The sequence below is a fragment of the Cervus elaphus genome, chromosome 15, assembly GCF_910594005.1.
Source record: "Cervus elaphus chromosome 15, mCerEla1.1, whole genome shotgun sequence".
Taxonomy (NCBI): Eukaryota; Metazoa; Chordata; class Mammalia; order Artiodactyla; family Cervidae; genus Cervus; species Cervus elaphus.
The window spans coordinates 81,062,549-81,206,727 of record NC_057829.1 but is presented as its reverse complement, the minus strand read 5'-3'; the positions used below and the strand labels follow the sequence as shown (position 1 = coordinate 81,206,727).

The window sequence follows — 144,179 nt, the reverse complement described above, 5'->3', positions numbered from 1 at the left end:
CATTAGTTCATACTTAATTTACTAGCATGTAGCAAGATAATTAACACTCCTGATTAGAAATGGGCCAAAGAAGGAACCTCTGTTTGCATGGCCAAGGCCAATATTGATTAAAAGTTGAGCTGTTTTCTAATTTTCCTTACCATTTAATTCACTGAAGGTGGTGGTTGGTGATATGTAGTTTTTGTTTAAAAAACTAAAATGGAGGTGAGACAAATGGGTCTTGCTACAGAGCACTTTATTACCAACTCTACCAACTCATGTTTTGGGTACTTTTGCTTTTTTTTTCTCTCAGATGTAAAGACATGAAACCAGAGAATCAAAAGACAATTAAATGTGTTTAATAGAGGCTTTAAATAGCTAGCAAGACTTTCAGCTCATTAGGAGGGGAGCTGAGAGGCAGGCTAGGGTGGGGAGACTGGAGAAAACCTCCCAGAATGTAATACCAACCATCCTGCTTGTAAGCATCGTCTTTTGAGCAGTCTGGTCCACCTATTACAGTTTACAAAGCCTTTTGAGTCCCTTATCATTTGGTCCCCACACAGCTCTGGGATGGGGATGGTGGAGAGGGACCCACCGTGGGAGCCTCAGCATCTCTGATGAGTAAACAGGCCCAGAGAAGTGAGAAGAGTTGAGCAACTGGAGCCAGCTCAGGAACTGCGCCCTCTGCAGGCTGGACCCTGCATCTTCCTTTGTGCAACCCCATGGACTGTAGCCTTGGACTACATGTAGTAGCCATGACCCCATGGACTGTAGCTAAGATTGCCAGGAGAAATGTCAATAACTTCAGATACACAGATGACACCACCTTTATGGCAGAAAGTGAAGAGGAACTGAAGAGCCTCTTGATGAAAGTGAAAGAGGAGAGTGAAAAAACTGGCTTGAAACTCAACATTCAAGAAACTAAGATTGTGGCATCCCATCCTATCACTTCATGGCAAATAGATGGGGAAACAATGAAAACAGTGACAGACTTTATTTTCTTGGGCTCCAAAATCACTGCAGATGGTGACTGCAGCCATGAAATTAACAGATGCTTGCTCCTTGGAAGAAAAGTTATGACCACCTAGACAGCATATTAAAAAGCAGAGACACTACTTTGCCAACAAAGGTCCGTCTAGTCAAACCTATGGTTTTTCCAGGAGTCACGTATAGATGTGAGAGTTGGACTATAAAGAAAGCTGAGCACTGAAGAATTGATGCTTTTGAACTGTGGTGTTGGAGAAGACTCTTGAGAGTCCCTTGGACTGCAAGGAGATCCAACCAGTCCATCCTAAAAGAAATCTGTCCTGAATATTCATTGGAAGGACTGATGTTGAAGCTGAATCTCCAATACTTTGGCCACCTGATGCAAAGAACTGACTCATTGGAAAAGACCCTGATTCTGGGAAAGACTGAAGGCAGGAGGAGAAAGGGATGACAGAGGATGAGATGGTTGGATGGCATTACTGACTCGATGGACATGAGTTTGAGCAAGCTCCAGGTGTTGGTGATGGACAAGGAAGCCTGGAGTGCTGCAGTGCATGGGGTCACAAAGAGTCAGACATGATTGAGTGACTGAACTGAACTGATAGACTGTAGCCCGCTAGGCTCCTTTGTCCATCGGGATTCTCCAGGCAAGAATACTAGAGTAGGTTGCCATGCCCTCCTCCAGGGGACCTTCCCAACCCAGCGATCGAACACAGGTCTCCCACCATTGCACGTGGATTCTTTACCGTCTCAGCCACCAGGGGAAGCCCATTCTTTGTGAAGACTGATGCAAGTATTGGCTGATTCCGGACTTCTGGGTCTCTCAGCTTCACCTGTGAGGTAAGCCAGGTGTCAGGCCACGAGCTTTAAGGCACCCTCATTCTTAGGCCTCTGCACTCTGTGCCCTCATGGCCTCATTCACTCCACTCCAACCCTGGGCCCTGGATCAGAGCTCACTAATCTCTGTCTCGAGCTTACTTCCTGCCAGGCCCTCTGTTACTCCTGTTTTATGCACTATCTAGTCCTCATGACCTGATAAAACGTGTGTTTTGGGTATCTCCATTTTTAGTGATGAGGATAACGGGGCTTAGAGAGGGAGTAGCTTGCCTGAAGGGCTTCCCTGGTGGCTCAGCGGTAAAGAATCCGCCTGCCAATGCAGGAGATGCAGGTTCAATCCATGGATCAGGAAGATCCCCCTGGAGAAGGTAATGGCAACCTACTCCAGTGTTCTTGCCTGGAGAATCCCATGGACAGAGGAGCCTGGCGGGCTACAGTCCATGGGGTCGCAGAGTCAGAGATGGCTTAGTGACTAAACAACAAAAATAACAACAAACTTGTCCAAAGTCACGTGTCTGGAAGGGTGAAACTTGGTTGGAGTCCTGGCTGGCTGGTTCCAGGGCCTTCGCTCTTGAGGCGGAATCCTAAATTTCCCGGGAGGAGAAATACTTGGCCCTGGACTCTGTCTACCTAGGAGCTGCTGGCTCGGCTTGCCCCGGCTGGGGGTTCCTCGGAGAGGGGCTGGCAAAGGGAGAGAAAGCTGTGTGCTGGCGTGGCTTGGGAACATGGCCTGGAGATGATGGGCAGCCCCAGGAAAGAAGCGAGGACTCTTGCTGGTCCCCTCAGGGGGGCAGACCCTGCTGATGAAAACAGGCCTGCTCTTGCCTCTTGCATTCTCCCAGTCTTCTTTCTTTTTAAAATATTTTTATATATTTATGTATTTGGCTGTGCTGGATCTTAGTTGCAACATGTGGGATCTAGTTCCCTGACCAGGGGTTGAACCCCGCCCCCCTGCATTGGGAGTACGGAATCTTAGTCACTGGGAGGGAAAGCCTAGCTTCCCAGGCTTAAAACACAAAATTCCCTCAGGGCGTTGGGCTTCTCTTCCAGGTCTCCGGAGACAAGCTTTCCCAGGGGTTGGAGGATGGAGTGGGCATGCTCAGAGGGGCTGTGGTTTGGGGTTCAGGCCGTGGCTGTCCAGTGGGCGAGCAGCTTTTGGGGAGTCCTTTCATGGCATCCCCTCACCCCCCAGCCTAAGGAATAGAGCAAGTGCTTGGGGGAAGGAAAGCTTGGGGCAGGAGGTAAGCAGTGCAGGGGAAGCAAGATCCGCCCCTGGGGGCCGTGAACGGCACTCTGAGGGGACTTGCCCAGACCTCTGCCAACAGTGGGGTGAAAACTAGAACAGCACCTGACCTGTAAGACTGTGATCTGTTCATTTATCCCCAGCTCCTTCAAGGAAAGACTGATGGCTGCCTGCCGGGGGTTTGTAACCATGGCTTTCACTTTGATGAAGCTCAAGGGATTTCAGGTGGTTCCCTCGGGTTAAGTGTTACTAAATTGAGATCATCTGTGAAGTGGAGTCCTGTGTGCTGACTTCTCTATGCTCAGAGCACTGCTGTGGAGTCAGGATGGTTATGTGACAGATAGGGAAACTGAGGCTCAGAGGGTGAAGTGACTTGTCCAAGGTCCCACCCTGAGGAAGACAGGATTCCAATCCAGGTTTGACTTGGGCAGCAACTGGGACTCTTCCCTGGAAGCAGATGGTGACACCCCTTCAAATCTGACTGAAATCTCTTTGGTACCTACAGACATCTGATGCATGACACAGGTCGACACCTTACCCTGATGGTTCCAGCCACCCACTGAACACTGGCCTGCATTTCCCTGGGATCATTTTCACCCAAAACGTGGGTCTTGGCTGGTCCTGAACGGATTGTCTTTTGTTGGGTAGAATGGAGAGGGTGAGCCTTGGCAATCTGTATACTTTGTACCTACAGGCCCAGTCACATGGAGACCCACCACCCACCTCTCCAATCAGAGTCGAGTTGTAGATAGTGAGTTTCTTCTTCTTTTTTTTTTTTTTTTAACTTTTTCTACTGGAATAGAGCTGATTAGGGGCTTCCCTGGTGGCTTAGCAGTAAAGAATCTGCCTGCAGTGCAGGAGCTGTAGGAGATGCGGGTTCGACCCCTGGGTCAAGAAGATCCCCTGGGGGAGGACACGGTCACCCACTCCAGTCTTCTTGCCTGGAGAATCCCATGGACAAAGGAGCCTGGCAGACTAGTCCATAGGGTTGCAAAGAGTTGGACATGACTGAAACGACTTAGCACGCCCACTTACACATAGCTGTTAACAATGTTGTGATAGTTTCAGGTGGACAACAAAGGGATTCTGCCATATACGTACATGTATCCACTCTCCCCCCAGCTCCCCTCCCATCCAGTCTGCCTCTTAACACTGAGCACAGTTCTCTGTGCTATTCAGTAGGTCCTTGTTGGTTATCCATTTTAAATATAGCATATGTACACGTCCATCCCAAACTCCCTGACTCTCTCTTCCCCATATTTTCCCTGCTGGCATCCATAAGTTCATTCTCTAAGTCTGTGAGGCCCTTTCTGTTCTATAAATTAGATCATTTGTTAAATAGAGAGGTTCTTGATGTGGCTCTGAAGGCAGACTGCCTGGTTTCATTGATGGCTTTGCCATTGGCTGGTGTATCAGCTTGGGCTGCCATTACAAAATACCACAGTTGGAGTGGCTTAAACAAGAGAAATTTATTCTCTTGCAATTCTGGAAGCTGGATGCCCACAATCAAGTGTTAGCAGGATCGATTCCTTCTGAGGCCCTTCTCCTTGGCTTGCAGGTGGTCATCTTCTCTGTGTCCCATGTGGTGTTTTCTCTGTGAGAGTCTCTCCCGTCCCTCTTCTTGTAAGGACACTGATCCTACTGGATTAAGGCTCTCTAGATGACCTCGTTTACCCTTGTTGACCCCTATAAAGGCCCAATCTCCAAATTCAGTCACCAGAGGGATAGGGCATAAGAATTTTGGAGAGACACAGCTCCATAGGTGAATGTAGGCATGTACCTCGCCAGTCTGTTTCCTTATCTGTTACATCAGGTTAATAAAAGTGACTATTTCATAGAGTCTTTGGAGGTAATTCAGTGAGGTGCTACATGAGGGCAATGATGGCATACAGCCAGGGCTCAGCCTGCTGAATACCACCATCTCTAACCCCTTCATCATCCCCATCACCATTGCATGATCTCCATCAATCTAGAGATCTGCTGGTTTCAGACCTCTGCATCCTGCTTGTCATTTGTGCTTCAAGTTTGCAGTCAGTGAGGACCAGAGCGGCAAGAACCTTGACCTTTGACACCAAATGCTGATTTTACAAATGAGGAAACTGAGGATGGGCTAGGAGCTCATCTAGAATCAGAATGCTGACAACCTGTCCCCTGGTTTGGTGATTTTGAATCATTTCCGTGACAAGGAGGGGCTAGGGGAAGGGTCCCCTCCCTGTTGGGGCCACCCCTGGAGTATTTGGACAATTCAATTAGTTTTAGCCCCTTAATATATTATGGAGTGTTTCTCTCATGTCTTAATGTAGTGCCTGTCACACAGTGAATGAATAAAAGCCATTACTTGCCAAATCCCTACACATGGGTCCTCAGCCCAGCCCCTCTCCATCAATCCAGCATCCCAGCTCCTGGTGTGATGACATCAAACCCTTCCAAGGGCAGCCGAACATTTTCTTGCTTTGTCCCATCCAGGCATCTGTGTCTCCCTGGGAATTTGGATGGAAGTATTAATAAGCCACCAGGCTTCAGTCAGAAGGGCATGGTGACTCACTTGTTTTGACAGTATAATATCTCTAGTTAAAAATAACACAGAAGCTAAAAAAACAAAAATCCCAACAAGCCCTGGCAGCTGGGTTGGTTTCCAGTTGAATGTCCACTCCCACCATCTTCCTTCCAATAGAGTCCCAGCTGTGCTCAGGATGGGGTGCTGTGTACACTGTGGGGGTCAGCCTGGAGCCTGGTTCTCTCCCCTTTGCCAGTGATGGCTTTCGGGCTGGACATGTGAACCAGTCCTGGCCAATGGGACTCAATGGAAGTCTGCTAAGGACTTGGTTTGAATGAGAAGCCCCCATTCCCCACAACTTCGAGTCTCAGGATGCAGTTGTCTGGGAGGTGGTATCTGCAGCATCTGTCTTGCAGCCAGGTGGGCAAGGCCAACAGCATAAACTCTCAGAGGATGTGACCTGGAGATGTTCCAGAGCTGTGAACTTACCCTGGAACCTCCGACCTCCAGGCTTCTCATTCCATATTGTTTAAGCCTCGTTGACTCAGGTGCAGCCAAAGCCATCCCACCTGAAGCTGTGTTGGTGGTGACTCACGTGGCCAGGTGCAGGTGAGGGAAAGCATCTGTTCACACTCAGGGATGGAGGGAAGACACCGGGTAACCGCTTAAAAATGTAAAAGCAATTCTTGGTTTGCAAGCCATACAAAACCAGGCAGAGTGCCAGACTTGCCAACCGCTCGACTACAGTTTCCTGGGCAAGGAATCCTGCAGGAAAGGCCACCCTCAGCTTTCCTCCAAGGCTTAGCCACGGAGGTCTGGGGCCAGCCGAAGGCCCACAGCCCCTGTGCACGGCCACCTTAGCTAGGGACAGAGCGCGTGAGTGTCCCAAGCCCTGGCCTGCTGCCCGTGCCACGAGCAGGACTCTCTCCCCACTCTTGGTCCCTCAGGGCCCTGAGCTGCTGCGTGGCCATCCCGACATCTCCTGGTCCTCACCTCAGGTCCTCCTGCCTTAGCCCAGGTGCCGCCGAGGCCCCAGCTGTGCCCGGGCTCACTGCGGTCCCGACGACCCCCTGTGTCACGCTCAGTGCCAGGCTGAGTTCACCTGTCTGATTCCATCTTCCTTAGGTGACTTCTCTCCTAAAAAACTCCTTAGTTCATCAGACACAAACATTTCTGGTGGCCTCAGGGCCCAAGCCTCAGTTCAGTTCAGTCACTCAGTCATGTCCGACTCCTTGTGACCCCATGGACTGCAGCACGCCAGGCCTAGCCGAAGTCAAGTCTGAATCCGCTTAGCCTTGTGCTGGGACGCTGGTCTCCTAGATCATACTGCCAATCCCACTCCATCTTACAGGGAAAAACTAGCAGAAAGAAGCTTGAATCAGACACCTGGTCTCAGGACCTGGAAACCAGCCATTCAACTCACTCACTAACACCTTCCCATCTGTGAAAAGCAGGGATCACCGCGCCCAGCTCAGTTCAGTTTAGTCGCTCAGTCGTGTCCGACTCTTTGCAACCCCATGGACTGCAGCACACCAGGCTTCCCTGTCTATCACCAACTCCTTATGCTTGCTCAAACTCATGTCCATTGAGTCGGTGATGCCATCCAACCATCTCATCCTCCGTTGTCCCCTTCTCCTGCCTTTAGTCTTTCCCAGCATCAGGGTCTTTTCAAATGAGGTAAGTTCTTTGTATCCATTGGCCAAAGTATTGGAACTTCAGCTTCAGCAATAGTCCTTCCAATGAATATTGGAATATATCAGAGTTGATTTCCTTTAGGATGCACTGGCTTGATCTCCTTTCAGTCCAAGGGACGCTCAAAAGTCTTCTCCAACACCACAGTTCAAAAGCATCAATTCTTTGGCGCTCAGCTTTCTTTATGGCCCAACTTTCACATCCATACATGACTACTGGAAAAACCATAGCCTTGACTAGAGGGACCTTTGTCAGCAAAGTAATGTCTCTGCTTTTTAATATGCTGTCTAGGTTGGTCATAGCTTTTCTTCCAAGGAGCAAGCCCCTTTTAATTTCATGGCTGCAGTCACCACCTGCAGAGATTTTGGAGTGCCCAGCTCAGGTGCCCATAAATCAGACTTGGTACCTGGAGGGGTCCAGCACAGGGCATCTGTGACCTGGAACATGTGTGGTCTTCAGTAGCTGCTCCCCGGATCTGCACAGAAAATTGAGGTTCAGAAATAGGACAAGCTGTGGACATGCGGGTGGAGAAACAGCCATGGGAAGGCAGAGTGCAGCTGGTCTGAAGCCAACGAGGAGGGAACACAGGCAAGGCTGAGATGAGAACAACCCCACTTCACTTCTCAGAGCTGGGCCTGCTGGTGCCTGGCACAAAGTGATGGGGAGGGGGTGGGAGTCAGGAAGGAGGAGGGGTGGGAGGTGACCTGACCACAGTCACCAGGTGAGTCACCACTGAGAACAAACCCCCCCACCCCAAGCATGGAGGGGTAGGTCTGGGAGAGGGTACCATGCTCCAAGACTTGGCTCCAGCAAGCCTATGGCTCCAGCCTTCCCACCAAAGTCTTCCCAGGGCCATTGATGCTTCTGGCAGCCTCCCTTGCTGGGGGCAGGTATGTTCCTGCCAATGGAGCAGCATCTTGCTGATAAAACCTAATGAGCTGCATTTAACAACAACACAGCCCTGCCATGTGGCTTCCTCCCGGGGCTGCCCATCTGCCGACCCTGGGGACCACGCTCGGTGCTGCTGAAACCCCCTCCCCCATCATGGAATCAGGAGAGAGCCCAGGTCCCTGGGGCCAGGCCTAGCACGCAGGCCAGCAAATCTCTGTGCTTAGTTCGTGCCAGCTCCTGGCCACCCTCCAGGCTCTCAACAACACCGCCAGATGGTGGCTAACGGAGGGTGAAAAGCTCCTGGGAAGGTCTGGGCACAGAGCGGTGGTGGGGGGAGGCCAGCCAAAGGCACCCTGACCATGGCCTTGGGGAGGGCTCCAGGTGTGGCCTGCCTCAGCTTGGACCAACCTGCCTTTATTCCCAACCCTTGCCATCATCTTCCCTCTCCTCTCCTCGTCACTGGACCCAGAGACCTACCAGTTGGGCATTTACTCCTTGCAAGAGGACAAACAAGGCAAGGTGTGGATAGACATGTGTGGTCCACAGGCCCGGGCCAGGATTTCCTAGAGGGGATTGCTCCGTGGCCTCTTACCTGCAGATGTCTTAGCCGCCCAGCCTTCCTTTTTCCTGGAGTGAAGGAGTGCGGTGTCACGCATCTGGGAACTCTGCAGCTCCTCCTGCACCCCTGAGTCACAGGCTGGGCTGTTCAGGGGAAACAGTTTGACTTAAACCATCAGGGCTGTGATGGACATTCATTTCATCCTCTGGTGGCTTCAAGCATCGTGATATAGAACCCAGTTCACAAACATGCCCACTACCCCCCAGGCCAGTGTCTTCTCCCTCCAAATCCACCCCCAGCCCCTTTGGGCTGCAGGACTAGGTAGGTAAAGACAGATGAGAGAACAGGGCTGGATGAGGGCAGATCCAGCCCACAGGAAGGAAAAAGTATCATCATAAAAAAATCCAAGCCAACACCAGGATGCCTGTCTTCCTGGGGGGAGTGAGGGACATCCTTCCCTTCTGCTTGAGGAAGTGGATGTTCATATCTTCAACATCACACGGGACAGGGTATCGCCTGGACCGTGCACTGTTCTGAGGACGTGCTCTGGTGGACAGGCAAAGGGGTTCTGAACTATTAGGAGCTGGAGAAAGCTGGGCTCTTCTATGCAATACAATGGATGGGGGCGGTGTTTGCAGTTGCAGGGGAGCCAGCCACAAGAGAACCTGAGCAGCCTGGAAGGTGCTGGCACCCGGGTGGGTGAAATAACTGAGGTTCTATTTGAGAGCAAGCACATCTGAGGTTTAATTTTAAACTCGTTTTGTGGATCCATCTGCCTTCATGTTTCCAAATCACCAGTGTGAACTGCTGCCCTCTCAAGGCTGGGGTGGGTCTACATCCTACGGCTGGGTGGCCATGTGGGCACAAAAGACCAGCAGCAGAATGTGAAGCAGAAAACAGGAACTCAGGGAAGGCAGGGATTAGAGCCAGGGTGACTGTGAGGATGTAACACTTTGGGTGGAGCCAGGGCTGGGATAGGAGAGTGGGTTTGAGGGAATGTTGTCTGGATTTTTTTTTTTTCCCCTCTTTTGGTGGCACCACACAGTAGGGCATGTGGAATCTTAGTTTCTGGACCAGGGATTGAACCTGTGCCCCGTGCATTGGGAGCTCGGAGTCTTAACCACTGGACCACTGTGGGAAGGACTGTTGTCTGGGTTTTAAGGGGTAGAGAAAGCCAGGTGATACCAGGGTTGTATCCACTCTAGAAAAGTGACGTGAGCCCCTTGAGCCCACAGTGGGTGGACAACAGATTAGCTCTGCTGGATGCTGGCCTGTTTTTCTGGTTGGTTTCCAGCCAATCCCACTGTCAGCACAGTCCCGGCTTTTAATTTGCAGCCCAGGTCTCCGCCTGGTGAAGTAGCACTTTGGATGGGCACCAGCCATCTCTTCTGGGCATGAGGGAGGAGCTGGGACATTTGAGTGTTTCTTTTATTCTGCTTGTTTTATCTCAGCAGATGGGAATTGAATGGTAGGAATTAAAAACCCAAAGAATCTTATAGCTTCAGATGCAAAAGAAATGTGCTTCTGTATTAAGCCATGAAATTTGGGGATGTTTGTTACACAGCCATAACTGACTGATACAGGGGTAGGAGGAGGTTATTACCATCTATTAAGCACCATCGTGCCAGGTATTTCATAGGCAATAACTTGTTAAATTCTTGCAACAGAAAAGCAGAAGCATCACAGCCTCCCCACAGGGGTTGGGAAAGACCTCTGGGAGAAGGTGCTATTTGAGGAGAGATGATCAAAAGGGCAGCAGTACTGGAGCAGACTGGGAGGGGGGCTGTCACTGGCAGGAGTTTAAATGGTAGTGGCGAGCAGGTCACACAGGGCCTTAAAGCCACAGTTATGGCTTTTCCCTCCCAGTGAGAGGGGAAGCCCTTGGTGAGTTTTGAGCAGAAGAGGACACAACTTGACTTCAGTTGGAGGGCTGGCCCTCGCTGGTCCGTGGAGAGCAGGCGATGAGAGAGGGGCAAACAGGGAGACCAGCCAAGAGGCATGGTTGCAGTAGGGAGCGTAGGATGGGCTGGACATGTGGTGTGAGAGAGAGAACTGGAACCAAGATTTGGTCTGACTCACTGGAATACTGGGCTTGGCCATTATGAGATGGGGGGAACCATAGAGAAGGGGGTTTGAGGTGGGGCCCCTTGCCTTCCCAGGACTCTATCCCTCCCTGTTGGTGCTCTTTGGGGCTGTCCTCAGCCAATCTCCCACAGCAGATGCTCTGGAAACCTCCCTGGGGCCCTGGAAGCTCCTGGAAGGTGGGACTGTGTCTATGTTTATCTTTGTAGTAACTGCTCATGGAATGGGTGCACAGATGAAGGCATTCTGGAAAGTCCCTGGTAGAAGTGATGCTTGGCTCAGTTGGGGATGAGGCGATAGCATTTTCTGGGCTTCCTGACTTCTGCTACGTGGGAGTGGGATGCAGAACAGGTTTTCTCAGAGAGGCTGGTCTGACTGGATTTTGTGCTGCCTTTTCTCTCCTCTTCACTCTATTGTCCCTTGATCCAAATCTCCCAAAGAGAGAAAACGGGGAGACACGGGCTGGCCCTAGGAAGGATTTGCTCTGTGAGTAGCCTGCCCTGCACAATGAGGAGACAGAGGTCTGACTCATCCCTGGAGAGCAGATTCCCATCTGAGCAGGCTCGAAGTCTCCACGGTGCCCGTTGCCATGGCAAACAGCCATTTACAGACAAGCAGATCATTCCAGAACCCCTGCCCCATTGGTTACCCCGTGACCCAGCACAGTAAATAGGTTATGCTTTAAAGATGCCGCATCTCTAACCCAGGTCTGAGCTCAGTGTGTGACCTCCCCTTTGATGGGCTCTGCCCGTGCTCCTGCTTTGTACCTGGGAAAAGTTTTCTCTTCACCTGCTGTCCTGGGGGATGGTAGTGTGATGTTCAGATGCTCACAGCCCCTTGGCCTTAGGAAAGAGCCTTACGCTATGCTGATGAGCCTGAAGCCCGGAATTTGAGCTGTCACAGAAGGCCAGTCCTGAGCTAGTTTTCCTCATCACTCAGGAGCAACTTACTGTTCATTGACTAAGGCCGGTTATTGTTTTGTTGGGTCAACCAGAATGTCTCCCTCTTTTGGGCTCCTGGGTGAATGTGCTTGAGTGCTTAGTCACTTCAATCATGTCTGACTCTTTGTGATCCTATGGACTGTAGCCTGCCAGGCTCCTCTGTCCATGGGATTCTCCAGGCAAGAATACTGGAGTGGGTTGCCATTCCCTCCTCCAGGGGATCTTCCAGACCTAGGGATTGAACTGGTGTCTCCTGTGTCTCCTGCATTGGAGGTGGATTCTTTGCCACTGAGCCACCAGGGAAACCCTTCCTGGGTGGATAGTATGAGGTTTGATATGTCAAGGGGTTAGCACAGGGCCCCGACCCAGGGAGGGGCAAAATGCATGCTTGTCCCTCTTTATTATCCTTATTCCCTCCCCTGCAACCCTCCCACCCCACCATTCCTTACTCTCTCTTCTGCTCTTTCCCCCAAAAGTACTCCAGAAACTTGAAAGAGAGCCTAGAGGGCTTCCTAGAGGCGGTGTTCCTATAACCAAAGCAAATTGTATGTATTTTCCAATAAAATGATGGCTCCTATTTCTAGAGTATCTACTATATGCCATGCACAGGCTATGTGCTTCTCACTCGGTTTTTATTGCAACCCTTTAAGATTTTATTATCTCTATTTTTTAGATGAGAAAATTCAGATGAGACTCAGAGAAATTAAGTGCTTACTCAAGATCACACAGGTTGTTTGAACCTGGGAAGTCTCATTCCAGAGTGTGGGCATTTAACCCACATGCAGTACTTTTTTGATGTCCTATTTGCGTTTGTATTAGCTTTGGGCCTCTTCTCAGTTGCCCTTCACACTCCTCCTCCTGGTTCCTCTGAGCAGCAGCGTCTGCTTTTCTGAGGATCCAGGTCTCCTCTTGCCTCTGTTCTCTTTCGGCTCCTCTCTGCCCTCAGCAAGGCAATGGTTACTTGTCCAGCCACTGGACCACACCTTCCAGTCCACTCAATGAATATGGAAAGAGGAGGGAAAGAAAGGAGACAAACTCAAGTGTGAGACCCATCGGGGCCACAGCCATGTGGCTGACAGGCTCAGGGGAAGAGAGAAGGCCCCAGGACCAGGAAGGATGGGGTGGATGTGGTCCTGGCAAGGCCAGCTGTCCAGGGGCCAGTAGCAAGCTCTGGGAATCAAGCTGCAGCCTCTAATGAATGGCTGGAACAACTCAAGTGGAGTGATAGGTCCCCAACTCAGCAGATTAAGGGAAGTGAGAGTGGGACACATGGTCTATAGGGCAACAGAGTGCTGGATAGGGAAACTGAATCAGGACTCTTGTCCTCCATGCTGGGTCAACTCATGGGGCCCCATTCAGGCTTCTGATTCCCAGGGTAACCTGGCTATACAAGCCTTAGAACCCATGGGCAATAGAACTTTCCCCCAGCCCCGGGCGCTGACATTACTGCCAAGACACTTGCTGCCCATCAGGACGGTCTCAGACCTGGGTAGTGCTGAGTCTGCAGGTGAGAATGGGCATTCTCTTTTTGGAGAGCAGGGAGGAAAAATCGGGTGAGAAGAGATGAAGTTGGCACCTCTCAGCAACCTTCTCGCCCATCACAGGACCCTGGTTGCGCAGAGCTGCCCCCCCCAGCCCCCCATCCAGAGCCTCCAGGTCTCCAAAACCTACTATTCAAGGACACTTAAGGATGGTGTCACCTAGGGCTTTGGAGGGAAAAACCTGATAACTTGATTCGAGGACTTCAAAATGTCAATGATGACTTTTTTTTTTTTAAAGGGTCTAAGAACCTCCTTGGTGTGATGTGTGTGGCAGGGGTGGTGTTGACTAAGCTGGGGGTTGCTGTACACACTCCGATCCTTTCCTGGGGGCGCTTGTCTCCTAGTTTTGGCCTGCGGTGAATTCACACGCTGTTACGTGTCCCTCCCAGACTGAGGCTGGCCGCAGGACAATGCCGCGGGAAGAGACGAGGGAGGCCACACCTCAGGGCTCTTTGCTGTCTGGCTCCCATGGGTGATGTTCATTATTCTTAAACCCATGGTCCTGGGAGTCGGCCACGCTGGCCTCTGCCCGCAGCTGTGAACACCTATCTCCGCTCCACCAGCTTCATTCCGCCTGATAACCGCTGCCGCCTGCACAGGAAGACGGATGGCTGCTGTCATCCAGGCTGGTGTGCGACGTAGAGGCACAGACTGGGGGTGACAAGGGCAAAGGGGGCCGATGCAGAAGGGCTGGGGTTAGTATGGGGCTCTAGGGAGGACGGATGTCCCAGACCCACCCAGTCCTCTGGTGGAATGTCGTTGCCTCCTTGTCTTTTCCTCTTCGCTTCGTGTCTAGAAGCCTCTCCCCTTGGAACCCCCAGGCTGGTGGGCTGTCCTACAACTCCCCTGCTCCTCCACTCTTTGCCCCCCATGGGTGTGAGGGGAGGCTCCCCAGTCTCTGATGACCTGTGTGCTGGCTCTGTTGTCTGTCTTTAGCCTGATGTCATCATGATGATTTCCACCCTGGTTGTTGCCAGGGGAGGAAGAGGAGGAGGGGAAGGAGGAGGCGGGGTCATTGACTCCCAGGGAACACTCCCTCCCACTGAGCCGTGGAACTAGAGTGACCATCCACTCCAACTAGCCTGGGGCCAAGGCTTTTCCTGGGAGCAGAAACTTTGAGCTTTTTAACTGAGAAAGTCCCTGGCAAGCTGGGTCAAGTTGGTCACCCGACATGGAAAGCCAGGACTGGATGGGGCTGCAGACAGTGCCTTGCTGTCCTGGAAGATCAGAGTCTGCCTCCTCTGCACCCCCTGAGACTCCCCCGGAACACGGCCATCTGGCTGTGTGAACCCAGGTGTGGCTCCTCGGGCATGAGGTCTTCATTTGCCTCTGTACTCGGAGTCCCTCTGGTGAATGTTCCAAGAACTGGTGTGCCTGGAACCTTGGCAATGCGCTGAGAACGAGATGGTCCCATGTCACTGGCACCACCCCATCCGGTGGATGGGGGCCCAGAGCCTGTTCCTGAGAGCTGAAGGTCCAAACCAGAGAAGCAGAGGCATTGGAGTCCAAGGGTGGGGGGCCCTCCCTAGCAGTCCAGTGGGTGGGACTTTGCCTTCCTATGCAGGGGGTGTCAGTTTGATCCCTGGTCAGGGAGCTAAGATCCCTGTGCCTCGTGGCCAAAAAATCAAAACATAAAACTGAAGCAATATTGTAAGAGATTCAATAAAGACTTTAAAAATGGTCCACATCAAAAAAAAAAAAAAAAGTCCGAGGATAGGGTAGGAAGTGAAGAGATTGAAGACTAGAATTCTAAAAAAAAAAAAAAAAAAAGACTAGAATTCTAAGCACATGAGACAAAGCCAAGCCAGGAGCTGAGATGATCCAGAAGGAAAACTGCTGAGTTGGCTGTGTGGACCACGAGAGGGTGGGACAAGGATAGGCAGGCAGACAGTCCTGAGCATCCATCAAAGTCACCCCTTCACTTGATGAGACTTGCGAAGGCACATGGTCCAACAGCCAATGGAGGATGTTGGCTATGTGCCTACCCCCGTGCCTGACAATGCATAGGATGCAGAAGTGAATTCCATGGATGCAAACTTCACGAAGCAGAGACTGCTAATCTTTTGCATCCCTAATTTTCTGAGCACCAAACAATATTAACTAACCCTTATTTAGTGCTTAATTTGCACCAGGCCTTGTTCTAAGACATTTTAAAAACGGCTTTAGTGAAAATTATATTTCACATACCATACAGTTCACCAATTTCAGGTATACATTCCAGTGTCTTCTAGTGTATCCACAGAGTTGTGCAGCCGTTACCACCATCAGTTTTAGAACGTTTTCATTACCCCAAAAGGAAACCCAGTACCTGCCCATCATTCTCCCTTCCGCCTGCCCAGGTGACTACTAATCTACTTTCGGTCTCTTTAGATTTCCCTGTTCTGGACATTTCATAAAAATGGAATGATACAATATGTGGTCCTCTGTGACTGGCTTCTTTCACTTAGCATAATGTTCTCAAGACTCATCCTTATTATATTTGTCTGTACTTCATTTCTTTTTATCACTGAATAATCATCTATAGTATGGATGTGCCACCTTTCATTTATCCATTCATCAGATGGACATTTGGGTTGTTTCTGCTTTGGGACTGTTACAATCATCTGTGTACAACATGTTCTCATTCTTTGTTCTCAGAAATTTATACATATGTCATTTAAGCCTTAAAACCCTGTGAGGTAACATTATTATCCTAAGGCTCAGAGAAGTTAGTTAACTTGCCCAAGACCACACAGCTTGCAGGCAGTAGTAGAGCTGAAACAGGAACCATGCAGCATTGCTCAGAGCATGTGCCCAGAACCACTCTGCTCTTATATCTGGAAGAATGCCTGGCACATTCAGTAAGTATTTATGGGACGAGTGGCTGAATTAGACAGGGGCCCTGCTCTCCGGAGACTCATAATATGGCTACCTTCTTACAGACAGCTTCTCTCTAATTAATCTCTGCAATACTCTCGGGGTTGGGGGCTGGAATCAGCTATTAAAAAGCTGAATGTGGTTAATGCCAATTGCATTCAGCCAGGGCTGAGGCTGCAGGTTCCTAAGGAAGAGAAGAGCAGGCATCAGGGCCTGAAATTTCTGAGGTTACAGAAAGCTTCCTCTTTAGAGTGGCAAACAGGAAATCTGCTTTTTTTGATTGTTTTTTTTTTCAAGTAAGGGATGTTGAAGTTCATTTGTGTGCCTGGTAACCTCACTGCCTAAACCTTGGACTGCCTGTTCCATGTCACCTGTTACTGGATGACCAGGAGAGCTGATGCTGGGGTGGGAGGCTGAGCCGAATACTCTAGTGCAGCAATGGCAGAGGTCCAAAGTCAGAGAGTCAGAAATGCTCATCTCAGCTCCAGGTGAGCCGGGAGACAAAGACCCCAGCCGACCACGTTCCCCAGAGCCCCATCCTGCTGCCCGGCTGCATCCTCTGCAAACCAGCCTGGAGGGCCTTGCTCAGCAAGCTCCTGCCTGCACTTCGTGCCAGCACCCACTCCACAGGCACTCTGATGTTTCTGGGAGGTGACTCTGACTTTTACAAACCAGGCAGTTATCAACATGAATCTTAATTTTTTTTAACTGAAATATAATTGATGTACAATGTTGTATTAGTTTCAGATTTACAGCAGATTGAGTTTTATATATATATATACACACATATATAATACATTCTTTTTCAGATTCTTTTCCATTATAGTTTATTACAAGATATTGAATATAGATTCTTGTGCTACACAGTAGAATCTAGTTGCTTATTTTATCTATAGCAGTGTTGCTGTTGTTCAGTTGCAACTGAACAACAGCAGTTGCAAAAGAAAATGCTATAAATATTTGACAGAAATTTTAAGGTATTTTTAACTTCTCAGAATCAGGGCCACTACTAGCCAATGTGGTACCCTGTGCAAATCATAAAAAGGGACACCTTTTTTTTTTCTGGATAAATACAACCCTGCACTAAGGCACATCGTTGGATTTTAGTCCTTGTTCACCCCCTTGATCAGGTGCCCTTGTACAGTGTACAACCTGCCCAACCTTACAGTGCCATTTGGGATGAAACAACTACTTAAAACGTGTAAGTCCTTTGCTCCTCTTCTCTACAATCACTTTCATACATATTTTTATATTTATAAAAGCAGAAGACTATACACACTATTTCCCATTCATTTACTCTTTAAGTTAGACAAGTCTCATATTCTAGATATCCTTAGGGAAGCTGAGAAAGCTGGGCCATGAAACTCTGAAAATTGCCTGAAGGGTGGTGCTCTACTTCTAAGATCAGGGTTCATGTTCCCTTCCTCCAGCAATTCTCCTACTCCTTTAGTGCAGGGACCACTCTCCATCTTGTTTCCTAGTTATTTCTTCTTCCTTCTACTAGATTGTCAACTCTCTGAAGACAAGGGCCATTTGCAGACAGCAGAGAGACCTGAGGGAGTTTACTGGTCATCTTTTGATAGAAAATGAACAGAATTCCTGGAATCATTGATACCATGCAAAAGACTTGATCCCTTTTCTTCAGGGACTTGCATCTCTTAACTCTTGTAGCCTTTTGGGTATGAGCAACCCTTCAGAGAACAATTTTCTTCCATTTCTTCTTCCATCCAGCAGCTGATGGGGAAAACTGTTGACACCAACAGAGCTTGTGAATGGCGGAAGATGGTTAAATACCAGATCTCACTTAGGATCGAGTCATGCCTTCTCTAAAGGATTGCATTCAGGGGCTGGTAGATTGCAGCAGTTTCTCTGATGGGGGCTCTGTGTGTTTTCTTTAGTAGGTTCCTTCTCAGCTGTGCTGAGAAGCCGGGGTTAAGCTTTGGTTTGAACCAAATGAGAGACAAGGTCAGGTGTGGGGAAAAGAAATAGAACCCACCGTGGTAGTCAATGTGACAGGCATCTAGGTGTCAGCACAAACAGTGGGACGTGATGGGCACGTCTTCTTAATTAGGGAATAATTTTGGGATCTACTTAGGAAAGCTGTGAGACCCGGCTCAGTGTCCATACAAGCAAGCCTCATCAGCCCAGATGCCTCCCCACAGATGAGAGAGCTGAGTATTTCCCTAATGTTGGAAACCTGGTAATTGCCTTTTGCTGGAAAAGCAATGACTGTTTCTGCACAATCTCCCAATTTCCTAAAAACTTTGATTGTTTTTAGGATGTTCTGGGATGAGTAAAAACCCAAGGCGGCTCCTTCTAAGCTATGTTTTATACCACGGGCCCCTGAGGTCATGTGTTTCCTCTTCTCCCACAACAGAACACTGCTCATTTTGGCTTAATCCTTTTGCTTTCGACATTGTTCATCTCATCCCCTCTTCCTCCCATCTGAGAGTCAGGAAAAAAGGATACCTCTTCAGGAAATGGAGCGCTGGCTCTCAGGGTGAGGAAACAAATTCATGATGCACAGATCAATTTCACATGGCTTTCAGATGAGGATTGCTTTGAAAAGTGAATCTCTCTTTAAACTCCACCAGGATTGTGTTCCGTATTGCCTTTCTCAGCAGCCTTCTAGATCTTGTTGGGCCAGGAACATCCCCTCTCAGGCCTCATCTTCCTCTTTTCTAAAACAAGCAGGAACTCAGCATCCTATACAGCTGGGCTGGTCAAAGTGCGGTTCTGGGACCAGCAGGATCTGCAACACTTGTGAGAAATGCACAGAAATCGCAGGCACTGCCCCAGAGCTGCTGCACCGGAGCCTGTATTTTAACAGGATCCCCACGTGATTCACTGTACATTGAAGGTTGAGAAGAACTCTCTGAAGCCCCTTTCAGCTATAAAGCTTTATGATTCTGTAGAAAGGTATCTAGTAACAACGGCCAAAAACATATTGAGCCTTTACTCTGTGCCAGGCCTCTCCCATGAGCTCAGCTCATTCCTGGCACAGGCTGGTAGCAGGAGCAATCAGCATTCGTATTTTACAGGAGAGGAAGCTGAGACGTGGCTCAGAAAAACTTGGCTCCTCTACTGAGGTGTCCTGGCTAACTGGGGACAGTGAAGTGAAAATGTTGGTTGCTAAGTTGTGTCCGAATCTTTTGTGACCCCATGGACTTTAACCCACCAGGCTCCTTGGTCCATGGGATTCTCCAGGCAAGAATATCGGAGTGGGTTGCCATTTCCTTCTTCAGGGGATGTTCCTGACCGAGGGATCGAATCCGAGTCTCCTGCATCTGCAGACGGTTTCTTTACCATCTGAGCCCCAACTTGGTGGAGAGGTGAATCCAAAATCAGGTAGTCTGACTTCACCCCTTGTGCAGCATTGTCTCAAGGGTCCAGGCAAACCTTCAGAGAGGAATTGATGTTTGAATTTTGCATTGCCAGATGCCAAGGAGTTTACCAGGCAGTGAGTGGGAGAGAGATATTTCTGGGAACAACAAGAGTGAGGGCAGTGAGTGGCCCCGGGGCAGAAGAAAGTTTGCAAGTCCAGAGAGTGGCCTGAAGTTTTAACAAAATGAATGATAATTTGGCATGAGCTGGTTTCTGCTGAGCACAGCATGGGAAGAGGGGAAGATAGACAAGTTACCCAAATTAGCAGCAAGTTTAGATAAAATCTAATGACATTTTAATATGTTTTCAAAAAGTGTCATCTACTGCATTGGGATGTATCATACTGAGCAGATGTATCATGTGCTTATTGCGCTGGAGCAAGAACATTCTTGTGGACTGAATCAGCTTTTTATAATGTATCTGCTGCTACTTAAAGAGGGTCAACTTCACCCTGGTCAAGGAAGGGTAATAGGCCCTGGGAGTCTCTCTTTGGAAGGAGGGACCATCATCAAGGAACCTTGTGCTTGTTGAAATTCTTCCTAAACTTACCTGTCAGCCCAAAGCAGCACAGACTCATGTAGTGAGGTCAGGAGTCCTTTCATAGCATATTGTAGCCATGGTGACACCACTTAAAGTCAAATTTTGGAGGCATCATGTCATTGAAGCAAATGACATCTATATGACCAAGTTCTGACTAGTCAAAGCTATGGTTTTTCCAGTGGTCATGTACAAATGTGAGAGTTGTACCATAAAGAAGGCTGAGCACCCAAGAATTGACGCTTTTGTACTGTGGTGTTGGAGAAGACTCTTGAGAGTCCCTTGGAATGCAAGGAAATCAAACCAGTCATTCCTAAAGGAAATCAACCCTGAATATTCACAGGAAGGACTGTTGCTGAAGCTGAAACTCCAATACTTTGGCCACCTGATGTGAAGAGCTGACTCATTGGAAAAGATTGTGATGCTGGGAAAGATTGAGGGCAAGAGGAGAAGGCGATAACAGAGGATGAGATGATTGGATGGCATCACTAACTCACTGGACATGAGTTTGAGCAAACTCAGGGAGATAGTGGAGGACAGGGATGCTTGGTGTGCTGCAGTCCATAGGGTGGCAAAGAGCTGGACACAGCTGAATGACTCAGCAACAACAAATTGGAGCAAACATTTTAAGCCCATCTTTAAAGATTTTGAGAGGCCTTGCCCCATTTTTTAGTAAGTGATTTTATGAATCATTTGATGAAAACATAAGAAAAAAAAGAAAATCAACTCTTCCCACTCTTTAAATGGGATTTTCCTTTTCTGAGGAGACATCCGAATCAGGAAGGATTGAGCTATAAGGAGTAGAAGCTGTAAGAAAACAAGGCCTAAATAGCAAGGGCACGTATCAAATAGCCCCGAGTTAGGGCAGTGCCAAAGGCTTGCTGTGGGACGGCTACTCAATGAGTCTGGGACGCGGCCCCTTCCCATCTGTTCTCTTCAAAATGTTGGTTTATCCTGTTGTCAGCTTCTCTCATGGTCCCGAGATGGCAGCAGCAGTTCTAAGATTCAAGTGGCATTAAAAAAGGAAGCCTCATCTCATGAATTCCTTATAAAGAGGAGAGAAGCCATTTCAGAAAGTCCCTAGAAGCCTTCTGACACTTCACTGGCCATAACAGGTATAGATTTGCAGTCACCAGAAAACTACAATTGACTTGGATGTATGGAAATTTGTTCCTTGAGGTTGAACAGGACACCTTCTCTGGGCACTTGTCTGAGCACAGGGTGACCTGAAAATAAAATCAAGGTTCTAACAGAAGGAAAGAATGGACATGAATTTGGGTAGACAACCATTAGAATTTGCTATGAATAATCACATACTCATGGTAATGAAAAATTTCTTGAAATTCTGAAATCAAGGGGTGGAAAGTCAACTATTGGTATGAACTGTTGAGTAACAATCACAAAATTTTAGAGGAACTGAAAAATAACTATTTAACTCATTGGTCAGCTGGTGGTTGTCTAATCTAGACTCTTTGGCTGGAGTGGTTTAGCTCCACCTGACACTCATCCTCTTCTGTGACCAGCCGGGTCCTTCTTATGCAGGTGGCAGAGGTATAAAAGCCCCAGACTCGGAGGCCAAGACTGATTCAAGTTTCTGCTTGCATCATATCTGCTAACTTATCATTGGCCAAAGCAGGTCACATGACCAAATTCACCATCACAGGGCTCCACCCATTTAGTTGGTGGGGGGTGGTGGTGAGAGGAGGCTGTAGAGTAAAATTAATCAGGGACCTGATCTAGGGAAGAGGGACAAATTGATGCAATCTCCCAAATGGGGAAATAAAAACGTTGTCAGAAAGAAAATGGAAGGCAGCGCTGACACTTGTTTTTAAACTGCATTTAAAGATATAAAGCCTTTCTTTAGAATGTAAAAGAATTTGGGGGTGTTCAGGTGAACATAAACATTAAGAATTTGTGTGTGTGTATAGATTGCAAAGGGTCTTAAAAAGCAGATTTTTCTAGCTCTGAATAACACCACTCTCTGTGGTTGTATTAACACCACATATCAGGGTATGAGATCTGTTTCCATTGCCCCCTCTCCCTCTCTACAAAGCAATACCTGTGGTCTCTACTGTGGAAATAAATGAAGAAGTGACTTAAATGAGAATAAACAAGCAATTCTTTTAGAGCGGAAACTCAAAGCCAAGCAGGGGGCACGAACGCGTTTCAGAGACTTCAGGTGTGCCCTAACTGGAGCTCGTTGCCTGAGGAAGGTGGAGGCTGGTAACTGGAAATGGGCATTTTATGTGATTGGTCCTAAGTTGGAAGCGGGGACAAAAATGTGGGAAGCTGGGAGCTGTGGACTGAGGCTGTGATTTGGATTTCTGGGCAGGTTGCTGCAACGGTTGTGGTAATAGCTCTACGGTCACTTATGATCTGAACTTTGTCCATTTGTAGGTTTGAACCCATCCGAGAAAGCCCCAACTCCTCAGCATGGTGTATAGAGCCCTTCACTCTCCAGACAACACTTCTGGCCCCCACTTCTGATGCCAGTAGTCCCCCACCCTTCCTCAGACCCACACAGCTCCCACATGAGCAACTTGGCCTCAGCAAGAGCTCCACTCCATGCTCCCAGAGCCCAGCATGTCTTCCTGAAGTCATGCCTTCCATGGCTTTACACTTGTCCATGGAGTCAGCTCAAGAGCCTTCCACCCCTATGCCTTTTCTCGAGCTTTCCCCCAACTCTTTCAGCTCTTCCTCATATAGAATTGCTGCTTCTTCTATGTACTCTGAATAATTTGAATGAGGCTTTATTAGGATGGAGATGAATCTCATTGTGCAAAGGCCGTCTGTTACCTGTCTCCTCCCCTATGTTGTGAACACCTCGAAGGAAAGCATTGCGTGTGTTGCTCAGCCGTGTCCAGCTCTTTGCTGTCCCATGGACTGCAGCCCACCAGGCTCCTCTGTCCATGGAATTTTCCAGGCGAGAATACTGGAATGACTTGCTATTTCCTATTCTAGGACATCTTCCCGACCCAGGGATTAAACCCGAGTCCCTTGCATCTCCTGCATTGGCAGGCAGATTCTTTTCCACTGCACCGCCTGGGAAGCCCCAAGGAAAGTACTGGCTTTATTTACGCCTACTATGGGGTTTTGCAGAGACCAGGTTTTTTGGAAGAAAGGAAGGAAGAAGAGAGAGGGAAGGTCATAAGTAGGGTTGACAGATAAAATGCAGGATACTCAATTGAGTTTAAATTTCAGATAGACCATTTTTTAAAAAAATAAGTGTTTCCAAACATTTCATCTTCAGTAGATTTTTAAATATGCATGAGAAATACATATACTAAAATACTAAAAAAAAACCAACCAAAACAAAACTCATTGTCTATCCAAAATAGAAATTCAGCTGGGCACCTTGATTTTTGCTAAATATAGCAACCCTGATCATGGGGCAAACTCCTAGCAAAACTTGAAAGTGGTTAGATTCTGAGGCTAAGAGGCAATGTCCCTAGTTTACTCTTCCTTTCCTGGTTTGGCCAGAGCTCTGCCCTGGGGCTGGCCAGGCTTTGGTGCTATTGTGCCCGCTGTAAAACCCCAGTGGCTGGCTCCTTCCTTGGAAATCAGAAACCAGGCTGGTAGTTCCTGAGGGAATGCTTGGAGGAGTCCTAGAGGAGAAGAGATGCACGGGAAAGGTGGTGGAAAGACAGGAGGAAGGAGTCTTAGGAGTTCTTAAAGGACAAGCAATTGCCTTTCTAAGTCTCAGGCATTTCCTTCACATCAGAAGACATGTGTTAATCATGAACCACAGCGAGGAAGGACTTCTTTGCTGGGGGAAGTGTTCTGGAGAGAAACCTTGTGTTTGTGTTCAGAGAAGCTCTGCGGGGAGAGACAGAAGGAGGGAGAGACAGAAGCCGGTCCACACTGTGCCCCGACTCCCCTCTAGTTCCCACTGCATCCATTACAATAGTGGGGAGGATGCGTGCGTTAGGTTGAGTGGTAACCCTCAGAACCTGCAAATGTGACCTTATTTGGAAATGAGGTCTTTGCAGATGTGATTAAGGGCTTTGAGAGGAGCAGATCCCCCTGAACCATCTATCTGGGTAGGCCCCACGTGTGTGCTTGCTCAGTTGCTCAGTCGTGTCCAACTTTTTGCCACCCCATGGACTGTAGCACTCCAGACTCCTCTGTCCATGGAACTTTCTCAGCAAGAAAACAGGAGTGGGTTGCCATTTCCTCCTCCAGGGGATCTTCCTAACCCAGGGATCGAACTCACATCTCCTGCAGCAGGCAGATTCTTTACCACTGAGCCACCTGGGAAGCCCCAGGTAGGCCTGACATCCAATGACAAATGTCATTTGTCATTGTAAAAGGACATTTACCGGGGAAAATAGACACACGGAGGAAACGGCAATGTGAAGACACTGCAGAGCAATGTAAGCCGAGGAATGCTGACAACACTAGAAGCTGGAGGAGTCAAGGAAGGATTTTCCCGGAGCCTCCAGAGGGATCAGGGCCCTGCCCACACCTTGGTTTCAGATTCCAAGCTTCCAGAATTGTGAGAGAATACGTTTCTCTTGCTTTAAGCCCTCAGGTTTGGGTAAATACATTTCTCTTGCTTTAAGCCCCCAGGTTTGGGTATAAGGCATTGTTTCAAATCTTAGTATCATGTGTGAAACTTCCTATTTGTCTTTATAAAGCAAATCAGTGGTCTCCAAGTGGGGTACTTAGCATGCATGCTAAGTCGCTTCAGTTGTGTCCGACTCTGTGCGACCCCATGGACAGCAGCCCACCAGGCTCCTCCGTCCCTGGGATTCTCTAGGCAGGAACACTGGAGTGGGTTGCCATTTCCTTCTCCAATGCATGAAAGTGAGAAGTGGTGGGCTGCTGTCCATGCATGCATATATTGGAGATGTGAAATTAAAAAAATTAGGTATTGCTATGGACTGAATGGTATCCCCAAACCATATGTTGACGCCCTAACCTCATGGTGACTGAATTTGAAATTAGGGCGTTTAGAAGGTGACCAAAGGTTGAATGGGGCTTCCAAGGTGGCTCAGTGGTAAAGAATCTGCCTGTCAATACAAGAGATGCAGGTGATGTGGGTTCAATCCCTGCATCAGGAAGATCCCCTGGAGAAGGGAATGGCAACCCACTCCAGTATTCTTGCCTGGAAAATTCCATGGACAGAGGAGCCTGTTGGACTACAGTCCATGGGGTTGCAAAGCGTCAAACACGCCTGAGCAACTGAGCACACGAAGTTAAATGAGGTCGTGAGGATGGAGTCCTAAACTAAGAGGATTGGTGACCTTATAATGGCAGGAGGAGAGCAATCTCTCTCTTTCTCTCCATGCACACAGACGGAGGAAAGGCCACGTGAGCCCTGATCCAGAAGGTGGTTATCGGCAAGCCAGGACAGGAGTTGTCAGCAGAAACTATTGTGATGGTACCCTGATCTCAGACTTCCACCCTCCAGAAGGGTGAGCAGTCCATTTCTGTCCTTTAAGCAGCCCAGTCTGTGGTATTCTGTTATGGCAGCCCCTAAGGGATATGTGATCAAAATACAGTGATATGGGATCAAATACAGGGATATGTGATCAAAAACATTTGTGAATCACTGAAGTACGTAGTGTGTGGTTCCCTTATATTTCTTCTCTGATTCCTATCATCAGGTTCTTTCTCCTCTGGAAGGTGGAAATGGCTCATTGTGTTTGACTCTAGCAGTGACAGCCCCATTTGTTCCCACTTCCCTCATTCCACGACTTTGGGTGGTCCCCTCCTGTACAGACTCTGGCCCTGACCATGTGACTTGCTTTGGCCAAGGGAGCAAAGCTAATGTGTCACAGGCAGAGGCTGAGAAAGTGCTGGTGAGTTGGAGCTTGCCTTCTCTCTTACCATGGGACCCTCTGGCAGCTAGTGAACTAGCCCACCAGCAGCCTCCTGGGGGCTCCGAGACCAAGAGAAGTGTAGCTGCAGACCTCCCAGCTGAGGCCTGGGACCTGTGCGTGGGGCCGACCCTGCCCACCCAGGTCTGACCAGGCTGGCCCAGACCAGAAGAACTGCCCAGATAATCCACAGAATCATGAGAAAGTAGAAACACTTATTGCTGGAAGTCACTGAGTTTTGGAGCAGTTTGTTACCTGGCAGAAGTTAAGTGATACAGTGGGGTGGGTGGATCCTAGGGCCTTTCACTCAGTTTAGAAGCTCCGCAGTTTAAAAATGGATGGTCCCAGATGAGATGCCTTTCAACTGTCCTTCTAGTTTTGTTATTTGTCTTTGCATTTCTGGAGCCTAGAATAGAGCCTCATGCATCTTAGATGCTTGGAAACATTTGTGGAATAAAGCAGATGGGTCAAAACAAACACATGTGGAAGATTTCCTAAAAGTGTTTACGTGGATTGTTTTAGTTACTCCTTCCCCTCCAGGGATTACCATGCCCATTTTAAGATGCGGAAACCAAGGCTTAGGGAGGTTAAGTACCTTGCCCGAGATCAGACACCTGGAAACAGCTGAGGGGGACTTGATCTCTCCGTTAGGTCTGCCTTCATAGTACTTTGCTTAGGTTCCATGCAATCCCTCCAGTTTTGGACTGCCTATCTTTCTGTATTGCATGAAATTTGAAAGCCAGAAAGGGAATTTTCAGAATTCTCCTGTCGCTTAAGTGGTCCTCACTGCACACATCTGGCCCCTCCAGAGAACCAGGTTTCTCATGATGATGACAGCCACCGGCCCGGTGGGTCTGGAATAATGGAACAGAGGTCACCAAAGGAGGCCGTGAGCAGTAAACGACACACAGCTCAGGAGCTGGCGGTTTCTGACTCCGCTTCCTGGGAGGGGAGCCAGGGTGCCGCTCCAGCTTGGGCTTGATGAGAACTAATTGATGCCAGTTGCCGTCCCTGGGACCCAGGTGGTGCCCATTAGGCACAGGGACAAGGCCAGTTCACTCGTGGGTCTGTGCCAGGCAGGGTTTCCAGCCAACAGCTTTCCCCGCTGGCAGTCTGTGTGAGGCCCTCTGTCTGTCCAGCCTCCCTCTTCCATCCTTGGATGGACAGAAAAAGCACAGATCAGATTACCCTGATAGAGCTGTGCACAAGCAGCACGGGGTGGGGGACTGTCCTCGGGCTTTGTTCATGCCCGTGTGGGCAGACTGAAATGTCTAGGCGGGGACTAGTATAGTAGCTCGCGCGTGTGTTCAGCGCTTTACATGAAGTGTGTCTTTTAGCCCTCATGGGGAGGATTTCCCAGCTCCCAGGGCTCCTACTCTCTGTTATTCTCTGTTACAGTAAACTGTTCAGTGTGATTACTTTGTTTGCTTGTTTATTTGCTTTATCATCTCTCCCTCACTGGACTTTGAGCCCCTTGTTTATTTCTCCCCTTGTTTATTGTCTATGGTATCTCCAGTTTAACGTCATGCAGATAGTGGATGTTCAATAAAAATTTGTCAGATGAACTTTTCAAGACAGACTTTATTATTCTTATTTAATAAAACAGAAGGGACTTCCCTGGTGGTCCAGTGGTTAAGAACTGCCTTCCAATGCAGGGGACTCCGGTTCGATTTCTGGTCAGGGAATTAAGGCCCCACATTCCACTGGGAAACTAAGCTTGCATGCCGCAAATGGAGAGCCCACACCCTGCAACCAAAGATCCTGTGTGCTGCAACTAAGACCCAATGCAGCCAAAAATAAGTAAGTAAAATATATTTTTCTAAAAACCCTCTAATAAAACAGAAAACTAAAACTCAGAAATGTTGGGTAAATTGCTCAAGGTTACTACACAGCTGAAGAAATCATAGAAACCAAATTCTAACTTGGGTTTTACCAACTTCGTAACCTGTGAGATTTTTCTAAAGCGTGAGGCAGACACCACTTGTGGCAGGAGGGAGAACTGAAGTAGCACACAAATATGTTTAAAGAATATCAAGTCATGAGGCAGATTTCCTTTCCATTTGTCTTTCAATCCTGCAAGCAAATGATTTTTCCAGTAAAGTGAGGCCTCAAGCTTACAGCCAGACTATTAGCACGAGTTTTGGCTGTAAGAGGAAGTTTGAAAAAGATGATTGAACACAGTAAGGCATGTTTCTCTCTCATGTAAACAGACCCAAATAGCCTAGGGATGGAAAGGCAGTTCCATGATCGTGGGGTACCCAGACTCCTTCTATTCTGTTGCTCTGGCACCTTTATCATGTAGTGTCTCCTTTATAGCCCACGATAGTTGCTGTAGCCCCAGCCATCATGTCCATCAGGTCCACCTTCTAGCCATCAGGAAATAGGGAAGATCCTGCCCTTTCCTTTAAGAGCCGCTTTCTAGAAGTCAGTTTATATTCCTTCAGCCACTGGAGAATTGAAGAAGGAAGGAGGGGAGCTGCTGCTGCTGCTAAGTCACTTCAGTCGTGTCTGACTGTGCGACCCCGTAGATGGCAGCCCAGCAGGCTCCCCCTGTCCCTGGGATTCTCCCGGCAAGAACACTGGAGTGGGTTGCCATTTCCTTCTCCAAGGAGGGGAGGGAGAAACAAAAATTTGTATTCCTATGGCTCTGTTAGGATCCTGACTTTTATAAGTTTCATGAAGTCATTGCACTTGGCACAGCCTCCAAATCTGGAAGCTTTGATCAGAAGATCAAGAAGTACTTGATTGTTGGACAGGCTGTGAGTTGGGACTTGTCCTGTGGCTCTTGGCCCATGACTGATGAGGACAAGGAGTCACCTGATTGGGCTGCGTGAGGGGGTTCACCAAGGGCAGTTTTCTTTCCTCCCCAAGGTGTGTGTGGGGGTGGGGGGGCTGCTCCTTTGTGTTTTTACCCTCCTTGTGTAACTAAGGGTTGCAGAGTATCCCTTGTGGGCCCTTGGGGCCCCACCATCCCGATCAGATAGCGCTCAGCCCTGAACATGCTGTTCTCCAGATGAGCCTCACCATGCAGGGGAGAAAAGGGCGGAAGAGAAGCTGCAGGGAAGGGCTGGCGCCTGTCCACCCCTGTGTGCCCTGAACACCCACGTGTGTGACTTTCTCAGGCGTCCACGGGACACAGTGGGAGGTGGCTGCCTCCAGGCAAGAGGACCCCAGCAGCCAGAGGCCATGGGTGTAACTGCCAGTTTAGGCAGCTTAGGTGTGTGGTGGAGTGGAACAGGATCACTCACTCAGAGAACATCCGGAGGAGCCCCCGCCTGCCCCCTACAAGGCGCTAGCGTTGAGAAGCTCCCCCAGGAAGAGTCAGGCAGGCCAGTAGCTCTGCTAACCTGGAGGGGATTGCAAAACACTGGCTACCCCGAGAGACTCCCCGTTCCTTTCCCACGAGTTGCTGACTCCCAGCCCCCAACCTCTGACAACATGAGGGAGGAGAGGGTTATCTCAAAGGCACACCAAGCTCCCTTCAATCCCAGTGGTGGGTGGGGGGAGGTGGGGGAAAGAGGTGGAAAGCAGACTGTCTGTCCCCTTTCAAGTCCCAGAGCCCCAAATCCACTCATGATGGGGAAGGGGTGACCTTGGAATCAGATAAGAGATTAGAGTTCTAAACCAAACTGGGCTGAGTTTTAATAAGGAAGGGGACCTGAAAACTTTGAAATCTGCCCCACATCTTGCTAAGGGGTAGGAAAGGGAACTTCAGTAGAGACTGGTTCAATCTCTTCTTCACAGTATGTGCTAGGCACTGCCACATGCCTCAAGGGTGGGAGAGACGGGTGATAAACAATAAACACACACTCCAGATCAGGTAGTGGAAAATGCTAGGAAGGATGAGGAAAGAGATGGAGGGAGACAGTCGCCCCTCTGAGGAGGGGATTTTGACCAGGGTTTGAATGAGGGAGGGAGGAACTCTAGTGACTGCAGGGGGATGACTGCTTTAGGCCGTGATTGGCATTTTCTTCCTATTTCCTACTGAAAGTAGCCTCACCAGCCTGATGGGGTCTCCCTAGGGTACTGAACCTGGCTGATTATTAGAACCTCAGATTCCTAAACCCAACCCAGGGATTCTGATCCAGTTGCATGAGGGAGGGCCAAGGAGCCTTTCCCAAAGCTCCCTATCTGATTCTGCTCATCTGAAGGTCTGAGGACCAGACCGATATGATGATCACATCTGTTGCTCCCCAAGCACCTGCAAGACAGAGGAGGGAGATGGAACTGTAAAAATTGAGAGCAGTTACTATGTATCAGGCAACCTACTAAGGAAACCTACTAAGCATTTTGCTTGCATTACCTTATATATATATACATATATATATACAATATTTGCAAGAACTCTAAGGTGAGTAGTATTATTCTACCCATTTTACAGATGAAAAATTAAGGCTCTGAGATATTCAGGCATTTGCCTGCGGTCATAAAATAATGTGTGGGGGCACCAGGTTCTGGCCCAGGCATGAAACTCTGGCACCCTATTCTCTCTGTAGAGATGAGATAAACAATCACTAGTGAAGAAACAGCCACACAAGGCAGTAATTCTAGGTGACAGATGGGAGTGGGCCCTGGGCCACTTAAGATTTCAGAGGCAAAAATGAAACCAGTGAGGTCTGCATATTCAGGATAAAGGGCTGGACTGTTTCCAGTGGGAAGTCAGGCCTGCCTGGGAGAGAAGAAGCAAGCAGAAGCACTGCCGTCTGTGAAGCAGAGCCAGGCACAGTTGCCCAGAGGGAAGCAGAGACCAGAGACCACCTGGGACCTGAGTGGGGGAGGTTGAGATGGTACTTGCCTCAGCTCCTAATGGCCATCTGGACCCTCATCCTAGCACAGAGGAAGATCAATGGAGCCTGGGGGCTAGGGTTTGCCTGGAAATGAGTATCAAATACACAGCAGGACTAGAGGTTTCATGGTCAGCATATTTTAAAACAGTAACTCAGTGGAAAAGACCCTGATGCTGGGAAAGATTGCTAGGGTTTGCCTGGAAATGAGTATCAAATACACAGCAGGACTAGAGGTTTCATGGTCAGCATATTTTAAAACAGTAACTCAGTGGAAAAGACCCTGATGCTGGGAAAGATTGAAGGCAGAAGGACAAGAGGGCAGTTGAGTGTAAGATGGTTGGATGGCATCGCCAATTCAATGGACATGAACCTGGGCAAACTCCGGGAGATAGTGAGGGACAGGGAAGGCTGGTGTACTGTAGTCCATGGGATTGCAAAAGTCGGACACAACTTGGTGACTCAACTCAACTCAGTGCAAAACTGAAATTGAAAATGTTCTCTACCTACATTTTTGGGACAACCCCATGACTGGCACTCAGGGACCCATTTTCCTTTAGCCCTCTTTGCTTGCTGTGCTTCTGACTGCCTGCACGAGATTTGGGTGTACTTTTTTTTTTTTTTTCTGTCTCCAAAGTCCCTGACGTCTCAGGGACTTATAGTAAACTTGGTAGCCTTATAGTAAACTCTTACTTTGCTTCAGCTGGTTTAAGGGGGTTCTGATTCCTGTAACTGACATATCCCTGCCTAGAGCAGATATGATGAATCTGGTTTCTGATACAGATCAGTTGAGATTTGAGGGCAGATTATACAGGTTGGACTCTACTAGGAAGCTGGAAATTAAGAGATGGAGCTTGAGTGAGGTATAAGTTAATGCCAGCTGCTGGGACACCCAAACCCCCAAATCTTAGTGGTTTAAAACAATAGATGTTTATTTCTTGTTTATACCATGATGTGCATGTGTTCCTGGTCAGGCAGCCTTCATCAAGGACTGAGGTTCCTCCATCTTGTGGTTCCTTCCTCCCATACAACTTGGAATCCACTGAGGGGGCTGAGACAGAGGGAGGCACTCTTGCCGAGTGCCGAAAAATTGATGCTTTTGAACTGTGGTGTTGGAGAAGACTCTTGAGAGTCCCTTGGACTGCAAGGAGATCCAACCAGTCCATCCTAAAGGAGATCAGTCCTGGGTGTTCATTGGAAGGACTGATGCTGAAGCTGAAACGCCAATACTTTGGCCACCTCATGCGAAGAGTTGACTCATTGGAAAAGACCCTGATGCTGGGAGCGATTGAGGGCAGGAGGAGAAGGGGACGACAGAGGATGAGATGGTTGGATGGCATCACCGACTCAATGGGCATGAGTTTGAGTAAACTCCGGGAGTTGGTGATGGACAGGGAGGCCTGGCACGCTGCGATTCATGGGGTCGCGAACAGTCGGACATGACTGAGCGACTGAACTGAACTGAACTGAACTCTTGCCCAGATGTGATGAAGGTCCCTTCCACCCACTTGTCATTGTAGAGAATTTGTCACATGATCCACAATAGCCAAAAGATGGGCCCAAATGCCCATCAACAACGATGACAATGTGTTAGTCACTCAGTCATGTCTGACTGTTTGTGACCCCATGGACTGTGTGGCCCACCAGGCTCCTCTGTCCATGGCAAGAATACTGGAGCGGGTTGCCATTTTCTTCTCCGGGAATGCCCATCAACAGATGCATGGATAAGCAATTTGTATTAGAAATGGGTACAGGTTTAGAAAACAAATGTATGGTTACCAGGAGATAAGCGTGGGGAGGGATAAATTGGGAGATCGGGACTGACATGTGCACACTACCATATATATATAAAAATATATATATATAATACCTAACTAATAAGAGCCTGCTGCATATAGCACAGGGAACTCTACTCAGTACTCTGTATTGACCTATATGGGAAAAGAACCTAAAGAAAAAGAATGGATATATGTATATGTATAACTGATTCACTTTGATGTATACCTGAAATGAACACAACATTGTAAGTCGACTATACTGCCACAAAAATTAAAAAAAAAAAAAAAACTAAAATAAACAAATGAATAACCCAACTTGTAGTAAATCCATACAGTAAAATGTTATTCGGTCACAAACAGGAATGAAGCACTGACATAGGCTACAACATGGATGAACTTGGAAAACATTATGCAAAGTGAAGCACAAAAGGCCACATATTGAATGTTTCCTCTTATAAGAAATATCCAGAATGGGTAAATCTGTAGAGAGAGAAGGGCTTCCCCCATGGCTCAGCAGGAAAGAATCCACCTGCAGTGCAGGGGCCACAGGAGAAGCGGGTTCGACCCCTGGGTCAGGAAGATCCTCTGGAGGAGGGCATGGCAACCCACTCCAGTATTCTTGCCTGAAGAATCTCATGGACAGAGGAGCCTGGCCGGCTACAGACCATGAGATCTTAAAGAGTCGGACCTAAAAGAAGCAACTTAGCCCACATGCACACAGAGACAGAAAGCAGAGTGGTGGTTGCCAGGAGCCAGAAAAAGGGAGGAATGGGGTATAATTGCTCCTTTTAAGGTGATGAAAATGTTTTGGAACTTGATATAGGGGTTGGCTGCACAGCATTGTGAATGGACTAGCTCCTGTTGAATGGTCCATTTTAAAACAGTTAATTGCATGCTATGTGAATTTCATCCCAACTGAAAAAAAAAATGCATGCAAGGGCCTGGCAAACATTATCCCTGGCAGGGCAGCTGCTGCTCCCCAGTGACCACTCCCCAGTCCAGAAGGTGGTCACAAAGCCTTGATGACCAGCTGAACATCTGTGCACACTTTTCTTCTTCCTTCCCTAAGAACATACCGGATTGCCCTTGAGTTTGAATGTGGTTTCTCCCGCATTAACGACGTATAAACTAAAAGGGCAAGTTATCTCAATTCTCAGCTCACGCCCTATACATGGAAGCAGAGGAGACAGCATGACTGCAATACCAGCCTATGTTCAGAAAGAGGAAGGCTGGCAGACAGAGCAGCCCCTAGCCCCCAGCAGTGATGAGCTCTGCCAGGCAGACGTTGAGGAGGTGGGCTCCTGAATGGACTGGTCCCTTCATTTCAGCCTATTCTGATTTCCAAGAGGAGCTCCCTGGTCCATTGTTCTCTATGACTGACTCCACCCTCTGGGAGATTTCTCCTTGATCACTATCTCCTGGGCCACATCTGAAGTGCTCTACTATAGAGGTTGTCCAGCTCGCATAAGCCAACTTCCTGCCTGGGCAATGTTGGGGCCCTGAGGGTGGCTCAATGTTTCAACAGTCAAAATCTTTACTAGTTGGGGCTTGTCATTTCTTCGGCAATAAAACACCCTAAAAATTGTTGTAGGTGTCTTACTAGACACACAGAAAATTACGTGGCGTCTGATTTCAGTTATATCATGTTCAAGAACGGGCAAAATGAATCAAAGACGGCACTGTGCTTGATTGGAATGCAACAGACTAGGAGACTCAGAGGGGCTCAGGGGCTGACCTGAAGTCACACAGCCAGTTTGAGCAGAGGCAGGATGAGAACCCAGGTCTCCAGACTTACAGCTCAGGGAGCTCTCTTTCCACACTTATCTCTCATAGGGAATGAGGAGACACCGTGGTTTCAAAACTGCGTTTTCTTTCTGTGATTTTAATTAGCATCTACGAAATACACTGCCAATCTAATTTAATTATAATTAGGTAACCGGAAGGCTGATTATGTTGTAAATTTAGATTAAAGAGCTGTTGTTTTCAATTAGATTTGATTGTAAAGTGCTTTGACACTTTTCCAGCCTATGGAAAGTTTATTATATAATTTCCCACTTGTTCACTTGTGTTTTTACTCACAGGTCTGGGGTGCTGGTGATGGGACTAAAGTTCCCAGGGCACCCCGAGTTTGGCACGGATTTGGACCTAGTACCCCATCAACGGCAAGGGCCACCAGATGCTAATGGGCTGTTGTATCAGGGTGGTTTCACCCACATGTTACAGCAGATCCAACCGAAAAACAGCTCGAGCTTCCAAGGGACTTAAAATCTCTCATGATAGGAACTATGGAGGTGAGGCAGTTCCAGGCTTAGTTAATTTACTTTCGGAACACTCAGGCTCATTCCATCTTCCTGCTCTTCTAATTAGTGTGTTGGGTTCTGACCTCAGACCTGTGGTTGTGTAGCTGGTGATGTATCTCCAAGCTTTCCCACTTCCCTAGAAAAGGACATGCTTTCCTGGCATCTTGAACCTCCAGTAAATTAATCATGACTCCTTGGCCAGGACTGCAGTCCAGGGCCATTCCTAAGTCAACCACTGTTCCTAAGGAACCACTATAATGGGCTTGAGCAAATCAAAACTCATTCTGTAGCACCCAGGGTTACCTGTTGCCTGCCAGCCACCTAGTAGACCTGTGGGGACAGGGAGTGACTGTTGGTTAGGCTACCAACTGTCCTTGCTTGGAACCAACGTGGCCACTTTCTAGGCAGATTTGGCTGAGCCCAGCCCGGGTCTGCAAAACTATGATCAAAGGACTCTAGCTGCAAATCATTGCTTCGTGACTTTCCACTAGATGTCTGCCATCTCTGCATTCCTGAGGACTAAGCTTTAGCTTTGCTTGTAGGTGGGGTTGGCAAGATAAGGCGCAGTGAGGCAGGGAAAAGGGATGGAAAAGAGCAGTCAGAGAGAGGACTGTTTAGAGGAGGAGGCAAGCTGACTGGAGGATGAGAGAGAGGTGAATACGGCTATGAGCAGGGGCCAAACTGCCCCCGTTTCTTCTGGGGAATATTAAAGCTCTGCCTTGGGAAGAGGGTATCAGAGAGAATGGGACTGGTCCTCAGAACCTCAGGAAATGCTCCCTCTAAGGCGGGATTGGGAGGAGGAAATGGCAACCCACTCCAGTATTCTTGCCTGGAGAATCCCAGGGACAGAGGAGCCTGGTGGGCTGCCGTCTATGGGGTCGCACAGAGTCGGACACGGCTGAAGTGACGCAGCAGCAGCAGCAAGGTGGGATTATCTCTCTGACCCAAACTCTCCTGTTCTGTCAGACCAGGCTGCCTGTCTCTCCTGTCTCGCCTCCTGTGTGATGATGCCTAAGGATCGGAGAGAGGTTTCCATTTTGAATCTCTGCTGACGGCACAAGCAGCCTCTGCTTCCCTACAAAAAAATTCCTCAAGATGTTGGGACAACTGTATACGCGAAGTTGAACAATGGATCCACATGGTTATAAATGGCTGTTCTATTCTCAGAAAGCTCAAAAATACTTAAAATCCTCAATCACAGTTGTCCCTTTTAACCCTTCTTGCTGATGTTTTGTTGCCTTTTGAATTTCATTTTATTTTATTTTGCAATTAGACATGTGAGGCTGAAGTCCAGTGGCCGGCCAGTAGAGATTAGACTTCCTGTGGGGCTCCTAATGGTTTCCATCTGTATCTACAACGGGGTTAACTTTACAGCTTTCTAAAAATCACTGGTATCAGTCCATCTGACTTCCCAGGTGGGGCAGTGGTAAAGAATCCGTCTGCTAAGGCAGGAGATGCCAGCGATGCGGGTTCCATCCCTGGATCGGGAAGATTCCCTGGAGGTGGGCATGGCAACCCACTCCAGTATTCTTGCCTGAAAAATCCCATGGACAGAGGGGCCTGGAGGGCTACAGGTCATGGGGTCGAAAAAGTACACACACACACCCCCACACACATATCAGTCCACCCAGTATTCCACTTTCTATTCATTTTTATAAAACAATAAGGCAAAACCCCTGCAATTTTCGTAAACATATACTATTGACCAGATATGAAAGGGAGCTGCCCAAACTGACCAGTTGGCTGACAGGAGACACCATTCTGCCAAAGCTGGAAATGTTTGGGTTGAGAGTATGAAAGGCAATTTGGGGTATGATGTATGAAAGTGCCGACTGTGCAAAACAGATGGAGCTGAGGCCCGTGGATGTCTGTCCCTCCTTAAACATGACAAGATGGATGTCAGCTTCTACCAGATGATCAGTGTGGCCTATAAAGGGCACTGAGCCCCTGCCCAGTGCCAATCCACTGAGAGTGCTGGCCCCAAGATCGTGAAGCATCTTGGTCCAACCACCTGGAATGCTGATGACAATTGCTTGGATTGATTGGCCATGAAGAACCAGGTGTTTTGTGCTCACTGCTGCCAACCGCGTTTATGCCTGTGGCTCCTGCCAGTGCTGGCTGATGGTGGCAGGAAGGGGAGGAGAGGGGGTGGGGGGAGTCCTGAATTTCAGTCCCAGGAAGACCCTTACTTCCAGGCCACAGCTGAATGATGTTGGCCCCGGGTGTCCCCTTCCTCTAAGAACTCCATTGGGATTGGATGCACTAGACCTTTGAATGCCATTTTTCCCCCTGTAAGTGTAGGCGATAATGTTTAATAAACTAACTCTCATTTCCAAAATTCTCTGTAACCTCCCCGACACAATCTTTCACCCTTTTCCTCCTTCATAATTCCTTTCACTGTGCCTTCTAGAACATTTGCTTCATGATCAGCAGATTTTCTCATGTATTTTTTCTTCAATTATTCCCTCCACATCCCAGCCTTAACCCAAATTTAGCCCTCCTCCGAGAGCAGTCTCCCTGTGACCTCCCAAAGGGGCACATTTCTCGTCACTTGGGTTCCTTGATGGGCAAGTGGTGTTGGTGTCCTCCTTGTCCCAGCTGTTCCTTCCTCTGCCCCTTGTGAGCTCCACCGAGGCTCACATCATCAGAGTTTTCTACCCGCCCTCCTCACATTGACCACCACCTGGAAGTTACCGCCCCCATCACTTTCCTTTCCAGATTCCCCTTATCTCCATGTCAGTCCTGCCCTCAGTCCCATGTGGGAAACACCAACATCTGTGCAGAGGGCCCTTCAAGCCCTCTAGTCTCAACCATTGCTGGCCTCCTCATTAAGCCCAATTCTTTTTTATTTAAAAAAATATTTATTTGGTCACACTGAGTCTTAGTCGCAGCACTCAGGATCTTAGATCTTTGTTGCAGCATGTGAGATCTTTAGTTGCAGCATCTGGGATCTAGTTTCCTTACCAGGGATCAAACCCAGGCGCCCTGCATTGGGAGCATGGAGTCTTAGCCACTGGACCTCCAGGGAAACCCCATCAGGCCCAATTATAATATTTGCTGCAAGAATACAAATGGAGACTCATCTATATGTCTCTATGTCCAAATATTGACATGTTATTCACCCAGCTAACAGAATGCTAAATGACATATATACTATCCCCTTTTCTTGAAAAATATATCTTTATATGACAGCAACATTACAAAGTGTGTAAAGTTATGGTAAAATTTCAAGATGATGGATTTACCCATAACTATTTTTGTTTTTGGGTGGGTGTTCTTTCCATGAGCTTATTATTTGGATAAATAATAAAATGAACCCATAAAAATTCATAAATTATATTTACTCCATAAAAGTTAATTTTCTTGCCTCATTTAAGTAAATTACTAATTATGTTGTTATAATCAAGACTTTCACATAATTTGTGTTCTATCAAGAGTAATGATAAATTAAATAAACTTCTGGGGACATTTCAAAATGAAGAAATTACGTTTGGTTGAGGTTGCAGCAACTAGAATTATCAATTAAATTCTTAAAACAATACTTAGATTGGAAATGAATCATAAATCTAACATATCATGTGCATTTGATCATGAGTTTCATATGTAATATTTTAATGGGGGTTGGCCATATATAATTAATTACTGTTACAGAAAATAGTACAAAATATTTTAATTTCATTATGAAAATTTCTTTTACCAATATCATGAGTTTCACTCTGTCTTATAAGAAAGATCAAGATTTATACATTATTTTAAAGTATTTTCCTTTCAAATTCCTCAATCTGAGACAAAATAAGAAGACTGACAACCACAGCATATTATTTCATTTGTTAAAATCTTTCTTCAGAGTACATTTTGATCTCTAATGGACAAAAAATCTCTATAGAAACTATTTTTGGGTAATTTTGTACAAGGCTTTTTGTAGTCATGCAAACTTTTTTGTTTCCTTTAACATTTTCTTTAAAAATTAGAATATTAATGCTCTAAAAAGTGAAAAACAAACAACTGTGTGTGGTTTTGTTTTGTAAGCAACAGTTCACACCAAGTATCTGTGGACAGTGCAAATACAAATGCAAAAAAAAGTAACTTTATTTTCTACTGAAGACTACAACTCACTTCTATTGCGTCACTTAACTTTTCAAGTGTACCCCATCTATCTTGTCTAAATTAAATCAAATTGCTTTAACACAGCAAGTAGCTCCAAGCCTATGAATTAGAACATGAAAATGGACACCTGGCACAACTGGGCAATGTTACTGTTATGCAAGAATCTATCACATTAGCGCCAAGTGGAAAGGATTTCAGAAGTTAATTAATTTGTTGTCTTTCAGTTAAGTGCTGCTGTTGCTCAGATCCTCCTTGCACTCTGATACGTCACTGCCACTATTGGTGGTGTTACCACCAACACACAGAAACCTTCATGGCATCCAGAACTGTTGCTTGTTGTTTTGAGGATGTGGGGTTTGGAGAAGCAATTGCTGTTAGATCACCAAGTTGTGTCCAACTCTTCCTGACTCCATGGACTGCAGCATGCCAGGGCTCCCTGTCTCTCACCATCTCCTGGAGTTTGCCCAAGTTCATGTCCATTGAATTGGTGATGTCCATTGAATCAGTGAGAAGCAATACTGAATTGCTAATTCAAACATCCTACCTTTTGGTTATCATCTATCCTGCAGGTTTCCTGAATAACGACCGACATCCTTGCAGCAGCTCTTCAACCTCATGGACACCTCTCATCCATAAACAACTCTCCTGGCTCTCTAGCCACGTGCCCCATCTGTTTTTATTTTCTTATGCAGCTTGAAGTTTATGACTAATTCATCTTTTTCATCACTGATCCAACTCTCCTTCCACTGCATGCATCTGACAAAACCCTAGCTTTAGAAGAACATGATCATTTACATCAAGCAGCTGCATCATTCTTGAAACCTTCCTTTCCCTCACCTTCAAGCTTTAACCCAAGTCCTGTCCATTCAAGTGCCAAAAGAGTCCTGCAGCCTACTACATTTTTCTTCAGCCATTACTGTCCCCAAAGTCTAAGTCATCATTACCTCTTAAAAAAAAAATATTCATTTATTTGGCTGCATTGGGTCTTAGTTTTGGCACTTGGGATCTTACATGCACTCTAGTTGTGGCCCAAGGGCTCTGGGCTCTGGAGTGCGAGGGCTCAGTACTCGCAGCTCAGAGGCTCAGCTTCTCTGTGGCATGTGGCATCTTAGTTCCCAGATCAGGGATGAAACCCATGTTCCCTGGATTGCAAGGCAGATTCTTGACTGCTGGACCACCAGGGAAGTCCCCCACCATCCTCTCTTGCCTGAAGTATTGCCGTAACTCCCTAATTGGTCTCTTTTTCCACTCCTTCCTTCCCTATAGGCCATTCCCCTCAGGGTGAGATGCCCCTATACAATGTAAGTTACATCTCACAGTACTTCTTTATGTCTTTTCCATTCAAACAGAAATACAGACTCCTCAACAGGCAGTATAGAGCACACATGTGGCCATTTCCTTTTGTTGTTATTGTTGTTTAGTCACTAAGTCATATCTGACGCTTTTGCAACCCCAGGGACTATAGCCTGCCAGGTTCCTCTGTCCATGCGATTTTCCAGGCAAGAAAAGTGGCATATTTTCTTGTCTGGAAATTTCCAGGCAAGAGAATATATCAATAGAATATTGGTATCCCAATTCGTATATTGAAACACCAGTGTACTAATACTGGAATATTGGTATTTTTTTTCTAATATTCAAGGAAATGGGTTGCCATTTCCTTCTCTAAGGGAATCTTCCTGACCCAGGTATTGAGCTTGTGTCTCCTGCATTGGCAGGCTTTGGCAGGCAGATTCTTTACCACTGAGCCACCAGGGAAGCCCTTTATACCTCTCCTTCATATGTCACAACCCTTCCATTCCCCTTCCCTCCACTAGTGTTCCTTTCTTTTAGTTCCCAGATGATGTCAAACACCTTCTGCCTGGAAAGTTGTCTCCTTAACTTGTTGACTGGCTCACTTCTACTCATCCTTTTGTCTTGGCAGAAATACTCTTTTTCAGGTTGAGTCTCTTTGGTCACCCCAAGTAAAATAACTTTCTCTGTGATGCCTTCTTACAGTGCCTGGTGTTTTCCTTTATCCTGCTTGTCAGGCTTTGGTTCCTGTGGTTCACTGTTTAAATCTTGACACTTCAGAGGAACGGAAACTCCATGAGGGACGGAAACCCTTCTTGTCTGTTTACTCCTGTAGCCCCAGCACAGCGCCTGAGCACAGAGATATTTGTGAATGATGGAGTGAACGAAATAGGCTGACAACAGGGAGCTGGTAGGGTAACCTTTTTCCCTACAGTCTCCTTCAGCCTGGAGTCCTTTCCTTCAGCCCCTTAATTCATCAGGTTTACAGAAAGAATCTGCATCATTATTTTTGTTCCCCTGCTAGGATGGAATCTGGCTGGATGCAGATGCTAAGATGTAAAAGGAAGGAACAAAATCCAACATGGAAAGAAATATCAAATAGAGAATACTCCCCCGAGTGGCTACACATCTCCACTGTAAGCAGTAATCTCATTGCACAGCTATTGAAGCTTGAGTTATTTACATGCCTTTAATCCTCTTACCTTCTAATCAAGATCATTCCAATAGCTTTGCCTTTAGACTTCCAATTGTATTATGCATTCACAAGTCACTTCTTTTGTCAAATGCTGTATTGGTACCATTATAATCTCCTAGGGAGATTACAAGAAAAGTATTCATTCTTCTTTATCCTAATATAGTTTATCTCTATCAAAGTTGTGTTTTCAATTTTTCCATGCTAATGCCTTCATGAAATTAATAGTGAATTTAAAATGAAATAGAAATTAAAAACAATCATCTATAGGTCCGTGTGTTATCTATCACAAGCTTGTCTAATTGGTTCTGACTTGACTAGAAGCATGTACAGTTTGGGAATTTTTTCATATAAATTTTCATCTCTTCTTTTCTCTTCTTGCTCACCTCTGAGCAATTTTATCTAACAATGCAAGAGGCTTCCCTGATGGCTCAGTCAGTAAAGAATCTGCCTGCAATGCAGGAGACCCAGGTTTGATCTCTGGGTAGGGAAGACTCCTTGGAGATGGCAATCCACTCCAGTATTCTTGCCTGGGAAATCCCATGAACAGAGGAGTCCATGGGTTGCAAAAATCAGACATGATTTAGCAACTAAACCTCTCTACCACCAACAATGCAAGAATAGGAGGGTTAACTAGATGAAAAGATACAAGAAAATGGTAATAGTTAGCATTGTTTTCTTTTAGGAAAGAATGTATCTCATCATACGGATGGTATTTTAAGAGTTGATTAAAATGAAAAAGGGCTACCAATATAAAAATAAGATTTCAAGTAGATTTAAGGTAGTGATGTGTTTATTCATTCAAAAATATTGAACAATCATAATGAAATACTCTGTAGGAAAGGTGACATGGTGGTATTCAAAGCTATATAAGATTAATTCTTAGTGACAAAACCTCTGCACTCCCCCATTTTACCTATTTTAAATAATTAGCTACATGTTTATTTTGTAATTGTCTGTCTTGATTCTAATCAATACATACTCAATTTTGTGTGTGTGTGCATGCTAAGTCATGTCTGACTCTTTGCGACTCTGTGTACTGTAGCCCTCCAGGCTCCTCTGTCCACGGGATTCTCCAGGCAAGAATACTGGAGTGGGTTGCCATGTCCTCCTCCAGGGGATCTTCCCAAACCAGGGGATCAAACCTGCATCTCTCATGTCTTCTGCATTGGCAGGCGGGTTCTTTACCATTAGCGCCACCTGGGAAGCCCACTCAATTTTGCATACATATATTTTTTAGGGATGTGTTTATGAAGGGGAGGGAGTGGAGAGGTTGGGATGAAGTTGTGTAGTGGATAGGCTCTGGGGATTAGATATCTGGGCCTGTAATGGGTATTGAATCCATTTAAACTTCCCTACTTGACCTCAGATTTTATTCTTGTGTCCCACTCTGGGTACCAGGGATGGGCCTCATTTTCCAAGAATAAATCCATGCCCTTGCCAGTAAACGACTCTGGAATTTGGGGCTAAATGCTGTGTAGACTGGTTCAAGAATGAGCCAATGGGACATGGAGAAGAAGTATGCTCAGGGCTCTGGGAAAGAACTTGCTTACAATCAACGCCTACCAGGAGCCACAGACCCTCTTCTGGACATTGTTGGTCAAGTATGTGAGGTCTAGGGCTGTGGCAGCCAGTTTGTTGGCAGCCTAAGGATGAAGTTTGCAAAAGAGAAAATCAGGTCAAAACTCAAGGCAAATAACAGAGCTGGAGACCTGATGGAACCATGTCTCACCTTTGCCCCGCTAGACTTTTATCAGTATGTTAGTCAATGAATAGCCTTGATTTTTAGGCAATTTTTACTTGAGATTTCTGTTTCTGGAAGCCAAAATAAATGTTTTAACATACAGAATCCCAACTTATACTTTCTTAATGTTGTTTTTATTTTTTAAACTTTGAGGTTAGGAATGTTTTTCTGATTATAAAAATAGCGTTGATACATGCTCACTGTAGAGAATATAGAAAAGACTGGAAGACAACGAAGAAGAAGATAAAAACCATCTGTAAGAAGCAATAGTTAGAACTGGACACGGAACAACAGATGGTTCCAAATAGGAAAAGGAGCATGTCAAGGCTGTATATTGTCACCCTGCTTATTTAACTCATACGCAGAGTGCATCATGAGAAACGCTGGGCTGGAGGAAGCACAAGCTGGAATCAAGATTGCCGGGAGAAATATCAATAACCTCAGATAGGCAGATGACACCACCCTATGGCAGAAAGTGAAGAAGAACTAAAGAGCCTCTTGATGAAAGTGAAAGAAGAGAGTGAAAAAGTTGGCTTAAAGCTTAACATTCAGAAAACTAAGATCATGGCATCTGGTCCCATCACTTCATGGCAAATAGATGGGGAAACAGTGGAAACAGTGGCTGATTTTATTCTTCTGGGCTCCAAAATCATTGCGGATGGTGATTGCAGCCATGAAATTAAAAGACGTTTGCTCCTTGGAAGGTAAGTTATGACCAACCTAGATAGCATATTAAAAAGCAGAGACATTACTTAGTCAACAAAGGTCCATCTAGTCAAGGCTATGGTTTTTCCAGTAGTCATGCATGGATGTAAGAGTTGGACTATAAAGAAAGCGAGCGCCGAAGAATTGATGCTTTTGAACTGTGGTCTTGGAGAAGACTCTTGAGAGTCCCTTGGACTTCAAGGAGATCCAACCAGTCCATCCTGAGGGAGATCAGTCCTGGGTGTTCATTGGACGTACTGATATTGAAGCTGAAACTCCAATACTTTGGCCACCTGATGTGAAGAGTTGACTCATTGGAAAAGACCCTGATGCTGGGAAAGATTGAGGGCAGGAGGAGAAGAGGATGACAGAGGATGAGATGGTTGGATGGCATCACCGACACAATGGACATGGGTTTGGGTGGACTCCGGGAGTTGGTGATGGACAGGGAGGCCTGGCGTACTGCGGTTCGTGGGGTCGCAAAGAGTCAGACACGGCTGAGCGACTGAACTGAACTGAATCCCATTAGCCCTAGGTAATTGCTATTAATGTTTTGAATTTGTCTTTTATTTACATAAATAAACTTACATACACATATTTCCTGCTTTGGTGGAACTAATATCCTCAGTTCAGTTCAGTTCAGTCGCTCAGTCATGTCCGACTCTTTTCGACCCCACGAACCGCAGCACGCCAGGCCTCCCTGTCCATCACCAACTCTAGGAGTCTACTCAAACTCATGTCCATCGAGTCGGTGATGCCATCCAGCCATCTCATCGTCTGTCATCCCCTTCTCTTCCTGCCCCAAATCCCTCCCAGCATCAAGGCCTTTTCCAATGAGTCAACTCTTCACACGAGGTGGCCAAAGTATTGGAGTTTCAGCTTCAGCATCAGTCCTTCCAATGAACACCCAGGACTGATCTCCTTTAGGATGGACTGGTTGGATCTCTACTAATATCCTAGTGGGAAATAAAAGACAAATCAAAAATCCAAGAAAACAGATTAATGTCTGAGACTATGGAATGTTGTAGTAATTATTAATTAACCTGTGTTATATCTGTCCAGTGTTGGGTCAATGGTTGCTAGTAATGTTATTCCCCATCTCCACATTCCAGAACAAATCACCAAAGATTTTAAGTTAATACCTATTAAAATATATTAAGCTTTTAGTGAAAGTAAGTGTTAGTCACTAAGTTCTGTCCGACACTTTGCCACCCCATGGAATGTAGCCCACAAGTCTCCCCTGTACATGGAATTCTTCAGACAAGAATACTGGAGTAGGTAGCCACTCCCTTCTCCAGTGGATCTTCCCGACCTAAGGATTGAATCCGGAGTCTCCTGCATTGCAGGCAGATTCTTTATCGTCTCAGTCACCAGGGAAGTCCCAAGTGTAATATAATAATGTCCCATGTCCATAAAATCAATGAGTTATCAATATGTTCATTTGTTTCCCTTCAGTAGGTGATGCTTCTTATTTATGGCAAATTGCACCCTGTCAGTAATTGCTTTGGTTCAATCATTGTTAGATTTTTTTCCTAATGGTGTGTTTAACCAATTATAGCTAAGATGAATGTCTCAAATTGATTATTATAGCAGTATACATGTAAAGGGTTCTATGTTCACAAGTATGCTGGGTAAGCCTCCCCCATAGTAGGCCTTACTATTAGTAGATGAAAGTTATATGATATGTCAGTACCAATCCCTCCAGTTCTAAATGTCTTCATCAATGATTTTCTGACCCATAAGTTGATTGGAAGACTAGAAATATGGGTTTTCACTAGCTGTCTATTGGTTATTGATTTCTAACTGAACTATACAGTGGTCAGAGAATGTGGTTGCTATGATACCAATCCTTAGACATGTAGAGAGACTTGCTTTATGACCCAGTATGTTCAATTTTTGTAAAGTTTCACATATTCTTGAAAGGAGTGTATATTCTGCAGTAGTTGAGTTCTCTGTGTATACATTAAACCAAAGCTTGGTAACTGTGTTATTCAAATCCTCTAGTCCCTTAAAGATGTTTCGGTTCCTTTGATCTATATGTTAGTTCTTGTGGCTGCTATAACAAATTAGCAGAAGTAGGGGACTTCAAACAACAGATATTCTTTCACGGTGCTGGAAGTCTGAAATCATGGTTTTGGCAGGGCTGTCTTCTCTCTGGAAACTCTAGGGGAGAATTCATTCTTTGCCTCCTCCAGCTTTGGGTGGCTGTTGGCCTTTGGTGTGACAGTGTGACTGCATCGCTCCAGCCTCTGCCGCTGAGGTCACACTGCCTCCTCCTCTTCTGTTTCTGTCTCAGATCTCCCTCCTCCTTGCTCTAATTATGACACCTGCCACTGGTTTTATGTTCCATCTGGATAATCCTAGGGCTTCCCTGGTGGCTCAGACTGTAAAGAATCTGCCTGCAATGCAGGAGATCTGGGTTCAATACCAGGGTTGGGAAAATCCCCTGGAGAAAGGAATGGCAACCCACTTCCTGGATAATCCAGGAAGCTCTCCTCATCTCAAGATCTTTAATTACCTATGCAAAGACCTTGTTTCCAAATAAAGTAACATTTACAGGTTCTAGGGATTAAGACACAGAGATATCTTTTGGGGGAGCTACTATTCAACCCATTGCAAGCTGTTAAATCATCTATTCCGATGATAGATTTCTCTTTCTTGTACTTCTGTCAACTTTTGCTTTATGTATTTTGTGACCATATTATTAGACACACATTTATGATTCTCTTGTGTACTGAGCGTTTTTTTTTATCTAGTCACATCCACCAACTCAAAAGTCTAGTAATGACAAATTATCATTTGTTGCCTGCAAAAACTATAATTTCTCTTTCCTCTTACATTCTTTTCTTGCCAGGCTTATAACTCTAAGGGTACAATTCCGCCCCCCCCCCGCCCCGCCCCCACGGCCGCTGAGCATTTCACTCTGAAAATTGTCTTTTTTTCTTTTTTATATTCCCCAAATGTCCCAGGGCCAGAGAATCAAAACCCTGTGCTGGTTCAAAAAATATATGCCCTTAATGAATATGAGAGAGCATTTTCTGAAATTAAACCACTGTAAGTGCTCACAGGGCTTCCCTGGTGGGACAGTGGTAAGCAATCTGCTAGCCAATGCAGGAGACATGAGATCAATCCCCGGATCAAGAAGAGCCCCCGGAGAAGGAAATGGCAACCCACTCCAGTAGTCTTGTCTGGGAAATCCCATGGACAGAGGAACCTGATCGGCTACGGTCCATGGGGTTGGCAAAGGGTCAGACATGATTTAACGACTAAAAAAACAAGTGGTCAAAACGCTTCATTAAGTATAGTGCAGAATACGCTGGGAAAATACGTGTAGAGAAGCTGAAATAAATGTGGATACTTAAGTATATCAGAGACAACTTCTCAGTGGCTGAACTGATTTACGTAACTTCAAACTAATTACATATCTGTGGAAATAAAGATTCATTATTTGCTAGCTTAAAGTAATTAAGGGTTTTTTTCTAGACAACTTTTCACCAGCAGAGAACGAGCGCCACAATAAACAACTGTAACCACACATTCTCACACAATATACTATTGCTATAATCCAAGAATGCAGAGGAATAGAAGAAATTATAATAGTTACATAATGTTTCTTCTTTGTCCTTCAAAACTCTAATCTCAAATTTGTAGCCAAGATTTGTGAGACAGCATACGGAGAGTGGCATTTTTAAGTTTCAAGTTTCTGGCCTCAGTGTATGGAGGAATTAGGAACTTAAAAAATCCTTGATTAGCTCAAACACACTTAGTATTTTTAGTCACTCTGCTGCTTCGCCTGTTATTCACCAGAATGAGGGTTTGGGACGGGTCTGCAGAGGGCCGGCCATGAGCTATTCAGCCAAGGGCCGCCCTGGGTGGTCACAACCCGTTTATGATGTTCGACCCGGACCCTCTACTGGCCACCAAGGTTACGTATCAAGCAAAAGCCGGAAATGCAAGGCCCTCTGTGGTCCGAAGACCGGTAAATCGGGCGAGCGGAAGAAAAACACGGCCGAAAGGGGAAGCCTGGGTCACAGCGACCGTCAAGGCTCTGGACACATCTTCAGTCACAAACTCTGCTGCCCGTCGTCCTGGTAACCAGCTTGCGAAAGCGCGTGCGCAGCTCCACTCCCTTATCACGTGAGTCTGGGCGCGGGGCGGGGCCGGAGCCGGCTCCCCAGGAACTGGGTCGCCCAGCGCCTGCCTCTCTGCGCGCGACCAGTCGAGGCGGGGCGAACCTCTGTTCTCCCGCCTAGTGGTGGCTCACAGCTCCCGCCCCTTTTCGCTCCGCTTTCCGGAGGCTTGTTTCCTCGCACCACGTGCCCTCCTGGCCGCTCCTCCCCCGCTGCCCGCCCTTTCCCCAACTGCCTGTTGGAAGCTGCTGTAAAATGTCGTGAAGAGCGCTCCCGCTTTACGGCTGCCTCTCCCCAGAGTGGAACCCGGGAGCGCCCACCGCCGTCAGTCCTGTCTGCAAAGAGGCGTCCCGGCGGAGACTGAGTGACCAGAGGCACACCGCTGCCCCTCCCCGCCGCGCCCGCTCCGGCCCTCGGCGATGTGAGCTCGAGGAGGCTGCGGTGCCCGCCCCCCACCCCGGCCCGGCCCGTCCCGGCCCGGCCCGGGGTTGAGACGGGCAGCAGGTGCCTGTGAAGGCGGGCGGGTGCTGGGGGCCTGCAGGATGGAGGAAAGCATGGAAGAGGAGGAGGGGGGCAGCTACGAGGCGATGATGGACGACCAGAACCACAACAACTGGGAGGCCGCCGTGGACGGCTTCCGGCAGCCCCCGCCGCCTCCGCCACCCCCGCCTTCGATCCCAGCCCCTGCCCGAGAGACTCCCGGGGGTCAGCTGCTGGCGATGCCTGCGGTCTCCGTGGACAGAAAAGGCCCCAAGGAGGGGCTTCCCATGGGGCCGCCGCCGCCGCCGGAGGCCAATGGGGTGATCATGATGTTGAAGAGCGGCGACGCGGCCTCCGTGGCCAAGGCGGCCCCCGCCCCCACCCCCGGCTCCACCATCAACATCAACACCTCCACCTCCAAGTTCTGTGAGTCCAGCCTTTTCGCCAGCAGCCTTGGCTTTTCCTCCTCCCCACGCGGACGCCGAATCCGTCCCTCTCGGCCAGCCCTTCTTTCTTTGTTTCAGGCCTGGGTCTCCTCTCCTCCCCCCGCCCCCCCCCCCCGCGTCCCTCCCTCCCTTCCCGGGTTTGGTGTCGGTGGGCCGGCGCCGGAGCGGCCCTGGCTTCTTGTATTACCTGGCCTATAAAAGAGCAACCTGGGTTAAACGCACGCAGCCCCGAGTTCTCCTGCAGACGCGATCCGTATCAGGACTGGCTCGCTCTCAACGTTAGGAAGCTCTTTTCTTCTCCGTTCCCCCTTAAGTTTCATCCTCAAACGTGAAGGGAAAAGTATAAGGCTGCCGGGTTTCGTTAGGGAGAGGCCTTCAGTCTTTTTGTGTTTTTTGCAGCCAGAGGAAAAAAAAATCTGGCCACTGTGTTTCTGTGCCTTTAGCCAGCCTGCGTTAAGCAAGTCAGGATTTAGAAAGTTGACCTGTATCTGCGCTTCGTTCTTTCCCGTCTCCAGTGCACGCCTTCTGCATCCTCATGGGAAAAATGTATGAGTTGCTTCTTGAGTTAACACCAGTGCATTGGGAGCTACGACATCCGTTTTGAAGCTAGTACTGTATAAAATTATTTTTCAAAGCCTACACTCATAAGAATAAGCCATTCGGTATGTGTCCAAGTCCAAGGTTGTGTTGAATGTTGAACTTTATGTTAGTGATCTGCCTTAACGCTAAATTGCAGGCAGAAGGATTTAAGACCAAATCTCTTCTGTAACTGAAACTGTCCCCAGCCAGGGATGTATGCTTCCACAACTAGAAAAAAAAGTGCTTTTGCTTTAAGCGAGTTTTTTGGGGGGCTGGTGGTGGTGGAAATCGATCGCCACAGCCAGATTTTTTCCCTCCTATTAATAACTACAAGTTTTGAATGGCATCTGGTACGGCAACTGGAGATTTCATTTCTAGTTGCTAATTTTATCAAGCTGTACCAGTAATTGTCCAAGTAGCTGTGCAGAGAAAGTGCTTTGGTTCAGGTATATAGTGGTAGCCTTACATATTTCGGGGGAACGAGCGCATTACCTTGTTTATGTGCCTTCAACGTGGACACATTCATATGTAGTTACGGTTGATAAGATTTCTCTAGGTTTTTTTGTATTGTGAATACGAGAGAATAATGTTTATACTGTATAGTTTCTGTGTTGAAGTCTATGTAGTGAAACCAGATCTGAGACAGAGTGGCAGGGTGACTTATCTAAATGTTGAAGGAAGCTTGCTTTAGTGCTTTTACCAAATTCATTTCAAGAGTTCCAAAAAAACCAGCCTACAGTTAAGAGCAGAAATCAGTGAAATTAGGAACAAAAGAAAGGTTGGCCAAACTGAAAGATGTTTTGAAGGTAAATAAGCTAAACAGACCTCTGATTTTAAAAAGATGCAGATAGAGTAAGTGATAAATGGGAAACGGCTACAAACGTGAGATGTTTAAAAAATAATTTTATGAATTGCTTTCGGTTTATAAACTTGAAAGCCTGGAGGAAATGTATAAATTCTTAGAAAACTACAAGCTATGAAGGTTGGTATCAGAAGAAATAGATAGCTTGAGCTGACTAATAAATATTTAATGAACAATGGCAAAACCTCCCCTTTTAAAAAAGCCCTGTATGAAGATAATCTTACTGAGTTGCAATGAAGTTTTAAATGAAGATTTCTTTTTAAAGGTTTGTCTGGAATAGGGGAAAAAAAAAAGAGGCCAAACTCATTTTATAAAGTTAGTAAAGTCTTGATTTCAAAACTAGTTGAGGTCAGTATGAGAAAGTTATACATCTATAGCATAAACAAGAAAATCCTACATAGAATACTAGCTCATCAAATCCAACAATGTGTTGAAAGAATCTTGATCAGAGTTTAAGAATGTAAATATGGTTCAACATCTGTTTGTCTGTTAATGTAATTTGTCTCATTAATAGGTTGAAGGAGAAAAGTCATCAATTATTTGTATACCATAAAATCATTTGATAAGATCCAGCACCGATATATGATAAAAAATCTTAACAAACTTTGAACACAAGATAACTAGATAGTGGCCGTTACCAAAAACCTACAGCAAATAATAATAGAGAAATTTCAGATACACTTACTTTAAGATCAGTAACAAGATAAGGATGCCCTTGTATCACTGTTGGTATTTAACATAAGGAGGTCCTAACTGACACTACAGAGGGAAAAATAAAAAGTATAAAGATTAGAAGGAAAGCAAGAAAACTCATTATTTGCAGATAATATTACTTATCTAGAATAACCATTAGAATCAAGAGAGAAACTGTTGGAACTAGTAAGAGTTTAGCAGGGTTGCTGCTTTTAAAATCAACCTACAGAAATTAGTAGTATTTAGCACACTAGCAATAAGCATTCAGTAAGATAATCAAAGATAAATATTGTATACAGTAGTGAGAACAAATTAGTCTTTAGGAATGAACCTAAGAGCACATAAGATCTTTAAGGAGAGAACTTGACTAAGGAGCCAGAAATGTGTTCTCAGTTGCACAGTCGAGTCTGATTCTTTGCAACACCATGGACTGTAATGTAGCCTGCTAGGCTCCTCTGTCCATGGAATTTCCCAGGCAAGAATACTGGAGTGGGTTGCCATTTCACTCAGGGATCAAATCCACATCTCTTCCATCTCCTTCATTGTCAGGCAGATTCTTTACCACTGTGCCACTTGGGATGCTCCCCCAAGGAGCCAGAAGAGGATCTAAATAAATAAATGAGAAAACTTTCCATGCTCTTGGGACTATTTATTGTTGTAAGGATGTCAGTTTTCTCCATTTTAATCTGTAAGTTTGATTAAACTGCCGTCAAAATTCCAGTCGGTTTGTCTAACTCCATAACCTAGATCTAAAATTTATATGACAGGTGGGATAAAGTCTGAATAGCTAAATCAGTCTTAAAGATTTGCTTTGGTGGGGGCTTGCCTTATCAGAAGTTTAAGATTCTGTTTCAAAACTATAGTAATAAAAACTAATAGGAATGTGAGAACATAAAAATAGACTGGGGGGACATATTAGCAGAAAGTTACCTATAAATGTTTAGGAACTTAAGGGTGTCATAAATCATCAGAGAAAGTCATGTTGCTCAGAAGAGTGATTCAACTGTATGGGGAAAAAAAACAATATAACACCACAGATGGGATGAACTATAGATAATTAGAGATTTAAGTGTGAAAGGAAAAGTTAGAAAATTAATGGAAGACAGTGTTGAAGACACTCTTTCCCTCAGGACAGGGAAGGGCATCTTAAAGCTGCTGAGACTTAAACAGAGGTGGAAAAACGATAACTTTGTAGAAAAAAATGAAAGATTTTTCTTTCAGTGACAGACAGATGAAGGAATTAGAGAAGATATTTGCAGTGCCTAAAATTGCCAAGGGATCTAGTGTGGAATTTATTCAACTTTTGCTTGTTCACGGAAGTGTTCTTTTACCTTCAGTTTCTAAGGATACTTTTGCTGGAGATACAATTCTAGATTGACAGTCTTGTATTGTCTTTGTTTTTCCTTTCAGTACTTTAAAGATGTCTTTCCTTTGTCTTTCAACCTCCATTATTTCTCATAATAAATCTGTGAATATTCTAGTGTCTATGTAATGTGTCCTTTTTTTTTTTTTTCCTGGCTCTTTTTAAGATTTTCATTTTATCTTTCACTATATCAAATTTAGTTTGATTGTGTTGTTTCTTGGAGGTAGAGTTTTCTTTAGGTTTATTCTTTTTGGTGTTCTCTGAGCTTAGGGTTCTGGAATTTGTCCAGTTTGGGACATTACATTCAGAATAACTACACGGTGCCCCTCAGTTGCACACGTTAGGTACACTAAATCACTGAGACTCTGTTCATTATCTTTTTCAGCTTTTTCACCCCACTTTGTGCTTCATTTCAGATAGTTTCTATTGCTGTGTAGTCTTTGGTATTTAATTTGTTGTTTGTTCAAGTCTGCCCTTGATCAGCAGGAGTTCCAACTGTTTTTAACATAGGCTATCATTTGGTTCAGGTTTCAGTCAGTTAACTGAGCAAATCGTTATAATCATGTCTAGTTTCTTGAGATTTTACAATGACTCTTCAGTTAGTGTATTCCTTTTGATAAGTCTCATCTAAAGTTATATTTCAGTCTTTAGAATTCTTAAAAAGTCTTCTGAAAGTCTGCGTAGGCATATGTAGAGATATTAACGGGTTATGTACCAAACCATTGCAATAAAGTGAACCACGTGAATTTTTTGGTTTCCCCAGTGCCTATAAAAGTTATATTTACAGTATAGTATAGTCTGTTAAGTGTGCAATAGCATTATGTCTAAGAAACAACAAACATAACAATTAAAAATACTTTATTGCTAAAAATATGTTAAATATCATCTGAACCTTTAGCAAGTCATAATCTTTTTGCTGGTAGAGAGTTTGCAATATTTTGAGAATTACCACAATACGACAGAGACGCAAAGTGAGCAAATGCTGTTGGAAAAATGGCACCAATAGACTTGGCTGACTTAGAGTTGCCACAGAACGTCTATAAGAAGCACAGTATCTGCAAAGTGCAATAAACAAAGCACCATAAGATGAGTTATTTTTTAACTACAGTGCGTCTAGTTTTTTTGGAATGAAGGCTGGCTCCTGTTTGTTTAGATTTGGTGCTGGTTCCCCTGGGGAAATTTAATTTAGTTGGAGGTTTATTTCCAGGTAGTATTGTGACAGGGGCTTCTGTCACGTAAAGATCAGCCTTATACTGGGGAGAAGGGGTCCTCCTCTCTGTGAGTGCTTTGAGGTCAGGATTCTCAGGTTGATAAAACACCAAACTGACCCCATTTCAGGTCTCAGGGTCTTACATTTCACAATCAGTGCCTTAACTTTTACTTAAGATTTATGTCTAGAATTTGAATTATTTTTATTTGGTAGTTCTGTAACTTGCAGAATCATTCTGTTTCTGATTTTTAGCTCTATCAATCCTGTGCCTTTAAGCATTAAAGGGCTTTTTTTTTTTTTTTTTTTTTTTGCAATCATGGATGTTCTTTGGTCCTCAGTTTACTGCGCTAAATGTTTTTTTAAAGCTTTCACCTGTCATCAGAATGAGCCCACTCCACAGTTCTTGTCTTTCTTATTTCCATCATAGCAGCTGTAGCGGTCTGCCATGTTGTTTTCTTCAAGAAGACGTTTATTCGAGGTAGCTACAGGTGATAGGTTTTTCTTTGCCGCTCCATGTCATATAGTGTTAGCATTATGTTATCTAATGGTGGCAATGCCCATCATTGCCTTTAAATCTAATTAGGTTGGCAAACCAAAGCCAGCTTCCTAACTTCAGAGTCTGTGTCCTGTAACTCCTCTGGTACCAAATACTTCATCAAGCACAGTTCAGTCCAAGAAAACACTAGGTATCTAAAGCAATAGGAGATTTAATAGCAAAAACCAGGTCCTCTGCAAATTGTTGGCGAGGTTGGAGGCGTGAATTCAGTGAGGCTGCTCCACCAGCCCACTCCCCAGGGCACGCTGCTGTTGCTGCCTCCACCACCATTCTTGAATCATCACAGTTGCCTCCCTCATCCTTGAAGTTGGTGACCAGACACTGAAACTCACTGACGTCTCTAACCTTGCTCGCCAGAACCACCAGCCACAAACAATAACCTGTTATTTGCCTCACTTTGCCCTTCCAAATCTCATTCAGGTGTGTCTGACTGATGGAATGTAATTTGGGAAGTGAAATGATTTACTTCAGTTTTTCATTGCACATTTGTCAACTTTCTATAATAATAACCCCCGAGTTTCAGAAGCTTACGGGACAATAAGGATTTCTTTCTTGCCCGTGTTATGTTACTAGCTGACAGTTGGCTGTCACTGTTCACGCGTCATCTCATTCTGAGGCACACCTCTCTTCTGGGTCTTGTCACTCTTGGCCAAGGCAAAGAGAAGAGAATGGACGGCAGTACCCATTGGCTTTGAAAGCCTCTGCTCAGATGTAGCATATGTCACATCTGTTCATATTCCAAATTTGTTAAATAGGCTAGAATGGTTCCCTGTCTGAATGTGTTGGGGCTGCAGGCAGGTGGGACTGAGTGTGAGGATAAAAGACAGTGGATGGGTAGATGGAATGAAAAGGCGGTGAACGGGTAAATGGGAGGAGGGGGTTGGGAGGGATTTTGCATTGACTAATGATCTTGTAGCATGATCTCAGGAGAACTATGAGCCCAGTGCCCCAGAAGCTTTTCCAGATAGATGAAAGCTTCACAGTATTTTTAATTGAAGTCAATGAAATCACTTTTTAAAATTAGTGATTCAAAAGTCTGTTAAAATTGACTTCTGAATTTAGTGAAAGTGTTAACCGATTTTAGTAAATCCTAAATAAAGTTGCTCTTTATCTGATCAGGTCCTGTCTGCCAGTTTCCAGGTTGATTGATTCTTTCCCAAGTGGATCAGCTAATCAGGCCCTAAAATATGCACTGTTCATAGCATCGGTGATGGTGGTTTGGTGTCTTCTCACCTTCTCTGTTAGTGGAGTTGGTGGTGGTTTAGTCGTTAAGTCATGTCTGACTCTTGCAACCCCATGGACTATAGCCTGCCAGGCTCCTCTGTCCATGGGATTCTGCAGGCAAGAATACTGGAGTGGGTTGCCATTTCCTTCTCCAAAGCACCAAACATCACTGTGATACCAGTCGACTGTCTGAATTTCAGGATCTCGTTGGGGATCTTGTCTTGCCTTTGTTTATTTATTTATAGATGCGCAGGGTTCTCATTGCTGCGTGTGGGCTTTCCCTAGTTGCGGTGACCCGGGGCTACTCTTACTGCGGTGTGTGGGCTTCTCGCTGTAATGACTTCTCGTGCTGTGGAGCGTGGGCTCCAGGCATGAGAGTTTCAATAGCTGTGGCCTGTGGGCTCAGTAGTTGTGGCTTGCGGATTCACAAGCACAGGCTCAGTAGTTGTGGGCCATGGGCTTAGTTCCTCCCGGGCATGTGGGATCCTCCCATACCAGGGATTGAACCCATGTCTCCTGCATTGGCAGATGGATTCTTAACCACTGGACCACCAGGGAAGTCCCTTGTCTTGCTATTTTTTTGATATAAATTGCACAAGTGAGACTGTAAGAGAAATCCATTGTAATGTTTATGTAAGGCCCAGTCCCAAATCCTTCAAGAAAATGAGTACTGTTTAGTTCCTCTTTAAAAACTGTAACTCTGTAAGCTGCAGACCATATACTGATTAAATCACATTGTAAACTGTTAAAAGCTATATAAGGGTATTCTTTGGTAATCTGTCTTGGCAGAGCAAACTGGCCTTTCATATTTCTTTTCATCGTTTGTAGTTATTTGGCTGTTAACCTCTACAGATTAGAGGAGTAGTAATTTGCAGTAGTAGTAGTTACAGATGTGCTGACTAGGATGGCATTTTATCTAACAGATATTTATTGTCTTCTGTATGCCAAGGTAATATTTTAGCCTCATGATGAATGAGACAGAATTTAGCATGGAGGTTGATGGACAGATGATTGTGATATGTTATAATTAAATGCTGTAGTAAAGTTATGTATGTCCATGGTAGCACAGAGGGCAAAAGAATCTTTGAAAATGAACAACAGTTTGTTGGGAGGACTGAGGTGGCAGGGTTGGGCTTGAAGAGACTTCCTTGGCAGAGAGAAGCCTGTGTGGAAGACTCAGAGTTAAACTTATTGTAGGAAAGTAGGGTGTGAGGAGGGAGTGGCGCAGATTAAACCTAGATAGATTGAGAGGTCTAAATGCAAAGGGCATGCCAGGTTAGAGATGGGATTCTCTTCTGTAGGAACAGGAGCCACAGGGAGTCACCTTGGTAAAATTTGTCTTAGCCTGTTCGATTAGAAAGGAGAGTAAATGGAAACATGAGAGATTGGTTAGGGGCTTGTAATGACAAGAGATGACAGCCTGAGCAACTTAAGGATTGGAACAGAGGTGGTTTCAGATTTTGGAAATATCCCGGGACTTGTTCGGTCGCGAAGTTGTGTCCGGCTCGTTGCAGCTCTGTGAACTGCAGCACGCCAGGCTTCCCTGGGCTTCACTGTCTCCCTGAGTTTGCTCAAATTCGTGCCCATTGAGTCGGCGACGCTCTGTAACCGTCTCATCCTGGGTCATCCCCTTCTCCTGCCTTCAATCTTCCCCAGCATCAGGGTCTTTTCTAAAGAGTCCTTTGCATCAGGCGGCCAAAGTGTTGGAGCTTCAGCAACAGGCCTTCCAATGGATATTCAGGGTTGATTTTCTTTAGGATTGACTGGTTTGATCTCCTTGCTGTCCAAGGAATTCTCAAGAGTCTTCTCCAGCACCACAATTTGAAAGCATTTGGGGACTATAGTCTATAAAATTTGGGGGTGAAGAAGGGAGGATATGGATATGGAAGGAGTATAGGAAGGGGTGTATGTCTGTGTGTGTCTCAGTTATCTGTGGGACATTTGGGTGGAGAGGTCCGTTGGCAGTGGGTTAGCTGAGCTTTCCCGTTTCTTGTGCTTTAGAATATTGGAAGTACTGGAACAGAAGTTTAATGTCTGTTCAACTTGGGTGATTTCTACTGTTGTCTTCCCAGATCAGCAGTCGGTTACTCTGTATTATCTAATCTACTGTCGATTGCCCCTAGTGTATTTTTAATTTCAGTTACTGTGTTCTTAGGCTCTGTTTGGTTCTCAGTATTTTCTATTTTAAAATCTTCAGTTCAGTTGCTCAGTTGTGTCTGACTCTTCACGACCCCATGGACTGCAGCACTCCAGGCTTGGAGCTTGTTCAAACTCATGTCCATCGATATGGTGATGCCATCCAACCATTTCATCCTCTGTCGTCCCCTTCTCCTCATGCCTTTAGTCTTTCCCAGTCAGTACTTTGCATCAGGTGGCCAAAGTTTTGGAGCTTCAGCATCAGTCCTTCCAATGAATATTCAGGACGGATTTCCTTTAGGATGGACTGGTTGGATCTCCTTGCAGTCCAAGGGACTCTCAAGAGTCTTCTCCAACACCACAGTTCAAAAGTATCAATTCTTTGGTGCTCAGCATTCTTTATAGTCCAATGCTCACATCCATACATAACTACTGGAAAAACCATAGCCTTGACTAGACGAACCTTTGTTGGCAAAGTAATGTCTCTCCTTTTTAATATGCTATCTAGGTTGGTCATAGCTTTTCTTCCAAGGAGCAAGTCCCTTTTAATTTCATGGCTGCAGTCACCATCTGCAGTGATTTTGGAGCACAAGAAAATAGTCTGTTATTGTTTCCACATCTAGTTGCCATGAAGTGATGGGACTAGATGCCATGATCTTCGTTTTTTGAATGTTGAGTTTTAAGCCAACTTTTTCACTCTCCTCTTTCACTTTCATCAAGAGGCTGTTTAGTTCCTCTTTGCCGTCTGCCATAAGGGTGGTGTCATCTCCATATCTGAGGTTACTGATATTTCTTCTGGCAGTCTTGATTCCAGCTTGTGCTTCATCGAGCCCATCATTTCTCGTGATGTACTCTGCATAGAAGTTAAATAAGCAGGGTGACAATATGCAGCCTTGACGTACTCCTTTCCCAGTTTGGAATTTAAAATCTTACCATGTTTATCTATTCTTCTGAGTTAGGAAGTGTCTTTATGATCATTACCTTGAACTCTATTGAGTAGATTGTGTATCTCCACTTCATCTAGTTCTTTTTCTGAGGTTTTTCTTGTTTCTTTGGAGCATGTTCCTCTGCTCATTTTGTGCAGGTCGCTGGGTTGGGTAGGGTGACTACATTCCCTGTCTGGGAGTGCTGGCCCCTGTAGGAGGCATCCTGTGGGCCCCAGCAGCACTCTTGCTGGTCACCAGAGTTAGATGTTCTAGGGGTGCCCCCTGGGGCTGCCTGCGCCCTTCTATGGGGAGCTGCTGTGGCTGGTGCAGTGGTGGGTGGGACTGGCCCCAGCCTGGCTGTGAAGCCTGCCTCAGGTGGTGGGTGGAAGCCTGCTGGAGGGTGAGGTAGGCTTCCCGCTGCTGTCTGCCTGGCCTTGGGCCTGGGGCTGGCCTGCTGGTGGGCGGGTAAGCCCCAGCACTAATAAGCTATGGGAGGATTCCAAAGCGTCCCTTGCCAGGGCTGTGTTACTTTGGTAGAAGGAGCGCCCCCTAATGGCTGCTGCCAGCATCTCCACCCCCAGGGGGAGTTGCGGTTTGCCTCCTGCCTCTCCGGGGGCTCTCCAGGATCCGCAAGTGTGTTCAGGCTCTCCTGAACACAAGCCCTGCTGCTTTTCAAGGCCAGAGGTTCTGGGGCTCATCTTCCTGGTGCCGGAGCCCTGGGTGGGAGAGCCTGAGGTGGGCTCAGGAGCCTCGCTCCTTGTAGAGAACCTCTGTGATTGTGATATTCCTCCCATTTGTGGACCCCTGACCTGGAATTGTGAGTCCTGAGTGTACTGAGTCTCCTCCTAGTTGGCTCATTGTGATTCCTTCTTTAGGTATGTAGTTGTGGAATAGCTTTTCTGCTAGTTTTTGGGCCGTTCTCATCATAGCTTCTCTGTAAGGAGCTGTAATTTTGGTGTATCCATGGCAGAAGGGATGAGCTCAGGATTTTTCTACTCTGCCGTCTTGGCCACCTCACTTCATATCTTCCTTTTTACTGGTATATACCTGTGTGTGTGTGTGTAAAACATACCTTCTAGCAAACTCTTGAGAAAAATGTGTATGGATAGTAGTTTCAGGTGTTGAATATATAAAAATGCTCCTTCATACTCGATTGACACTTTGGTTAGAGAATTCTTATGTAAGCAATTTTTCAAGTGTTGCTTCATTTACTTTTAATTTGCAGTGTTACAGTGGAGAGTTCAGGTACAGTGTTTATTCCTGTTATTTTGTGCGTGGCCTTTTCCCTTGAGAGAGTCACCGGGATGCTTTTCAGGCTAGTGAGTCGGTGTTTCTCTCCCTTTCCATTCTCTCTGTTCTCTGAAATTATTCGTAGTCAGATGGCGAATTTCCTGCCTTGGTCTTCTAAGTCTGTTAACTATTTTTCAGTATATTCTATTTCTCTTAAACTATTACTGTATTTCTCTAAACTCAGGGAGAATTTCTTGCTGTTTTCTTTTGGATTTTTAACAGTGGCTGTGTTTTTAATCTTGAGAGTGTTTGGATTGCTTCTTTTTCATCACCATTTTTAATTTTTGTCCTCTCTGAGCACAGTAATTATAAAGTTTTTTTTTTTAAGTTTTCTTTTATTCTCTTGATTATCTTTGCTTTTATGTTTTTACAATTTTTTGTTTGTTTTGGTCTCTCGCGTCTGAAACCTTGCAAATTTTGGTGATCCTTTGCTAGCTATTCATATTTAAAAGTGAAAAGGCTGATTGGTAGCTCTTTGTTTACAAGGGACTTTGCCCTTTTAAGTGTTGGGCTTCTCTGTAGGCTAATTGGATGCAGAACTGCTGTTTTCTTGGGTGAACTGCCAAATAGGAAGTAAATACTACTCCTTGCCAGTGGCATTCTAGAATTAAAGAAAAAGGGCAGGGTTGGATGTTTGAGTATTTTTTATTTTGACTTTTGACTTCAGTTCAACCCACCAGCCCTGAACTTCGCACCTATGCACCCACCTACCGTGTATCTTGTCCTTGAGTCCTAATTTCTTATCTGTCAGTTTCTGTGCAGAATAATCCTCTCTTTCTCATTGTTTAGTCTACAGATTTGTAACCAGTCTTCACCCTTCCCACTCCACCCACCAACTCTCTGCCTCTAACCTTGCTCACTGTCCTCCTGTGAACTTAGGGTTCTGCAGGGCAAGATTAGCTCACCTGTTGGTGTTTCTACCTCAGCGCGCCTTACTGCAGTACTTTCCTGGTGTCAATGCCATGGAGAGTTGACTTTATTTTTTTTTTTTTTTTGAGGATTCTTAACAGTTTTCCAATCCATTTCCTTTCCATGTCTCATTTAGTTTTCAGTCAAAAACCATACTATGTCCCTGGTTTTATTTTTTTTATTTTTATTTTTTTTAAATTTTTTTATTAGTTGGAGGCTAATTGCTTCACAACATTTCAGTGGGTTTTGTCATACATTGATATGAATCAGCCATAGATTTACACTTATTCCCCATCCCGATCCCCCCTCCCATCTCCCTCTCCACCCGATTCCTCTGGGTCTTCCCAGTGCACCAGGCCGGAGCACTTGTCTCATGCATCCCACCTGGGCTGGTGATCTGTTTCACCATAGATAGTATACATGCTGTTCTTTTGAAACATCCCACCCTCACCTTCTCCCACAGAGTTCAAAAGTCTGTTCTGTATTTCTGTGTCTCTTTTTCTGTTTTGCATATAGGGTTATCGTTACCATCTTTCTAAATTCCATATATATGTGTTAGTATGCTGTAATGTTCTTTATCTTTCTGGCTTACTTCACTCTGTATAAGGGGTTCCAGTTTCATCCATCTCATTAGGACTGGTTCAAATGAATTCTTTTTGACGGCTGAGTAAAATTCCATGGTGTATATGTACCACAGCTTCCTTATCCATTCATCTGCTGATGGGCATCTAGGTTGCTTCCATGTCCTGGCTATTATAAACAGTGCTGCGATGAACATTGGGGTGCATGTGTCTCTTTCAGATCTGGTTTCCTCAGTGTGTATGCCCAGAAGTGGTATTGCTGGGTCATATGGCAGTTCTATTTCCAGTTTTTTAAGGAATCTCCACACTGTTTTCCATAGTGGCTGTACTAGTTTGCATTCCCACCAACAGTGTAAGAGGGTTCCCTTTTCTCCACAGCCTCTCCAGCATTTATTGCTTGTAGACTTTTGGATAGCAGCCATCCTGACTGGTGTGTAATGGTACCTCATTGTGGTTTTGATTTGCATTTCTCTAATAATGAGTGATGTTGAGCACCTTTTCATGTGTTTGTTAGCCATCTGTATGTCTTCTTTGGAGAAATGTCTGTTTAGTTCTCTGGCCCATTTTTTGATTGGGTCATTTATTTTTCTGGAATTGAGCTGCAGGAGTTGCTTGTATATTTTTGAGATTAATCCTTTGTCTATTGCTTCATTTGCTATTATGAGAGTTGACTTTAAATCTTGCAAGAAGTAACAGAATTTTAAAACTGTGGCAGACCTGCGGTTAGCATGGTTCACACCTGTGGAATCTCAATTGAGCAGATGCTTTATATTTGAACATGGGGAAATTTAGGATTAGTTGGAGTTGGAGCCATAAAGGATATATTGATAGCACTTGACCGTTTTCATATATGTACTTTCATATATAACATGTTCATTGTGGAAACTGTCACAGGCTCAAGTGTGATATTATAATTGTGGAATGATATGCAGGAATTATTCTAAAGTAACGTTGATTTCAATCCTGCTGGTAGGCCACAGCGGCTGTTTTCTGTTTGTAAGATAGTAATGATGAAGGAATTTTCTACTGTTTTATTTTGCTGTGTGCTTAGTCGCTCAGTTGTGTCTGACTCTCTGCGACCCCATGGACTGTAGCCCTCCAGGTTCCTCTGTCCATGGGGATTCTCCAGGCATGAATACTGGAGTAGGTTGCTATGCCCTCCTCCAGGGGATCTTCCCAACCCAGGGATCAAACCCATGTCTGCTGCATTGCAGGCAGATTCTTTACTGTCTGAGCCAGCAGGGAAGCCCAAGAATAGTGGAGTGGGTAGCTTATCCCTCTCCAGGGGAACTTCATGACTCAGGTATTGAACCAGGGTCTCCTGCATTGCAGGTGGATTCTTTACCAGCTGAGCTACCAGGGAAGCCCCAACTCTTCTATTACATTTTTTCAAATTGAGTAAAATAATAGTGGAATGTATTTCTGTGTAAGTTTTGTGGTGTTTGGGGAAAGAAACATGTCATTTGAAGCAAGGCAAAGCAGGTTATGTAGTTTCATACAGTTGTCTTCAGTCACTCAGTCATGTCTGACTGTGACTCCGTGGACTGCAGCACACCTGGCTTCCCTGTTCTTCACTAACTCCAGGAGTTTTCTCAAACTCGTGTCCATTGAGTGGGTAATACCATCCAACCGTGTCATTCTCTGTTATCACTTTCTCCTGCCCTCAATCTTCCCAGCATCAGGGTCTTTTCCAAAAGTTGGCTGTTCTCATCACGTGACCAGAGTATTCCGCTTCAGCATCAGTCCTTTCAATGAATATTCAGGGTTGATCTCCTTTAGGATGGACTGGTTGGATTTCCTTGCAGTCCACAAGACTCTCAAGAGTCTTCTCCAGCACCACAGTTTGAAAGCATCAGTTCTTCGGTGCTCAACCTTCTTTATGGTACAACTATCACATCGATACATGACTACTGGAAAAACGATAGCTTTGATTAGATGGACTTTTGTGGGCAAAGTGCTGTCTCTACTTTTTAATATGCATGTCTCTACGTTTTAATACGTGTGGTCTCTACTTTTTAATACTCTAAGTTTGTCGTAGCTTTTCTTCCAAGGCTCAAGTGTCTTTATCTTACAAGTCTTACCTGGACCAAAATGTTAATCTAGTTATTTGTTTACATGAATGTAACTTAGTATTTACATGGGTATAACAACTACGCCAAAGCCTTCGACTGTGTGGATCACAATAAACTGTGGAAAATTCTGAAACAGATGGGAACACCAGACCACGTGACCTGCCTCTTGAGAAACCTGTATGCAGGTCAGGAAACAACAGTTAGAACTGGACATGGAACAACAGACTGGTTCCCAATAGGAAAAGGAGTATGTCAAGGCTGTATATTGTCACCCTGCTTATTTAACTTATATGCAGAGTACATCATGAGAAATGCCGGGCTGGAAGAAGCACAAGCTGGAATCAAGATTGCCGGGAGATATATCAATAACCTCAGATATGCAGATGACACCACCTTTATGGCAGAAAGTGAAGAGGAACTTAGCCTTTTGATGAAAGTGAAAGAGGAGAGTGAAGAAGTTGGCTTAAAGCTTAACATTCAGAAGACTAAGATCGTGGCATCTGGTCCCATCACTTCATGGGAAATAGATGGGGAGACAGTGGAAACAGTATCAGACTTTAATTTTTTGGGCTCCAAAATCACTAGATGGTGATTGCAGCCATGAGATTAAAAGATGCTTACTCCTTAGAAGGAAAGTTATGACCAACCTAGATAGCATTTTAAAAAGCAGAGACATTACTTTGCCAACAAAGGTCCGTCTGGTCAAGGCTATGGTTTTTCCAGTGGTCATGTATGGATGTGAGAGTTGGACTGTAAAGAAAGCTGAGTGCCGAAAAATTGATGCTTTTGAACTGTGGTGTTGGAGAAGACTCTTGAGAGTCCCTTGGACTGCAAGGAAATCCAACCAGTGCATCCTAAAGGAGATCAGTCCTGGGTGTTCATTGGAAGGACTGATGCTGAAGCTGAAACTCCAGTACTTTGGCCACCTCATGCGAAGAGTTGAGTCATTGGAAAAGACCCTGATGCTGGGAGGGATTGGGGGCAGGAGGAGAAGGGGACGATAGAGGATGAGATAGTTAGATGGTATCACCAACTTGATGGACATGGGTTTGAATAAACTCCGGGAGTTGGTGATGGACAGGGAGGCCTGGTGTGCTGTGATTCATGGGGTTGCAAAGAGTCAGACACGACTGAGCGACTGAACTGAACTGAACAACATTACAAAGAATGACTTATTAATGATCACAGTAGATATTTTATATTGTTCATAGTGTTTAAATTAAATTATACAAACCATATACCCTAAAACTTAGAAACTTCCCAGACACATGCAACTTAGAACTTAAAACTTAAAAACTCCCCATAGAGCATACAGCTTTTAAAAAGTTTTAGCTTACTTTAGAAACAATTCCTTTATTAGGATTTAACATTAGCTATCATCTTTTAACAGTGAATCAAAATATATCTGAGTAGCTGGTACAGGTTTTGTTTTTTTCTTTCTAATATGGAAAAATATATTTAAAGGATTTGGTAACTTCTTTTACTGTTTTTTCCCCAACTGGGCAGTTCTCTTGGGAGCAGCTAAACTACTGTTCTCTTTGCTTGGATCAAGTTATTTTCCTGTTGAGAGAAATAAGTAACTGGGATTTTCTTTTTTTAAAGAAAGAGTAAAACTGCATTTATTTGCTAACCTGCACAGCCTTATTCTGATTCTAATTCTCTTCTACTCTGTTCTTTTTTTTTTTTTTTTCCCCCAAAGGATTCTCCCCATTCTACAGACTTTGTTCTCTCCATTGCTTGAAAGATTTCAGACTTCCCCTTATGTTGGATATTATTCTACCAGGGGGTAAAGTTTTAAACCACACAGATTTATTGATAGATGGGCACACTGTGACCACAAGAAATCATAATTTTTCTCTTAAATCATTTACCCTAGCCAGATCTTTTTTCTCCTAGTCGACTTGTCAGATTATCTCATTGTAATTAGTTGTAATTAATCTAAAAAGTCATTATGCTTGAGACATAATTTAGCCTGTTTAATTTGGCTTAATCATTTATTTCATAATTGCCAATACTATATTCTCCTTAAGGAGCCAATTCTTAATGAGGGTGGCTTTTTTGGTGGGGAGAAGGGAATGGAAGACTAGAACTTGAAGGCTTTTTTGACTAGCTGCCCTTGAAATTGTTTTCTTTGTTACTCGTGCACCTTTATTTGTTCTGCGATTGAAGTTGTTCAGACCCAGCAACCATGTGCTAGCAGAGAACAGAGGAGCGCCTGTGACCCCCGGCTGTTCTGAGCGGAGTAGGAGCAGTGGGCAGTGGTTCTCTTAAGAAGCAGGCAGAAAAGATGCTCAACATCACTCATTATCAGAGAAACGCAAATCAAAACCACAATGAGGTACCATTACACGCCAGTCAGGATGGCTGCTATCCAAAAGTCTACAAGCAATAAATGCTGGAGAGGGTGTGGAGAAAAGGGAACCCTCTTACACTGTTGGTGGGAATGCAAAGTAGTACAGCCGCTATGGAGAACAGTGTGGAGATTTCTTAAAAAACTGGAAATAGAACTGCCATATGACCCAGCAATACCACTGCTGGGCATACACACCGAGGAAACCAGATCTGAAAGAGACACGTGCACCCCAATGTTCATCGCAGCACTGTTTATAATAGCCAGGACATGGAAGCAACCTAGATGCCCATCAGCAGATGAATGGATAAGGAAGCTGTGGTACATATACACCATGGAATATTACTCAGCCATTATTAAAAAGAATTCATTTGAATCAGTCCTAATGAGATGGATGAAACTGGAGCCCATTATACAGAATGAAGTAAGCCAGAAAGATAAAGACCAATAAAGTATACTAACGCATATATATGGAATTTAGAAAGATGGTAACGATAACCCTATATGCAAAACAGAAAAAGAGACAGATTTACAGAACAGACTTTTGGACTCTGTGGGAGAAGGCGAGGGTGGGATGTTTCGAGAGAACAGCATCGAAACATGTATATTATCTATAGTGAAACAGATCACCAGCCCAGGTTGGATGCATGAGAGAAGTGCTCGGGCCTGGTGCACTGGGAAGACCCAGAGGGATCGGGTAGAGAGGGAGGTGGGAGGGGGGATCGGGATGGGGAATACATGTAACTCCATGGCTGATTCATGTCAATGTATGACAAAACCCACTGCAATGTTGTGAAGTAATTAGCCTCCAACTAATAAAAATAAATGCAAAAAAAAAAGAAGCAGGCAGCAGAATCACCTGGAGGGCTCAAAGGCATCTCTGCACCGTGTTACCCACTCCCTCCTCTCCTGACCCCAAGGTCTGGGTTGGGGCCTGGCCGTGCTTTGCATTTACATCAAGTGAACAAGTTTCCAGCTGGTGCTGATGATGCTCCTGGTATCACATTTTCGGAGCCACTGATCCAAGGGAGGGACCAGTCTTTGCAGTAGACCTAGAATGAGTTAATAACGTCTGCTATAATTTCGGAATATATCCTCCCCTTACAAAAAAATAACAAGAAAAACCTCAAAAGGAATATCTGGTAGGGCTTACCTGGTTTGCTTTAGTCTGTGAAACCAAATGCACTTTAATTCCAAAGCTACTGATAAGTAGTATGCGTTGAACTGTTTTTATGTTAAACATTTACTTTGTATTTCATTAAATTAATTTACTTCACATGCATTATTTAATACCTATCACGTGCTAGTTTGGAGTTGGGAATCTAGCATTGAATGAATTCCTTCTCCAAAGGGTTTATGTCTGATTTGAGGAAGATTGATAATTAACACATAATATGTCAAGTGTTGATAAGTTACTTGGATAACAAAGTATGAAAGTGGAAGATAGTTATTCTTGCCTGTTATGAATTACATATCCCCAGTAGTTTCTCGTTTATTTACAACCTGACAGTACTTTCTAGACTTCAGATTCCAGCTATTCCATGAGTTTCAGATCTTATTTCACTTTATTTTAGTAAAGATCAGTTGTAGTACTTTCTCAGTAGGCTATGTGAGCTTGTTATCTTATGAGGTTCAAAGTTTAAGCTTTGTGACATGATGTTTTGAGGCTATAGGGTTTTTAAATTTTTTGAACTTAAATGTCTCTTAGAGGGCATATACATTCTCCGCTTCATTGAAATGCTCACAGCTCTTTTTTATTCTTGTGCCAGGTCTGTTTTACTCATCTATGTTACTGGCCTGGGCCTTGTAGGTATTTGAGTTTAGAATATCTTCTTTAGGCAGTTTGAAAGATGGTGCATTTTTTTTCAAGCTGGGAAATCTAACCTAGATAAAATTCAGTTAGGTTTTGTTTAGGTTCCGTATTTTATATTTCTTTTGATTAGTCTGAACTTTTTTGTGGGCAAAGTTGAAAGGGATTGCTTACATTTCTCTAACAAGAGGATCTACTTTTAGAATTCAAGGCTGTGTGGGTACACACACACACACACACAAGGCTGTGTGGGTACACACACACACACACACACTGTTTGAGGCTGTATCAAGTGTTAGATAAACAAATGGCTAATATTATTTGATTTGTTTTAAATCAGATTGGGTTGAGATTAGCAAGGAATTAAATATTTTAAAAGTTGTCGGGATTGTTATTTTAAGTGTTGACTGAAGAGTGATATGAAAAACCTTCTTGATCTTTGGCTAAAGGTATGAAAACCAACCAGTGCTCATTCTTCAAACTCCCTGTAGCTCTGGCAGATGCTTATCTGTGTTCTGCTTTCCTTTCTACTACGGTGAAGATTGGGTGGCTCCTGAGAAGCCACATGTTAGCTAGTGTTCGTGCTGCTGGGCCAGACTGTCGTAGACAGGGTGGCTTATTTATCTCTCACATTTCTGGAGATGAGAAGTCAAGGATCAAGGCCCTGCCAGACTGGGAGTCTGGTGAGGGAGCCTGCTTCTTGGCTCATAGAAGGCCACCTTGTCCCTGGGTCCTCATATCGTGGAAAGGGTGAGGGGGCTCTCTAGAGTCACTCAGTCCATTCATGCAGATCCACCCCCATGATCTGAAAACCTCCCAAAGGCTCCACCTCCTAATACCATCACCCTGGGGGTTAGGATTTCAACACATGAGTCTTGAGGGAATGTGAACATTCACTCCATGATAGGTAGCATGTAAGTGAATTGGTTTTCTGTTGTTTTTCAAGCAAAATGTATGTGCAAATAGATATAACTTCTTTTTAGATGTGGAAATAGGAGTTAAGATTTTCTGCTGTGACTTGTGCCTTTTTCATTTTGGTTTGAAGGTCTCTTCTCAAAGATATTCAAAAGCAGAGGTTTTTCTTTTTTTTTTCTTAGTGCCACATGAAAGATATCTGAGAGGCATCAGAAATCTTTGCTTTTGTACTGGGACTTCATTCTGTCCTTACACCTGTGGGACTTCACATCTTAGGTTCTTTTTCCTCCATCAGATCTTTACCTTGGAGATTTGTAGAAGTGTGAGACCTGTGCATGGAAAGCAGGCGGCTCCCCAGCTACAGTGCCGGGTGGAGTTCATTGAACTGAGCTGTCCAGGAGCCCATGGGTTGGCCTGTGCATTCTTGGCTTTTGGAACTTGAAGTTTTCTTTCTGATCTGAACATGTTACCTTCTTCAGTTCCCAGCTTTGAGCATAGAGCAGGTGTATGGTGTGGTTTAGATGATGGACACTGATGTTGTATTGTTGTTCGGTCTCTAAGTTGTATCCAATTCTGTGACCCCATGGACTGCATCACACCAGTCTCCTCTGTCCTATGGTCTCCCCCACACTGATAGGTTCAGTAACCTAGAATCACATAGTAAGTTCTTTGGTTTTCAGTTATTTTCAGTTTTTTTTCTTCAAACTTTAAACTTTTTGTTTTGTATTGGGGTATAGCCGATTAACAGTGTTGTTAAACAGTGAAGGGACTTGGCATAGGGGAAGGTGGTATTTTGGAGCTAGTTTGTGACACTTTGCAACATCTGCTGATCCCCTTTTATCACGGGGAAAGCAAACTTCACTCAATATTTCAAGGCAGTAGAACCTCATAGAACTTAATAACTGTATTTATGTCTATGGGTATGTTGCCAATGGCACTACTTTTCTGTTTTTGATGAGTTGTTTTTTTTTCTTTGTTTTGTTTGAAGACGGGTAGTTTTACGCCCAAGGAGGTGATTCTAGGAAGCACCTGTCAGAGTGTGGAGATGAGAGACAGGGATGGTAAGGAAGCCAGTAAGGAAGTCAGCATGGTGGCTACTGGAGTGTGTTCCCAGTGGGGACCTGGGAGTCGGCGCAACACTCACCCAGAGTAAAGGCAGATGCGGGTATTTGCTCCCCGAGGTCTCATTAGTCATGACTTGATGGTGCCTCCTGGGGTGTTAATTCTCTTGAACTTCCAACCTGCCCCTCCTTCAGACAGAGCAGTGGCAGCCAGAGAGCACTGTGGCGAATAGTGGTAGGTGTCTACCACGGCCTCTGTGGGCAGAGTAAGTGGGTGGGGTACCAGCAGTTACAACTGCAAAACGTGCTGGACTTCTCCTGCGTCCTCTTCATCTTAGTCAATGGGATCCCCATCCTTTGATGCGCAGGCTAAAAACTTCAGAGTCATCCTTGACCCTTCTCTCACATCCCACATCCAAACCATCAGCAAATCTTGTTGGCTTTCCCTTAAAACATGTACAGAGTCTGGCCTTTCCTCTGGCCCTTACCGCTCTCACACGGTCCAACCCCCCACCGCTCACAGCTTTCTTGCGTAAGGCGGCTGGAATGATACATAGAAAATCAAAGATTACGTAACTTGGCTGCTCAAAACCCTCCTCCTCTTACTCAGAGTGAAAGGCGGAGTCTCCACTGCTCATAAGGCCCTCCACGATCTGGCCACCTTCTGCCTTTTGTGTGCGTGCCTGTGTGTGCACATGCATGTACAGTTCTTTTTGTCTTTAGCCTTATATGTAGTCAAAACATTACTTTGGTCTCCATTCCCTCCCACCTCAGCCCTTTTTTTAATGGCAGCTATGTGATTCATTTGTAAATTAGATTTATCTGTCACAGTTTACACTCCATCTTTACCACTACATCCTGGTTGAATTTTTTTTTTTTCCATACAGTGAATGTATTTTTTATAGGGATTAGTCCTCTTGGTTTTGAGAAATGCACGGAGTGGTGTTTCCGCTACCACGTATCCATACAAAAGAGTCCATTGTCTTAAACGTTTCCTCCTGCTTCCCCTTTGTATACAGTCCCTCTTTCAACCTTCTAGTCTCTGGCAGCTGCTGATCTGTTTTCCTCCCTACAATTTTGCCTTTATAAATAAGTGAGTCTTACTATATATATATATATATATATATATATATATATATATATATATATATCCTTTTTGGTCTGATTCTTTCACTTAGCAGATATTCCATGTTGTGCAAATCACTAGTTAACTCAAGTGTCCTTTAAGTATATTAAAGCCAACAAAAAAAAGTGAATTAAAGAAAATCTTGAACAGACACAGTAGATGTGGCACATAGATGTGAGAAACATCTTGAACCTTAGTGAACCTAAAATTGGGAAATGGACTGGTGGCTCAGGCCATAAAGAATCTGCCTGCAATGCAGGAGACCTGGGTTTGACCCCTGGATCGGAAAGATCCCCTAGAGGAGGGAATGGCAACCCACTCCAGTATTCCTGCCTGGAGAATTCCATGGACAGAGGATGCTGGTGGGCTACAGTCCATGGGGTCACAGAGTTCGACATGACTGAGTGACTAACATTAATGTGATAGAAAGATACCAGATCAAGACTTTGCTTTTCCTGGTACCACTGCCAGTGATGAGCTGTGTCCTCTTGGGGGAAATCACCCTTCTGCTCCCAAGTTTCTGGTAAACTCAATAGTAAAATGGCTGATCTAGTAGTTGTTAGCTCCTGTCAAGACTCCTAAAATGCAAGTTATTTTAGGTGCTTTGGGTAGCTCTTTTCACTATTAGCGTTACAGTGCTGTCAGGTACCCATTATACCCCTGGATTTCACAGTTAGGACAGGCTGTTATATAAATGCTTTATTAAACCCATCCTGGAGGAATAAGAGCCAGCCATTAGGAATGAGGTAAGCCTTCAACTTATGGCTGCAGTTCCTCGACATTTTTCTGTTGGACTTATCTAAAGGGTGGGATCGCGTGAGCCTACATTACAGCTATTGTCATGTCCAGGAGCTCCTGGTGGTGCCATAAAATCTTAGCAAGTTTCTAGCACTGTAGCATTTGGAATTTAATCTCCACAGTCATTTCCTTAGGTAGATTTTCCCAGGGGTTTCTGTAAAGATTGATTAGAAGTTAAGTTTCCTAGAACTTTATTGCGGTTCATGAATAGGCCATCTTGTCATGTCATGGACAATGTGTATTTGAAGGTCAGTGCATGTTAGGAATGCTCCAGTCATCACAGAAAACTGCAAAGGGAACCAGAGAGAATTGCTTGTTTTGTTATTTTTAACGATAGGTAGATTTATAGTAATTTTTTGTTTTTCTTTTGTATAGTGATTTTTAAAATCATAATTAATGGCTGCTTAAATTCCCAGATCAGACGGGGCTTTTTGAAATTGGAAATGAAATAATAATTGAGTTGTATTTAGGTGATAAATTGTCAGTGTAAAATTAGTGAGAGGAATTTAAAAAACTGCTGTGATTTGTGTTTATTTTATATGTGGCACATAGTAATATTCATCTTACTTTTTACTTTTAGTAATGAATGTTATAACTATTGAAGATTATAAGAGCACATACTGGCCAAAATTGGATGGTGCCATAGATCAGCTTTTAACTCAGAGTCCTGGTGACTATATCCCCATATCCTATGAACAGATATACAGGTAAGTCAAGATTTTATTTGCTTGAATTTTAGAGGGTATATTGAGGTTCACAGCAAGTTGAATTATGACAGTATGTATGCATATAATATATGATACATATAGTGAGGCTCTATAAGTAATTTATATGTTACACACTTGTGGATTGGGATTTTTATTTGTACTTCTTACTTCAGAATTGGTTTTCAAATCAAAGTATTGTTCACCCTACCTCAGCCTGCCACCCCCACCAAACACAATGCAGAAATTATAGAGGTCAGTGAAAAAGGTTAAAAAAAAACATTGTCCTTTTAGTCTTGTGGGGAAGTGCTGGCTTGTTCTGTTGATGTTTACGATACACAAGTTTACCTATCTTTGGTGATTTTGTTTCCCAGCTCCTGGTAAGTGAAGGTAGCACATTATTGAGGACTGGGGTGGGATGTCAGATCAGCCCAGTCACAAGAGGAGGAAGTGACAACTGTGCTGTTCTACACAAGTGAATCACAGACGTTGCACTGCAAACACTTGTGAGTTAGAAACTGTGCTGTGTGTCACTCACTCGTCCTTATTTTGATGTTCGTTAATATCAAAGAAAGAAGCTGACTTTTAAGTAGTTGTCAAACTCAGATTATTACCCAGTGTTAGGTTATCTAGTACTGATAAAGTAGTTAATAGGATCCTCAGAAAGATTTTTGTAGCTGGCAGTGCTGGCCGTTCCATTTGAACACTGACTGGGGCAGAGTACATTTTTGTGTAAGAGTTGCATTGGTCACTTTGTTAGGCCCGACTTAATTCACCAGTGGTTATGTATTGAGGGGATGCCTCTCCCTTGGGCTGATGGAGTGTGTCACCCTTGATTTTTCTGTCTGCCTTCCTCCCCACAGTTGTGTGTATAAATGTGTGTGCCAGCAGCACTCGGAGCAGATGTACAGTGATCTGATTAAAAAGATAACTAACCACTTAGAACGAGTCTCAAAGGAGCTGCAGGTAAAGAACTGATTGTAATGATTTTTGCTTCTTCAAACTGTCTCATCTTGGGAATAGATTAATTTGAAAATTTGACAAAACTGTGGACATTTTTAGATTATGTGTATTTCTAACTTTAATTCTATTTATTAACCATGTCAGCATTTCTTTTCTTTAAAACCTTATTTGTTCTGTTAACCTCAGTCTTTGGTGACTTTTGTATTATGAACGTGTGTATATTTTATATTTTCATTTTTTCTGAACTTTTTTTTTTTATTGTTATCTTTGAAGCGTTATTAGCCTACCAGTTTCTAATATTTGCTAATATTAACAACTGAAGTTAGCATTTTATTGGTCAACTTTCTACAGATGAACATCATCTCAGCTGTAAAATCTGGGCAAAGTTGCAGAAATACTTTGTTTAAGGAAGCAGCTGGCTTCTTGATAGCACTCTCGCCCTCCCCACCTCAGTAAAGTTTCCAGTGCTTGAAGGTCACGTACTGTCTTTATTCCAGGGCCAGTTCACATTTTAGTTGTGGTGTAGAAATTACAGGATGTGTAGAAAAGTCCCTCAGCAGTGGATCACCAGGGTCCACCCCACAGTTAGGACGTGCTTCAGCAATTCTGAAATATCCAGTTTCCAGCAAGTGCTGGGTTACTATTTGGATATTGTTCCTCACGCCTCTTGTGGTCTGAGGTGTCTTAGTTTTTGTTTACCCCAAAAAGTTGTTGTACTAAGTAAAAGTAGCTTTTTCTTTAAAAATTATAGCCAGAGTTGTATTTATCATAGCCAAATATATCTTCTTCCTGTTGTTGGTATAAATTGTTTTCGTCATCTTTTTTGCCATTAAATGCAAAATCTGTCTTTTTTGTCTTCTTAAACATTTTATTTTGTATTGGGGTATAGCTTATTAGCAAACAGTGGTGTGATAGTTTCAGTTGAATAGCGAAGGGACTCAGCCATACATATACATGTAAATACAAAATCTTTATTCATTTAACAAATATATTTAGTATTAGGCATTGTATATGAATTACAGGTAAAACCTAAGACCCGTGCATTGAAGCTTTGGATGGTTTGCTTAATAATTCTTGACACTACCCTCTCTGAATCCCCACGTCCAATTTATTGCCAAATCCCATTTATGTTCTACTTCTGTCTTGGCTCCTGTCCACTTTCCATCATCCAGTCCAGGCTACGTCTTTTTAGGTGTGTTCTAAAATGCTCATCTCAGTTGGTGCTGTGCCTCTACTTTTAACACTTCTAACTAGAATCTTGCATTTTAGAGTGACTGTTTCTAAAATACAGCTCTGATAATCATATTCCTGTTATAATAACATCTAAGCTTCTTAATGGGATTTAGAAAGCCCTTCATTGTCTGGACTCCTGCTTATTTCTGTAGCCTAATGGCGTTTAGAATGAAATGGTTGGATCGCATCACTGACTCAATGGACATGAGTTTGAGCAAACTACGGGAGATCGTGAAGGACGAGGAAGCCTGACAGGCTGCTGTTGACGGGTTCACAGAGTTACACATGACTTAGCGACTGAACAGCCATAATGGCTTTCTGTTCCTGAACTTATTTCAGTTCCATGAACACTTTAGGTACTCTCTCACATCTTGACTTTTGCCATGTTAAGCTGACTGCCTGAAACATTCTTCCTTTTCCTCTGCCCTCTTTATTTTGTCAGTCATTGTGAACTTAACATTCAAGCTGCAACTCAGACATCATTTGTTTTGGAAAACATTCTCTGATACCTTGTTCCCCAAGTCTGGGTTTGGGAACCCCTTATCTGTGCTTCTCTAATACTGAATATGTCATGGTAGTTCATTGTGTATTGTAATTTCTGGTTTAGCTGTCCCCTCTCCCCACACCCCCTGGCCCAGTACCGTGTCCTGAGAGAGCAGAGGTGCATGTCTGTCTTCTTCATTATTGCGCTGTTAGTACCTTGCCCAGTGTCTGATACACACTAGGCATCACTTACTGAGTAAAAGTGAATGAATGTTTATGAATATTGATTATATCTTGGATAATGAAAATTTTTCTAGTAGAAATCTGAGTTTGATCTTGTTTTTAACCTGAAATCTAGGTGGTCTTCTGGGTGTAGGATATACCAGAGATTTCATTAGATCAGCGAAGAACTCATCTCAAAAAGGATCGTTTTATTAGTACTCTTTTGCTATTATTGAAATAATGTTAAATAGTCTTCTAAAACAGAAAGCAAACCTTTCAGTTCACATTATAAGGATAAAATATATTACTTGTCTGCTTATAAGAGTCCCTTTGAAATGTGAATTGGAGATTTTATGATACATTTTATACGTGTGCTCTGACTTCAGGTGTGTCCTTAATTTGACTGATAGAGTTCTGATTTGCCAAAGCTATTTGTCGTATCGCAGTTTCTGCTTGAGTAGATTTTTCTGGTACTTAATTTTGTAAGCAGTGTAAGACTTTTCATTCTTAGTTAGAATATTACTGTAAAATATTTTTAAAGGTAGAGGGCCTTGTAGTATAGTATTATCATGCTCTGTCTAACTTGGCTACAGTTTCTGGCATAAATTTGCTTGATCAGTTATTGGTAACCCAAAGGTAACCTGTTACTTGCCCAGGATGGACTGTACAGGGAACTAATGCCTGTGAGTCACTGAAGTTCAGAGTGAGTTTCTGCTGTTTTGGAGCGTGATCTCTGACTGTGTGTAGAGCTCCTTTATTCTTTATCACAAATGCACCATAGTTCAGTGTACCTTGCTTTGTGGATGTTCCTCAGTTTATTTAACCACTTTTAACCAGTGAATATTTAGGTTGCTTCCAGTCTTTGGCTGTCGCTAACAGTGCTGCAGTGGACAGTCACTCTTGTGAGTTTCATTGTGCTTTGCTTTATTGCAGTTCACAGGCGCTGCATTTGTTACAAATTGAAGGTGTGTAGCAACCGCCAGCCGAGCAAGTCTACTGATGTCATTTTCCCAACGACATCTGTTTGCTGAGTGTCTCTGTGGCACATTTTGGCAATTGTTGCAATATTTCAAGCTTTCTCATTATTATTATATTTGTTATGGTGATTTGTGATCAGTGATATTATTACTTCAGGTTGCTGAAGGTTCAGATGATGTTTAGAATTTTTTAGCAGTAAAGTATTTTTAAACTAAAGTATGTACATTGATTGGTTTTTTTTTTAGACATAATGCTATTATACACTTAATAGACTATAGCACTGGAAAACTAAAAATACGTGTGACTCGATTTATTGGCATCTCCTTTATTGCGGTGGTCTGCAGTGAACCTATAGTATTTCTGAGGTCTGCCTGCCATCTCATGTACTTTGTGCATATTTTGTGGTTCACAAAAGTTGTGCCAAGTTACGTGCCCCCTCAGCTTCAGTGTGTATCAGAATGCCTGTTTTCTCTACCATTACTAATATGGCATGTTAGGTAACTAAAGAATTTTTGGTTTATATTAATATAGGGATAATTCTTATAAAATTAAAATGTAGACAGCGGTGATAGCTCTTGTGAGCTAATATTGAAGTGAAGTGAAGTGGAGTCGCTCAGTCGTGTCCGACTCTTTGCGACCCCCTGGACTGTAGCCTACAAGGCTCCTCTGTCCATGGGATTTTCCAGGCAAGAGTACTGGAGTGGGTTGCCATTTCCTTCTTCAGAGCTAATATTAGGTGATAGCTAATACTTTAAAAGCCATATTGATAAATATGTAGATAATATACTATGTAAAACCAGGAAACTTAGTTTATTTTTAGAATCAATGCATATCCTACTTTGAATTCAGCAACATGGGACTATGAAAAATCTTACTTTGAAATGATCTCTGTTGTAAAATTGTTAAGTCAAACCATTATTAAATAGCAGGGTGAAGTGGATAAAAATATGGGGACCTGGGCTCTGGTCTCAACTTTTGCCCCTCAGCAGCTATTTGCCTCTTGATTAAGCATGCTGATATCATCTTGCAAGTTTTCTCAGTGTTAAAATGAAGTGGCTTTACCGAAATATCTGGTTCCTTTACTCTCAAGTCTAAGATACTTTTTCTTTGCTTACTACCTGGCCAGTGCTGCTTCATTCTTTTCTCAGGCTTAAACTCATTAGTGTCCACCTGTGTAAAATCTTCCCGGCACCCTCACATTTCCCTCAGACAAACAAAACGCCATTGGAACTTTTTCTTCTGTGTACTCATAGCATCTTGGCAATAACAACTCTGTATTGTTTCTGTGTCCACATCTGGATGCCTCACAGCTCCTTCCTCCTTAGAGGGCAGGGACTCTGTCTTGTTTGTCTTTTTATCCGTAGTGCCTGGCACAGTTACAGCTCATCAAATGTTTGTCAAGTGAATGTTCAGCATCACATTTGACCAGTGGGAAGAGTAGCATAATTAGTGACCACTAATCTTTGTGTCCCTGGATGCCTGTTGTTCAGTCTCTTAAGTCGTGTCCAGCTCTTTGTGACCTCGTGGATTATAGCCTACCAGGCTCCTCTGTCTATGAGCTTTCCCAGGCAAGAACACTGGAGTGGGTTGCCCTTTACTTCTCCAGGGGATCTTCCCAGACCAGAGATCAAACCCACGTCTCCTGCGTTGGCAGGCGGATTCTTTACCACTGAGCCACCTGGGAAGTCCTAACTAATTGTGTAGGCATTTTATTAATTTATTCATTTTTCACTTAATCCAGTATATTAATTTATTCAGTGTTGCAGGTGTGTGGCATAATTGTAGTGTAATCTCTACTTTATAGAGACCTTAAGGACAGTTTTCATTCGGGACAGAACCTGAGAGTATGCTCAGGCCCCTTGAGCCAGAAGAGTTTCATTTGGGTGGAATGTTTTGTTTGCAGCTCTGAATTTAATAGTGAAATAATGTTATTATGAGCTAAAACAGAAGCGTGGGGTGACTTGCATTTGGCAGACAAATCAGAAATTTAGTGTTGGGGTTAATATAATCAGTGAATTGAACCTTTAGGGCATCAGCCTCTTATCTTTCAAGAGCATCTTAAAATAACTACTGGTGTGTGTATAGTTTACATAAGTCAGAATGATTTATTTATTTCTATCAAAAGCCATATTGTATTGAAGGGACTGAAGAGTATATGAAATAATGTTTCATGTTCCCCAGTTATTGAGTTAAAAACTAGAGAATATTGGTTTTAGACATTTTAAAAGATTCTTTTAATTTGTTGAACCTAAATGTTTTAATATAACAGCATAATTTAACTTGCTTGTTCTTGAAAAAATGCATTTTTTGTTTCCATTTTGGAAACAATGACTTTTGACCACTTTGGTAACTTAAAAACTTTTTTGTTGTTAAATTTATTAAATCACTTTCATAGCTAAACCTACTTAGTATTCTATTTACTATTGTATTTTTCTTGTGTGTGTATCTACACTTTTTTTTTTTTTTTTTTACTGAAACTATGAGATTGTTTGAGCTGTGACATATTTTGCATTTGGTTTTTTTTAAGTCATTCTCCCGAACTTGTGCTTCACTTCTCTGTTTTTAAATATGGTAGTGAACATCTCTATTCTATTTTTTTACCCATGTCTCCAAAGCCTCAAAATGTGAATTTACAGTTCTGATTTTTTGATATACCAAAATTGGTTTATTAGTTTAGTAAATGATATTCTTTCTGGTTAGTTTTAGAAAATTCTGTTGAAACTTGTAGCAATCATTATACTTTAAGTGAGGACTCAAACTAGCTTTTCCAAATGCCTATGAGACATTTCAACTTGAATTTCTCCTTTTGGATACTTCATGTATAAATTGAAATTCCTTTTCTCTCAAATCAGTTTTACTTTCAGGCTTGTTATTTCATATTCACCTGTGACTCCTTTTTTCTCCCCTACCTCTTATTTCCAGGTGATAGTCAGGGTTGATGGAATACAGTCGTTTGACCTGTTTCTGTCCCCTTTTATTCCCGCTGCTGTCATCTCTATCCTTGTCACTGTTGGCTAGTGCCTACCCTAGTGCAGGGCTCTCCTCACTGGTCTTCCTTTCTCCAGTCTGTTTTTTTTTTTGACTGACTAATCTTGATACTGAAGCTGAAGCTCCAATACTTTGGCCATCTGATGCGAAGAACTGACCCATTGGAAAAGACGCTGATGCTGGGAAAGATTGAAGGGAGGAGGAGAAGGGGACAACAGAGGATGAGATGGTTGGATAGCATCACCGACTTGATGGACATGAGTTTGAGCAAACTCCAAGAGTTGGTGATGGACAGGGAAGCCTGGCATGCTGCAGTCCATGGGGTCACAAAGAGGCAGACACGACTGAGCATCTGAACTGAACTGAATCTTCTAAAAATGCTAATATTTGATGGGCATACTTTCTTATTCAAAAACATCAAAGAGTCCCATTTGTTTTTCTTAATCCCTGTTGATTTTTAGCCAGTATAAAATAACTGAGCTGGTTGGTTGGTTGTAGGGATCCCTAGTGGGGAACCTACTATAGCTTGCCGTTTCCTATGCAAGTGTGCAAGGTACTCTAGTAGGTGCAGTCATAGACATATGATTGATGAGACTGGATAATTTTAGACCAACCCTACAGCTGAGAGCAGCTCTAAAAATGGACCAGGGATGGGGACTTCCTGGTGCCCAGTGGTTAAGATTCCACCCTTCCACTGCAGGGGGCACGGGTTTGATCCCTGGTCAGGGAACTAAGATCCCACATGCTTCATGGCATGGCCAAAACCCAAAAATGTTTAAAAAAAAAAAAAAAGAACAGTCCAAGAAGCTAATTAAAAAGTGAAGAATTATAGGACCAAGATCTGGGAAAAGAAGGAAATCTAGAGAGGGGAGGCTAGCATTTGAGCCATTTCTCTACTGGGGGTGCCTGTTTATTTGGGAAGAGTAGTGTCATAGGCGAAGAAATTTTATAAAGCTTTGATGAGTTTATGGGGGTAGGGTGATAAAAATTGGGGTTCAGGTCCCACCAAACCTAAAGGATCACATCCTAGGTATAGTAACAATGGTCAGTTAGAACTGTCATGGTAGCTGGCATTTGATTCCTGATGGAATGAAGATGGTCTGGATTTGCTAGTTCCTCTAGTGGCTTACCAGAAGCAAAAGTAAATTCTCTCTAGAGCAAGATCATTATCCTAGGCATCAAATTGTTTGCATAATTTTTCATAAACAGTGTCTGATGTTCATTCAGAAATACCTGGTTATATTAGGAGATGAGGTGATCATGAAACAGAGAGAAATGATGAAATACACTTTTAGACAAGAATTGGGAGAATTCATCACCAGTAGTTTCTCCTTTTGAGGAAATACTGGAGTGTTCTTCAGATAGAAGAAAAATGTCCCTAGGTGAAAACTTGGAGAGTCAGTAGGAGTGAAGGAAAACAGAGATATGAATTACGTATCTCTGAATATACATAGGTCCACAGTCCCTTGTCTGTAATTCCAAAATATAAAAAGAAGCTTTGAAAATGGATTTTTTCCCCCCTCTAAGTTTGGTGCCAAAACTCATTTGCAGTAAAACTTGGTTAAAACTCATGTGAGGAGGGAACTCAGTGGGAACCTACATATGTTTTCTCCCAGAAATATCAATGGGTTGATATTCTCATTCTCTACTGAATATTTTACAGAGTATATGGTATATGTACCATAGTACCTTCTAAATCTGAAAAGCTCTGAATTGTAGCACACTTATAGTCCCAGGAATCTTGGGTGAAAAATTGTGAACCTGTTGTCAATCAAAAGGGAGAAAGAGATGTCTGGGGCACATTGCACAGATGAAAGAGGCAGGACAAATAAGACAGTAAGTTGGCAGAGAGGTAGGATGAGAGGATTTGAAGATCATTTTGGCTTCAGGGGAATTGTTAGAAGTGGGAGTGGGAGGGAAGATGAGAGTGGTTTTTGAATATTTAGCTCAGCTAACATTTAGTGTCCATATGCCAGGCATTGTGCTGGATGCAGAGGATATAGTGATGAGTAAGATGGGTTTATTCTTTGGACTGTTCAGGGAAAAAGTGTGATGGTCATTTTCATATACTGGAGTGTGATGAGTAGCATGATAGAGATTTGACACGGGTCACAAGTCTTGCTGATTTTCCTCCCTTGTAAAATGTCTCAAATTTATTCCCTGCCATGTCCCTAGTTTATTTAGGTCCTCATTCATACTTGCTCAAACAACAGAAAAAGATTTCTGGTTCATATCTTGACCTTGCACCTTCCCTCTATCCATTTTGTTTATTTTTTAGACTTACCATGTCATTCATTTTCTTAACCTTTTGCTTCATTTGTCCAAAGAACAAAGACCATCCTGCTTAACAAGAATTTCAAAACTCTTTACACCTGAACTCAGGAAGATCGTGTAAGAGTATTTTGCTTTTAAAATTTAAATGGTGGTGGTGGGGAGGGGGTTGTCTTTTTATCTTTGTGTATTTTCTTAGTTCCTTTTGCCACTGTTTGTTTCCTCCTTTCCCTTTCTGCAGAGGGGGCATTCTGCTTGTCCCCTTGTTAGGGTTTGCCCAGCTTTTAACTTCTCTATTACTGGTAGGCTTCACTGATCACTCTGTACTTTGCTGCGCTAGCACTTTGTGTTGCTGCTAGAGTCCTTAGTTTAGCACTTGGCATATATTTAGTTACCAGCAGGAAGTCACCTTTGCAGTACTGGGAGCTTCTTAAGGGCAAGGATCCTAACTTACTTTGTTTTCCCTGGCCTGTTGTGGTCTTGAACTAAGTACTCGTTAGGTAGGATTTTCTTGGTGGCTCAGTGGTAAAGAATCTGCCTGTCAGTGCAGGAGATGTGGGTTCAATCCCTCGTCTGGAAGATCCCCTGGAGAAGGAAATGGCAACCCACTCCAGTGTTCTTTCCTGGAAAATTCCATGGAGAGAAGAGCCTGGCGGGCTACAGTCCATGGGGTCGCACAAGAGTTAGATACAGCTTACTGACTAAACAGCAACAACAATTTATTAGGTAAATATGCTGGTCTTGATGCTGTTAACCACATGTTCCCAATCAAGAGTATATTTCTCAATCCTGTTGAAGTTAGACTTGGCCAAGTGCATTGGCTTGTGAATTGTAAGAGAAAGTGGGTTCAGTGAGGTGTGCACCCCCCAAAGATCTGAAGCCTTTAAGATCGGCAGTGCAATTTTCCATGTTTCCCTTTCTCTGCCCAGTGCTTTAGATGGTAAAGCCTCCTGGGTCCCTAAGTGAGTATAGCATGGAGCTATACTCAAGATGGGCATGAAACAAGGGAGAAAGGAAGGTGTGCTATATGTATTTTTTTCCTTTTTTAAACACAGTAAAAAAATCTATTATATGTTTATTGAGATACAATTCACATACCCTGACATTCACCTTTTTGAAATTTACAACTCAGTGGGTTTTAGTGCAGACGCAAAGTTGTGCAACATCACCACTATTGTCAGAACATTTTATTCACCCCAGAAAGAAGCCAGTGCTTATTAGTAGCCAGTCCGTCATCTCCACTCTCAGCCACTGGCAGTGTAACTAATCTACTTTCTGTCTTTGTGGATTTGCCTTTTCTTCGTAGAAATGGAATTAGTTAATATATGGCCTTCTGTATCTCTCATAAATAACGTATCATGTTTTCAAGGTTTATTCATGATTATAGCACGATGCTTCATTCTTCTTTTTGGCTGGATAGCATTCCATTGAATGTTTATGCCGCAGTTTGTTTATCTAAGCTCTGTTCTGTTGAGTCACTGAGGTTTGGGGAGTAGTGTTTTGACTGATAAAATCAGCACTTGAATTGACAACATTTAGAAGGTTCTGTTTTGCTTGGCTGCTATTTGGATAACTGAACTGCATGGGTTTGAAATCCTTTTACTCTTAAAACTGCTAACAAATGGAACCTGATTATCTTTGTGTTTAAAAATCATAGCCAAGAATTGCTTTGCCATTTGTGTTTTGTCCAGTGGATGGCAGCATAATTCAACTAGTTGTCAGGAACATCGTCCTAAGAAATTTTGTATATTTTTCAGAGGCTGTAATTTCTATAGCTGTTGAACTACAAAGTGTATACATATATTTTACGACTAAAGGTTAACAGATTTTTAGATAATAAGAACAATGTCTGTTACCCTTTCTGCATAGATTTCAAGTAAGGTAGCTGTCACTGCCAACTGGTAAGTAACTCTTCACAGGAAGTCTTTCCGAATAAGTTATTTGGAGATCTATTTTTAAGTAGAAATTAGAACTTAAAGTAGTTGTTATAGCAAAGTTGTTCTTATCTCAGGGAATTTGCCAATGAGACGCCTTAACCCTTGTTCAGTCTATAGGCTTGCATTCAGACTATAGTTCTAAGTTGTTTACCACCATCCTTTGAAGGTAGGTCTGTGTTTTCTTTTCATTTGTCCTAGTAGGACCAGGCCCCAAAGAGATCCAGTAAAAGCACTTACTAGTTGATAAAGATAAAAAAACATGCTTGCCTTACAGCTGAGATTACTAGAACCATCTATTCCAGTTAAAAGAGTTAACTTGAAAAATGGAATTTGTGATGAGCAGTAGAGTCAAGTCTCTTAAATAATAACTATTTGCCGTTGTACAGAGTGTACAGAGTACCTTGATGAGTTGTACTCTTTTTAAAGTAAACTTTTTGTTTAAGACAGTTATGTACTTAAATTGAAAAAGATAAGGAAGAAAGTTTCCTTCAAAAAATAAGCAAATATGGAGAAGTGATCAGATCATTTTTGCTCAGTGTTCAAAGGGATGAGGGGTATAAGACATTGAGAAGTCATCCGAGTCCATCTGACTTCTTTGGATATTTTTTCTATTAAGTAATCCTTGAACCTTTTGTAACTGCTCTTTGTTGTTCCCTGGTAGCTCAGTTGGTAAAGAATCCACCTGCAACACAGGAAACCAGGGTTCGATCCCTGGGTTGGGAAGATCCCCTGGAGAAGGAAAGAGCAACCCATTCCAGTATCCTGGCCTGGGAAATCCCAGGGACAGAGTAGCCTGGTGGGCTACAGTCCATGGGGTCTCAAGAGTCAGTCACAAAACTTACGGACTAAACCACCACCAGTCAGTTAAAAAACTGAGATTAGAACCTGGGTTTATCTCACTGTTGTGTGGGTAAGCTAAAGGAATTCAGGAATACAGAGGCTTGATTTTAATTGTTTAGTGTTCAGATTCAAATAGTATTTGAGAAATAAAGACGGTCTTTTTTTTTTTTTTAAAGAAATAAGTGAGAAAGAAATTTCCATATAATGGTAACAGTAATAATAGTAGCAGTTGACTTTGAAAGTTAAGAGGCCTAAACAAGAAATGTCTTCCACTGTCTGTTAGACTGAGTTTAATTTTTTATTGTTGTTGTTTTTAATTAGAAAATCATCCTTACAATTTATATTAGGAGCATCTAATATATACATTATAATTCTTAATAGCTCCTGAGACTCATTTACCTTGTACATATCTTATCATTTTTTTGGATATTTTATTATGGAAACAATATCTGCACAGTAGAAATGGGAATGGATGAGAATATAATACCAGATGGTATGTATTTGTCTATTTGAAAAGAAATTCCATTTTGATGTGGCCTCTGTCTGTCTCAGGTGTAGCATTGCTTCTGGAGCCTTGAGAAATCTGGCTGATGGCAGCATGGAACTGTTCTGGAAAGTCATGGATTAAGCTAGTTAGACAAAGTATATTACACTCTTCTTTTTTGCTAAAGTAAGTCATATAGAAGCAGATTTAAAAGAGAAAAACGAATTTTTGATTCAGAAAACATTAAGACAGCATTCAGGTCCATTTGTATGGCATCCAAAATGCTGAAGTCCTGCTCGGTAATATAAGGAATAAATATTAAAAGATTATGAAGGAACTGTTTGAAAATATTTAGCATTTGTTTGACTTTAAAAACCCCATCTTTTTATGCATGTTGCCAACTTTTTCTTCTAGATCATTACATATATTAATCATAGTTATTTTAAAGTCTGTAAGATAGTTTCAGCTTGTGTGCATCTCTGTGTCTGAGCCTGTTGGCCATTTAACTCGTGACAGTGGGTGTGTTTTCTCGCCTTTTTTGGGTGTTTCTAATTGAATGCTGGGCAGTGTGTATGGAAACAATAGTAGAGACTGACATAAATAATATTTATGCTCACTAATGGGCCTTCCACTCTTCTGTTGGGCTCTTAGTTTGAGGAGTTGAGTCAGTCATAATAGTAGTTGAGTTGGATTTGAGTTTTATGGTTTCAATAGATAAGAAGGCCTCAGATTCTCGAGCAGTGCACTGTGACTGTTCTTAGTGTGAATCAGGAGGGGTTGGACATTGCAGTTGTAAAATATAGTGACCTCAGGTCTCTGATGAGCTCCAAAAATTGATTTTGTAGGTTGACCAGCTCTTTCTCATCATCAGGTCAGGGCTGGTGTTCTCTGGTGGCTTTCTGTATTCTAAGTGAAGTGAGAGCTTCACTGTTAGGCTTTAATAACTTCATAATCACTGAATTCAATGATAATCAAGAAGTTGTTAAAAAAAACAATTCACCTGTAGTCTTAACGCTAATGTTAAATGCTAGTGTACCGTATTTTTACTGATTTCGGTATAGTTTGCAGCTGCAGTGTCCCTGTGTCATGCAGTAAATGCCTTGTGTCGCTGGGTAATTACTGTTCCACCCTCCTTTGGTTCCTTTAGACTTCCTTCCCGTGGAGCACTTCCTTTCCTTTGAAGTGTTCGAAGGTAGAGGTTTCTAAGTGCTTAACAGCTGCTGGGCCAGCTGTCTAAAGAATCCCCTGAAATTCTCATTAAAAATTCACACTTCTGGAGAGTTTCTGAGTCTGGACTTTGGATTGAAGTATGGCAAAGGAATCTGCATCATTAATAAACCCTTCAGGTACTTAGGAGAGCGGTAGCCTGGGGAAATGTACTGTGATTCCTGAACCCGGACTCTCTCAAGCTAGGAGTGGTGGCCCTTTTGGTTTAAATGTAAGATTGTATTGTTGCTAAAGACACACAACACATTTGCACCACTGCAGTGCCAGTCTGGAGTAGGAGTACCATGCATACCTGGATAATACAAATAGCAGAGCTTGGTTTAAGTGTCTAGTGAAGAGGGAGTGATGAAGTAGACACTGGTGGGGCCAGTCATTATAATTACATTGTAGAGATATATTTGATCTGGGAGGTAGGTGCTGATGAGTATATATAGCTGAGTGATAATACCAGATTACAAAATCATTCCGTAAAAACACACACAGAAGAACAGAAGAAAATGTTGATGGTAGTTATCTACCATTCTTGGTAGCGGTTATTTTTCTATAATTGCATTTTTGATTTTTAAAAATTTCAATGAATATGTATTACTTCCAACAAACATGTGTTAGTGGCCTTGTTAGGTTTATTAGAGTCTTCCTTTCCTTCCTTTCTACCTGCCTATTTCATTATAACATACGAAAGCTGTTTATTTGAAGAATGTGAAGTCAAGTGGGCCTTAGGAAACATCACTACGAACAAAGCTAGTAGAGTTGATGGAATTCCAGTTGAGCTATTTCACAGGACTGGAAAAGGTCAGTTTTCATTCCAATCCCAAAGAAAGGCAATGCCAAAGAATGCTCAAACTACCGCACAATTGTATTCATCTCAACACGCTAGTAAAGTAATGCTTAAAATTCTCCAAGCCAGGCTTCAGCAATACGTGAGCTGTGAGCTTCCAGATGTTCAAGCTGGTTTCAGAAAAGGCAGAGGAACCAGAGATCAAATTGCCAACATCCGCTGGATCATCGAAAAAGCAAGAGAGTTCCAGAAAAACGTCTATTTCTGCTTTATTGACGATGCCAAAGCCTTTGACTGTGTGGATCACAGTAAACTGGAAAATTCTGAAAGAGATGGGAATACCAGACCACCTGACCTGTCTCTTGAGAAACCTGTATGCAGGTCAGGAAGCAACAGTTAGAACTGGACATGGAACAACAGACTGGTTCCAAATAGGAAAAGGAGTACATCAAGGCGGTATATTGTCACCCTGCTTATTTAACTTATATGCAGAGTACATCATGAGAAACGCTGGGCTGGAAGAAGCATAAGCTAGAATCCAGATTGCCGGGAGAAATATCAGTAACCTCAGATATGTGGATGACACCACCCTTATGGCAGAAAGTGAAGAGGAACTAAAAAGCCTCTTGATGAAAGTGAAGGAGGAGAGTGAAAAAGTTGGCATAAAGCTCAACGTTCAGGAAACTAAGATCACGGCATCTGGTCCCATCACTTCATGGCAAATAGATGGGGAAACAGTGGTAACAGTGGCTGATTTATTTTTCTGGACTCCAAAATCACTGCAGATGGTGATTGCAGCCATGAAATTAAAAGATGCTTACTCCTTGGAAGGAAAGTTATGACCAACCTAGACAGCATATTAAAAAGCAGAAACATTACTTTGCCAACAAAGGTCCGTCTAGTCAAGGCTATGGTCTTTCCAGTGGTCATGTATGGATGAGAGAGTTGGACAATAAAGAAAGCTGAGTGCCAAAAAGTTGATGCTTTTGAACTGTGGTGTTGGAGAAGACTCTTGAGAGTCCCTTGGACTGCAAGGAGATCCAACCAGTCCATCCTAAAGGAGATCAGTCCTGGGTGTTCATTGGAGGGACTGATGCTGAAGCCGAAGCTCCAATACTTTGGCCACTGGATGTGAAGAGCTGACTCATTTGAAAAGACCCTGATGCTGGGAAAGATTGAGGGCAGGAGGAGAAGGGGATGACAGAGGATGAGATGGTTGGATGGCATCACCGACTCAACAGACATGAGTTTGGGTGGACTCCGGGAGTTGGTGACGGACAGGGAGGCCTGGTATGCTGTGGTTCACGAGGTCACAAAGAGTCGCACACTGAACTGAACTGAACTGAACGTTGTTTATGAACATAAAAGCAGATAGTCTTAAATTTTATTTGTGTGTATGTTTCATTTTGGTGGGATGGGGACAGGGCGTGGCTAGGAGGGATATAATTATGAAGTTATGGAACTTACGTTTTACATCTGCAGTATCCAGTTTGGTTGCCACTAGTCACATATAACTTAAAAGGATGTAAAAACTCAGTTTCTTGGTTTTACTTAATTCATGTCAAGTGCTTAGTAGTCACACATGGCCAGGGGCTGCCACATTGGACATTACTGATATGGGCCATTTCCATCATCACAGGACATTCTGTTGGGCAGCACTGACCTAGATGGCAGTATATTTGTCTGTTGGCTTCTAGTGCTTGTGTGCTCAACTCTGTGACCCTTTGGACTGAGGCCTGTGAGGCTTCTCCGTCCATGGCATGCTCCAGGCAGGCACACTGGACTGGGTTGCCATTTCCTCTTCCATGGTATCTTCCCGACCCAGGCATTGAACCCAAGTCTGGTCGCCTGCATTGGAGGGCAGACTCTCTACCTGCTGAGCCATAGGAGAAGCCCTCTATTGGCTAGTAAAATTATTTAAACAAGTCATGCCGTTCTAAAAATTAATATACATCTAATTAGAGTAACTGAGCAGACTTTCTTATCTAGCTTTCAAAATTAAAGATAACTAAGGAATATACTTAGTAAATATATGTGTTTATATATAATATTTAGCAGCTTTGTTCTATAAAAGTGTCAAAATTATTTTGTTTTTATATGATAATATTTGATTATCTAGTTCTACCTTTTTTTTAAACTTAAATTTTCTTAAGACTACTTTACAGAATAGCATCTGTGTGAAGTAATTAATTTCAACTTTGTGTGGTGGTAACAGATAAGCAATAAGCTATCAATGGGGACTGATTAAATGAATAGTACATTCAAACACCATACTTACAAGAATAGATTTCTTTAAAAAGTGGTGTGAGGACCTCTGAGGGTCACTGAAATCTTTTCAGGGGGTCTGTAAAATCAAGAGTTTTTCTAATTCTGCTAAGATCTAATTTTTCCTTTTCACTATATTGATATTTGGTCTGGTGGTGCAGAAGCAATGGTGGGTAAAACTGCTGCTGTCTTAGCTTGAATCTTCATTTCTTGACACTCATAGCAAAAAACAGAAGCATTTCATTTAATGTCCAAGATGAAACAGTGAAGTCTTAATTTTATTAAACTGTGACTTTGAATATACTTAAAAGAATGTTCTTTGTGAAGAAATGGGAAGCCTTGTATACTAAAGTAGGAGTGATTGTTTTGAGAAATAACACTTGTAGTTATATGAGTTTTGAGCTAAACCAGCTGTTTAGGTAGTGTTTTCCCCTTTAAAACATTATTTGAAAGAATGACAAACTATGGTTATTTCGTGAAAGTGAAGTAAAGTGTTTGACAGTCATGGCCAACTCTGCGACCCCGTGGACTGTAGCCCACCAGGCCCCTCTGTCCATGGAGTTCTCCAGGCAAGAATACTGCAGTGGGTAGCCATTCCCTTCTCCAGTGGATCTTCCTGCCCCAGGAACTGAACCCCCATCTCCCGCTTTGCAGGCAGATTCTTTACTGTCTGAGCCACCTGGGAAGCCTCATGGTTGTTTAGACTGCTGTTTAATGGACATTTTCTGGAAAAGGAAAGATCTGTGTCACCTAAAGAAAAACAACTGATGCTGTTTGTTTGCCAGTGGTAAAACTCGAGCGTTGTAGTGAAAATCAGAATTTTGGAAAACCTGTATCTGTCATGATGACTTTGATAATATCCCAATCCTTAAAAAGACTTTTCTAATGAGATAGGTGGTGGTATTAATTTTTTTGATGTTTTGTAGTGATACCACTCTTCTTACTAATTTTTTTGGGGAAAATGTAGTTATTTATATATTAAGTTAGTTTATAAAGTATTTATCTGTATTTTAACATTAAAATTGTTAAAATGCAATTTTTATTATTGTTATTTTATAATATATTAATACATAGTTTTAAAATCCAGTTTTAATTTCTAACATGGTAATTATTAATAGCTGTAACCTGCATTATAAATACTTTTAGAATATTCAGTTACTTTTTAAGAGTATAAAGGATTCCTGACATCCAGATGTTTGAGAACCACTAGAAGGAAACAGTCTCCAAGATACATTGTTAGGAAAAGCGCAGATCCAGTATAATTGTAAGTTAGCATTTATGTGAAAAAGAATGTGAGTGGGATTTTTAAAAATTTATTTTTAATTGGAAGATAATTGCTTTAGAATGTTGTGTTGGTTTCTGTCCTACATCAGCATGAATCAGTCATGGGTATACATGTGTCCCCTCCCTCTTGAACTTCCCTCCCACCCCTTCTCACCCCTCTAGGTTGTCACAGAGCACCATGTTGAGCTCCCTGTATTATACACCAAGTTCCCACTGGTTATAAATAGGACTCTTATTTACTTGTATGTAAGTAAAAGTCTTCTGGAAGGTTATAAAGGAATTAAGTGTTGGTTTGTTCAGTAAGGAAGGAATGAAAGGTGAATTTTCTAAACCCTTTTGAACTTCCTTGAATTTAAAACCAGTTGAATTCATTGCTCATTTAAAAAAGAATAAATCAAAATATTCCTACCAGCTGTATTACAGATTTCAGGTAATATGTAAGTCTGTTACGATAGTTGGAGCGAGTTTGGAGTAATGGTTATTTTTCTGGTGACTTGCTTTTTCTTATTTTATTAGTGAAGAAAATGAAGCTTGCTTATTTTAAAGGTAAAAAATTTCACATACTGTCCAATCCAAATACACTGATGGTGAAATTATATAAATCAAATAGGTAGCAGTTTCCCCAGTGGGGCCCAAAGTATACTAAACTTAAGTTTTAAGGAGAAAAAAATCTGATTGGTTTTTTTACTAGCAGGTATTTTCTAGGTTTCTAGTAGAGACTGGATTTATTTTAGAAGACTATTAAAATTTGTAGTCTGTTATTTAAGAGGTTTCGAAAAAGTGCTACATGAAATATGGAAATATAAAAACTAGCTGAATGTTTTGACATTTGATTCAGTACAAAGAGTACTTTGTAACACTCATAACCTTTGAGGCTTTGGGAATTCTTTAAAAGAATAGCTAAGGAACTCAATTTTATTGATCCTGTCTGCTGTTAAGCATGACTTTTGATCACTGTTCATACTTTTAACTTTTGGATACATTAAATATCCTTTTATGAAAAGAGGAAATTATTTTAATGCAAAAACTCTTCAGATTTTCTTTTTTCATATAATACTTACAAAGTTTATTTCTTTGAATGCTGAAATATTTCCAGAGTTCTTTGATGCAGTTTGGAGAAAGATATTACATGTGATTCTGTTCATTATAGTGAAAGGTTTGCCCATAATGTGGAACCATTTTCCCCAATTTCTTTAGTTGACAAAGAATGCCTTTAATAATGTTAAAAAGTTTTTCTGAGGTATTAGACAGTTAATTCAGAAAGGAGTTTACTATTTGCATGTACATGTGTAATAATTGACATTTTTCAAAGAACTTACACATTATTTTCTTTGATTCTCAACACATCTTGGAAGTAGCACATTAGTATTTTTCTTGTTTATTTTTTTATATTTATGGAAATCAAAATTCAAAAGACTAAATAAATAAATAGTCATATAACCTTGTTAATGATAAAATAGCAATTTAGATTTAAGCAAGGCTAGATTAGATTTTTCTAGAGGAAGAAATGGCAACCCACTCCTGTCTTCTTGCCTGGAAGATTCCATTGACAGAGGAGCCTGGTGGGTTACAGTCCGTTGGGTCACAAAGTCAAATGTGACCAAGTGAGCACACAGCACAGATTAGCTTTAAACAAGTTTAGATATAAACAAGACTAAATGCAAAAACAAAACAAAACAAAACATCTATACCTATGATGTTCAGGTTCTGTGGTCTGCAACTGGAGATGTAAAGACAAGACACAGATCTTGCCCTCTAGGGGCTGAAAGTTTAGTGACAGAGACCTCGCAGTGGAGAAAGAGGTGTGGTGGTGCCCAGTTGAAGGGCCATATATCTCAGTTAGTTTTGAGGAAGTGGCACAGATCCTGAAGAATGAGTAGGAAAAGTTAGCCAGAGTGAGTCTGGTTAGGGTGTGGTGAGAAGAGGTAGAATGTGTAGGCAATTAGGCCTAAGTAGCACGTGGATATGGTTTGGGAGCTGTTAGTAGCTCCATTTGATGGCTGTGCTGGGCTGCATGGGAGAAGGAGCAGGATGTGAAAGGACAGAGGTAAGATAGTGCCTTAAACTGGAATTTTGAAATTTTTTCTGTAAATTTCGAGGTGCTAAAAATTGATTGTATTAGGTTGGTGCAAGTGAAATTGCAGTTTTGGACTGTGAATCTTAAATCATTATCAGTTCAGTTCACTCACTCAGTCTTTGCGGCCCCCTGGACTTAAAATTCGTCAGGCTTCCTGCCCACCACCAACTCTTGGAGCTTGCTCAAACTCTTGTCCATCGAGTCGGTGATGCCATCCCACCATCTGACCCTCTGTCGTCCCCTTCTCCTCCTGCCCTCAGTCTTTCCCATCATCAGGGTCTTTTCCAGTGAGTCAGCTCTTCGCATCCGGTGGCCAAAGTATTGGAACTTTGGCTTCAGCATCAGTCCTTCCAATGAATATTCAGATTGATTTCCTTTAGGATGGACTGGTTGGATCTCCTTGCAATTCAAGGGACTCTCAAGAGTCTTCTCCAACCCCACAGTTCAAAACCATCAATTCTTCGGCACTCAGCTTTACTTACGGTCCAACTCTCACATCCATACATGACTACTGGAAAAACCATAGCTTTGACTACATGGACCTTTGTCACAGAGTCATGTCTCTGCTTTTTAATATGCTGTCTAGGTTGGTCATAGCTTTTCTTCCAAGGAGCAAGTGTCTTTTGATTTCATGGCTGCAGTCACCATCTGCAGTGATTTTGGAGCCCAAGAAATATAGCTAGGCTCAAACACATCTTTATTAATCAAAATAGGAACCATTACAATCAACATGCTTTTGCTAATGAGAAGTAAATTTGTTTATTCTTGTAGCATAAAAACCCATGCCTTGGGATTCAGTGAACTCTGGAAAAACATTTTCTGTCTCCTGTTGGTTGTGGAAGCGTTTTCCCTGTTGTCAAGATGTTTGTCAAGAGTTGTCAAGATGTTTGTCAAGAGTTGTCAAGATGTTTGGGGAAGTGGTAGTTGGTTGGTGAGAGATCAGGTGAATATGGAGGATGAGACACAGTTTCCTAGCCCAGTTTGTTCAACGTCTGAAGCATGGGTTGTGTGAAGGGCGTTGTGGTGGAGAAGAGTTGTGTTCTTTTGACCAGTGCTGGCTATATGTGTTGCAGTTTTCGATGCATCTCATCGATTTGCTGAGCATGCTTCTCAGATGTAATGATTTTGCTGGGATTCAGAAAGCTGTAGTGGATCAGACCAACAGCAGAGCACTGAACAGTGACCATGACCCTTTTTTGGTGCAAGTTTGGCTTTGGGAAGTGCTTTGAAGCTTCTCCTCAGTCCAGCCACTGAGCTGGTTGTTGCCTGTTGTATAGAACCCATTTTTCATCGCATATCACAGTCAGATTGAGAAATGGTCTGTTGTTGCATAGAACAAGAGAAGACGACACTTCGAAATGATTTTTTTGATTTGCAGTCAGCTTGTGAGGCACCTACGTACTGACCTTTTTCACCTTTCCAATTTACTTCAAATGCTGAATGACTGGAGAATAGTCAGTGATGAGTTCTTTGGCAACGTCTTGTGTAGTTATAAGAGGATCAGCTTTGATGATGTTCTCAGTTGGTCGTTGCCAACTTCTGATGGCTGGTCACTATACACTTCATCTTCACGGCTCTTGTCTCCTTTGCAAAACTTCTTGAACCACCGCTGCACTGTACGTTCTTTAGCAGTTCCTAGAACAAATGCGTTTGTTGTTGATGTTGAGAGCTGTCTCTGCTGCTTTACAACCCAGTTTGAGCTCGAGTAAGAAAATTGCTTGAATTTGCTTTTTGTCTAACATAATTTCCTAGTCTGAAATAAAGATGAAATACACACCAAGTAGTAAGTCATTAGCCAAAAAAATAGGAGAACTGAACATTAAAATGATGTATAATATAACCACATTTATTTAAGAATGTATTCCAGTATGAAATGGCAAAGTTCAACAATGCTAAACCACAATTACTTTTGCATTTACCTAATAAACAGATGTGTGGATCACAATAAACTGGAAAATTCTGAAAGAGATGGGAATACCAGGCCACCTGACCTGCCTCTTGAGAAACCTGTATGCAGGTCAGGAAGCAACAGTTAGAACTGGACATGGAACAACAGACTGGTTCCAAATAGGAAAAGGAGTACGTCAAGGCTGTATATTGTCACCCTGCTTATTTTATTTATCTATTTATTTAATTTTTTCAATTATTTTTATTAGTTGGAGGCTAATTACTTCACAACATTGCAGTGGGTTTTGTCATACATTGACATGAATCAGCTATGGAGTTACATGTATTCCCCATCCCGATCCCCCCTCCCACCTCCCCCCTCCACCCGATTCCCCTGGGTCCTCCCAGTGCACCTGGCCCGAGCACCTGTCTCATGCATCCCACCTGGGCCGGTGGTCTGTTTCACCATAGATAATATACATGCTGTTCTCTCGAAACATCCCACCCTCGCCTTCTCCCACAGAGTCCAAAAGTCTGTTCTGTACATCTGTGTCTCTTTTTCTGTTTTGCATATAGGGTTATCATTACCATCTTTCTAAATTCCATATATATGTGTTAGTATGCTGTAATGATCTTTATCTTTCTGGCTTACTTCACTCTGTATAATGGGCTCCAGTTTCATCCATCTCATTAGAACTGATTCAAATGAATTCTTTTTAACGGCTGAGTAATATTCCGTGGTGTATATGTACCACAGCTTCCTTATCCATTCGTCTGCTGATGGACATCTAGGTTGCTTCCATGTCCTGGCTATTATAAACAGTGCTGCGATGAACATTGGGGTGCACATGTCTCTTTCAGATCTGGTTTCCTCAGTGTGTATGCCCAAGAGTGGTATTGCTGGGTCATATGGCAGTTCTATTTCAAGTTTTTTAAGAAATCTCCACACTGTTCTCCATAGTGACTGTACTAGTTTGCATTCCCACCAACAGTGTAAGAGGGTTCCCTTTTCTCCACACCCTCTCCAGCATTTATTGCTTGTAGACTTTTGGATAGCAGCCATCCTGACTGGCGTGTAATGGTACCTCATTGTGGTTTTGATTTGCATTTCTCTGATAATGAGTGATGTGGAGCATCTTTTCATGTGTTTGTTAGCCATCTGTATGTCTTCTTTGGAGAAATGTCTGTTTAGTTCTTTGGCCCATTTTTTGATCGGGTCATTTATTTTTCTGGAATTGAGCTGCAGGAGTTGCTTGTATATTTTTGAGATTAATCCTTTGTCTGTTGCTTCATTTGCTATTATTTTCTCCCAATCTGAGGGCTGTCTTTTCACCTTACTTATAGTTTCCTTTGTTGTGCAAAAGCTTTTAAGTTTCGTTAGGTCCCATTTGTTTATTTTCGCTTTTATTTCCAATATTCTGGGAGGTGAGTCATAGAGGATCTTGCTGTGATTCATGTCGGAGAGTGTTTTGCCTATGTTCTCCTCTAGGAGTTTTATAGTTTCTGGTCTTACATTTAGATCTTTAATCCATTTTGAGTTTATTTTTGTGTATGGTGTTAGAAAGTGTTCTAGTTTCATTCTTTTACAAGTGGTTGACCAGTTTTCCCAGCACCACTTGTTGAAGAGGTTGTCTTTTTTCCATTGTATATCCTTGCCTCCTTTGTCAAAGTAAGGTGTCCATAGGTTCGTGGATTTATCTCTGGGCTTTCTATTCTGTTCCATTGGTCTATATTTCTGTCTTTGTGCCAGTACCGCACTGTCTTGATGACTGTGGCTTTGTAGTAGAGTCTGAAGTCAGGCAGGTTGATTCCTCCAGTTCCATTCTTCTTTCTCAAGATTACTTTGGCTATTTGAGGTTTTTTGCATTTCCATACAAACTGTGAAATTATTTGTTCTAGTTCTGTGAAAAATCCCGTTGGTAGCTTGATAGGGATTGCATTGAATCTATAGATTGCTTTGGGTAGAATAGCCATTTTGACAATATTGATTCTTCCAATCCATGAACATGGTATGTTTCTCCATCTGTTTGTGTCCTCTTTGATTTCTTTCATCAGTGTTTTATAGTTTTCTATGTATAGGTCTTTTGTTTCTTTAGCTAGATGTACTCCTAAGTATTTTATTCTTTTTGTTGCAATGGTGAATGGTATTGTTTCCTTAATTTCTCTTTCTGTTTTTTCATTGTTAGTGTATAGGAATGCAAGGGATTTCTGTGTGTTAATTTTATATCCTGCAACTTTACTATATTCATTGATTAGCTCTAGTAATTTTCTGGTAGAGTCTTTAGGGTTTTCTATGTAGAGGATCATGTCATCTGCAAACAGCGAGAGTTTCACTTCCTCTTTTCCTATCTGGATTCCTTTTACTTCTTTTTCTGCTCTGATTGCTGTGGCCAAAACTTCCAACACGATGTTGAATAGTAGTTCACCCTGATTATTTAACTTATATGCAGAGTACATCATGAGAAACGCTGGGCTGGAAGAAGCATAAGCTGGAATCAGGATTGCTGGGAGAAATATCAATAACCTTAGATATGCAGATGACACCACTCTTATGGCAGAAAGTGAAGATGAACTAAAAAAAAAAGCCTCTTGATGAAAGTTTAAGAGGAGAGTGAAAAATTTGGCTTAAAGCTTAACATTCAGAAAACTAAGATCACGGCATCTGGTCCCATCACTTCATGGGAAATAGATGGGGAGACAGTGGAAACAGTGTCAGACTTTAATTTTTGGGGCTCCAAAATCACTGCAGATAGTGATTGTAGCCATGAAACTTCCTCCTTAGAAGGAAAGTTACGACCAACCTAGATAGCCTATTAAAAAGCAAAGACATTATTTTGCCAACAAAGATCCGTCTGGTCAAGGCTATGGTTTTTCCAGTGGTCATGTATGGATGTGAGAGTTGGACTGGGAAGAAAGCTGAGCGCTGAAAAATTGATGCTTTTGAACTGTGGTGTTGGAGAAGACTCTTGAGAGTCCCTTGGACTGCAAGGAGATCCAACCAGTCCATCCTAAAGGAGATCAGTCCTGGATGTTCATTGGAAGGACTGATGCTGAAGCTGAAACTCCAGTACTTTGGCCACCTGATGCGAAGAGTTGAGTCGTTGAAAAAGACCCTGATGCTGGGAGGAATTGGGGGCAGGAGGAGAAGGGGATGACAGAGGATGAGATGGTTGGATGGCATCACCAACCTGACGGACATGGGTTTGAATAAACTCCGGGAGTTGGTGATGGACAGGGAGGCCTGGCGTGCTGCGATTCATGGGGTCGCAAAGAGTTGGACACGACTGAACTGAACTGAACTGAATAAACAGATGCAAGGACTGAGTTTGAACAGTGTTTGAGTCTTAATTCTTGGGCTTACTAGCAATAGAACTACAGTCAAGTGATTGTTTCTGAGCCTCAGTTACCTCAGAAGTTAAATGGAAAAATGTTGGATGTATTGCAGTAGACTAAGAAAAATAAATGTTAAAATAGTGTGTACCAAACCTCTATGTAAGAACTCAGTAATGGGAGATGACTTAGAAGTAAGTATGGCTCAGATGGTAAAGCGTCTGCCTGCATTGAGGGAGACCCAGGTTTGATCCCTGGGTCAGGAAGATCCCCTGGAAAAGAAATGGCAATCTACTCCAGTACTCTTGCCTGAAAAATTCCATGGATGGAGGAGCCTGATGTGGGCTATAGTCCATAGGGCCACAAAGAGTCAGACATGACTGAGTGACTTCACTTTACTTTCTTTCTTTCTTTCTAAGCAGAAGTGAAAAAAAGAGTTAAGTTTTTTATTTTAAAATATATTTGGACTATTTGGACATTTTCTAAAGCAGCTTAGCTGAAATGGTTTTATAATCTCAGTATTTAATATTTAGGAGTCTTTCAATGTGGTGTTTCTTTGTAGCCTTGTTTGAAAGTCAGACTTTCTGTGTATGATGTGGTTATCAGCTTATCAGACTGTTACCAGTCAGCCCTTTTGTGGAATCAACTTTGTGTGATGTTGTGTGCCATTCCTGTTCCCCCAGCTCCTTGGCCCAAGACTCAATTCAGAACTGGAAGACTTGGATCTGTCGTCTCCTAACATACTCATTTTTGGCAAATCCTTGCCCATTTGTGTGTTTCTTCAATGTTAAAATGGTACCTAATTAATTTAGCTTCAGAGAACAAAGTGAAATAGAACCTGGGTACATTTTTGTAAAACACAGTGTCTTAGTCTGTTTGGTCTGCCATAACAAAAGACTGCAGACCGAGTGGTTTAAACAGTGGAAATTTGTTTCTCACCATCTTGGAGACTTGGAACGTCCATGGTTAAGGTCCGGCTGACTTGATTTCTGGTGAGAGCTCTTCACGGCTCGCAGACAGCCGCCCTCTCGCAGTGTGCTCGCGTGGACTTTGCTCTGAGTGTGCTCTGGGGGAGGGGAGGGAGAGGAAGGGTAAGAGAGTGAACCCCTGGGTGTCTTTTCTAATAAGGGCACTAATTCTTTAGGATCAGGGCTCTTGTGACCTCATTTAGCCTCTGCATACAGCTTCACTGACTAGGACTTGCATGTGGGACACACATAGCTTGCATTCATGCTTGCATGCAGGCACATTCAATAACATGCGTTGAAATTGGAAGTGTTGTCTTTTGATGGGTTTACAACCATCAAAACCATCATTGATAACAGTTAAGTGCCAGTCATGTATTATATTTAACTGCTGTCCAGAGCTGCAGATGTGTATGGATCCTCTGAGTCCTGCTTTCTAGTTGATGAGTTTATAGTTGGTTAGCTACAGGAGTGATTTACAACCGAGTTAGTATAGAACTCAGAATATTACTGTGCCAAAGATAATTACAAGATACCAACAGCCTTTCTTATAGTATATTAAGCATATACCATTTCCTTGAATTCCCCCCAGCCTTTTCCAAGCCCAGATAATAGTTTGGTTCCCATAGTAAATGTCTATAGTTTAGTGGTAATTTTAAAAATTGTATCATTTATCTTAATTATGAATTTAGCTTTTTACTCACAGAGCAAGCTTTTTAAGGTGGTACAGTTTCACAGATTTTAAAGACAACTAAATCAAACCTTGGTTTTGCATAGCAGATACTGGAATACAGATAGAAGTTCTAACTAAACTTCAGGATATAAGCCTTCTCTTTTCCTAATTGTGAATTTCAGTATGAATTTTGATTGAGTTCTGTTTGCATTTTAGATTGTGCTGGAAGATCTTTGTACCTGGTTTCCCAAAATGATCCCATTTATGTTGTTTTTCACAGGCCAGCCCTCCAGATCTCTATATTGAAAGATTTAATATAGCTCTTGGACAATATATGGGAGCATTGCAGAGCATTGTGCCTCTTTTCATATATATGGTAAGTTAGAGCTATTTTCCCTTTCCACATACCTTGGTTTATTGGTCTAAGTGCAAACAGATGCAGAAAGTTAAGTATATTCTATTTTTCTTTTACTAAGTATTACGTTAGAAATGGAAATTAATCTCTTTCAGCAATATTTGATAGTGTTGACATAGAAAACTTATTTAGCCTTGTGTACACTGTTTTGAAACTTCATAAATACCATTGCTGAAATAGTCAATTAGGCATTACTTAATCACAGTCACCCAGTTAGCATTTATTTTATTTCTACCATATGAAAGATACTGTGCTTAGAAAATAAAGATAAAGAAATAAAGATAAGAAAATAAAATCTTTCCTATATATGAAGATTTCTTATCTTCAGAAAGTACAGTTAAGACATATTTCTAAAAACATGGTGTATAATAAATGCCAAGGAGGTAACTCCATAAAAAGTAGAACAATAAAATTTTCTTTCATTCTAATGATCGTTTTCATTTGGAGGGTATGCCATGGGTATAATCTGTAGTCTCTTAACTTTGCTGATGTGTTCTCCGCTCCCACCCCACCCCACCCTGTTTTAAATATATAAAGTTACAGGATCTTAATGTTTTGTGTTCCTACTGAATGGAAGAGCCTTTAGAAACCATTGTCCTGCTTTCTTGTTGTTAGGTTGAGTTGTTTAGGTTGATCCTACATTCTATTGCTTAGAGGTCACTGTGTGTAATACCAAACTTCAAAATGATTTATTGTCCATAAGATATGCTTTACTGGGGGGGGGGGGAGAAAAAAAAAACAGGTCATTGGGAGAAATCTGTGTTGTCAGTGGGAGACTACTATTTAAATAATGGATGAAGGATATTTATAGTAAAAACTATACAAAAATGATGACATGTCCGTATGTTATTTTCAAGGGAAATCTTTTCAAGCTACAACATTAGGTGAAAAAGCAAGATGTAAAGCAGTGTGAGGTATATTTCTTCATTAGCAAGTGTTTTCTTCTTTATTTTAGGGGAAATAAAACATATCAGAGAGGAAAAAAAATGTTAAAAATTGAAAGAATCAGTGAGCAACTTGTTAATATTCCTCTTTGTATTTTTACTCCTATACATGGAGTTAGCATTTTTAAACACGAATGAATTTAGTCTTTTTGACTTGCCAGTCATTTTAATGGATGCTTTTGGCTGTAAGAAACAAAACTTGATTCAAAGTGATTTAGATAAAGAAAGAAAAGTATTGTCTCTTGCTATAAAGTTCTAGAAATAAAGTAGTTTCCAGGGTTGGTTAAATCTGTAGTTGAGCAGTGTTATCAAAGTCTTAGCTTGTTTTTTGTCTCTTTGCTTTACATAGCTATTTCATCTTGTTTTCCACATGGTTGTAAGATGACTGTAAGGTACTCTTCACTCAGGCCTCAGTTTCCCTTAGTCTGATTGGGTTACCTTGGGTCACTTGTCTGCCTTTGAACCAAAGACTACCCATCTGGAAGGAATGCTGTAAACTGAATGATTTGGACTAATCATTAAAGTGGAATGTAGGGGAGTCAACCGGTGCATGCCCACTGCCTGCTTTAAGCCTGGATTTTTAAATAGCGTACCTATCACTTGTGTTTCCTGGTATTGCCTTTAGATCATGATGTAGTCATATAAAAGGGCATATTAAGTGCTTATCATACAATATGGTCCATTACATCCCTGTCTAGTTAATGTTGAGTATCTTCCCATGTTCTTTTATATGATTTATAGCATTTTGTCTTTATGTGCTTTAAACTCCATGCTAGGAAGACTATAATAGTGGCAGAGCTTTTGTTTTCTAATGTTGGTTTTTTATGTTTTAATTGATGCTTTTATGAATTGTTTCCTAAAATTATTTTTTAGTGCTTCAGTTCATTAGACTAATTATTTCCCTCTAATTGATGCCCTGAAAAATAACTTGTTTTCCATTTCAGAATAAGTTTTACATTGAAACCAAGCTTAACAGAGACTTAAAAGATGACCTTATAAAGCTGTTTACTGAACACGTTGCAGAAAAGCACATTTACAGCCTAATGCGTAAGTGTTTCAACCTGGAGGGATGACGTGACACTAGCAGGTTTTCTTTTTTGAATCAGTGAGCATTGGCATCTGAACCCCAATGTTGACATCTTTGGAATCGTATCACAAGAAGTGTTAAAGTCTCATTCTATAGTGAGACACTGAGGAATTGAAATTTGACTTGAAGTTCACCCAGTGAGCTGGGAGAAGCCAGGCTCTGAACAGTGCCATCATAGCTGGAGTGATACTTTGCCTCTTTTGTTTTCCTCTGACATTGGGGGAAATATTATTAATATTAAAGAGTTCATTTGCCCATAATTTTGTTACCGATAATTCTAGGATAGTGTTAATATTTTTGAAATAGCACAGTATCCTCTCAGTTTCCTTATTTTTATTAAAAAAAAAGCTAAAGCTTATGAGAATTAAACATATGTTTGTCCCTTCTCTCAAGCTACAGCTCCCTCAAATTCCCATTTTGTTTTACTTAAAAGGGGAGTTCAACTAGAAAATTTTACTTTTTAATTAAAGACTTTCTACAAAGAATTTTAAGTGGAGAGGATTTTATTGAAATGTTATATCTTTTTGTAACTGAATGTGATTATTTTCAATTAATTCATCCCAAATTTGTATTCATTTTATGTTTAATATGTGAATTTATCATTTCCTTATATAGCTATCAAGTTTGACATAGGTAGTTATAGTTATGTAGAGGTTATTTGCAAATATATGTATTTGATGACACAATGACTGTGTGATTGAACCTGAAGAATTAGTTGGGAATAAGACAATAGCTCAGTTGGTAAAGAATGCGCCTGCAATGTAGGAGACCCTGGTTCGATTCCTGGGTCAGGAAGATACCTTGGAGAAGGGCTAGGCTACCCACTCCAGTATTCTTGGGCTTCCCTTGTGACTCAGCTGGTAAAGAATCTAACTGCAATGTAGGAGACCAGGGTTCAATCCCTGGATTGGAAGATCCCTTGGAGAAGGGAAAAGCCACCCACTCCATTGTTCTGGCCTGGAGAATTCCATGGACTGTATAGTCCATGGGGTTGCAAAGAGTCGGACATGACTGAGCGACTTTCACTTTCAAGACTTACTGAAAGCCAAATGGTTGGTCCAAAAGTAGGAAGATGAATTAACAGAGACAGAGTCTGGGTTTGGGGTCATGTTGAAATTAGTAGAGTAGGAGAGACTCCAAGAAACTGAAATTTGGAATTTCAGATTTTAAACATTCCTTTTTTTTAAGACGTGATTTTTCTGCAATGCCTAGCATTTGTTATCCTTTAAATTTATCTATGCCATTCAAAATTATAGCTATCTGCTGATGATAAAATCAGAAGGAAAAACTTGAACCAGTGACCCTCTGGCCTTCAGTACATGAATTCAAATGTAACACACATTGCATGTTTGAAACTACAGAAATGTTGACTGAGTGAGATGGCATTTCCATTTTTAAAAAGGTGTGAATAGAAAAAACAATTTAATAATTTGACAAGCCTGCTTAGACTAAAATTACACCAAATTTCATGAGTATTTGTTAGTTAATATATGGTGATTTTGGGGAAAGGGAAATGATTGAGGGAGTTAGAGATGAGGGAGTTAGAGAACTTTCATTCCCCAAATGTAAGTGTTTTAAATCATGAACTTAATGGGAAGTATTTATAGCTCACTCACTTAAGTACCATGAGTACTGTTGCTTTAATACAGCTTTGCTTATTTACAGAACCTCCATCAATTGAATAATTTCCGTCAGTGTTTCAACAACATGCACATATTTACTTGGTAGATGGAACTCGACTGTGATGGATTAATTTTGAAAAAGAAGAACTTTAGTGTATAAATACTTGGTTTGCCCTCTTGAGCTGTTCTTTTCTTATCCTTGTTTATCCTTCAGTCTTTGGGAGAAACGGTGATAGAAACTGAAACCTTGACAATCAATAAGAGTTGCATAATTTTTATAACCCATTTTCTCTTTATTTCAGCTTTACTTTTAGAAGCCCAGTCAACACCATTTCAGGTCACACCTTCAACTATGGCAAATATTGTGAAAGGCCTGTATACTCTCAGACCAGGTAAACATTCATCATTTGTTTAGGGGTTAGATTTGTTTGTTTATGGCAATTCCAGCCTGATTTGTGAGAGGATAGTGTTTTTCTGTGTTTTCTGAAGCTTTATGGTATTTGGGTTTGTTACAGAAGAAAGTTGAGTTAGATACTCATTATTGTGAAATGTAAACTCAGGGTCTCACTTGGAAGTCTTTCTATACTAGTGAAAAGCAGATAATTCAGGGAATACAAGAAATAGTTTGTAGGAGACACTTTAGATACAGTTGAATCTTGTGTCTGGCATGAATCTCTTTTTTTGTTAGGTTCTCCTTTACTTCCGCGTCATACTGCAAGTATGTCCAGGCATACACATTCACAGCTCCATCTTGTAAGGCCTGTTATATATCTTGCAAGGAATCTAGAAGTTCTGATAAAATTATAGTTATTTCAAGGATATTTTGAGGAGGGAGATATAATAGCAGAACCAAAAATCAAAGATCACTGTGTTCAAGGCATAGTTTGTAAGTTAATCTTAATATATGTCTTATAATAAAAGCACTGAATTTAAAGGATTCTCCAGATGCATCTTTCTGTTTATAACCCAGAACCTCAAACTTATCCCAGTGATCTAGTCAATTAAAAAATGTCCATAGGACAGAGATTGCTGAAGTTCAGGGTAGAAAATTGTTTTCTGACTGCTTCTGGTTTTCAGACAGTCTCCTCTGATACTTTCTTAGGAGTGTACTTTCTCTCTGTTTAATAAACTCTTGCTACTTAAGAAAGAAAGAGAATAAAAAGAAAAATAATTGCCAGTCTAGAAACTTAAGGATGCCTTTTTGACAGTAATTATTTTTTTGTGAAATTCTGTCACTTGAAGATTGAATGAAATAAAACAGGATCTAAAGAACTTAACATAATAGTACTTGATAATGTAATAAGCGTGCTAATATTAACTGTTGTTACTGCTTTTCATTTGGGTCCAGTGGTTATTTTAATGGACTGATATCTGAATAATTTACTTATTTAATTTAAAAGAAATAGCAGAATTTAGCTTACCAAATTGGAAACCAAGTAAAAACTGTGATATTAGGGGTAGACTGTGATCTACCAGAAGTACCTTCTTTCTCAGGCTTCTTTAAAGAATTAGTGATTTCTAGAGTATTCAAATGTAATGTTACTTAAATTGGAATCAGTTCTTGCTCTAATCTTCATAATTTTTAGACATATTATTCCTACAAAATAAGTATTTATATAAAATTAAAAGTATTGCCTGTGTACAATAAACTGATGAATTTCTTTTTCTAGTTTCATAGAATTTTAAATTTCATTTTGCTAAGTGTGGTGAAAGTAACTCATGAATTTTTCTTTTAGTGCTAGATTATGAATGATTTTTTTCTTTTATTTTGGAAGACATCCAAGTACAGTATGACAGACTTCTAAATTCTGCCTCCAAAGTGAGCAGCTTTATCAGCTCTGGCTTTTATCATTAGTAACAAAATCACAGAATAAAACTAGTCACTAAGGGTAGAAAAACTTGTAGATACATGTTTATCCAAATGCTATTTTTATCCAGGTTTGAGCTCTTTTATAGGATTTGTACTACTTGTGAGGAGAATTCTGTATTTGAGAATTGTCCTTTTGAAAAGGTGAATTTTATCACAGACGAACCTTTTGCTGTCCTAGCTATTTTCTGAGATACTCTTAAACTTATTTTGACATTTATTCGTCTTGCCAGTACCCATTGTCTTCCTAGTATGTTTAAGCAGTTTTATTCACCTGACAGACTAAGGTTAAAATATTTTAAAAGTTGAATTTTAAATGTAAAGGTTCCTTTCATTACAGTAGTGCTGATTTTTATATAGTGGATGCATCTGAATCACCCAAAAAGGTTTGTTAAACTGTAGATTCCTGGGCCCTATCTATTCCTTGGAGATTCTGATGACATCTGTTATTTAAATGTGTTTCCATCTCGTCTTTAGAAGTTCTCTAGGAATAGTTCCCATGATCCCATCTTGCTCTTCTTCATTTAATACAAACACTTTTCATTGTTTCTTTAACTTCATTTTAATGATTGCCTGGAGTTCCGTAAAATGTCAGACTGGTTTGACTCCTTGCCTTCTCTGATGGGTTAGTGGTTCCCCAGGGCTCTAAACTGAGACTCTTTTTAAAGCCATTTGAACTGAGCTAGAAGAAGGGACACTATTGAGAACATTTTGATACAAGTCTGTACAGAGGGTGAGTGGATCACCTTGATAGTGTTTGTGGTGCTTGGTTTTTTCGTTGTTTGTTGTTTACCATCTCTAGTTTAGCTCTTCTCTTATTAGGCTTTTTTTTTTTTAATTTGCCAGTGATCCAGCACTGCATAGCATTAAATGTGTTTTGCTTTGTTTTTCTGATTTAGAGTTGTTTGCTTAGATTACAGTTTTTAAAGTGAGCATACTGGATTAAATACAGAGTTGACATTTTATGGGTTTTGATATATACAGCCAGAATACACACACACCACACACACACACAGCCCTACACACACACACACACACAACCCCCCCCACACACACACGCACACGCACGTGCATGCGTGCTGAGTCATTTCCGTCGTGTTCTACTCTGTGCAACTCTATGAACTGTAGCTCACCAGGCTCCTCTGTCCATGGGATTCTTCAGGCAAGGATACTGGAGTGGGTTGCCATGCCCTTCTCCAGGGGATCTTCCTGACCCAGGGATTGAACACATGTCTCTTAGGTCCCCGGCATTGGCAGTTGGGTTCTTTACCACTAGTGCCACCTGGGAAGCCCATATATATATCCAAAAGGGAAAATTTGAAAGGACTAAGTTAGAAGAATCCAAGAGGGCACAGAAGTGGCAGTATTTATATTTAGTGTTCACTGAGTAAGGGGAAGAGTATCTGATTTGTTAAAATGCTTTATAATAAAGACACTTAATTTATCTTTGTCATGTCTAATGCAGATATTTTCCTTTGACTTCTTTTTGTCTATTTATTTTGAGGAATGAATTTTTTTCTATAGATTATTCTCTTGATCTTTTATCTTTTCCTTAATAGTTTGATTACCAGTTAATTCTCTTTCTTTCACTGTTACATATGTTTAATTTGCTATAATTTAATGTGAGTCAAAGTTGGTTTATATTTTAAATGATGGGTAACATCATCTCTCCCACCTCCCTCCCCATTTTTTGGTACTTTTAAAATATGTCTGCTTATTACTTCATGTACTGTTCTGTCCTTAGGCCAGTGTATTTTTTTAATTAATGTTCCACAGGGCTACGTATTTCCACCAAGTCTTTTCCTTCCAAGTCCCTCCTGCTCAGAATTCTTTGCTTATTTCCCTTGTGTTTTCTTCCACATTTAGAATTTTTGAGACGGTTCATTCAAAAATTCTCTATGGATTTTTTGTTAAATTTGGTTAAATCAATAAAACGTAAAATATCCTCTTCCTGTAAATTCCATTTAGAAAAGAAACTTAACCTCTTTATCAGAAGGGGTTTCACTAATTTTTTTCCCACTTTAAGTTTGGTTTCATTTATAATCTTGTTGTTTGGGAAGAAAACTTTTCCTTTTCTGTTTAAATTGTATGATTTCCTTAATGAATCTTTTCCTTCCCTCACAGAGTGGGTTCAGATGGCTCCGACTCTGTTTTCTAAATTTATTCCAAACATTCTCCCTCGTGCGGTGGAGTCTGAACTGTCTGAATATGCTGCTCAAGATCAGAAGCTTCAAAGAGAACTTATACAGAATGGTTTCACAAGGCAAGTTTTCCTCTCCTTTCATGATAAAATATGTCCATTTCCTTAGGCCAGTTTGGCTTGGTAGTGGGGCTGGAGGGGGGACGCCAGTTTCTTAGAATGGGAGACATCTGCCCGCCGATAGGGCCGGTGCTGAGGGGAGAGGTGGTGAGCTCCTTGTCTGTGAAAGTGTTGAAGCTGGGTTTTGACTTTATGGGAGCTGCTCATAAGTAGGTTTTGAAGAAGGGATTTCTCATCAGGTGGGCAGTTAGTCTGGGCAGCCTCCGAAGAGCTCTTCCAGCTTTGATCCTCTTATACTAGTTTTGAATATTTGGAGAAACCTTGTCAAAATTTTATGATCAGTTATAAAGGTATATTTATGACTAAACTAGCAAAGGATTAGTTTTATGACTTAAACTGGTAAGGAGGGTTTAGATTGTGTTTTTCATATTTCCATTTTTTCCCCTAAATTGTAGTCATTTCTTCTTAAAAAGTAGGGCATCACTTATATGTGTCCACAAAATTCACCTCCCTTGATTTTGATGTAAACACTTTGCTAATTTTTCTGAAAGTTGCAATTCATTATCCTGGCTTTACCCCAGAAAATCTTTCAAAGTGTGTATTTTCAACTAAAATTACAGAAAAATTTTGATTCCTCACGGGAAAGCATCCTATTCTGTAATCAGATCGTTGGAGGGTATAGTGGAACTTTATAATTTTCATAATCCTTGCCCTCTCCTTAGCACGGTTGCATGCCTTCTCTTATTTGAATCCCTCATATTAAAGGGAGAAAGTTGTGGAGAGAAAGACACCTCGGTTCCTCCCTGAGGTGTAGTTGTGACACAGAGTGGTTGGGTATTGACTCACTTCTCTGGCTTGGGCAGGGGATGGCCACGCTCTTTCGCAGGTTCTGAGGCCACATTCACCCTCAGAACACCAGCCTTGATCACGATCGCTGTTTGTCAGTTTCTCATTTCAGCACCGGTTAGGAAAGAAAGCAGATCCTTTGTTCTTTGTTGGCATTTATTCCCTTTGTGTCCCGGTGGCGTCTGTGTTCATGTGGTCAGGGGCCACTGAGTAACCCACCAGTCACTCTCCACCTCGTGGGCAGCTGTCACTGGAAGGGCTCGGTCAGCTGTCAAAAGGAAGCCGTGTGGACAGGCCCACGAGCCCGCCTTCCCTGTGGCAAGGGAGAGGAACAAAAGGCCGTGGGAGAGTCTGCATGCCAACAACTGACTTTTCTCCCTGGTGTCCAGTGGTTGGGTGTCTTCTGACATCAACTGTAGTATTTCTATGGAGTATGTTGTTTACACTGCCAGTCTGGCAGGTGAAAAGTAATTACTCAGAGTTCGTTTCATTTGTGTTTCTCTTATTAGGAGTGAGGCTGAGCATACTTTCCTGTGTTTGTATTTCTTTTCCTGTAAACGGTTTCTGCTTGTTGCTCATTTTTCTTTTCTATTGTTAGTCTTTTTTTCTTGGTTTCTAGGAGCTCTTTCTATAGTGAACAGATTGTTTGCCCAAAATGACAGTTTTTTTCTCAATTTCTTTTGACTTTGCTTATGGTGTGTTTTTTGGTGTATTTGTTTTATTTGAAGTCATGTGGAAGTTTTTTTTATTTTACGTAACTATCAAGTTTTTTCTTTATGGCTTATGCATTCTGAATTATAGTTAAAAGTTTTTTCTTGAAATGTTTTAAAAATAAATGCAGAATAAACTGAGTATACCTCTTATGTTTTTTCCTAGGCTCACCATAATTTTGAATTATTTTATGCTTTTTTTCCATGTTATATTTGAGTGTTTGCTTTTAATTTTAGAGATGAGCTTATCAATGCTTTTAACAAACAGCCCTCTGAAGGCTTTTATTTCTGTGAAGCAGTGTAGGAAGATAGCTCTTGTAGATTTCTTTGAACACCTGGATTCACATTACAGAAGAGTGTGGAACACATCCAGAGACATTTTCCGAATCCTAATTTTGGAGCTGGAGTAGGAGAACAGGGGTGTCTCATCACTCTTAGGTAAAACTTGGGACCTGGAATGAGAGAACAGGGCGCAGGACTGTTTGGTGTCTCCTCGCTCTTATGTAAAATCTGCTCGGGGTGAGTTGAGGCACTGACTCCAAAAATAAGCTCAATAAGTTCAAATTGCCTTTGAACGTGAAGGACTGGCCTGGCACTGTTCTAATAAGGTCAGGATGGGTCAGGTGTGTTCATTCATAGGAAATTTAAAAGCTAGTATTCCAAAAGATGATAAAATTGTTTTATTTTACAAACTGAGTTGAGCTATTTTCTGTTAACGAACTACTCTACATTTATTCTGAAGATTAAAGGCTGCCTCATGACTTACTCCGTTGGGTGATTTGCACAGAGTAGGCCCTGATTTCAGCGGACATTCTGAACTGCTGGGCTGGCTAAGACCAGTCAGAAAGGGTGTGCACACACCATGCACTTAGCAGCTGACGGCAGTCACCTGCACTTCCAGCTGTTGTGTCTGGACCTTCCATACTCTGCTCCTTCCAAACCTGATGCTGCCTTTGATCATTTTTGGCTAGAATTGTTTTGAAGAAGTGGTGTCCACTGATGCAAAAAATACCATATAAGCTGTCTAACAAAAATTCTGTTACTGGCTGCCTTCATGTGAGCAATCTTTTTATGGTTTGTGTCTAGCCATACATGATTCCTGTTCAGCTTTGCAAGCTATTTTTTCATTTGAGGCTATATTGCATTTACATGATGTAGGGTATGACAGTGCATTGCTTTAATGTGGATGGCACAGTCTTTGAAATGTTTTAAAATCAGTGAACATTGTCAAATATATCGTCTTTGTAGTTAATGGATAGATTCTTATTTGAGTTGGAGTTTATGTGAAGCATCTTTAGGTGCGTAGAAATATAGTGTGGACTTATTTCAAAGCCAGAAGTAACATACCAGCTAAAAGCAGTATTTTTTTTTTTTAACATGTTACCTGCATAGTTGAATTGCTTATTGGGGGAAGGGCAGACTGTTGTCTGCTGTTGTCAAAGATTACATTATGGAAGATAAGCTCACTAGGGAACTTCTAACACGCAGGCCCTCAGGTCGAGCATCCTCATTCAAACCCATCTATGGGCCTTTTCAAAGCGTGTGCCAAGTAGCTTTTAAAGGCAAGTAAACTATTTTTGCTGAGTGACTGTCCTGGATTTCTAGAACAAAGTAGAACCTTGTTAGGGGTATTGTCATTCTTTTAGCTGAGACGGTCACCCAAGGATCAGGGCTTTTTCAGTAGTAGCCTGGGTCTGGTGTTGAGGGCAGCTGACTTGATAGTGTTATCAGATAGTGGTTTAACAGTCTCATGTACATCACACTGACATTCTGTGTGCCTCCTGTTGTTTTCATGTCTGTATTTTTCTCCTGTTACTTTAATGTGTTTCATTTTTTAAAAAAATTTGGGGAGTGGGGGTGGGAATGAAGTTTGTTTATAGAAGTCTAAGTTCCAGATTCAAGATCTATCCTGTGTCTTCCTTTTTGATCAGCATTAATTTACTTGTTTCAGAGTATTTGGTGAATGCTGCTGTGATGATGTTACATACCTCTGTTCATAGTTCTTCACGCACTCTGTCTACCAACGCTAATCCCTTGAATCTGTTTTGTCCCCTCCACTGTATTATAGTAAGGGATTAGATTTAGGCCATACTTGAATGGCCTAGTGATTTTCCCCTATTTTCTTCAATTTAAGCCTGAATTTTGTAGTAAGGAGCTCATGGTCTGATTTCATTCCAGTCCCAAAGAAGGGCAATGCTGAAGAATGTTCACACTACCATACAATTGCGTTCATTTCACATGCTAGCAAAGTGACGCTCAAAAATCCTTCAAGCTAGGCTTCAGCAGTACATGAACTGAGAACTTCCAGGTGTACAAGCTGGGTTTAGAAGAGGCAGAGGAACCAGAGATCAAATTGCCATTTGTTGATCGTAGAGAAAGCAAGGGCTTCCCTGGTAGTTCAGCTGGTGAAGAATCCGCCTGCAATGCAGGAGACCTGGGTCCAATCCCTGGGTTGGGAACATCTCCTGGAGGAGGACATGGCAACCCACTCCACAGTATTCTTGCTTGGAGAATCCCCATGGACAGAAGGAGCCTGGCAAGCTATAGTCCATGGGGTCGCAAAGAGTCGGACATGACTGAGTGACTAAGCACAGCACAGAAAAAGCAAGGGAATTCCAGGAAAACATCTACTTCTGCTTCATTGACTACACTAAAGCCTTTGATTGTGTGGATCACAACAAACTGGAAAATTCTTTAAAAGATGGGAATACCAGACCACCTTACTTGTCTCCTGAGAAGTCTGTATGCAGGTCAAGAAGCAACAGTTAGAACCAGACATGGAGCGACGGACGGGTTCAAAATTGGCAAAGGAGTACATCTAGGTTATATATTATCACTCTGCTTATGTAGAGTACATCATGTGAAATGCCGGGCCGGATGAATCACAAGCTGTAATCACAATTGGTGGGAGAAATGTCAATAACCTAAAATATGCCGGTGATACCACTCTAATGGCAAAAAGTGAAGAACTGAAAAACCTCTTGATGAAGGTGAAAGGGGAGAGTGAAAAGGCTGGTTTAAAGCTCAGTCTGCAGAAAACTAAGATCATGGCATTCAGTCCCATCACTTCCTGGCAAATAGAAGGGAGAAAAGTGCAAACAGGGACAGATTTTATTTTCTTGGGCTCCTAAATCATGGTGACTGCAGCTGTGAAACTAAAAGATGCTTACTCCTTGGAAAGAAAGCTGTGACAAACCTGAACAGCATGATAAAAAGCAGAGACCTCACTTTGCCAACAAAGGTCTGTATAGTTAAACCTATGGTTTTTGCAGTAGTCACATGTGGGTGTGAGAGTTGAACCTTAAAGAAGGTTGAGCACCAAATAATTGATGCTTTTGAAATTGTGGTGCTGGAGAAGACTCTTGAGAGTCCCTTGGACAGCAAGGAGATCCAACCAGTCTATCTTAAAGGAAATCAGTCCTGAATATTCATTGGAAGGATTGATGCTGAAAGCCCAATACTTTGGCCACCTGATGCAAAGAGCTGACTCTTTGGAAAATACCCTGATACTGGGGAAGATTGAAGGCAAAAGGAGAAAGCGGGCAACAGAGGATGACATGGTAATATAGCATCACCAGTTCAGTGCACATGAATTTGAACAAACCTTGGGAAAGACTGAAGGACAGGGAGACCTGGTGTGCTGCAGTCCATGAGGTCGCAAAGAGTCGGACATGACTTAGTGACTGAATAGCAACAAAGCTGTGATGATAGTACTGTAAGATTCTCAGCTGGCTTTGGCCAAATAGTATATTAACAATAGAGGTGTTCAAAAGCAGCATTAGGGTGGATCTGTTTAGAATTTGTTAGGCTGTCTAAACCTAGTTCATGCTGGGTTTTTCTCTAAATGCTCGGTCAAGAGAAAAATCCTTCAGAGACCATTTGGTGTGGTCTCTTTCTTCTGGTCCTTAAGACTCCTCATCCAGCGTAGCAAGAGGTTTCTGTTCTGGTCTTGATCGTAACCAGAGAAAGTGGGAAAGTTTGGTAATCTGGAAGATTACACAAAAACATGAAATAATTACTTAGGCTAGCATTTTAATCCATCTGTGGAGGCTATTTATTAGTTATGCACTAATTTGTTAATTCAGCAGATATTTCGTTTTTCTACTCTGCACTTAGATACTGCTTCTAGATACTGGGTGAACAAGACAGGCAGAGTTCCTATTTTTATGGAGCTTATACTCTGCTGTTGGGAGATAAATAGCAAACATGTAAACAAATTATTTCTAATAATAATGAGTGCTACACAGAAAAAGAGACGGAGTGTAGGATAGAGTACCTGACCAGGGCATGCATGAGGGGCTGTTCCCCTCACTTGGTGATGTAATGCCCTTGAAGAGGAAAATTCCAGCTGAACAGTAAGGAGATACCCATGTGGCTAACTTGGGAGAAGAGTGTTGCAAGTATAGAGAAAAGTGCAGAAGTGCTAACATGTCCAAGGGACAGAAAGAAAGCCAGAGTGGCTGAAGTATAGTGAACAGAGAGAGGAAATGGGTGTGGAGAGGTAGATAAGAGCCATAAGTCACAGGGCTGGGAAAATAAATTTGAATTAGAGTTGTTGTTGTTTTTTTTAACTGTCATAGAAAGCTACCGAAGGGCTTTTATTCAGAGACATGAAGTCATCTTATATATGCTTTTAACATAAGATAGCTCTGGCTCTTGCCTGGACTAATACTAAGATCTTGCAGTGGTGTAGGGGAAAGGTGAAAGTGGGTTGGAATTGGCTTTGTAGCCGTGGGGTCGAGCAGTGGTTGATTTTGGGTTATGTGTTGAGACAGAATGCTCCAGAGTGAGGCAAAGAGAGGAATCAAGGATGAGCTAGGATTTGGGGCCTGAGTAATTGGGCGGATGGTGGTGCAGTTTATTGAGGAAGGCGTGGGGGTGGAATGCGTTCTGGCCGTGGTAAATTTGCAGAACATGGAAGTCATCCAGGTGACAGTGGCGATGAGACCACTGGGCCTCACAAGACCGAAGTATCAGGAGGGAATCGGAGCTGGAGATAGGATTCTGGGAGCCGTTCGCATAAGGATCATATTTCAAGTCACAGAACTGGTATGACCACTCTCCTAGACTAAGGAGAACATACGTGGAGAAGAAGAGAAAGTGGCCAAGGACAGAGTATTGGGCAGAACATGGAGTGTTTCAGGAAGGAGGAGGTCAGCTGAGTAAATGCTGCTGAGATTGAGGAAGAAAAAGCTAGTGGACTGGTTATTATTACTCATTATTTAGGCATTTTAGTCATTTGTCTGGGTTATTGTCTAAGAAACTGCAGAGACAAAAGTAGGATTTACAAATAGCATAGAACTCTTATTTTCCTATCTCTTAAGTGGAACTCGAACTTCTGTAGGTCTTTAGGTATTTCTGTAGGTATTTAAGGTGAACTGGTTACTGTATGTAAAGGTTCATGTTCTGTCTGCAAGAAGGGTATTCATTAAGATTTCTGAGATTTTCCAAAAGCTTTAAACAGTTATCAATCCCATAATAGGACTCTTAGGGGAAGATTTTAATTTATTCTATTTCATAGTTGAAATTTGCCCTGTTATATGCAGTTCACCAGGGATGTTGTTAATAGAGCCTAGATTTGTCTTCAAAGACAGTTTAGTCTGAACCAGTTTCTAGGACCCATCTTTATAGATAATCCTTCCTTCCTTTAATAGCTTTCTATATTTAAAAGGTAGCACCTTTTAGCTAAGAATATTCAGGTTATAAATGACTCAGCTGCTGTTTACAAGTTTAATGTCAATTTTAAAATAGGATGTTAAAATTGAAAAACCTACTCAACTTCCATCATCAGTGATGCTAATTCATTTCTCCTCTACTTTGGTGTGTGAAGATGTCAGTCAGTTCTGTTGACTTCTTCTTTTCTTATCCCCAGAGGTGACCAGTCCCGGAAGAGAGCTGGGGATGAGTTGACTTATAGTAAGTAATGATGCTCCTTACCATCTTTGATGGTTTTGTGATGTAAAGTAGCCCCTGGCTATAATGATATCTGCAGAGTTCCTGATGGTGGTCTCCAAGGGCACTGTGTATGGTCAAGGTCAGACTGTTGGGTAAGCCATGGCAGCTCTGAAGCCCTGTTGCTGGTGGTAGTTCTCAGGCAGTTGTCAAGAGGCTGCCAGTTCTTTCATCTCCACTAGAATGAGATAAGTGTCCAGATTCAGTTCCGGGTGATATGGTCCCCTTTCTTGTCATTCACAGCCACATGGTTTTGAGGTTTTTTCCTGATCTGCTTTTGGGAGAGGGGTGAGAAATATGTGTCACATAAGCAGATTTCTACCTTTATCAGATGCTGGGTGCTGTTTTTACTTCTCCCTTTTCCAATTTTTTTTTTTTTTTTTTTCAGACAGCTCATCAGCCTGTGCAAGTTCTAGAGGGTACAGATAGTGAATGTATTGAATGTACTTTACTTCCTGAGAAGAGGACACTGGAGCTGCAGAGACTGTGGTCAGAGCACAGCGGGGGTCCCGCAGACACTCAGGAGCCGTGTCACCAAGCTCTTCTTGGAAGAGGATGCTGGACTTCTTACTTGGGTTTGTAATTAAAAAAAGAAAAAACTAACAAAACAAAACAGTTGCTGCTAGACTTGGGGATGATTTTGAAATGGAATGGGACAATCTTCTAACAAGTTTATCTACAGATTCTGTGAGGAACACACATGAAGAGTGACCATTGCTAAGTGAGATCCGGCAGCCAAAATCAGCAGCTTCCTCCAAAAGATATAAGAGCAGAAGAATCTTTTCTTTTTTAAAGCACTTGTTTTGTTCATTTGTGGACTTGGCACTTTGGCATATTGGTTTCACACATCAAGATGTCTTTGCTTTAAAATCAAGCAGATCATTACAAAATACAGTATTTTTCACCCATAACCAAAATGACCCCCTTAAAAAAAAAGAGTTGGTCTTGGTTTAGCATTAGAAAGTCTTGTTACAGGAAAATGCTAACTCTGCTTTCAATATAACTTCTCCCCACCCCCCACCCCCATCAGTTCACAACTCTTTTCTACGCTGTGCCTTGAGCTTTGTGCACTTTGCAGCTCTGTGACCATGTTGTGAAACACAAATGCTTCCCAAAAAAGCTGATGGTATTACAGTCTGACCCACCAAGATGTCGGGTATGACATCATAGCAGGACTCTGAAATCAGTGGGGAAAGAGAAACATGTTGCACACGGGTCAGATTTCCCCCTGCCTCGCAGTGGTGTTTTCTTGTTAAATGTTGGGGACCAACTCGTGTAGAACATTTCCATTCCTCTGCCGTTTAACAGGCTCTCCCCGCTGCTGTAGTGTTGCCATTACGCTAGTTTAGCGTTGGGCAGTCCTTTAGCACTAAAGCTCCCTTTTTAATACTGTTGAGAATTACCCAGTGGTCAAAGCTGGTTCCTGTGATGCTCTAGGAAGCAGATACGGTTATTAAATCCAAACAATCAATAGTGCGGGATTCCTGATCAGTCTCGTTTTAAATGGGTGAGATAAGTACTTAAGAAAAAAAGTCTGCAGTCTGTATCTTTTAGAACATTATATTTGAGTGTCATAGAGAAAAGGTAGCTCTGGCCAAGCTATATTTTCTGTTTCCACACACTCACAGTGCTGTTTAGTTCCTTAGAAAAGACTGAAGCTTACCCTATTGATTTTGAAAGGCAAAGGAAAATAGATGCGACAAGGGGAAGATTTTTTTTTCTCAGTTGTGCGTAAATCTAAATCGAGCATATGCTTGACTCTCTTTGGCTTTGTTGGCTATGTCAGACTAATTTATCTCTTCAGAGAACTACGGGCAAAAAAAGAAGACATATCAGGGATACTGACTATCACACTTGTGATTTGCAGGTTGTTCATAGAATTGCCTCTGCCAGTTCACTTGGTCCTTTTGCGGGGAGCAGGCTCGGGGTGAGTTCGAAGTGTAGTGTCAGGAGCAAGTCAAGTCACCGAATAGAAATCCTTTATTTGTAAAATTTGTATTCATAGAAGCAGAAGTTAAAGGCTGTCAGATTTATTTTTTTAAGTACTTATCAACCAGAGTTGGTAGATTTTGAGGACGACTTTGACGCGTGCTCCTTTAATTCTGTGAGCACCTTGGATTGTATTGATAAACACTGAAACTGCTAAGACTATTGACAGGCTCTCATTGTGCCCTGTACGGTTTGATTTGCCACATCATAACATTCCAATGTCAGGGAAGAATTCTCTTTTATCATGAAGTTCAAATTTTACTTGACTCAATTGGACTGCTTGCTGCAGGCTTATAAATGTAACACCTGCAACCAAATTCTCTCAAGTAGTTTTAATAATAATATTGCTGAAAAGGAATGAAATTGGAATGTTTTGTTAAATGTGGATGAACGCTTCATTATCCTAGTAATGTACCCAAATGCTTTTTCTGGGAAGGAAGTATTCTTTGGCCAACAACGGAACCTTCCCTATAAAAGCATCACATTAGGATGTGAATTGGCGTTAAAATCTTTGGATGCTTTTTGCATTGTTTAGTTAATGGGGGAATAGTTTGTATTGTCTTCTTTTTATTTTGTGTGTGTTAACAAAGTGGGCAGAGTAAAGTTTGCAGAATTTAGTCTCTCTGTACATTTTTGCACAGTGGCTGCAGCTCGCTATGGGTGAGGGCCTCATGGTGCAAAGCTATGATCAGAAGGCACTGGAGGAACAGCTTCTCCCAGTGCATTCAACCTGGTTCTTACTCATCTTGGCCTTTTGAGGTACCATGCAGTATGAAGAACTTATTTCTTTAAGTCAATATTGACCTTACTTACTTAATTGGGATTCTTAACAAAATTCTTAGTCTGCAACGAAGAAGTAAGAGATGCCTCCATTTTGTATTGACTAAGTACTGTCTGCCTAAAAGTATTTCCTTCGCGTGTTCACTTGTATTCTTCTTGCCAGTACAGTATGTAGTTTACACACCATAGTTAAACACTGGCTTTTTATGGGGCCCAAATCATCAAAGACAGAAAATTGTAAAGCAGGTTGATCATCTCATGAGTCAACACATGCAGTTGGTTTGCCAAACGGACTAGTGTATACATGCAGCCTGAAACTGGACCCTCCAGAGAAAGCCAGTTCACTCACTTTGGAATGGTGACACTTAACATCAATAGGTGATCATTGTTTGGAGAGATAGTACTTATTTTAAAGTTGGCATTAAGCTTCAGTATGTGTTGTCTCATATCCTTCTCATCACAGCTGCACCCTGACCTGACTGCTGTGTTTTCTGGGGGGCAGAGAGCAAAACCTGGTGGTGTGACTCTTCATCTACTAGTTCTTAGATAGGAGTTAGTGAAAAGAGACAAATACCCGGGTGCATGAGTGGTGCATTATTAAATTTTGTGGACAAGTGACTTCATCCCCTGTCCCTTTTACAAGTTGGAGGCAGTTCCCCTCCCTTCCTTCGAGGTGCGGGATGAAAGTCAGCGTGTGAGGAAGTGAGCTTGCAGAAGAGTGGGCTGTGGCGATGACGCTGCACGCACAGACGTCCCCAGGGCTACAGCCCCGGACCCCGTCACTCCTCTTGCTGCATGCCACGCTTTCTGTCAGGTTGCAAATTTGCACACACAAAGAATTCCTCAGGAAGAGTTTGCACACGCATCACCTCGCTATAATATTCTGTACCGACCAAACAAGGGATTTGAAAGTTCTTCAGCACAAAAGGATACCTTTAGAGTGATGGTCTGTGCACAGGTACAAGCAAAGGTAACGGTGATCTTGCAAACACAGTTGGTTTCCGGAGCTAAGTGAGCAGGAGCGCTTGTGTCGGAGTATTTAAAGAAGCTGGTTAATCTCCCAGGGTCACCCTTCAGATCTTGTCTTCTCATTGAAACTGGCTCTGTTTTCTTCTCTGTGTTTTTTCTTTTTTATTGCAGTTTATTATTTCCATGATTATTACACGAGGCATTATCCTTGAGCTAAAATTCAATTGTCCAATAAGCAGCTAGTATTAGATAACATTGTTCTATGAATATACACTAATCTGGGTTGTTAAAAAACTTCACAATTAAAAAACAAAACAGATCCCCTGCATTAGTTATCCAGTCGTTGTTTGGATTTTTTTTTTTTTTTTATGGTATCTTACTGAGCTTCAGAGTATTATGTTGACTTTAATCCACTTTAGACCTCTTAACGGGACTTTAAATTTAAGATCAGAATATGAATCCCTTGACATACACCTAGAAGAGATTTATAAGGACCTTTTTAGTTGTGATTACTCTTTTCACTAAGATTGCATAAGATGGAATTTATGTTTATCAGAAGGTAAAACAGAGGTCATAGGTATTCATGGAGAAATGGCTTTCCTGTTATTTTCCTTACCGAGTTGAAATGTGCCCGTTTCTGGCCACCAGGATCTGTGAAAGGACCTTTGTTTTTTTCAAGGGAAATGATTCCTCTTCTGTTCCCACTGTTCATTAACTAAGTCATTGACACTTTCCCATGTCCACTGGCCAAGACCTCATTTTGAACCTCTTTCCAGAGCCAAATGGCACATGTACCTATACTATTTCTGCTTATGTTGGTGGAGTGGCTGCGGGAGAATTAAAGAAAATGCTAATCAGAGGTACATTCTTATAGGACCGTAGGGTATATTGTACCCCTGTTGATTTGAAATTATCTTCATTTCTGGTTGGATTGCATTGTTTAGAAATGCAATGTGTTATTGGCTTATAATTCTGGGAAATTGATAGTGTGGCTCTGAGGTGAATTCTGTGGTTTGAAAAAAATAAATATTTTGTATTGATTCTCAAATGTCATTTCAATGTTGTGACTATGTACTAAATGCAATAAGACTGTGGCTGTTCTCTTCAAAGGGTATGTCTTGTTCAACAGTTGGCAATTTAATTGCTCTCATTAGCCCTGTTTGTCAATATTACAGCCATGCAATTCAGGAGAAGTTGTTCACATGTGATGTGGGGAGTTAAGACTGGAGACAGGAATGCTTGAGAGTAAATGGGAGGCCAGATGCAGACAAAAGGCTTTTGCCACCCACCAGCATAGCCAGAGCAAGGATGAAGCGATGAAGTCTAGTTCCTGGCGGTCCTTGTTTGTCAGAAAGCATGGTGGAGCTTAGAACAGGGTGTTCTGTACATCAGCTCTTTTATGAATCCAAGAAGAACAAAATGGTGGATGAAACTCTTATTGACTGGGGATTCAGAGCCACTGACTTTGGCTCTGACCTTTAACTCTTGATGGATTCTGAATCACTCCTTCTGTATTAGGGTGTATACCATCACTCTAAAACATTGTGGTTAATGAAATAAATCTTGTACAGATGTGCTTGGCCTTGTTATGTTGACACCTGGTTTACTGGAACTTTGTCTTAATACAGAATGTATGGTTTTGCTTATAGGACATTCATGATGCTTCCTAAATGATAATGACACTCCGTATTCTACCACATTCATTAGCCTGCAGCATGAGGGGCCATCCTGACCCCCACACCAGTGTGAGTGTGTGTATGTGATGATGGTGATCAGAGATGACCAAATTGGATTTATCTCAGGAATGCAAATTGGTTAACGTTAGGAAGTCAGTTAATGTGACCCGTCCATCAACAGATTAACGTGTGATCAGATTGTCTGTGAAAATCCAAAATATCTACAAGGCAGATTAGTAGCCTTGTGAGTTTATCAGGGTTGCTGGAACACAATCAATATGCAAATGTCAATTACATTTTCACGCAGCAACCACAAGCAGTAATGTCTGTAAGTTTTTTAAATATTGTTAAGAAATAGAATTTATACTAGGAACAGAAAAGTCACAAAGTACCTAAAAATCTTAATAGAAGCTATATAAGCCTTTTAATGAGAAATTGATAATTTTTAAAAAGCACTTTTGTTGACATAAATAGACAGTGGTTGGTAAGATCATCTCAGTCTCAACTCTTTCTCCGAATGTTAGTAGATTAAAGTAATTTCAACAGAAAAATCCCAGTTGATCCTAATATTTAAGTGGAAGAACAAAGGACCACAGATATCGAAGATACTCATAAAGAAGGTGAGGTGTGAGGAGAGCTAGGATTACCGGAGTATGACCCTTACTGTGAAATACAGTGAGTGCTTAAAACTCTGTGGAGTTGGCACAGAGATGATAAGTAGATGAATGGACAGGAATAAAGAGCTCAGAAACTGACCCACTCATGTTCCAGAACCAAATTTTGTTAAAGGTAGTCATTGCAGATCAATGAGGAGGAGGATGGATTATTTCTTAAATGGGGCTTCAGTAATTTTTCACAGAGGAAAAAAAGTGAATTGGAGTTCAACCTTTCACCAGATACAGAAGTCAGTCCAAAGTGGATTAAAGATTTACTGGATTAAAGTTAAAACTGTAAAACTTAGAAGATGATATAGAAGAATATTTTTTATGACTTTAGAGGGAAGGGAAAAAGGTGCAAACCATTAGTTAAGAGAGAAATAATTTGGTTGTACTAATAATAACTACTTTTGTTTACCAAACATGCCACAGAATGAAAAAGCAAAGCCAAACTGGAACAAGATACAGATAATCATGATGTGTACATAATTGTTAAAAAGCACCTGAATGTATATCAGTAAGAAAGCGACAACTCAGGAGAGAATTGGGCAAAATTCACAAGTAGGCATTTCACAGAAGAACCAGAAATGGCCCATAAACTTGAAAAAATGTCAAGCCTTACCAGTGATCAGGAGACACATTGAAGCCGTAATACCAGTTTCTAGTCCCCGTATGGGAGAAGGCAACGGCACCCCAGTCCAGGACTCTTGCCTGGAAAATCCCATGGACGGAGGAGCCTGGTAGGCTGCAGTCCATGGGGTCGCTACGAGTCAGGCATGACTGAGCCACTTCACTTCCACTTTTCACTTTACTGCATTGGAGAAGGGAATGGCAACCCACTCCAGTGTTCTTGCCTGGAGAATCCCAGGGACGGGGGAGATGGGTGGGCTGCCGTCTATGGGGTCGCACAGAGTCGGGTGGGCTGCCGTCTATGGGGTCGCACAGAGTCAGGTGGGCTGCCGTCTATGGGGTCGCACAGAGTCAGACACGACTGAAGTAACTTAGCAGCAGCAGCAGTCCCCGTATTGGCAACAATTAAAAAGTTGGTAAGTGGGGGGGGAGGGATAAATTAGAAGCTTGGGATTAGCAAATGCAAACTACTATATATAAGATAGATAAACAACAAGGCACTACTGTGTAGCACCCGGAACTTAATTCAGTGTCCTGGGGTAAACCTAGTGGAAAAGAATGTATATATGTATAGCTGAGTCACTTCGCTGCACAGCAGAAATTAATGCAACATTGTAAGTCAACTACAATTTTAAAAGGCAGGGCGGGGTCAGAAAATACTAAAAATTGCAGAGGTTGCGACAACAGGATCTTCATCTGCTACTCTGCGTGTAAGTCAGTACTACCACTTTGGAAAACAGTATTAGCTAGTGAAGTTGAACATTGGGTTTATCTTAGAGAAAATCACGTCTGATGTGAATACCCAGGAAACATGTCCAGGAATGGTCACAACAAGCAGTGTTTGTAGTAACAACAGGAGGAAAAAGGAGGAAAAGAGAGCCAGCTGCCCATCTACAGGGAAATGAAGAGATGAACTGTGTGTGTGCAGTGGGATCTGTGGAGTCCTAAGTGCAGCACACAGATTTGTGCATCAACCTGGGTAAGTCTCAGAAACCACACTGAGTTAAAAAGAGGCAAATCGGAAGAGTATAGTCAGCCTGATTACCTTTATACAAAGTTCATAACCAGGAAAAACAGTACATTGTGTAGAGATTCATAAGTAGTAAAACTAAAGAAAGAGAATTAACATTTATAGACCATGGGGCTTCCCTGATAGCTCAGTTGGTAAAGAATCTCCCTTAAATGCAGGAGACCTCGGTTCAATTCCCGGGTTGGGAAAATGCTAGAGAAGGGATAGGCTACCCACTCCAGTATTCTTGGGTTTCTCTTGTGGCTCAGCTGGTAAAGAATCCGCCTGCAATGCAGGAGACCTGGGTTTGATCCCTGCGTTGAAAAGATCCCCTGGAGAAGGGAAAGGCTACCTACTCCAGTATTCTAGCCTGGAGAATTCCATGGATTGTTAGTACATGGGGTCTCAGAGTCTGACACAACTGAGCGACTTTCACTTTTCAAGACCATGGTCTCCTTGAAGGTGGGGTAAAGGGGAAGTGAGAACAGAGAGGAACACTGGCTTATAAGCAGTTGAGAATAGGAACATTTTGATCTTAGTAAACATGTCAGTTCTTGAATTAATATCTAAATTCAGCGCAAAGCTAATCCAAACACCAAAAAGTATTTTAAGTATAAATAAAAAATTTGTGTGAAAGTATGAACAGATGAAAATAAAATCTTCATTGAAAGGGGGGAAAGAAGAGGAACTTGTACCAAAAATCACTTTTTTTACAATGGCAATTACATTTTTACACTGGTGTCAAAAGACAAGTTAATGGAAGATGGTTTAAAATAGAGACTCAAGTGCTTTTAAGCATGTTAAAGGTGGGTATTTAAAATGGTTCTGATCATGACATTATTCAGTGGAAAGTGCTGATACAGCTGGTGAAAATTCAGTCATACAGTTCACCAAAAAGAAATTCCAGATGGACTAAAAATGAACGAAGTTAAAAGTTATAAAAACTGAAGACAATACCATTTATATTTTCTTGAGGTGGGAGACGTTTGTTCTATGAATGTAAGCAATGGTCTGAAAACAGAACCCTGTGTAAATCAATCACCCAACTACACTATGTAGAGCACTGACCCAGCATTTGTACATACGTATATATTTTTAAATTGTGTACTATACTAATACACATAAGACAAAAAATAGATGAGAAAAAAGATGAGGTGAAAATGTTTTAAAATACTTTTTGTGTGTATTGTGGTTAAAAAAGAAAAAACCCTTTACTCTTTCTGAAAAGTTTAGTAAGAGCCATATTATTAAAAATGCTTCATTATTTTTGAAACTCCTAGTTTTAACACTTCACAATAAAAACAATGTGTGATTCTAAGGTAAGTTTATTTTAATGCTGAGTTCTTATGGCTATTGTAGCTGGGGTGGGGGGCAGAAAAAAAAAAAACTTCATTAAGATGTGGATCCAGGGAATCTATGGATCCAGATGCCTTGGCTTTCTGAAAAACAATACTGTTTTCAGTTCCATCTACTAGTCTTAAAGTGTTTGTTGAAATCTTTGTAATAAATTTCCATCTGTCTCACTGTCCCTAACTTGTTCTTGCTCAATAATTGTGAGTGTGGTATTTTTATTATTAACAAATGGGTTGAAGAGCTATTGAAACTCACTTTTGAATTTTAGTTCCCAAGTTTGAGTGTGCTCTTATAAGAGGTTTTATTGGTGACCAATTTTGGACAACACATTTTCATGAAGCTGGAATCATGTCTAGCCATTTTTGAGATGCTCTTAACATTAATTTCTTTAGAAAAAGTAGCAACTTTCTTACTCAGTATAGCATCTTTACTTTGAAGGGTTGGATAAAGTCTGTCTTTTTTGTTTTTAAAATACCTTCGTGATTGCATTATTGACAGGCACTTGTCACCACAAGAAAGGTTGGCAAATTGCAAACATCTGTGTTTTTATCACTAAAAAAATTAAGAACATATTTAATACTGACAATACTTTTTCAAATGTTACTGTGAGATAACCAACAAACCTCTTCTGGGATTTAAATTTCTCCATCTCAGAAAATAGGGCTACTCAGGTGGTTCAGTGGTAAAGCGTCCGCCTGCCAATGCAGGAGCCACAGGAGACTTGGCTTAGATTCCTGGGTCCAGAAGATCCTCTGGAGAAGGAAATGGCAACTCACTCTAGTATTCTTGCTGCAATAGCAATAATCCCATGGACAGAGGAGCCTGGCAGGCTACAGTCCATGGGGTCGCAAGGAGTCAGACACAACTAAAGAGCCTCAGACACAACAGGGTATGGATGCACACACACATCTCATAAACTGTTGTGAAGATGCTCTCATGTAAGATCAAGTCTAAGTCCGATTGCCTTGTGGGGGCGCTCAGACCGCAGTTTTCAAGAAGAGAATGGTGTCCAACATTGTCAGCATTGTGAAATGCCACTGCTTCTTTCAGAATGTATCACTTTTTTAACCAGTATTGGGGGAGTGAGGCCTCCCAGGTGGTGCAGTGGTTGAGTTCACCTGCCAACGCAGGAAATGTAGGCTTTGCGGATTCAATCCCTGAATCAGGAAGATCCCCTGGAGAAGGAAATTCCAGCCCACTCCAGTCTTTTTGCCTGGAAAGTTCCATGGACAGAGGAGCCTGGCAGGCCACAGTCTCAAACAGTCGGACACTACTAAGCCGCATGCATGCACGCATGCATGGGGAAATAGTCCCATTAGAAAACCACAGTAATAATTGCTACAGACATGATCTACTGATGAATGCTACATGGAAGTTGTTGAAGGAGAAATAGGATAGTTGCATAAACTCAAAAGTTGTCTCACTCTCCAGATATTTATTAATGTGGTATTAATGTGGCCACCTCATGCGAAGAGTTGAGTCATTGGAAAAGACCCTGATGCTGGGAGCGATTGGGGGCAGGAGGAGAAGGGGACGACAGAGGATGAAATGGCTGGATGGCATCACCAACTCGATGGGCATGAGTTTGAGTAAACTCCGGGAGTTGGTGATGGATAGGGAGGCCTGGCGTGCTGCGATTCATGGGGTCGCAAAGAGTCGGACACGACTGAGCGACTGAACTGAACACATCTATAGAAACTCTGATCTGCCTTCGGGAGGTGGAGCTTAATTACACTCCCCCTGGATATGGGCTGGACTCAGTGACTGGCTTCTGAGTATGGAAGAAGTTTCTTATCACAGAGAAACCTGAGGGCAGCCCCTTAATCAAGTGGTTATGGTTCACATTGCAACCATGAGTCATGTGGTATCCTACCCCCAATACAATGCCCTGAGAAGGACACTTCACCTCTGTGGTGTCAGACAAGAGGGGGATTTTCTCCAGGACACCTGACTGCCCCTCTTCACAGGTGTCAAGGTCATGAAAAACCAGGGAAAACCAAATACTTGTGATAGGTGAAGCTAAGTACAGAGTCATAGTGACAAAGTGCCATTTGGCATCCTGGGATTTAAAAAATAAGTGGGGAAATCTGGATAAAATCTGAGGCATAGCATTGCTCTGATGACTTCTTCGTTTCGAGAAATGTACCATGGTTGTCAATCAAATTGTGTGCTTAGTTGTGTCCAACCCTTTGTGACCCTGTGGACTGTAGTCCACCACGCTTCTCTTTCCTTGGGGTTTTCAGACAAGAATACTGGAATGGGTTGCCCTTTCGTCTTCCAGGGATCAAACCCATGTCTCCTATGTTTCCTGCATTGCAGGTGGTTTCTTTACTTGCTGAGCTATTGGGGAAGCTCGTACCATGGTTACCTGAAGTTTAAACTGGGGGAAATTGGGGGAAGGATTTACAGAAACACTGTCCTGTCTTTGCAACTCTTGGTATGTAAATCTAAAACTGTTTCCCCAAGAAAGTTTTTGATTTTGTTTTTAATCCCATGGGATTCTCAGAATTATAAGGGGACCTTATTCCTCTGTAGAAGCCATACAGAGAACCACGGTGATTCCAGTGAACACATAGCTAGTGGGGCTGGTGGCTCACTTCTCAGCTCTGTCATCAAAAGTCTGTTTTGAAGTGGATAAAAATGTTCATCCTTAAATTGGAGGGTCTGAGCTTAACAAGCTCTCGTGTGAATCACGTGTTTCCTTCATAGCTCCTCTTGCCGTAGTTGATTGTATATGTTGGCTTCCAATCAGGGTTAGAGAATTGGATTGACATTTGGAGAAAATGTCATTGCAACCCATCAGAGGAAGCTTGGATGGAGGAGCAGTTGAAGTCCTTGGCGTGCAGTCAACCAGTGGGGCTGTCCCTGGGCACTCCAGGGGCCCTCCCTCCTGGGTTCCTGTGCTCTCTGCTCTCAGGCTTTCCTAAGGATAACATGGTTAGTCAGACCCTCCCAAGTTCCACAGACATGGAGTTCTCCAGTCTACTGAAAGTCATGCTAAATCAAGCTAATCCAAGGCGGCAGTGTGAAGGGGGAACCGTGTCAGAGCTACAAGGACAGCAAGAAAATTAAAGGTACCAGAACCATCTGCTAATACACGAAAGGAGATCAAAGAGAAGAAGCAGGTATGGATGGGCTTTCTGACTGTGGGGTGCCATCTTATCAGGGGTGCAAGGGGGTCTTGGAAGGAGAAGTGGGAAAATCAGGTGCAAGGCAGTGCTTGGGGGTGGGTTGATGTGAAAGCAATTGTAAGAGTCAAGACTTGCCAGTCTCATCAGGCCATCTCAGGCCAGGGCCCAGCGTGAGCCCTTTCAGGCAGGAGACATGGGGACCTGGAGACCCAGAAGCTAGAAGGCAAGAACAGATGTGGATCAGGACTTCTGAGAGGCCATGTGGGGCCATACAGATAACATAAGCTCTTCACTCAGAGATGCATTTGGGGTCAGTAACTCCTGGCCCTATGTGTCGTGTGTCCCCCTGCAGGTCACTTCAGCTCTCTGAGCCTTGGTTTGCTCTGCTATGAAACCCATCTCCTTCTGCAAATAATTTAAAGAATTGCTCCTCTATATTCAACACAGTTTGGACAGGGCTGGTGAAACTGTCCTGCCTTCCTCAGCCTTTGTTTGGATGGGCGTATTACCTGAGCCAATCAGCTTTCTCCCCTGGAGATGGAGTTTTGAGCAGAGCCTTCTGAAGCCTGTAAGAGGCCCCAGGGACTGGGCTGGGATTTGCCTGCTGAAATCCTGGAGCCGCCAGGCTCCTGTTCCTTCAAAGGCTAGCTCTGCCATGCACTTGGTGACACTTCCTTCACCATAAGGGGTGAAGGTCAGTGTTTGCTACCTGCAGCCCAAGTGTCCTAAGGCCCCCAGAAGATCTCTTGGGTGATCTCTGTGATCCCTTTTCTATAAACAGGGTCTTTGTTACCCACTTTGGAGCTTTTCTGAAACAAAGTGGTGAACAAATAATATGAAATGGAGCAGGACCCTATGGTCCTTGTCCTGCCCCCCTACCATGTCCTCAGCTGCCTTTTGTGGCAAACTTTAGTCAAAGAATAAGTTTAATCAGAGAAGTGAGAAATGCAGAAACGAAAACAAAGGACACCAAATAATAATGATGTAGTCATTAAGCATAGTCAAGGACCTTTAGTTCTTTCTCAAGTTAGTTCAGTCGCTCTGTCGTGTCTGACTCTTTGCAACCCCATGGACTGCAGCACACCAGGCCTCCCTGTCCATCACCAACTCCCGGAGTTTACTCAAACTCATGTCCATTGAGTCAGTGATGCCATCCTACCATCTCATCCTCTGTCGTCCCCTTCTCCTCCTGCCCTCAGTCTTTCCCAGCATCAGGGTCTTTTCCAATGAGTCAGCTCTTCTCATCAGGTGGCCAAAGTATGGGAGTTTCAGCTTCAACATCAGTCCTTCCAGTGAACACCCAGGACTGATCTTTAGGATGTACTGGTTGGATCTCCTTGAAGTCCAAGGGACTCTCAAGAGTCTTCTCCAACACCACAGTTCAAAAGCGTCAATTCTTCGGCTCTCAGCTTTCTTTATAGTCCAACTCTCACATCCATACATGAGCACTGGAAAAACCATAGCCTTAGACGGACCTTTGTTGGCAAAGTAATGTCTCTGCTTTTTAGTATGCTGTCTAGGTTGGTCATAACTTTCCTTCCAAGGAGTAAGCATCTTTTAATTTCCTGGCTGCAATCACCATCTGCAGTGATTTTGGAGCCCAGAAAAATAAATCAGCCACTGTTTCTCCATCTATTTGCCATGAAGTGATGGGACCGGATGCCATGATCTTAGTTTTCTGAATGTTGAGCTTTAAGCCAACTTTTTCACTCTCCTCTTTCACTTTCATCTGAAGGAACTGAAGGTTAACTGTACCTAAAACAACCAGGATAATGCTGGTCAGACCACCGATGACCAATCTGAACAATTAGTTCAGAGTTGACTGTGTTGTTTCTGTGTGTAGCCCCTTCTGTCTATAAAAGCTTTTGTCCTATTGGTTGCCGGTTTGGTGGTGGAGCGGGGTGGGGGAGGGTGGAGCGGGGTGGGGGAGGGTGGAGCGGGGTGGGGGGAGGGTGGAGCGGGGTGGGGGAGGGTGGAGTGGGGAGGGGAGAGTTGGCCTTTGAACAGATGTCTGCCATCCCACCACCACCCCCTCTGTTGCAGGCATCTGAAATAAAGCAAACTTCCCTTTCCACCAACCTGGCCTGTTTATTGGCTTTTGAGCGGTGCTCGCTGAACCCCCCACACACTTTCAGTACCAAATACATTTAAAAGATGGAGTCTACAATTTTCTTCCCTGCATTTTCTCTCTGGGTAGAAATGGGGGATGCTCAGTTGATCCCAAAGCCAAGGTCCCCAGCGTGGAGTAACCAGGCACGCCGATCCTAAGAGCCCGCATCCTTGGTCACCCCCCTGCAGAGAAACCCAGTTGCACGCTCACCCCAGCCCTGTCCGGGCACTGTGTGTCTCGTAGCCCTGGTCGGCAGTGTTTGATAAACCACCAAACACTTCCAGCCGCAGCTCTCCTGCAGCTGACCATTTGTAAATTGCTTTTGCCCTACTGCCTGACAGCGTGAAAAACACATTTTCAATCTCCATGTAGCAGTAGGTGTATTTCTATCACAGCATTTCTGAGCTCCCAGGGACAACCTGAGATGCTGGGCTGGGGTGGCCCCTGGGCCTAGAGAACACAGGAGATGTTCTGGGGCGGTGGGAGCCAGGCTGGCGGGGGCGGGAGGGGGCAGGCGACAGGCGCCATGTCCCCACACACACAGGCTCTAAGGCCCTCTCATTGCGTGCCTGGCAGGATCTGGAGGGGGCCCCCACAGGCCCCCCAGCCCCAACGTGTCCTGAGCAGGACGCTGAATTGAAGGCCTCAGTGTCTGTTCTCAAGATGAGGCCATTTAGGAATAAGCCTCCCTTAGCGAGCCTTGCTTTGAGCCAAGCAGCGTGTCAGGCACTTGGCACACTTTGCACACTTTGTGTCACATGTCCTCAGCCCGCTACTGTATCCCTGCTGTCTGCATGAGGCCCAGACCTCGTCCAGACCAGGGCTGTCTGGCTCCAGAGCCGCTTCTGTTAGGCAGCAGCCCAGGGGAGCCAGCTGGCGATAAACCCAGGTCCCCTCGTCTTTAGCCCAGGGCCATCCCCTCCTGACACTGCACCCCCCAGCACCTGGGCACAGCAGCGCCTGGCATGGCAGTACTGTGGCGTCCGCTCCCTCCAAGGGTGACCTTGGAGGGCTGCTTGGGGCCACATCATCTGTCCCTTTTCCCAGGGGAGACGCAGAGCTGCAAGAACCGGTGCTGTGTCTGCTGCCATTGAGTTTTCCTGCTGATGCTCAGAACCAGGTGTTTGTTAGGAAGGAGCCTGGTTCCAGGGAGGCAGACAGTTCAGCTTCAGCCCCTTAGAGATGTGACTATCGTTTCCCCATCTACAGATACACTGGGCTTGTATTAGAAGTGGGGCTAGTAATCATATTGGGAAAACAGATAGCAGCTACAATTGTAGTCAATTTAAATGACTTTTTTCCTTTAAGGGAAAGCAGTTACCATGTAGTAAATGCTGGAAACATCATCAGTTACTATCAAGCTGTCTAGCCAGAGCCCATTACTCTAGTTGTCATGTAGCTTTCTCTTCTTTGGGCTGAAATTAGACTCCTATTTTCTTTTAACTCAATAAACAGCCACACAGCAGCCTCTACAGATTAGATTAGACAATCTCCATGGTAGTCTGAGACGTCTCCATCTTATTAGCTTCGTGCCTCGGCATCCAAGGCTGCGGGTGAGGGAAGGAAGGCCTTGGGCAGAATCAGTGGCTTTCAATTATTGAACTTGAGCATTGTCAGGCCATGGGTGAAGCATGTTATATACACTGTGGCATTTAATCCTCAAGACTCTTCAGGAGGGAGCTATGAGCATTTTCAGCCCCATTTTACAGATGGGATAAGTGGTGTTCAAAGATAGTCAGCAACTTATTTAAAGTCCCTCAGCTACTAGGGCTTCCCTGCTGGCTCAGACAGTGAAGAATCCACCTGCAGTGCAGGAGACCAGGGTTCGATCCCAGGATTGGGAAGATCCCCTGGAGGAGGGCATGGCAACCCACTCCAGTATTCTTGCCTGGAGAATCCTCATGGACAGAGGAGCTTGGCGGGCTACAGACCATGGGGTCACAAAGAGTCGGACACAACTGAGGGATGAAGCACGACTAAGCACAACAGCTACTCGGGGATAGAGCTGTGGTCCAATCTGGGTCTGTCCCCAAGGGCTATGATTTCAGTCCCGGATCACACTGCAGACCCCAGCTCGAGAATGAGGCTCTGAACCACCTCAGCATTTTAGGACCCTCACTAGAAACTGATCATTTACCTCTGAAATGCTGTTCAGACTGGACTATTTGGCAACTGGAATGCTATTAACTCTCCACGACCACCTTGGCAGTCTCATCCTGGCCTAACCGGTCCTGATGGGCAGTTAAAGATGTGATGAATAACACAGGGGTTGAATTAACTGAATGGCAGGCAGCCTCTTTCCAAGCAAGGAGTCTGGTGGGGCCAGGAGTGAGGGAGGAAGTGAACCGCGCTCTGCCCCTAGGAGGGAGAGTTGGGAGGCTTAGGGCTGGGAGCAGAGTTGGGGCTCCCCTTTCCCCCTCCGTCTGCTCAGAAACACGGAGAGATGAGGGTGGGCGTCGGGGAAGCAGCAAGAACTGAGAGGCAAGTGCAATTGAGCAGCTGCACCATGTCTCACCCCCCAACCCCGTCCCCCGACCCCAACTTACCCAGGGAGCAGGAACCCCAGCTAGTCCCAATTTTCAGATGAGCTGAGACCCAGAGAAGTGCCCAGGGTCACACAGCCATTGGGTGGCAGGGCCGAGGTGGTTGGACGCAGAGCAGACCCCCCGAACCGTTCCCTGCACTGTCCACTCTGCTGGTTGGTGGCTGCCACACAGGCGTGGACCCCGGCCCAGTGGATTTGCTCCCTCCTGAAGACCCCACCCTGGGCTGAGACTCCACCTGCCAGGCTGAAATAGCTGCTAGAGTCCAAGTCCCCTTAAGTCCAGAAGCTGCCTCCCAACTAATCGAGGCCTGGCCACCACCCCTCTCCATGTCAGCAAAGATGGCATTTCTCTGAATTGTCCCCAGGCCTCCTCCTGACCTTACCTTGCTGGGGGCCCTGGCCAACTGGCTGCCTCTCTTCTTCTCACTGGTGAAAAGAGGGGGGTTCCTGAACTTCGGCCTGCAGAGCCAGTGGGGATTGTTACTTGTGACCCCTCTCCAACCTGCCGAGATTCTGATTCTCTAGGTCCCGAGTAGGGCCCAGAAACCTGCATTTCAGCCTCACGCCCCAGGTGACTTACATGCACCTGGGGCCCACCCCAAGTGGGGACACAGGCTGGACCAAGTCTAAGATTCTCACTTCTATGGAGTCTGTGTGTGCTAAGTTGCTTCAACTCTGCAACCCTATGGACTGTAGCTCTCCAGGCTCCTCTGTCCATGGGATTCTTCAGGTGAGAATGCTGGAGTGGGTTGCCATGCCCTCCTCCAGGGGATCTTCCTGATCCTGGGGATTGAACCCACATCTCTTATGTCTCCTGCATTGGCAGGTGGGGTCTTTACCACTAGCGCCACCTGGGAAGCCTGCTATGGAGGGTCTGAATTGAAGACTAATTCTTAAATCATCTTTCAATTTTTCTCATCTGGGGCTGAAATTAGAATCCCAAATCCAGTGGATCTTTTTATGCAGTTCTGTCACCGTGCCCTGGGGCCGATGGGGCACCTCCTGCTGTAGGTTCACACCCAGAGCCCTTGGTGGCAGCTGGGAGGAGCCCAGCAAGTGCTTCAATGGGGGCCCAGCATGCGGGGCACATTTTCTGAAATTCACGATGGCTTTCTCTCTGAGCAAAGCTCTCAGCCTCCCCGGATGGGGGTCCTGAGAGAGACCTGGCCAAATCTTCCCTCTCTCGAGGAAGCCCCCTGAGCCCTGCTGCAGCCCAGCCCCCGGGAGCCCATTGTCCGCTGGCCCAGTTAGGGTGGCGCGATTACCCCGCCAACTGGGGCGGATTGGGAGGGAGCGGGAAGGAAGCTTTAGTTTGGAGCCCCTCCTCCAGAGCCCTCTGCAGTCAAAGGTTTTATTCGTATAGATTAATGGGCATAAACAGGATTCTTGATTTCCTTAAATAAATGGATTTTGAATGGTTACTCCGGCAACCAGGCCTGGCTCCATTCATTATCCAGCGGCAGGAGAGAGGGCCTGGCAGGATCTCTGTTCTTGCTCGCAGACTTTGCAGTCAGTGAGTTTGGGGTGGCAGAGCCTTCAGACCAGTCTGGATGAGGTAATACAGAATCATGTAACCACTAAATGTGTTAAGATCAAGAAACACAGTGCGTTCTCTCTGCAATGCCCGAGACAGCCGGAAGACTGCTCCCTCCCCTGCCGGAGACAAAGGACGTGCCTCTTGGATGTGGCAGACCCAAAGCCATTAACCAGGGGATGTTTAAATTCTCATCCCCGGATGACACCCACATGACCTTGGTGAATAAATTCTGGGGTGGCGAGAGGAAGGTTGTTGATCAAGGGGCTCCACTGGCCTCTCGGGATGAGGCCAGGCCCTAAGGGGGAAACAGGCAGGTCTGGTGTGGCTCTCTGGCCTCCAAGTTCTGGTCCAGTGGGCTCATCACCATCAAGAGGCCTTGAGTGCCAGCAGCGGTGGTTCTGATATGTGAAGACAACGTGGGGATTGACTCTGCAGCACAGACTCAGGACACGTCCTGCAAGAGGATCTGTCACCTGGGGCAGGGGGTCATCTGGAGCAGCGGGTGTGCCTGGACAGAGCCTCCTCCTGCTGCCTTCCACCCCTGGGGCCCCCTGTAGTGAAGCCCTCTAGAGGTGCATAGAGACAGCATCTGAGGACAAGCCAGGCAGGACCCCGGGAGCACTGGGAAGGGGACCGCTGGCAAGTGGAGCCTGGGTGGGCACCAAGCTACAGTCCCAGTTGCTAGAATTCTCTCTGCAGACACACTGCTGACCCAGCATGGAGGAGGAGACCAGACCGAAGTCAAGGGCCCATCGGGCGGAAAATGGTCTGCCAGGGGCCGGTGGACTTTCACCCTCATCACAGCTGCCAACACTTCTTGAGCACCTTGTTACACAAGCTCTCTCTCTGCCTACGTGATCTCGGCTTATCTCCCAGTAGCTCTATGAGGCTCAGAGAGGTTAGGCACTGGTCCAAGGTGGCACAGCCAGCAAGCCTGGTGCAAACCCAGGTGGTCTAACTCCGAAACCTGTACCCATCAAGTTAGTTGCTCATTTAGCGATTCTTTGGTGAGCGTCTGTTTTGCGCCTGTGGGAAAACTGTGGGAGTCCCAGAGCTTCTGAGCTAGGTCTGGGACTCCAGCATCAGTCCCGTCCCGCCCTCTCACCCCAGCCCCCAGGACAGTTAGCAGTGTCCGTTCTGCCTGCATCACTCACGCACTGCACAGAGAGGCAAATGACCCCACTGTGGTTTATGGAACACCGCTGAGGAATGGTCTTCAAAGGCCTCCTGTCATGCTCAGATGGAGAAGTTTCTGGGGAAGAGCTAATTGCTAGCCCCAGCTGCCCTCTGAGCCAGGCTGCCAGACAGGGAGGAAAGCCAGCAGAGAGGGGTTCTAGCCCCTGCAGAGGCCAGTGGATCTCTGTTCTGGTGGAGACTCCAAGTCTCCCCCAGGCAGTATTTGGACGCTTGCTAGCGTGGCTGTTAAGACTCTCATTGTCTTTGACTCTTATTTAACCCTCCCCAGAATGGGCTCCCGCTCGCCTGTCTCAAGAGGAGACACAGAAATTCCTGATCTGCAGGTTTCATGGGGAGACAGGTGACCCCCAGAGCGATTACTTGGGTTAATTCATGCCCCTCCCCTTCTCTACACCTCCCTCCCTACCCCTTCTATCCCTCTCGTCCTTCCTTCCTCTTTTTCTCTTTTTATTTAGAAAACAATACAGGAAAGTACAGAGAATAAGTATATCAAAGCTCTAGAGCAGCACTGTCCAATAGAACTTTATGTGAGGGTGGGAAGGTTCTAGGTCTACGCTGTTCAAGAGAGTAGCCACTAATCATGGGTGGCTACTGAGCCTTTGGAATGTGGTGAGCGCAAATGAAGAACTGAAGTTTTTAATTGTATTTAATTTTAATGGATTTAACGTCAAATGTCGGTAGCCCAGTGTGGCTAGCGGGTACTGTATTGTACAACACAGCTCTAGAAGCAAAGAAACTATGGATAACTGGAGGGTCCCATGTTCCAGGAGATTCTGAACCACCCTGTTGGACACAACTTATGTGTACCCAGCAAGGCTGCACAGGCTGAAGTCACATCAGTTCAGTGTCTTTGAATAAAAGATAGGAGGGCAAGGGAGTCGGTACCCAGGGTTCAAATACAGACCCCACTACTTCTTAGCAGTATAAACTTGGACTCATTGCTTGGACTCTCTGAGCAGATTTTTCTCATCTGTAAATTGAGGGGTCAGGGAGGGTATTCCAAACATCTGTTTCCAAGTGTTGTTTTGAAGATGGAAAGAGATAATTTGGTAAAGTACAACTGAACCCCGGAAGGAGCCTGGCCCAGGAGGTATGCACACACTTCTCCAGACACGTCCTGGCAACAGTTCAGGTAAGGAGTGCTAAGAGGACACCCGTACTCCAGACATCCGGCAGGTATTCCTTCTCTTGCTCCTCCTCACAGCCCTAAGGCACAGTTACTGTCCTTGGCTCCTCTTGGCAGGTGGGCATAAGGGAAAACTAGGCACAGAGAGGTTAAGTAACCTGCCTTAGGTCACACAGCTGGGAAGTGGTAGAGCTGGGCTTCCCACCCAGGTGTGGTTGGCCCCTCAGACTGCTCCACTAACCACAACGCTGAGCAGTCTGTGACCGAGAGGTTGCTTCAAAGTATAGTCTCAAAGGCATTTGGTTCTCAAAGCGTGGTTCCTGGACCAGCAGCATCAGCATCACCTCAGAATGCGTTTGAGATGCAAACTCTTGGCCTTTCCCTAGAACAACAGGATCAGAGACTCTGGGAGTGGGGCCAGCCCTGCAGGTGAAGCTGGGGTGCTAGAGCTTGAAAACCGTAGCAGCTCCAGGAGCCTTCAACATCTTGGCTTTGAACTCCGCCACAACTCACAGCTCAGGCTCCCTCCCCTGGCCCCACACGACTCCCTCTCCCAGCCCAGCAGTCTCCCTCTGGCCCTGGTGGCTCCCTGATCTACATCCTTTCCAAACCTGCTCATGGGCTTGAGAGCAGGCCAGGAAGGGAGTGGTCAGTGAGCGCTGGCACCCGGCCGCTGTCCCCAGCGCTGCTGGCCCTGCTCCTGCTTGGGTCTCAGTAATCTGCAGTCTGCCAGGCTTGCATCTTGCACAGTCATCCTGCCAGTAATTAGTCCCACAGAAGGTGTGGATGGGGAGGCTGCTCACGGCTTGTTCTGTAAGGGAACAAGGGATGCATCTCCCTGGCTGATGGCTTGTTTTGACTGACTGTCAGCTTCAGATGATAGAAATCAGGTCCCCCGCTGAGAGCGTTGGGGGGAGGGGGGGGACTGGTTTGGAGCTCCCAGGTCCCCAGGAGGATGAGAGGGGAGGGAGGAGATAGAGAAATGTAGGCACCAGGCAGCTATTGAGCTTGAAAACAGGGAGCCCAGACCTCACCCTCGGCCAGGGAAATCAGACCCTCTGGGTCTGGGACCTGGGCACTGACAGGTTTAAAAAGCTCCCCACATGATTCTTCCCCCACCCCCCAGCTTTATTTAGACATAATTGACATATGGCATTGCATAAGTTTAAGATGTACAATGTGACGGCTTGATGCATGTATATATTGCAAAGTGATTATCATGATAAGAGTAGTTAACACGTCCATCACTTCACACACTTACTATTTTTTGTTGTGGTGGTGAGAACATTTGAGATCTCCTTTCTTAGCACCTCAAGGGTTCACTCTAGCACTGTCAACTGCAGCCACCATCTGTACCCTAGATCCCCAGAACATATTCATCTTATAACTTGAAGTTTGTACCTTTGATTGACATCTTTTCCCCACCTCTTCACCCTTGGTATCTACCAATATATACTCTCAGCTTCTAGAGTTCACCTTTTTAAGATTCCACATATAAATGTCAGACAGTATTTGTCACTCTCTGTCTGGCTCATCTGACTTATTTCACTTAGCAAAATGCCCAACAATGTTGTTACAAATGGTTGAAATTCCTGCCTTTTTATGGCAGAATATATTACATATATTATATAGGTATACACATATATCTCACATTTTCTTTATCTGTTCGTCTCACAATGATGGATACTTAAGTTGTTTGCATGTCTTGGCTATTGTGAATAATGCTGCAGTGAACATGCAGATGCAGGTATTTCTTCAAGAGTGTGATTTCCTGATTCTAATGTGGAACCAAGGCTGAAGTATCATTACTCTAAGTTAGCATTTCTCAAACTTGAAGAGCAGTCAAACTATCTAAGACCTTGTTTAAAATGCAGACCCTGGTTCAGAGAGTCTGCAGCACGGCCCAAGGATCTGCCTTCTAGGAAAACTCACCAATCAATTTGCCAAATAACCAGTTTGTCTACTTCATCAGATTTCCTGTTTGATTTGGTAAAGGCAATATTTAGTAGCTTATTAAAGGAGAGTTTACTTTTGCTTAAGATATTTCATCAGGCTTCCCTGGTGGCTCAGATAGTAAAGAGTCCACCTGCAATGCAGGAGACTGGGGTTTAGTCCTTGGGTCAGGAAGATCCTCCTGGAGAAGAGCATGGCAACCCACTCCAGTATTCTTGCCTGGAGAATCGCATGGACAGAGGAGCCTGGTAGGCTACAGCCCATGGGGTCACAAAGAGATTGACACGACTAAGTGACTAACACACACACACACACACACACACACACACACACAAGATATTTCATCAACAGAAAGACTATTACCAGCATTGCATTTGAGAATTTTAGCATTTATGTAAGAAATGGAGTATTTCCTGCCATATCAACAGACAAGGATATGTCTTATCAACATACATATCATACAACAACATAACATACAACAACATAGCAACAGACAAGGATCCAAATGTGAGTTTCTGAGCCCTGAGGGCGCCCAGGAAGGAGGCCAATACCCACTATCTGGCAACCACCTAACTGCAACCATTCCCGATGGTGAGCTCTGAGGAGCTGGAGAAGGTGCATGTGAAAAAAACATAAGCTACTGCCTTAGATAGCTGAGATACATATGAAAGGAATGATTTTAGTGAACCCAGACTCTCAAATCTTCCTATACATAGAAAAGTGCTAACTTCTTCAACTTGAGATACCTGGTTTTCCTTAATTAACAACAATCTTTTGATGCCCAGACTACCTGCCCCTTGTTGCAAACTTCTATATAAACTGACTCTTCCCTTGCACTCCTACCCCCTCCCCCCGCTGCCACTCCCCAGAACAGTCTCTCAGGGTTACTTGAGATGCTGTCTCCTGAGCTTGAAGTCCTAAAAATTTCTGCAGAATAAAACACAACTCTCCACTTTCAGGTTGTGACTATATTTAAGTTGACATATGCTAATTTTTCATGTAAGGTATTTTCTTTGGATGATTTGGTATTTAGCAAAATGGTTCTTGGCGAATAGGGTGCTTTTAGTGTCCGTGGAGAAGTCGCTCAGCCAGCCTTGGGGAGAGGAACCACACAGATGTGGTCTTACAGCTGAGCTCACTCATTGTTCCAAAACCCCCAAATTTATTAAGCTCTGCCTTTGCTTCTTGCATGTTTGAGGGCTCTGCTGCTGAAAGTTTTGGGGAACAAAATCTTTTTAATCTGAAAGCTGCATTTGACAGTTGAGAAGTATGAGGCTCAGAGAAGTTAGGCAGCTTTGCCTGAGGTTGCACAGCCAAGGCCATCAGACCAGAGAGAGGTTGCAGGCCATATATTGTCAACTCAGGGGCGGAGCCTGGTACATGGCTAAGTAGAGACTGCCCAGACAGAGGATGGGGGCTGGGAGGAGTTTGGATACATCACCCTCACTTACCCCTCTCTCCTCGTGGAACTGACTGCCTCTGAGGGTTCCCTCTGTGGCAGTGGCAAGAAAGGGGAATCAAAGGCTTTCTCTTAAATTTGGCCCCATCAAGGCCTTTGGAGGCGCTCAGCATCTCCTTTCCATTATCCGTGGAGGAGGAGAGCCTTAGGACACGCCACACTAGGAGCTAAATGGGGCATTAAGTGAGACGATCTGTGTAAAAGGCTCAGGAGGATGCCTATTCAGGGAGTGGTTCTTTGTCTTCCTCTTCGGGAACGAGGAGGAAGGGGTGATCTTAGAGGCAGCCCCAGGGTGGAGGGGGCTGTCATCTCAGCCACATCACAAGGACTGAGGGATTCAGCTAGAGGGGGGCCTGCATCCCATTTTTCCAGGCCTGCCCTTCTCCCCCACCTCCTGGCCTCAGGCACCCCCTCCGGAGGCTGCAGGGTCCCGGTTCCCAGCCGGGCCACGTGTAGGCATCAGGGCTTTGCGAGCAGGTGGCCTGGGAACTCAGCATCCGGCAGATTGTTGTCAACAGCCCTAGTGGACGCGGCTGGGCCTCTCATGCCCTCTAGCTGGCGGGAGGAGGCGAGGAGGGGTGGGTACTTCACGCTGCCAGCCTGGGTGGTGTCGAGAGCGCTCTCGCAGCCCTAATTTGAAAAACGGAGCTGAAAAACAGTCAGACGGCTGGTGTGACTCAGCACCATTATCCCTAATCACGCGGAGAACGTACCAACCTCTGCCTGGCGAGTTCCTATGGCAGCAACTTGAGAGTTGTGCCGGCGTGTCGAGGGAGAGGGGACGGGGGCCTCAGAGCAACCGGACAGGAAGCCCCTACCGGGCCCCCGGAAGGAGGCCGCGCCGGGATGGCGGTCTTGTCCAGGCGCAGGACCGACGCCATCATTTCTCTGCCCGAGGCTGGTCCTGGCCCTTCCTGGGTCTCCCCTCAGCCGGGCCTGGGATCCTGCCCTCAGGGTGTCCCTGCCCCAAGACGTCAACAGCCTGGATTTCAGAAACGTTTAGGAGAAGCTGCATGTGGGCGTTAAAAAATGACGAGATAGGCGTTAAAAAATGACGAGGTAGCCCTTAAAAGGAATGACCCCACCAGATGTCTGCGATGCACCATTAAGTGAAAAAAGCAGTTTATAAAATAGTGTATGGTATGACTCAGTCTGCTTAGACTGCCATAACAGAACCACAGGCTGGGCGGCCTCTACACCAGATGTTTATTTTCTCAGTTCTGGAGGCTGCAAGTCCACGATCAAGGAGCTGGCCTATCTGGTCGCTTTGAGGACTCTTTTCCTGGCTTAAGGACTCTTTTCTGGACTTATTGATGGCAGTCTTGTCACGTGATCCTCACACAGTCATGCTTGTGGGGTGCGGGGAGGAGAAGGGAGGGACAGACAGTCCTGTCTGGTGTCTCTTCCTAGAAGGACACTGATCCCATTAGAGCAGACCCCCTCCCATGACCTCATTCAACCTTAATTATTTCTCTGGAGGCCTCATCTTCAAATACAGCCACACTGGGGGCTAAGGTTGCAACATATGAAGTTGGGGGAGGCTCGGACGTCGGGTTCACAACAAGGAGCAAACCCTGGGCTCCATCCAGCTCCTGTTTGCATGTGGAAGTCACTTGGGTGTAGTGACGTGACTTCTTTGAGGGCCTCAGTTTCCCCTCTTGTACTCTGAGAGAGACTGTACCTCTGTCTCTCTCCTTATCTGGGACTGTTACAAAGATGAAGAAGATGACCGCGAGATCGTCCAAGGCTCTGAGAGAGCTGGAGATGATGAGGTGGCCTGGAATGAGAGGTGAGGAGAGCTGGGAATGTTGTTAGGGAACCTGTAATCCTCAGGACCACCTCGGGTTGGGACAGGGTGGTTTACAGAGAAACCCAGAGCTCCAGGTATCTGCTACAGTACCAGCACAGTACAGTACAGTACAGTAATTAGAACACATCCGCAAACGCTTGCAGATGGGGCTGGTCCCACCACTCAGGGAAGTGGTAGTGAGCGTAGGCAGGATGGAGGGTTTCCATGGTGACCAGGCACCTGGAGCCCCCAGCTTACCACCTTGCTAAGCCAGGAAAGTCAGATGTTTTCTTTCGCTTTTTGAATTCTCAGGAAGAGATAGAAATTTGACTTCTTCTGCCAGTAGGTAGCAGATTGAAGCATTAAACTCTAGCGAACCAAACAAAATTGAACCGATTTGGCCCGCAACTCAGCAGTCTCTGACCTAGGTTACAAGAGTTGCTGGCAGGACCAGGCTTGGGAAGGATAAAGGAGCTGGAGAGAGGCACGGGTGGGGAGCTAATGGTATCTAGTGGGTAGAGACCTGAGATGCGGCTACATATCCTCCAATGAACAGGACAGTCCCCTACCATCTGCAACAAAGAATTAACCAGTCCCTTCCAGTGGCCAAGACTGCACTCCCAATGCAGGGGGCCCGGGTTCAATCCCTGGTCTGGGAACTAGATTCCCACATGCCGCACCTAAAGAGTTTGCGGGCTGAAATGAAGATCCTGTGTGCCCGTGCTGTCGAAAAAATAAGTAAACAAATAAATATTTTTTAAAAAGAAAGTAATTAACCACCCACAAATGGCACAGTGCCAAGGTGGAAAACTTTTGTTGTATATTGGGCCAGGTGATTCTTGTTCCAAGATGTCCTGTGTTATAAAACACACACATGCACAACATTCTCTTAACTGGGAGCCAGGCAGTAGTGGACTGTCTCTTAACATTCAGCTGATGCCAGTTCTTCATCAGGAAAACATTCAGGCCAGTGCCAAGCTGCCTGCTCTGTGTTCAAAAGGCAGTTCCCTGATGGAAGATGTTTCTGCAAGTGTGTAGCCCACCCCTGCTTGTTACCAGCTTCTCTGGGAGAAAAGCGCAGCCTAAATGTTGCTTATTATCGTGTTGACAGGATTGTATCTAAAATGTATTATGCTGAGTATGATCAGTTGGGCTCTTCAAGTGAGGAACAAACAAGCTCATTTCATTTATGCCTAAAGGTTTGCATTTGGAACCCAATTTCCTTCTCCCTCCTTGCTCCCCATTGGGATGATGGCACCTCTTCATTGAGAGAAGGGTGGGCAGGCTGAAGGGCCAGAGCACAGGCCAGCTGGCTCAGCTGTCTCGGGCCCCGAGTCCCTAACAGTTTCCAGGGCTACTTCTCCATGAACCTGTGTTCTCAGAGTGTGTCTGCTATTTATTATCTGATTAGCCTCTCCGAGGGCATCTTAATTTGTCCCTCCCGGTCACGTACTCCAGCCAGATGGTCTGAGAAATTGTGTCTCTGGGCCTGCTATAATAAGACAATTATTCCAGCAGCGTCCTGCATCACAGCAATAAGTCCTGAGCTTGGTCACGGCCTTAATTCTCATCTGGGGTGAGAATGCACGGATGTTTTGAGAAGCTGTAGCTTTCAGATGGCCGCTTTATGGCAGTGAAACTCAGGCATAGCCTTGACTCTGGGGGCGATGCTTGTTCGCTTCAGACCCCCTGTGGTCTCTGGAATCATGGAAACAGTGTGGGGAGCCTGGACTTTGGAGCCCAAAGAATGGAGCTGGAATCTTCATTCTGCACTAAGTGTGTGACCCTGGGAAAAGGACTTAATGCCTCTGGGTCTCAGTCTCCTCATCTGTAAAATGGGTGTGTTTACAATAAAATTCAGCTGTTTATTGGCTGCTCAGCATTTATTTTCTTTCCTTTGCTAACAGTTCCTTGATTTCCTTTGGGGAATTACCTCCCCACCATGTGTGATATCAGATGGATATGTCAAGGCGTCCTGCCATCCCCTGGCCAGAGTGATCACGTGACCAAACCCAGCCAAAGTGACTCTAGGTGGGGTCACCCTCAGGACTACCTGGCAGCTGAGCCCTGACAAGACTCCCACAAGAGCTGCTTCCTAGACCCCTGAATCTGCTCAGCTTCCAGATCCTCCTCTGATCCCTTTTTTCCAGCGTTCCTGTCACTTCCATGAGCTCACCAGTCTCCTTCCATTCGATGCCTTTTTGCTACATTCTTCAGGGTTGATTTTTCTTGTCACCCTCAGGCTTTCTGGGAGATGAGAGAGCTGATCTTTTGCATAATTAAGTGCCTGCCTCTGAGCCTGGTGATGGTGGGTGCTCAGCCAGGATGCTCTCAGTCTCTGCCCAGGAGAGCAGAGTTTCTTGAAGTGGAGCATACAGCCTGAGACGTGAGGTGGGCAGAGCCCCAGGGGGTGAGGCTTCGTCCCCTTCCAGGGCTGTTCCCCTGCCTTGGTGCCCCTGCTCTCCTTGGGTCCTTTTCTGACTCCCTTGGACTGCTCAGGATGAGGGGTTAGCTCAGGGGAGGGGCTGGGGAGGGTCCACGGATCCTGAGGTGTCCCTCCCTCTGGCTCTGGAGGGGACGGGGGGGCTCCAGGGGCTGGGGTTCCCGCCCGCCTTCCCCCAGGCTGCTGAGCCTGCTCACAGACCCCTTCCACCCCCACCCCTGCACCAGGTGGGGAGAGATGCGCCAACAGGAGCAGAAGCTGTGATGATTTTAAATTGCATCTTCGTATGTGGAGATGAGTTGCCTGAAGCTCCATCAATTTCTCCTAAATCTCGGGAGAAGCAGGATTTGCTGGGCGCCTCTGGACAGCCACCACCGGATCCGAAAGTGTCGGTGAGAAACAAATGTTCATTGAGTTGCATGAAATGTACAGAACCACTTCAGAATCACCCACCTCATTTTCTTAAAAAAACAAAACAAAACGATATCTATTTTTTGATTTTTAAATTGCCCTGGAAAGTAAGTACAGAGAGAACATACCAACGACCGTATTGTCACCACTTAAATGAATAGCTCTTAACATCTTGTCTATTTTCTTCCACGCTTTTATAAAAAATACTAAACTTTGGCAACGGTGCTCTCTTGCAGGGTCCCCGTCTCTCCCATTCCACTCCTGCACCCCCTTTGTCATCTCAGGCGAGGTTGCTGTGGGCCCTTGTACACTGCAGTGAGCACACACTTGTGTGTCTATAAGCCAGGTCAGTGCTCTGTGTGTGTTCATCTTAAAAAGGAAATAAGTGGTATTGTTCTGCCCGTGAGCTCCTCTCATCCAACATTTTGTTTTTGGTTTTTTTTTAATTTTTATTTATTTGTGTGTGTGTGTGTAATAAAGTTTTATTAAAGTATAAAGGAGATAGAGAAAGCTTCCAACATAGGCATCAGAAAGGGGCAGAAAGAGTGCCCCCCTGCTCGTCTTCAGCTGGATGTTACATAGTCACTATCAGTCTGTTAATGAAAGAAAGTGAAAGTGAAGTCGCTTGGTCGTGTCCGACTCTTGGCAACCCCATGAACTGTAGAGTCCATGGAATTCTCCAGGCCAGAATTCCAGAGTGGATAGCCTTTCCCTTCTGCAGGGGATCTTCCCAACCCAAGGAATCGAACCAGGGTCTCCTGCATTGCAGGCAGATTCTTTACCAGCTGAGCTATAGTCAGCTTCACGAGGTCCTGCCAAATGTTTTAAAGCAACTCTACTCCAATAAAATGGCCCCCGT

The 144,179-nt window shown here is 43.6% G+C and overlaps 1 protein-coding gene and 1 long non-coding RNA gene across 2 annotated transcripts; both read left to right on the top strand.

The window, feature by feature from the left end:
* The first annotated feature begins 25,351 nt into the window (after positions 1 to 25,351).
* Positions 25,352 to 36,192, top strand: LOC122709457. The gene is made up of 3 exons (XR_006345523.1): positions 25,352 to 25,443; positions 27,504 to 27,648; positions 35,682 to 36,192. It is a non-coding gene; the product is annotated as an uncharacterized LOC122709457 (long non-coding RNA).
* An 11,892-nt stretch (positions 36,193 to 48,084) lies between these two features.
* On the top strand, positions 48,085 to 119,871 carry CACUL1 (CDK2 associated cullin domain 1). Its single transcript, XM_043925425.1, has 9 exons — positions 48,085 to 48,784; positions 71,846 to 71,972; positions 72,833 to 72,935; positions 99,135 to 99,230; positions 101,158 to 101,260; positions 103,225 to 103,314; positions 106,914 to 107,052; positions 114,478 to 114,521; positions 114,946 to 119,871. Exons 1-9 carry the CDS (start codon positions 48,421 to 48,423, stop codon positions 114,984 to 114,986), a joined length of 1,107 nt encoding a protein of 368 aa, XP_043781360.1. The 5' UTR covers positions 48,085 to 48,420; the 3' UTR covers positions 114,987 to 119,871.
* Positions 119,872 to 144,179: the final 24,308 nt, after the last annotated feature.

Coding starts and splice junctions, on each gene's coding strand:
- CACUL1 (XM_043925425.1), top strand. CDS start 48,421: ATGGAGGAAAGCATGGAAGAGGAGGAGGGGGGCAGCTACGAGGCGATG. Junction 99,231..101,157: donor TGCCTCTTTTCATATATATG/GTAAGTTAGAGC, acceptor TTTCCATTTCAG/AATAAGTTTTACATTGAAAC. Junction 103,315..106,913: donor CCTGTATACTCTCAGACCAG/GTAAACATTCAT, acceptor CTTCCCTCACAG/AGTGGGTTCAGATGGCTCCG.